The sequence below is a fragment of the Dermacentor silvarum genome, unplaced genomic scaffold, assembly GCF_013339745.2.
Source record: "Dermacentor silvarum isolate Dsil-2018 unplaced genomic scaffold, BIME_Dsil_1.4 Seq536, whole genome shotgun sequence".
NCBI classification, from domain to species: Eukaryota; Metazoa; Arthropoda; class Arachnida; order Ixodida; family Ixodidae; genus Dermacentor; species Dermacentor silvarum.
Genome location: NW_023606392.1, coordinates 80458 through 224636, shown reverse-complemented (window position 1 = coordinate 224636; position 144179 = coordinate 80458). Strand labels below are relative to the sequence as shown.

At 47.3% G+C, this 144179-nt stretch overlaps 1 protein-coding gene across 1 annotated transcript; it reads right to left on the bottom strand.

The window, feature by feature from the left end:
- Positions 1 to 41715: 41715 nt before the first annotated feature.
- On the bottom strand, positions 41716 to 103991 carry LOC119435216 (E3 ubiquitin-protein ligase DTX4-like). The gene is made up of 13 exons (XM_049659747.1): positions 103640 to 103991; positions 103406 to 103551; positions 87127 to 87314; positions 85344 to 85421; positions 84594 to 84671; positions 83832 to 83909; positions 83083 to 83160; positions 81490 to 81656; positions 80141 to 80205; positions 78496 to 78633; positions 70779 to 71030; positions 67907 to 68146; positions 41716 to 41978 (listed from the first exon to the last, which is right to left on the bottom strand). Exons 1-12 carry the CDS (start codon positions 103866 to 103868, stop codon positions 67937 to 67939), a joined length of 1707 nt encoding a protein of 568 aa, XP_049515704.1. The 5' UTR covers positions 103869 to 103991; the 3' UTR covers positions 41716 to 41978; positions 67907 to 67936.
- Positions 103992 to 144179: the final 40188 nt, after the last annotated feature.

Sequence of the window (144179 nt, the reverse complement as noted above, 5' to 3'; positions counted from 1 at the left end):
GCGGCGTCCGTAAAACGGGCCGTGGTATCGAACCTGAATGTTTTCTCTATGTATTGGGCCCTCGCTTTTCTCCTTCCGGAGTGTAGGTTAGGGTCCATGTTGCGTGGTATTGGGGCAATGTGATACCTGTCCTCGACGTGACGAGGTATCGTGCAGGCTTCTTGGGTTCGTATTGTTGTGGCTTTGAATCCCAAGGTTTGTAGGACCTGCCGGCCCGTGTAAGTCTGCGCAAGTCTCTGTTGTTGAGACGTGAAGGGCTTTTGTGAGCTCGCTGAGGGTGTTGTGTAACTCCAGCGCCAATAATTTAGTCGATGTACTCATCGGCAGGCGGAGAGTGGTCTTGAAAGCCATCCTCAAGAGCGTGTCGGCCTGTTTCGTCTCGGATTGTGTGAGATGGTAGTAGGGCAGGCTGTATGTGATTCTGCTCACCACCAGGCTTTTGACCAGTCGGAGTGTGTCCGCTTCCTTGATGCCTCTATTCTTCGATGTTACACAGGATATCATGCCTGATATCGCCTTGACACTGGTTTTGAGGAGCGTAAGGGTGTGTGTAGCACGCTGGTTAGACTGTAGCCACATGCCCAGCACCCTGAGCAATGACGTTTCTGGTATGAGGCTCCCGTTGAGGTGTACCTCGATTTTTGGTGTTGGGTCTGTGGGGACTGTGTGGTTACCCCGGCCTCGCCAGACTCGTATGAGTTCAGATTTCTCGGGCGAGCATTGTAATCCCCGTTGGCTGACGTATTCTTGGATGCGGTCAGCTGCAGTTTGCAGCCGTTCTTCTTTTTCAATAAGGGACCCTGTTGTGGTCCAGAGTGTTATGTCGTCTGCGTAGAAGGCGTGGCGGAGGCCTTCTACGTCCTGCAGTTTTCTTGCGAGGCCGATCATGGCGACATTGAAGAGCGTGGGTGAGATGACTGCTCCTTGTGGTGTGCCCTTGTTGGGAGGGTGGTATACTGCAGTCTGGATCTCCCCAATCTTCAGCTCTGCCGTGCGGTGGCTTAGGAAGCTCTGGACGTACTTGTACGTTCGCTCACCGCAGTTGGTGTTGGCGAGCCCTCCTAGGATTCCTTGGTGGCTGACGTTGTCGAAAGCTCCTTTGATGTCGATTGCTAGAAGGGCATGTTCGCCGCTGCGGGGAACGTTGCTGAGGACTTCTTCCTTGATTTGGAGTCAAACGTCTTGTGTGGACAAGCCTGCGCGGAAACCAAACATGGTGTCGGGCAGGTGCTTGTTGTCTTCTAAGTGTCTCTGTAGTCTCTTTTGTATGATTTTCTCGTACACCTTACCGAGGCAGGATGTGAGCGAGATTGGTCTCAGATTTTCAATTGCCAATTTCTTCCCCGGTTTGGGGATCATGATTATGCGTGCGTGTTTCTACATCGCCGGCACCGTACCTTGTTCCCAGTGTTGGTTGAGAAAGGTCGTGAGCGCGGAGATGGCCTTGTCGCTAAGGTTTCTGATCATGGCGTTCGTGATACGGTCCGTGCCCGCCGCTGTGTTACGGGCGGTGGCTGTGATGGCCGCTCTCACCTCGTTTTCTGTGATGGGTTCGTCCAAAAGTGGGTTAGGTTGTCTCATGTATGGTGTTGTGCATGGTTGCGTGGGAGCTGGATTTCCATAGCACTTGTTCTTGATGGCGTCGATGAGGTCTTGTTGGCTGCCTGGGTAGGTGGGTAGTAGCCGCTCCAGGGCCTTGTGCCCCTCTCCTTTGGTTTTGGTGGGTCCATGGCTTTGAGTATGTGCCACGTCTTGGTGGTACCCAGGGTGCCACCGAAGGAGTCGCAGAATCTATACCTGTTCGCCGAGGCGAGTTGCATGGCATATTCTTCTGCTTCTGCTGTTATTTGTGCTATGCGTGTCTTCACTTTCCTGTTGTACTTCTGTGTTTTCCAACGGCGGGTGAGGCCTCGTTTGGCGTCCCACAGGTGTAGTAGGTGGGGATCCACCTCTGGGGTCTCTTCCGTTCTGGCACTTTCCTTTGTATGGTGTTGTTTCTGTCGACGTAGGTTGTCGCACCAGTCTTCCAGGTTCGTGATTGTGTCCGTGTCCTGTTCTTGGGCTTCCCTGATTTTTCGCCAGTCAGTGATTTTGGCTGTGCCGATCTGCCTGCGTCGGCGTCCGGTTTGTAGCATTATGTTCAGTATGTAGTGATTGCTGCCTAAGTTTTCGAGTGTGTTGAGCCATTCGGCTCGCGTGGTTTGTGTGATGAAGGTGAGGTCGGGAGTGGTGTCGCGTGTTACGCTGTTCCCTTCCCTCGTCGGAGTGTTCGGGTCTGTGATCAGTGTGAGGTGACTCTGTTCCATTAGTGTTTCTAGCTGGAGACCCTTCCAGTCCTGCCTCTGATACCCCCATAGCGTGTTCTGAGCGTTGAAATTGCCCATGATTACCAGAGGGCGGTCTTTGGCAAGGCGGAGAGTGTCCCTGAAGAGTTTGCCAATGTTTGCCCGCCTTTGGCTGGGGGATCAGTAGACGTTTAGAACAAAGGCACTCTTTCTCTGATTGCCTTTGTAGACGAATTCTAGGAGTACATGTTGTACGTCTACGTCGTGTATAGATTTGTGTTGTATAGTTGTTATGTTTTTGTCTACGAGTGTGGCTACCTTCCATTTGTCGTCTTGACTTGCGTGGTATTCCTCGTAGCCATGTAGTGTTGGTCGGGTACCGGACGCTTCTAGGGTTATGACCCCTGGCGGCTTTGAGGATTGAGCGATCAATTGTGTCAGTAGCCCTTTTTTTCCTTCGGTACCCACGGCAGTCCCATTGCCAAATTTCTAAGTTTTCTTTGACTTGCTTGTGTGGTCTAGGCATTGTTGGGTGTTGTGGTCGGTGATGGGTTTTGTGGTCGGTTATGTCCTGCCGCACGTGTGACTTTGCAGAGGTTCTGTCGTAGTGTTTTTCGCAGTTTTATGGAGTGAAGCTGGCCCTTAAGCTTGCTGTCTACAGCGGCTTCCATGTGCTTGATTGCTGCCTCTGTGCGTTGTAGGGCAGTCTGTGTTATTTGTTCCAACTGGGCGCGTGTAGCATCCATGAAGGCTTGCATCTGGGTTTGGATGGCATCGACATTGGTTTGTAGGTCAATGATGGCCTGATGTGGTGCCATCCCTTGTGGTTTTTGTGTGAGCTGTATCACTTGTTGTTTGAGTTGTCTGTTTTCTTGTGTGAGTGTTTGCATCTGTGCGCGCATGCTCGCGAGTTCCTGTTCGAATTTCGTGGGCGGTGGTGTCTCTGGTTTTTTGTACGAGGGGGAGGCTACTGCTGCCCAGCTTACCTCTTGTTCTTTGGTGTTGGTCCTCTTGGGTGAGGATTCCTTGGTCTTCCGTTGGTTTTGCTGGGACCCCTTATCTTTAGGTGCCGCTATGATGGGTGCACCCTGCTGCTGTTGCTTGGGCGTCGACTGAGACCGCCGTCTGGGCGACCGGAGATGAGGCCGGGGCCGCAAACAGGAGCGGGACCTGGACCTCGGGCTGGAACCGGACTGGGATGTGTAGGTCATCGACGACTCCGAGTAGTCGGAGTCGAAGTCTTCCTGCTCGGGGCTGAACCACCGTGGGCGGGGATGTCGTTTGGTTTTGGGGGCGGTGGTGGAGGCTGGTTTCCCTCGGGGGGGAATGCGCTTTAGTTTATTGTTGCAGTCCTTTGCGGTCGTGAGATGGGCCCCTCCGCACAGGGCGCACTTCGGAACACAAGTGTGTCCGGCTTCTGGGTTAGGGTGGTTGCAGGTATTGCACGCGCGAACCGCTGGGTTGGGTTAGGCGTCTGGTCGATGTCCGGTGTTTCTGCAGATGGGGCAGAACTGCCTTGTCGGCTGGTAGTCTCGGCAAGGCATCTCCTCTCCGTAGAAGTACACAAATCTAGGCACCTGGGGTCCCTCAAAGTGGAGCAGGGCTGTCTGAGATTGACCAAGCATACGGGCCAGCACGATGCGGACTCCATGTGTGCGGACACGAAGATTCGCCATAAGCTCTTCTTCGCTGGTGCCTACGTCGATGCCGTGTACGACACCTTTAAGCAGGTCCTCGGGTGTTGATAGATACACCTTCACCGGGTGTGATCGTGCGTGGAACATGAGGCTCATAATTTTCCTGAGGGTGGCCGCCGTATATATCCTCGTGAGGGGTGCTCATGATGATGATATTCGAGCCTGGTCGTAGGCGGGTGATGAAATCGTCCCCCTTGCAGGTCGGCGCCCCTCCGGTGGCTTGGACGATCGCCCTGGCCACTTGATGGGTCTGTAGTTTTCGAAGTATGAGGCCCGGGGCCGGGCGGATGATGATTTTCATGTCGGTGCGCGGGAGCGGAGGCGCGCGTCGGCGAGGCCTGCTCCTTGCAGTTGCGTCTTCAGAAATGGGTGTTCGGGCTCCACGCTCCTTGCAGGTAGCTGGCGAACTGGCTTTCGCGTCGGTGGCTGACGCCTGGGTTTTCGATGCCGCGGTTGGCCCGACTGGGTCCTGCTCACCCGTGGTTTGTTCTTTTTGGAGGCGGCGTTTCCGATGAAGGGAAACGACCGTTTGCCACTGGAATTCTTGATGGTGGAGCTGCTCAGAGAGAACCGCAGACGGCCCGTGCAAGGCCTCGTCAGGCAGGGGTGTCGGGTGACTCTCCGATGCAATTTCCATATTTTCCTGGTGGTGGGCTGATGGGCCATGGTGCCTGGGTTTCGGGCGATTGTAGCGTTGCGGGTTGGGTCGCCTCCGCAGCTCACCGACGATGCGGCGGCTGCTTGTGGGTGCCCGGCCTCCCGCACGCCAGCGTTCGGCATTAGGGCTAACCCTCCTGTCGGCGTGGCCGAACGAATGGGGCGCTCGTTGGTCGTAAAAACTGCGGCTCACCGAAGGTGTGGTTCTGCTGAGTCGCCTTGATGTTTACGAAGATATTCCGCTGATCCCAGCGGGTCCAGAAAATTTTGGGCGCATGGAAAATTCCAAAAGTCACGGAGCCGATGCGAAGCACGTCTGCACGCCTCGGTCGTCTTCTTTGTTTTAGACAATGCCTCTTACCATAGCCGGCGAGAAGAGAAATTGCCGACGACGGCCTGGAAGAAGGAACAGATACAGGAGTGGCTCACAAGCAAGAACATCACCTACGGTGAAAGGATGATAAAGAAGCAGCTGCTTGAGCTGGTGGCATCTGTAAAGTCACGCTTTCTGAGCTACATCGTAGACAACACAGCTGTAAGGGCCGGTTGCATTGTACTCAGGCTCCCGCCGTACCACTGCAAATTTAATCCCATAGAGCTTGTGTGGGCCAAGGTCAAAAATGGCATTGCTGCGGACAACAGAGACTTCAAGCTGTCCACGGTCGACGTCATCTTCAGCGAGAAAATCAAGCAGGTAACGGCGGAAGACTGGAGGAAGAGCATTCAGCATGTGATGGACTTGGAGGCAAAGTTCAGACTTGACACGTCTGGGAGTGAGCACATTCAACCCATCATCATCCAGCTGGGTGAAGATGACACTGAAGAAAGCGACTCCGACTGCGAGCTGTCTGGCATTGAGCCACTCGACGAAGCATAAAGGCATAAAGGCATATTAACGAAAGAACAGCCCTTATTAGGACTACCAAAATTTTACTGGTGGGTTCGCAACAGCCAACCATCCATTCCGTGACCTCTCAAATAAATAAGCAGTTCCATTTATGGCATATTCCTTATAATAGAAGCTCAATTCTGATAAGCAACGTCCTGCACACATTGTGCTCGATTTAAGAAGTGGCATACAAACACATTTAAATGCAGGCATATCTGAATTGAAACACTATTGTTGACCCTGATTATCGTTGGCGGGCTCAAAATGCTCATTCGGGCAGCCACCATCGAGTTTGACGCGCCCCATAGTGAAATAGCAGTATTCAGAGCAGGCTTTATGGTTCTGTTGGCAGTCTGCACTGGAAATCACAGTCATGTCACAGCGAGTGGTGGTGAAAAAGCAGGAGACAACACGAAACTGACAGCCACTGTCAGCAGCTTGCATGCCAAAGCACATTCATGTGGTTGCATTGTTTATTTTGTTATCTGGCTCACACAAGTAATGCAATTAAGAGAACAAATATAAGACATCATTAGCTTAGTGAGGCCCAAAATGCTCATTCAGGCAGCCACCGTCGAGTTTGACGCGCCTCATAGTGAAATAGCAGTAGTCGGATCACGCTTTATGGCTCCGTTAGCAGTCTGCACTGAAAATTGAAGTGTTGTCATAGCCAATTTTCAATTCATTAATCTAACTCGAGCAAGTAATGCGAATACAAGCACAATTATTAACGTGATTAACTTTGCTACCATTTTTTGTCATATTTACGTACCGGAAAAATGCTCAGTAAAGTTGAACATGTTTTAGTGAGTCACTTTGTTCATTACAATCCGTAGGCAAAGTGACGGACAGATTCAGACAGTGATATTGGGGAAGTTATAAATGGTGAAAGTTGCAAAAGCTCTCACAGCACTGCTTTGCTGGACACCATTCACTAGAAAACTTCATTTGTAATGATGAAACCGTCAAGACAGAAAATGATACCCCACTGAACAATTTTATATATGTGTACCACCACATGTGACGGGCAGCAGAACCATCTGTTTATTAAGACTGAATGCAACAACATAGCAAGGTGCTGTTTCACAATATGGCACCTTTTCATGTGCACTTCTGGCAAGTTACCGTATGCACTGATGCATAAACACAAAAACAGGGGTAAGAGATGAAGTAACAGTGCAAGCCACGTGATGCTTTTAACATTTTGTATCTGTCAATGTTTCTGTTGTCACAGCTGATAGAACTTTCTTTGGTGCAAGTTGGTTGATCACGTTGCGGCAACAGCACAAGAAGCAAGGTCAGAATAGTAGGAGAAAACAAAGCAAGGTGACAGACTGAGGAGGGAAGGTAGACAAGAGAGGATGGCTTTAATGACATCGAAGAGGTCAGCCCTGCTTTCACAGGACTTGGTGCTTTGAATGAGACGAGTTAATGGAATTGTAAAGAAAGACGTGGCTGCAGCATGCTTACAAGATCAAATGCAAAAATGAAAGGATAGAAATAGGAATAAATACATTTACGCACGGAATAACTCACATATTCACACATATGATCACAAACGCGAGCGCGAAAACTAAGATATGAAATACAAAAAGGGCAAAATAACAAATATACACAAACACACAAGAAAACACGCAGACGCGAGTAGAATTATTAGGAGTCAGTTCACAAGCAGCTGTGCCTACTTTGTCGTACTTTTTTTTAATGTACATGTTGGCTCTGTTGCCTTCACAGTCATACGAATTTTTTAGTAGCGACATATCACGACAAAGCGCAAAGCTGTGTTGTGGGAAACCAAGTCGAGCGCTGACAGCACAGCTTATGCGCGATTGCGTCACAGCAGGCTTTCTACAGCTGGCGCGTGCAGTGAGCGAAGAGTTCTAAGCCACACAGCGACGCGAATTCATGCCAAGCTCCCTTGCAACGGCACCAGTGTATCAGTTCTAATTTTATATTAGCATTGAGGCTGACATTAAGGAAACAAACATGCTTCCAACGCCTGACCGTTAACAATCCAATGACATTCGCTCAAGCAGGCGTGTAGTCACTGATTGTTAGCATTGGTGGAAAGCAATCAATCGACGGTGCTACACCACTCGAACGACGCTGCTAAACGCTCGGCTATCTTATCACACTGCTGCCAACGATTGCTCGTTTGCACGCTGAGCTGGCAGCAACGAATCTTTGCGTTGGAGGTTGCTTTCACAAATCTTTTTTGTTAAGAAACTCGCCGGTTGGTTTCATCCGCTCACGCTTTTTTCATTTATCCTGATAATGGTTTTGCTCCATCACTTCACCACGTCCGACGAGAAACGCAGGGGCACAGTACACAAACACACCCGCCGCTCTCAGTAGGTACTAGACTTTGGCGAACTCTCCTCGTCGTAACTTCACTTAGGAGCAAAACAAAACACCACGGAACAAACACGTACGATGTTTGTTTGCAGCGGTATGTCGCCGCGGGATCCTGTTTCCACACGAAGCGCAGTGCAGCGTCACCGATGTTCGCTGCAATCTTTCTTCGCCGGCTCACGGCTCAGAACAAACGCACGCGGCACAAAGTGTGCATCGTAAGCTCACAATAATATTTCCGGCATGACAGACCACCACAAACAATTCGAATTCACTCTGACGAAGGGAGACGCACAGAGCTGACGCGACTCAGCCCAGTTCGAAGCGAGGGCGGCCATGTTAGGCATGTTCTCCGTCGGCGGGGACACCGGCCGTCCGGCTCATGACGTCCCCTGAAGTGCGCGCGTATTGGTGCCGGCTCGTGTGCATCCGCCTTTGAGGGGCAAATGCCGCTGCCTTCTAAAGTTGTATCCGACTATAGTACACCGTAATTGCGATGTCGGAGAGAGAATGACCCGCGCGCACCGTGGCGAGAGGAACGACGTCACCAACCGCGCTGCCAATTGCGCGCCAGACGTTCCTTCTCCCCTCGCTCCCTCATACTTGGCGCGTGCGCACTCCCCGCATGCTGCGCTACGTCACACCCATGCTGCGAAATAGAGTAGTAGTAGTGATTTTATTGAAGAAAAGTGACGCTTATTTCTGCTGCCCAGCACGGCGCAGCGTCCGGAGAATAGGAACAAGGAGATAAATATGTTGAAAGGAAGGGAACAGAAGGAGAAGCAGCAAGAGTCTCATCCCACCATGGAGGAGGCTGGTGATAGAGGCGTTGGCCTGCAGCGCTTAGCGATGGGCGGTGATCCCGTTCAATTCGACAAACTCCAAGAGGCTATCGAGAGCTCGGAGGTGGGGAGGCGACGGGAACAGGAGGTCGCTGGTTGTCGCAGCAGGTAGACCCTGTTTCCTGTAAGCAGTGATGAACCTTGAGCGGACCTGTGTCAGCGTTGGGCAAGCGCAGAGAAGGTGCTCGAGGGTCTCGGGCTCGCAGCAACGTTCGTAGGCCGGTGAGGTGGAGCATCCCTTGGCGTGCAGCCGCGCCGCCGTCCAGACGGTTTTTAATATTCAGTATGTACCAACTGACCCAGACTGCTACTCTAGTCCAGACACAGCCCGTGCGCAGTCGAAGCAACGTTGCGCGTTCCCTCCTGGTAAGGCCACACTCTAGAAGTGGCCTGGGACTCTTGCCGTTTGCCACTCTGACACCCGGGTGGACAGTTGTGAGCAGTTTTTTCAGGCGCTGCCTCGAAAAAAAGGAAGCGACTGCTCGTATGAGCGGCACTTCAGGATGGTGGGCGTTTTTGGCGAGGGTGTCCGCTGCTTCATTACTGGCTATTCTCACATGGGAAGGCAGCCAGTGAAACGACATGGCGACCCCCAAGGCAGCCAATGCTGAGAACTTCGAGCTGTGCAGGGCCCCCGTAAGCCCTTATCGGCGGTGGTTGATTATGCTCTGGCGCGCTGGCTTCGACTCGCAGAGCACTGCCACCGGTTGCCCAGGAGGGTCCTCAGCCAGGACATAGGCGGCTAGGTGGAGCCCCGCTAGTTCTGCCGCGGTGGAGCTCGTGGCGAAGGGGATCCGACATTGTCTGTTGACCGCCCTAGCCGGGATGGTGCAGGCTGCAGCGGCCGATCCGTTCGCTAGGACTGATCCATCTGTGCTAGAGCACTGCACGGGCCGATGTTTTCAGCCCGGGCCTGGCGCTGGCCCGTTTTTACGTTGGGCTGCCTGCCCGAGCCCGATCAAATGTTTTATGGCGAGACCCGGGCCCGGCCCGGGTCCGGAAATAATCTACGTTAAGGCCAGTACACGCACGAGCCGCCCACCGCCGCAAGCCGCACCGCCCTCGCGCGGTCCGCTTAAAATGGCTGCTCTGACGTCACGAGAGGCGGTCGTGAACTTTTGCCAGCATGCAGCATGTATGCGGCGACCGCACAAACATGGCGCTGGTTCGAAGCGAAGCTAAGCGTGAGGCCTAGCCTGCCTAGGCTGCTGTGGCAGTTTGTTTTTTGTGTTTTTTTTTATCATTCCAAGAGTTATCGAGCACTCGCAGAGATAGTCGTCGAACGCAGCAATCCGCTGTACCCTGCCTGACCTCTTCAGTTCGTGCGATCGCCAACGGCAACAGACGGAAATGTGTTGTGTTTACGCGAAGTTAGGAAGCAATGAAACCGGCGATTTCGTGTGTGTTGGGCCGTAATTCGCGTGTGCAGTACCCGCAGTACAAATGCGAAGGCCATCACATACACGCGCATTCTAAGCATGACACATGCATTCAGTACGCGCCAGGATGAAAACGAGTGCGATCGCCCACCTCAGAGTATGGTGTGCCTAGGTGCTGTGTGCGCGCGCTTCATCACTGCGAAGCGCGTACGTGTATGTGCAACGTGCAGTGCTGTGTTTTGTTTTTAAGAAGTGACGGTACGACCTGTAGCGATGAGCTTTATTGTCGCGTCATCGCAGCCATTCGTAATGTGCTGTTTGTGCCTTGCTTTATGTGAGCTGTTTTGGGGGCTGCGATGCGCCTTGGTGATCGTGAACACGTACAGAACGTTTGAGTGCTGGGGTTCTTACTTTTCGAAGTGAAGGGTACTGTTACGTATACGTGCAATGTGTCGCAGTGGTGCTAGGCGTATAAGTGTTCGTTTTGTGCGATGTGCATATGCTCTGAAGTGAACCGTGCATACAGAGCGGTTTGTACAGAACATTAGACCCGAAATTCAAGGATGCCAAAATTCAAGCAGGCGGGAACAAACCGTACTTGTACACATACATTGAAAAATAATGAGACCTCTTTCTCCTTAGCCGAACTTCCTTGTAGCTAAGCAGCTGCTGAGTTGGACACACGCTACAAGCTATTTAGGGGGCTTTTTATCCATGTGCTCTGAAGTAAACACTGCAGAAGCACTGCTGGTCGTTTATGCTCTTTGCATCTCAGTATAGGTATTGTAGAAAACCAGCTTTGCTTGCTTTTTACACGTGTTGTTTCCAGAGTTGTGTCTGCACATTTCACTCCTTACGAAGAGGGGAGGATAGGGAACAGCTTAAAAGTTATATCAAAGCTCCACGTATTGCAGTTGTTAATTTTGTGCTAGGTGTCATGTGCTGTAATGTAAACAATGCACATGTGCCACATGCTATATTTTGAGGATGTGACGACACAGCTACTCACCTTCTCTGCCACTGCCCAACCTTTCATGCTGAACAATGTGCTTTGCGAGTTATGCTGCATCTCAGTAGTTCCTTGCACCACTGGGGCAGCTACAGGGCTTCTTACCCAATAGGAAGGTTGAATGCCCCTCAAGGATGTGTTCATCCGCGCTGCGTCAGCTGCTCAGCGTCTGCTTGCCATCCTTTCGATACATCCACCACTGTCGGTGCAGTGATGCAACAAATGTTCCTATGTTGTAACTATATAAGCTGCGTTTCCATGAATGCTACTGTGGGGCTTCACTTCATCGACATGCTACCTGGGCAGTTCAATGCAGCCTCCTTAGCCAGTTTTAGTAAAAGCGAACCCCCCTGATGAATGTTCACATGCACTGCGCCATCTGCTCAGCGCACATTTGGCGTTTGCTCACCATTGTCATCATGTACTATACTAGAGCAGAGTAGGAAATTAATGATGCAGTGAACAATGAAACCTTCGTAGCGCTCTGCATCGTCAGTGCATCGCCATCGCTACTGCTGTGGTGCCATCTGCTAAATAGAAATCGAACCACTTTTACTGCCTGTGTAGTCCTAGCAGTGTCAAGGCAAACAGCTGATCTGAATAACAACAACAAAAAATACCTAATGCTTTGTCCTCAGTCTGAGATGAGACTAGGCAGTGATGGATTTTACCATTTATTCCTTGCTGTCAGGGAATACAGCTAGTAAAAGTGCAAATTGGGGTTGGATTGAAGTGGGTGGTCTGGGCTGCATGGGTGGTGCCATGTTGCTGCGTAATCACGGTTAGGGTGGCTACTAATGTTACCAGTGCTAACCGCCACAGTAATTCATAGTACAAGATGGGCATGCGAGAAGGGCCTAACATCTGTGAATCTTTTGTGAACGTCACCATATAGCCTCACCAAAGGACAACAGAAAGCTAGGCAACATGAGAGACGTAAGGCGTGGAGTTGACGAGGGAACAATATTTAGCTTCATGCACCTTCGCAACGATCCATCTCCTTACATTAATTATCTGCCATCATGTCAACAAATTCATTGCAGTTCGACTTGTCAATATAACATGCGTGTATTATGCCATTGTCATGATCTAAATAAAAAATTGAAGAAAGGTGCATCAGGCATTTTGCAAAAAAAAATTGAGTAGGAGGTTTACCCTCGTTTCTTATATGGGAGTAGGCAAGAGAGAAAGGTCCTTTGCGTTGCTGGTCGGGCAAAGAAAGAATGCCTCTGTACACGAAGAGCAAGTCACCTTCTTGTACTACAGATTCTTTGCTTCTATTTCGGCTCTTGCAGTGCCCGGTTGCAGTGACCTCGGGCTATCGTGTGTGCACGATGGTTTCCGCTGACGCCTTCATGTCCCGGTGTCCAAATTATCGTGGTGCCGGGTATTTCGTTGAGGCGATGTAGAATATCGCATACGATTTTGTGTAGATGGCCGTTCGCGTAGGCTCGACATGCTGACTGACAGTCTGTAAGAATATATAGTTCTTCGTTTTGTCTCGATGCCGAGATGGCGAGGGCAATAGCGGCCTCTTCGGCTGCGGCGACGTTCTGCGTACTAATGGAGGCGGATACCAGTTCTTGCTGTCTGTGTCCAGCCACGCTGATTACCATGCCCTCTCCATTCGGGTACATGGCCGCATCTGTCCAGCGAGCAGTGGAGAGAGTGCCGTATCTCCTTTCTATTGTTATGGCTCGTGCTTTTCTCCTGCCCAAGTGATATTCCGGGTGCATGTTACGCGGAACAGGCGCCACCATTATTTGCTCGTGTAGGGACTTGCGGAGTACTTCTTGATTGTTGGTTGTCGCCACGGGGTATTGCAACCTTCGAAGTGTTGCTCTGCCTGTTCTAGTGAGGTTGAGGCGCGTGATTTGCGCATGTCGGTGTGCTTCAATTAGTTCTTCTAAGGTGTGGTGGATGCCCAGGGATAGAAGTTTCGCTGTTCCGGTGCCTGGAGAAAGGCTGAGGGCTTGTTTGTACGCTTTCCGCAGTAACACATTTGTTTGGGCTTTTTCTGTTGATGTTAAGTTCAAATAAGGTGTCGCGTACGTGACTGTACTGACGATAAGGGCCTGAGTCAAGCGTAATAAGTCTTCTTCCTTCAAGCCATGTCTGCGATTGGCAACTCTATTAATCATGCGAGCTACGCTGTAGGCAGTTTGTTTTAGTGCGTTTACAGTGTGGTTATTGCGACCACTATTTTGCATGGAGACACCTAATATGCGGAGTGTTTGGACTCCGGGTATAGTTTTTCGGCTTAGGTGTATTTATATCGCCTCTCTCTCTGTGCTTTTTCTTCTTGATTTCTTTTTGAGAACGAGGAGCTCGGATGTTTCTGGGGAGCATTCCAGGTTGCACTCTTTGGCGTATTCGGTGGCAGCGTCTGCCACCGCTTGAAGGGCGTCCTGCTGTTCTCCATCCGAGCCTCGAGTTGTCCAAATGGTAATGTCATCCGCATATATTGCGTGACGAAGGTGCGGAATCTTCTCTAGATGCTCTGGGAGGTTTTTCATGGCGACGTTGAAGAGAAAAAGCGATAAGACTGATCCCTGAGGAGTGCCTCTATTTGGAACCTTTTTCTCTTTTGTTGTGAGGGTATCCACGCCTACCGTTACCGTGCGGTCCGTTAAGAATGCTCGAATGTAGTTGTAGATTCGTTCGCCGCAATTTAGTTGCGATAAGTTTTTTAGGATGGCCTCATGAGCTACGTTATCAAATGCGCCTTTAAGGTCCAGTGCGAGTATGCATTTTACATGTGTGGTGACATGGTCCAGTTCTTCTTCCTTCAATAGGAGTAGTATATCTTGAGTCGACAAATGCGGCCTGAAGCCGTACATCGTGTCAGGAAAGAAACCCGTGTCATCCACGTGAGGCTTCAGGCGATTGAGCACAGCGTTTTCGAAAAGCTTCCCCAGGCACTACGTCAGGGATATGGGTCGCATGTTGGTGAGACCGGGAGGCTTGCCCTGTTTCGGTATGAGTACTATGTGCGCGTGTTTCCATTCATTTGGTAGTGTTCCGGCTTCCCAATGGGTATTAAAGAAAGTCGTTAGGGCTTCTCTTGAGTTGTCGTCCAGGTTACTCAGCATTTTGTCCAGACCCAAGTTCAGACACACTACAAACTTACTACGACATGCTGCAGCACTACCGCCTTTCGAGAAGAACGATGCCGCCACCCCACCCATCCCTCACCAGAGCTGAAGCCACGACCTGGAGGCAACTCCAGACCAACACCTATCCTCACCTCACGCTCCTTCACGCGATGTGCCCCACCCTTTATCAGCCCCTTTGTCCTTTCTGTACAGAGCGAGCTACCCTCTACCACACCACATGGGCATGCCAAAATATCCCCAATAACTCCCCAAATCGGAACGCAACGCACGAGCAGTGGGAGATGGTGCTGACCAGCTCGGCACTGGAAGATCAGCGAAAGCTTATCGGCAGAGGCGAAAGTGCTGCCACCGCCGCTGGGGCCCTTGACTGAAGGCTCCACCCACCACGGAGATCGACGCTTCTCCGTGCCTCATCAAAATAAAGTTTTCTCTCTCTCTCTCTCTCTCTCTCTATTTCGGCTGCTACTACACCGTTTTAAAGAATTCTTGTGGTAGAATACTCCTTGGAAGACACTTTACAACTTTTATAGTATAACTAAAATTTTCCACAGGGCCCTGGCGAACGGTCCTTTTAAATTTCTAAGGGGCCCATCAAGGGTTTGTACAAATTAGATGAGTCGTTTCTACGTAAACCTCACATTGACAAGCTCTGCAGAAATCTCAGCAAGGCTTGTTATATTCTGCTCAAGTGCCGAAATTGTTTTGATACAGAAATCCTTCGAGAAATTTATTTCAGCTTGTTCCACAGCCATCTGTGGTACTGTGTTACATCTCGGGGCCATTCATACATTGAGTCATTTATAAAAATTCAAAAGAGGGCTGTCTGCTTTATGACTTCCTCACATTACAACACCACTCTTTAAACACGTACACATTTTACCGTTTACTTCATTACTAAATTTTTAAACTCTTGTAATGGTTAATAATAGCATGGTTACTGACTACCCACTCTCTGCTACCTACTTTACCGAATCAGGACGCTGTACACGCAGTGCACTAAAACAAAATTTTCTGGTTCCAAAGGCCTGTAATGTGTGTGGTAAACGGAGAACTTGAAGTGGTGGAGTAGTCGAGAGGAACGTTCAGCCCACAGAACTTAGAAATGCAGCTAATTTTCAGAGATAATTAAAAGTGCATTTTCGTGATCTTCTTTCGTATGTTTATTAATACATTCACCGCTTCCTTTTTATTTTTTCTGGTGCATTTTCCTTTACTTGTAGATGTTCAATGATACCACTTGCATTTTGAAGATTCTTTGTATTGTATTCTCTAATTCTTCGAATGTAAAGTACATATTATTGCTGAGTTTAAGTACATGTGTCTGTGCTAAATTAATTGCTTTGCTTCCTCTACATAGTTTTCTTACGGATCGCAACTAGCCTCGAGCTAGGTATGCCAATGTATTTGTTCACATTATATTTTACTCTGTACTGTACGCAAGAAATAAAGTTTAATTCAAGGAAACATTTTCTCACAGGGCCCCCTGGCCTGGAGCTGCAGCCCCCTTAGCCCATAGGTTAATCTGGCCCCAGTAACTAGTATCACAAATGCAAGTTATGGCTCGCCATCCCTTTTATCAGGTTAACATTGATTTGCACAGCAGAAATCCTAAAATTCATTGCATGCAGAAAACAGCCTTAGATCAAAGGACGCAAGTAACTTGTGCCCTCAAGAAGCTAAACCTTGGTTGGGGTTTTCTGGAATGAAAGCAGTTTAGGTACCTTAGTCTGAATCTCTATTTTGCTTGACTGCAGCATTTATCATGGACGCGAAGTGGGTCTTGTGACAGAAAGCCGGTGTGCACATACAAGAAAAAGTACTGCAATGCCGCTCAAAAGTTTTCTATGTGTATTGTGCAAAACCACAATTAATGTACAGGAATGACATGACAGTGGTCATAACTTAAAGCAACGGTTCATTACAGATGGGGTACACATGTATGGTCACATAAACATAATGGTGCAAGCTTGACATATAAATGATAGTCCTTTTTACGATAGAAGTGGCATGGTGACATACTGGGAATCAATGCTTGTTATTTCTTTATTCCCAAAATTATCAGTTGTACAATACGTGTGCCCCAATACAATGACGTATCTCTGAATCACAAATGTCACATCCTATCTGCCCTGTGAAATACTTTGCCACATGAAATGGAAATCTCATATACATAATCAATTATGGATTTTGCATTAGTTTTATGCTGCTTCTTGCAGTCTTGTCTTTCATGAGTACTTGCATAATGTGGGAAAGGGTACCTTGACATTCTAAATGTTATCTATATATGACCACACAACTCTTATTTTTTCCTGATCAGAGGAGGCTCTTGTGTCATTATATTAATTGAACTTCTTTAACAATGAATACGCGGCAGGTACTTGCATGTGAACAACTGTATGTAGCCTCCCAAAGGCAAGCACGTTGACGAAAGTATCTTTCAGTCATATTGGCAACAAAACTTTCCCATAAGCATTTTTTTTCACGAAAGGTGACCACACATCTCTTGATGTAGCTGACTGATCTTGTATGCTACAATTCTGTGCTGTTTTCCTTGAAACGAGTAGCTTTACATGTCTACGACACGTAGGTCCTTCATCAGCTTTTCTTTTTTTTCTACAACTTTGATGTTTTCTTGGGAACAATATATTGCACGTTTTTGAAAGCTAGCCATTCAGCAGCCATTCTTTCTTGGAAAGCTTCTTTACAGCCAGGCTCTAAAGTTGTTGATAGACTATTTATGTCGATTTTTTTGACGTAACAATCAATACTCCTGCATTTAAAACTTATCCTTTGTCCCCAATATTTAGCTCTCTTATTGCACGAGTTAAGGTGTGGTACCTAATTTAATTATATGGAAATAAATATTGCTACCACAGTTACATGTGTCGTCGTATGACTATTGAATATTTGATACATAATATTATATTCAATTCGTATTTGAAAACATTTACATTCGCCCACCTTTACTTATTGTACAATGCACAAAGAGGCACCCAAGCCATAGTGGTGCTTAATAAGGTCTCATTTTCGAGATACTATTTCCCAAATTGTGGGACGAAATACATTTGCGTTCCAGTTACTATCTTGCTTCAATGTAGAAAACTGCATTTTGGTAAAAAAATAAGTGGAACAACAATGCATTTTTACGCCGAGTTTGATGGCGCATAGATCCAACTGGCGTCATTCTGGAAACTCATCCTAAGTGGATACGCCTGACAAGCTCACCGGCTCCAATTCGTAAATTGCAATATGTGTCATAAAGTAATTAACTAAGAAGTTCATTAGTCAATTTTTGTTATTAGCTCAATCTGGGTTTCGGTTTCTCGCGTTACTAATGTCCGCCTCATGATGATGATGATGATGATGATATATAGATTTTATTGGCGCAAGGGACAGGGATGACCAAAGAGCGCCAAGAAAGGTAGTATGAAGCAGTCCATGAAGTGGTAAAGGGCAGATGGTGATTGCACATGGGCTGTATAGGGGCCTAAAACCTACGATGTAAATGGCGTAAAATATATAGACACTAAAATAATGAGAATGACAAGTGATATGGGCTATGATCATAAAACATACTCTATGTCTGAATAATACAATAAAATTTGACAATCCAATGGCACAGCTGCCTCACCAGTGCCCTTGAGCGCAAGGGCCCAGAGGCTTGTGCCTCACAGTACTGCTATCGCAGCTGCACCCTCTATAGTGAGGGCGTGCTACGAATGTCTTGGGCTAATAACGTGCAACACAACATCGTTTAAGAATTAAGCACCGCTTTAGACCCGAAGAGTGGTTCTGCGCCAAGAAATAGTGCGGGATGAAGGGGGATACACTGCTGGTAAGCTTGAGGAAAATGCTTTTTTCGTTCAGGTTCCGCTTCCCGACACTCCAAGACGTGGAGGACGGTCATCCTCTCGCCACATCTACCACAGCTAGGAGGTTCAGCACCAGTTAAAAGATAAGAATGGGTACCATAGGTGTGCCCTACTCTCAGTCGGCAAAAGAGCACATCACATCGTCGTGATTTTGATAGTGGCGACCAATTCCCTAACTGGGGTTTGATTGCATGCTGCTTATTCAAGGTTTCGGTATCCCACAAGTGTTGCCAATGGCTCCTGAGCTTTTTACGAAGGAATGGCTTTAGGTCTGTGGCTGGGACTGCTATGGAGAAACTGCTAGCTTTCGTTACCATGGCTATAGACATTTCATCTACTAGTACATTTCCTTCAATGCCTCTGTGCCCAGGCACCCAGCATAATACAACATGTTGGTTTGACATGTAGGTTCTGCATAGCAGTGCATAAAGGTCGTTGATCAAAGGATTTTTATGTTTGTGTATTGATTTTAAAGTTTTCACTACACTTAAGGAGTCTGTGAATATAATGGCTTTTGTGATATTTGTTTTTCTAATATGTTTCACAGCCGCCATCACTGCATAAGCTTCTGCAGTGAAGATGCTGGTTTCCGGGTGCAGGACGTCGGATTCTGAAAATGACAGACCAGCAGCTGCATATTATACGCCAGAGTGTGACTTCGATGCGTCTGTGTAGAATTGTGGACAAGAATACTTCCACTGGAGTTCAAGGAACTGCATACGAATGTGTACTTCTGAAGCGCGTTTCGTGATTTCCTCAAATGATAAGTCACACACTATCTCCTGCCACAACCATGGCGAAAGCGGCTTTGCTGGAGCCATTATTTCATGTGTAGGGAGCGGAATACCCATGTCCTCACTCAGTTACCTTACACGCAGTGAAAAGGGCTGTCTCACTGAAGGTCGCTTTTGAAAAAGTATACTAGACGTTGTATCGTTTATCGTTGAATAGCATGGATGTTCACAGTTGGAACTTACTTTCAGAAAGTATAAGAAACTAGAGTATGTCCTCTGCAGTTCAAGAGACCACACATCTGATTCTACATACAGGCTCTGTATGGGACTTGTTCTGAAGGCACCGGTCGCGAGGCGGATGCCTAGATGGTGCACAGGATCTAGCATCTTCAGAGCGCTGAGTGAAGCGGATTGGTAGACTATAGCACCGTAGTCTAACCGCGACCATATAAGGCTTTTGTGCAGAGTCATGAGGCTCTTGCTGTCATTACCCCACGTTGTGTGCGACAGGATTTTAAGGATATTTAGCGTTCTTATGCATTTACCTTTAATGTGCTTTATGTCAGAAATAAAGGTAAGCTTTGAATCTAGTATGACGCCTAAGAATTTGTGTTCTGCATTCACAGGAACGCGTTCTCCATGGAGTTCAATAATGGGCTCTGGGACCAAGCATCTTTTTCGTGTAAACAGGACACAGGAGCTCTTTTGGGGATTGAGCTTAAATCCATTCTCATTAGCCCACTTAGACAGTTTGTTCAGGCCTAGCTGAACTTGTCTCTCACAGATGGACAGGTTACATGACTTGAATCCTACATGCACGTCATCAACATATGCGCAATGAAATAAACTTCGCGGAATACAGGAGCGCAATGAATTCATTTTGACAATAAAAAGGGTGCAACTGAGGACGCCACCCTGAGGCACTCCAGTTTCCTGGACAAATTGCCTAGACAAAAAGTATCCAATTCTAACACGGAATGTCCGGTTAGAAAGGTAGCTTTCAATTAAGCTAAACATGTTTCCACGGATTCCCATTTCGGAAAGGTCTCCTAATATTCCGTAACGCCAGGTAGTATCGTATGCTTTTTCCATATCGAGGAATACCGATAGAAAGAATTGTTTTGAATGAAGGCATCACGAATAATGCCCTCAATGCGTACGAGATGGTCAGTCGTCGACCGGCCTTCCCTAAAGCCACACTGGCACGCATCAAGCAGTTTGTTCGATTCCAGAAAATGTAGAAGACGGCGATTAACCACCTTTTCGAAAAGCTTACAAAGTCAACTCGTAAGCGCTATTGGGCGGTAGCTTGTTACAGAGGAGGGATCTTTACCCTGCTTCCGAACTGGAATAACAGCTTCTTTCCATGCAGCTGGAAGGTAACCGGCAGTAAAAATTTTATTAAAAAGTACTAGGAGCGTACTTAATGTGTCTGTGTGGAGGTTTTTAATCATGTCATACATGATTCTGTCGGCCCCCGGGGCAGAGCTTTTACACATGTTCAAAGAAGCTTTTAAATCAGCGATACTAAAAGGAAGGTTATAAGCGTTGTTCTTTGTGCACTTGCGGTCGAGTGCCTTGCCTTCAGCTATCTGTTTGTGCTTAAGAAATGATTCGGAGTACTGGTCGAGCTCGACACACGCTCAAAGTGTTCACCGAGAGCATTCGCCTGGTCCTCCAAGCCGTTCCCTTGTTCATTGACAAGCGGTAATGGGTGGGTTTCCTGCCCTTTAGCCTTCTAAGGCCATTCCATACTTTAGACTCTTGTGTGTAAGGTGTTATGCCAGACAGAAACCTCTCCCAGCTAGCCCTCTTTGCTTGTCGCCGCGTCCGTCTTCCCTGTGATTTTGCCAGTTTAAATTCTATGAGATTTTCCGCAGTCGGGGAGCGACGGAGTACACGCCACGCTCTGTTCTGTTTCTTTCGTGTCAGTCTGCACTCCTCATTCCACCAGGGGACCTCTCTTTTACCTGAGAGACCTTTTGTTTGTGGAATGAATTTTTCCGCTGCGTCGATTATAAAACCAGTAAAATACGCTACTGCGTCTTCAATATTAAAATTGTTCATAAAATCTTCTGATAAGTATGTTGACTCTTTAAAACTTTTCCAATCAGCGGACGGTATTTTCCAACGGGGGGCGTGGGGGACTATCATGTTCCTGTATTAAGTTAAGCATAACAGGAAAGTGGTCGCTCCCAAATGGGTTCTTGACAACATTCCAGTCTATGTAAGGAAGGAGGCTCGCAGTGCCAATCGCTAAATCTATAGAAGAATATGAATTATTGTGGATATTATAATACGTGGGCTTTTTTATTAAAGAGGCACACACCAGATGTTACCAAAAAGTTTTCAATAAGTCGACCCCTGGCATCACACCGGGAGTCTCCCCACAAAGTACTGTGAGCGTTAAAATCACCGGTTATAATATAGGGCTCCGGGAGCTAGTCAGTCAGCTTGTAGAACTCTGTTTTGCTAAGTTGGTGATGAGGCGGTATGTAAATGCAACAGATGGTTACTAATTTTTTAAAGAGAATTGCTCGCACAGATACCGCCTCAAGGGACGTCTGAAGAGAAAGGTTATGACAAGCAACAGACTTATCTACTATTATTGCTACTCCACCGGACGGGGTGACAGCGTCGTAACGGTCCCTCCGGAAGATAGCACATTGTCTGAGGAAGTTTGTTTGTTGGGGTTTTAAATGCGTTTCCTGAACACACAGCACTGTTGGCTTATATTTATGGAGGAGTTCTGTAATATCGTCGAGGTTATGGAGAAGTCCTCTCACATTCCATTGTAGGATTTTGGTGTCCATTTGAATAGTGTTTTATGCTGTATGTTCAAGAATGCAATGTTGGCTCACGGGCCTTTTCCAGGCGCCGTGACACGAGATTTTTCTTTTTTGGAGCGGTCGATAGAATCGCGCCGCTCCTTAGGCGCTGGTGGCGCCGTCTGGCCGGTTGTTGTGTCCATTGCATCTTGCGACACGCTGGACACACGCTCTTGCGAGCGGTTAGTTTGACGTGAAGGCCTCGTCTCGAGGGACGGGACCTTGGAGGCCACCAGCCGGAGGTCGATGGCCCCTTGTTCTGAGATGGCGGAGCAGCGCTAGCTGCAGCCGCCGAGGGGGCGGATGGCGTCACCGCCGGCTCACTATGCGTGTGCCAGACAGCCGCCGGAAGCCGTTGTGGCGCTGCCCCCTGACGCACCACTTCGGCAAAGCTGGTTTTCGGCAGGTGCGATACCCGCCTGCGTGCCTCCTTGAAAGTTATGTTTTCCTTTACTTTAATGGTTACTGTTTCTTTTTCTTTTTTCCAGGATGGGCACGACCGCGAGTAGGCGGCGTGTTCTCCATCACAGTTAACACAATGTAGAGAGCTTGCACAAGACTCGGAGGAATGTTCAGGAGCGCTGCATTTTGCACAAGTTTGGCGGCCTCGGCAGTTCTGGGAACTATGGCCGAACCGCTGGCACTTAAAACATCTCAGAGGATTTGGCACGTATGGCCTTACACGAAGTTTGATGTACCCGGCCTCGATAGACTCGGGCAGAACACTTGAATTGAAAGTAAGTATTAAGTGCTTGGTCTGGAGTTCTTTGCCATCTCGCCTCATTTTAATCCGTTTAACATTGATGACATTTTGGTCACTGAAACCCTCAAGGAGTTCAGCCTCACTCAGCTTCAACAGATCATTATCTGAGATAACGCCACGGGTGGTATTCATAGTACGGTGTGGTGTTACTGTTTATTGGGCATCTCCAAATGACACTAGATTGGGCAATTTCTCGTATTGTTTGAGATCACGGAGTTCCAAGAGGAGATCCCCGCTTGCCATCCTGGATGCTTTATAGCCTGGTCCAAAAATATCAGTCAAAGTCTTTGACACAAGAAAAGGTGAAATTGTCCGCACTGGATGTCTGGTTTTCTGAGTGGATCACATGAAATCGGGGAAGTTCTGTGTTTGGCGTCCAAAAAACTGGAAAACATCTTCGGTGCGCCCTCTTTTCAGACGGCGATCAGGGAGTGGGGGGAAAGAACTTGCCATACGTATACGTGAATGTTCGGCAGCGGCGCAGCCACCCACCATGGAGCCAACGAGGGGACGCTGCAATACCGGAAAGATTGGTCCTGCAAACGCCAGCTGTACGCCACTACTATAACCAATATGGAAATCCAAGGTTGGCTACCCACACAAGGTTAACCTAGCTGCCTGGGAAAACAGAAGTAAAGGAAGTGAAAAGACAGGATAGATTGAAAGTGAGAGAGAAAGACGAAGATTAAAGAGGAGGACAGGAAAAGGCAACTGCCGATTTCCCCTGGGTGGGTCAGCCCAGGGGTGCCGTCTATGCGAAGCAGAGGCCGAAGAGGTGTGTTGCCTCTGCCGGGGGGGGCCTTAAAGGTGCGAACACCCGGCATCGGCTCAACCCCCAGGATCCCCCTTTCCCCAGACACGGCTCAGCCGCGCACGGCTACACGCGGGAGGGTCCGACCCTCATGTGCTCGGGTCCGTGGTGGCGCAAATCACCGAACGCCTGCTTGCGCAGACGCCCCTGCGGGGGGAAAGACGCAGATTGGAGAGGGGGGCAGGAAGAGGCAACTACCGATTTCCCCCGGGTGGGTCAGTCCGGGGGTGCCGTTTACGTGAAGCCGAGGCCAAAGGGGTGTGTTGCCTCCGCCGAGGGGCCATAAAGGTCCAAGCGCTCAGCATTGGCTCAACCCCCAGGATCCTCTTTTCCCCGGACACGGTTAAGCCGTGCACGGTTAGACGCGGGAGGGTCCGCCCCTCGTGTGCTCGGGTCCGTGGTGTCGCAACACACCAAACGCCTGCTGACGCAGACGCCCCTGCGGGGTCCGCCTCATCGAATAACCCAGCTCAATGATAACAATTATGCTACCTGCCACAGACGATTTCTAAAAATCTCTAAAACTTAAAAATGAACACCCTGTATAACGCTGCGGCGCTTCAGCGTACGTGCTACGCTGTTGCTGCGACAGATCCCTAGTTCATTGGCTACAGACGCGTGTGTTCACGTGCACGCGTGGTCTTGCAAGCTTACGCTAACAGATCTACAAAAAATGCGCCATCGCGCCGCACACAACAGAGTACATAGCGATGTATGTTGTTACAACATTATGCGGTAGCAATGAATTAAAAAAAAAGAAAACGAAAAAAAGGCGCAGGTAAGATCACTGCACAGTGTTCGAAAGGTGGGTCACCACGCCAACGCAACACATGCAGTCGCAGAACAGAATATGACAGTGCAAGAGTCGCGTTTTCGCCCTGACACGGAAGGTTGAACCCATGTCGACAAAAATATGCCAGTCTCGTCTGCTGTTGACGATAGTTGTCGACTTGGAACATCTATGCCCCGCCTCTCGGTTGCCAGCTCTCAAGAGACGTCGCGTCCCCAAATCGTCGCGTCCCCGAATCGAACCGCTCGAGCTAACTAATCAGAAAATTAACTAATAAGAAAACAAACGTAATAACAAAATCCTGGCTAGGGCCAAACTTGCTGGTCGCCAGCACACAAACGCTGCGACCGCGCTGTTGCATGTTGCCAGTCGCTGGTTATTTGTTTTGCCAGCCAGAGGGCGCATGCGAACGGCACCGCTCGAGCGGTCCCAGCGTGAATCGAATTTTGTGCCCGGTTGCTCCAACCGCCCGCCGCCACTGAACCGCCCGCGTGCGGTGCGGCTTGCGGCGATGGGCGGCTCGAGCGTGTACAGGCCATTACCCGCCCGGCCCGCCACCCCTTTACCTTAGGCCCGAGCCCGGCTCGAGCCCAGCTTGAAACCGGCCCGAACCCGGCCCGAGACCAAGAAATACATGTTTTTCAGAGTTGAGACGCCCGAGAATAATTCCCTGCACGTTACATGCACACCACCAGAAAGCCCGAGCCCGGCCGGGGCCCGGGTCAAAAAGCACACGCCGTGCCCGAGCCCGGCCTGAGCCCGTGAAAACATTGCTCTAACCGGCCCGGCCCGGGCTTTCGGGTAAGCCCAAGCCCGTGCAATGCTCTAATCTGTGTAGACCAGCAGACTTGCTTCCCGCTCCTCGTGGAGTTTGCAGGCTGCAGCCTGTTGCAGTGCTGCAGCTGGTGTCTGTCGTTTATTCCCTCCATTGAGCGAGAGATGGACGTCCGCGGGCCGATGGTGTGGTGGAAGAAGCGCGATTGTCACAGAGGAGTCCGTGATCACCTGCTCGTACAGCAGGCACAGACATCCCATCCGTGAGGACGGCTGGCTGCGGAGTCGAGCCAGCAGGACTCCGCCATCCGGAGCACGATGGAGGCGGTCAATGTGCTCCAGGGCGCGTTCGAGCATCATCAGCAAGAGTGGGCATTCACCAGCCTCGGCCAGTGTTGCAGCGACCGGTGAATACTTTGGGAGCCCCAGGATGCTCCTAATAGCACCTCTGTGCAGACCCTCCGGCTGCTCTCTCCTGGCTGGTGGGAGCTTGACCACTGAAAGGGCATACAAGAGCACGGACGTTGCTGCGGCCTGGTTCAGCCGCAGCGCCCACTTTGTGTTGCAGCCACGGCCTTGTTGCTTTTAGCTTGCTGACAGTTCCCTGCACCCGGCGCACCTTGGTAGTGGCGGCTTTGGCTGCAGGAATCCACATGAGGCGGTGGTCAATGGCGAGCCCAAGGTAAGTGACCATTTGCTTCCAAGGTAGGGCACGGCCAGCAATCTTCAGCTGCTTTGTGTAGCGTCGAGCTGAGGCCAGTCGATGAATCAGCATGGCGTCAGTCTTGGCTGTGGTGACGGTGAGGCCTATGCTACCAAGGTATGCGGTCACCCCATCTAGTGCCCGTTGTAGCGAGCACCGAATGGATGGCATGGACTTCCTCGGCACCCGGGTCCAGCATGCCACGTCATTGGCATAAAAGGAGCAGCTAACAGGGAAGCGTGAGTCCGCCGGGAGAGATGCGGGCAGGCCCGCGAGAGCTATGTTGAACAGGGAAGGGCTGAGCACCGATCCGTGTGGGAGGCCAGTCGTGATATTGCTGGGCTCACTAAGTTCCTTTCCAACGAGCACCCGGAAGGTTCTGGCGGTCAGGAAATCGGATTTGAAGCCCTGAGGCAGCCGCCCAGGCCGAGGTGGTCCAGGCAGGTGTGTGTGGAAGTCCGTCAAAGGCACTCTTGACTTCAAGAAGCACCAACATTGTCACGTCCCCCATGGCTTTGGCATCCTCCAGGGTGTACTAGACAATGGTCGAGTGGGCCGAACGGCGCTCTCCCGCTGAGGCACCGCGTGTGGAAAAATTGTGCGAGGGCGCTGCGAGCGAACTGGATTGGGGCGGAGACGCGCTCCGCTGCATATTCAACGTACTTTCGCTGCGGGCGCCGAGGCTGATTGCGCCTAGTACGCTCTTTAAATAGAGCTTCATTTCAACTGCAAAATTATGTTTACACCATTTTCAATCAATCAAGCAAAGGGTAATTTTATTACACAATAATATAAAAGATGCGTACAAGGATATTTGGTCCCATAGCCTAAAGCGGCTAGTGATGGGTCCAATACAAAAAAAATGTATTGCAATAATTAGCAGTCTTATACAAAGTAGCGAAAGTATCATACATAAGCGGTTAATACTATATCTATTCACAGAACTGCGCTGAAAACGAAAAAAAGAAAGAACAAAGAAAAAACAGCAAATTAACATACACATAGTTTTTTAATATAAAAATCTCAAGAACGTGCTTGGTAAGTTAAGTAGTGGCATTTGCATGTAAAGTCAAAATTTCTTGCGAGTTTTATTTCAAGAGGCAAATTGTTCCATAGCTTAACACCAGAGAATTGAATTAACCTTTCGCCGTACACATTCGAACATAAAGGAAGATTAAGATTACCATTGAGTGCATGCCGTGTGTTTAACGACGGAAACGTGAAAATGGTACACGGCAGAGGTGTGTTTCTGTTTAGTATTTTATTTACTAAGCAGGAAATCTTGTAGTTCCGTATGTCAGTAAGCGGCAGTATACGCAGCCTCTGAAATAGAGGATTAGAGGGATGACGCACCGAGGAGAAAGTAATCGCACGAACAGCCCGTTTTTGTAATCGAAATAACGGAGTAAGGTATGTTATGTACGTTTGGCCCCACGACTCGCAACAATAGCTAAGGTGGCAGTGAAATAGGCTAAAATATATTGTTCGCAGCAATGTCAAATCAAAGTATTGACGTGCTCGTATGAGAGTGTAACAGCTGAATGACAACTTTTTGCAAACGGTATACTGATTTGGTCTCTCCAGTTAACGTTACTATCAAATATAATGCCTAGATATTTAATAGTCGGAAGACATTCAATGGTCCGATTGTTTAATGATATGCTAATTGAAACGTTGTTCAGAGTTTTCATTCGTGAATAGAAAATAACGTATTTTGTTTTATCGGCATTTAGTAACAGTTGGTTTTCACGAAACCACATTGAAACAGCTTGTAGTTCATTAGATACCGTATATTGTAAGGTTTTAAAGTGAACTACCTGTGAATAAAATTACAGTATCGTCCGCATACATTAATGCTTTAGACGATTGTAGAATCCGCGCGAAATCATTAACGTATAGAGCGAATAAAATGGCACCCAATACGGATCCTTGCGGTACACCACATGTGACATTCCTAGATTCGGATAGAAAACCATCAATTAGTACTTTCTGCTTTCGTGATGTGAGATAACTGGATAAGAAGTCATGAGGGCCATCAGTAATACCATAGCACTTCAGTTTTTTCAGTAGTGTCGAGTGACAAATGGTATCAAATGCCTTTTTTATGTCGATGAAAATTCCAATAGCAATCTTTTGATGGTTGAGGGCAGAATTGAGTATTTGAGATAAGGTAAGGACAGCTGTTGATGTGGATTTCCCTGGGACGAAACCATGCTGTTCCGGGCAAACTATGTTATTCCTGCTAAGGAAGTCCTTAAGCTGTTGAGCGATTAATTTTTCAAAGACATTGTTTACTATACTCAATACGGATATCGGTCTGTAGCTGCCGGGAACATTATGGTTGCCCGTTTTGTATACTGGTACAACTTTGGCCATTTTTAATACATCTGGATAGTAATTCGCATTTAATGAATGGTTAAATAAATGACGAAGTGGAGCACTCAGAATATCTGGATTGTCTTTCAGTACCCTAGCTTGTATACCGTCAATCCCTGTGGCTTTGTTCAGCTTTACATTTTTTATAGCAGACGTCACCAGCTCTTCTGTTACGACCTGAAAGCTAAATTGTGTTTTCACATCTTCAACGTAAGTGATGGGCGTGACCTAAATGTGTTTCGTAATGTTTTCGCCAACCGTGCAAAATATCATTAAAATCATTTGTAAGGCTAGCGTGACGTTGTCAGGGAGAATCTTCTTTTGCTATCGAGCCCTGTCACTTCTGACCATTTGCCACGTTTGTTTTGTATCGCAGTGGCAACGATACGTGCATAATATGCCCTTTTAGATTTACGCATTAGCCCAACTGACTGATTTCTGAAGTACTTAAATTGAGCCTTGTAATATACATTTTTTGTTTAACTTTAGCTTATTGTGATAATAATCTTTTTCTCAGTAGTGCAAGAATAGGCTTGTATCCAAGGACATATGGCGTGATCATACCTACGTCGTGTGCACGTATACCATGACTGCTTTATTGCATTCGTGTACTGCAAATAATGTTATCACATTCTACGTATGTCGTCGTTATACAGCGTTTCGAACATAGTGGTTGCAAGAGGGTCCGTACTTGTGAATAATTAACGCGTGTGTGAAATCTCGGGAGCAACTTTTCTGTTCTACGAGTATGATGCAAGTATGATTGTGGTATGAAAAGAAAAGTCGGGTGGTGATCAGCAATTGCAAAATCATAGACACCAGCTTCTACGTTAGTATCAAGACTGCACAGCATGTGATCAATAAGTGTGGCAGAAGTTTCCGAAAAACGTGTTTGTTTGGTTATAACATTTCTAAGATTAAATGATTGTAGGAGGAACAAGTAGTCGGGGCACTGATTCTTTAGCAGATCTATATTGAAGTCACCAGAGATTATTATCTGAGAATGCGAAGTTACACATTGATGCAGCACACTTTCCATGACAGATATGAAGTCATCTACGCTTGAGCTTGGGGGGCGATATCTACACCGGCTATAACACCACATTCAATCGTCGCAAATAGAGTTTCCGCAGATTGCTGAGTGCTCGAGATATCAGTTAGACGCTGAAAACTGAGCACGTTCCTGATAAACATGGCTACTCCACCGCCACGTGTCGCATGCACTCTCGGCTGTGACAACATCACATATCCAGGTATATTTACGCACTCATCTTCCTTTAGCCATGTTTCTGTTATTGCGATTATATCGTATTGAAATGAATGTTGTGACAAATAGATTAGTAGCTGGTCGAGATTTTTCTTTATGCTGCGGATATTGCAATGGAACATTGATATGATTTTATGTTTGAGCCACGCCCTTTCAACTTCTGCGTTATTAATCATCTCGATCGGTTACTGTACTCTTTCGAGGTCCTCCGCGCATGTCACGTGCAGAACCTTCGAATTTTCTGTCTTGCGCATTAACACTTTGCCGTCTGACACCCAGGCGAACTTCCAATTTTTTTCGCGTTTTGCATTCAGTGATTTTGCTAAAAGTACCTTATTTGCTGGACAAAGGTGCTCATTTACGAACACTGGCGAACTATCCTTGAATCTCAAAGTGGACGTGTTCAACCTCTGCTTTTTTGCCGCTCTCAGAACCCGGTCCCTCACTTTGCGGGAGTGTAATTTTACTATGATGTTGGGTTTCTCTTTGTCCTTCGACGGGACTCGATGAATTACTTCGATGTCAGACTCAGCAATTTCAGAGCCAATGCAAGTTGAAATTGCTTTCATTGTCGAGGTTAGATCTTCGTCTCGGGCGAAAGGTATCCCTTTTATTTCCAGGTTGGTCTTACGACTGTATTGCTGCATGTCAGTTAGCTCTTTCCTAATGTCTCCGAGTATATATTTTGCCAAACATATATACTTAAGGCATGGGTTATACATCGCAATGTCTTCAAATTTGCTGTTGTTGTTCAGCGCGTCTTTTGCTGGCGAGCACGCGTTCGCTACGCGGGCGCTGGCGGACGCCCAGTTTTTCTCGCAGAACCTCTGTACAGTACATTTTTTAAAATGTTTTAGTTGCTTTGGTGCGCCCATGACTCTTTACGGCCGGTACCGAATGTAGTTTTAGCCAGGCGAATTAACTGCTGTTTTTACCACTGTCTTCTAAAAGTAACTGGTATATCTGCCCCTCGCGGGGCATCAAGGGTCTTTAGCACATCGCTGGCATGCCGCTGGCGCCTTACGACGGCTGCCCGGTGCCTATGTACAGAGCGGGCTACTGTTAAAGGGAACACCGGAGCGCGTGACTAAAACCCCTTGATGTTGGAAAGCAGCGGCGCTCTTTGATCTACGCCGCAACACCCTCACCGGAGCCGGCAACGTCCTCTTTATTCCCGCTCTTTGGCGGAGCCAGCGCATCCGCCACGCGGAATGCCTGCGGCGCGCAACTACCCCGTCAGGTGACTCTGACGTCACGAAAAACGCGCGAAACTTACTTTCGCGCGCTTTTAGTTCCTCGCGCCCGCCATGCGTGCGCCTTCCAAGCGCTGGTCGCCCTGCCGCTCTGAACGCGTGTTTCCTAGGGTTTTCCGTCTTTCCGTAGGAATCTGAGCTTCGTTCTCCGTGGAAATGCCTTGCTGCTGCGCGTTTCAATGCAGCAGGTCAGAGAAAGGGCTAGCATTATTTTCTTTCCCCCGCGGAGAACGGAATGTCGTGCGCCGGAACAGTGGCTCCATGACATGGGGAGTAAGGATTTCGCCTCTTCTAAGGACGCCGTTTCTTGCGAGGTGAATCTTATAGCTTTCTTTATATTTTGTGGGTGAAGTTGCATGGAGATTTTAATGCTCTTTCAATAGCCGGACTCTTCGTTCAGTTCAATACAGAGCACCTATAACTGTGCATATATGGAGTCGCTGAACTTTTTGGTGACTCTTCGTGCCGTGACAAAGCTTTTTTTCGTCCTTTCGCGTATGCTTTAGTTTTCAAATGTATGTAATTTAAAAAGTAATGCCTGTAACTCCTATTTTATAATTGTGTGTGCGCGCGCGTGTGTGTATGTGCTTGCGTATGCGTGCGTGCCTGTGTGTGCATGTGCGCACGCGCGCGCGTCTGTGTGTGTGTGTGTGATCCTTGCGCCTGATACTCGTGAAGCCAAGGAACTCTTCTGCTTTTATTGCGTGCTTTTTGTATCTTCACAAAGTTTCAATACGGCGAGCATTTTGTTTATTTTTGTACACTTGCGAAAGCATCCATGGACCCCAATATATAAACAGATAAGTGGCGTTTGCTTGTAGTTACATGTATAATAGAAATGTGCATGCTTGTGCCATCTTCCTTTCCAAGAGTGCAAACAAACTCAAATGGAAGAAATTTGCTTCTTATATGCGTATACTCCGACATCACTGTCATGTTTCAGCTCCATTTTACGAATGATTAGTTTTAGCCGAAAGTATTGCAAGCCTTTGGAAAGAAAAAAAGTAATCCCAACGCAGTTCCTTAGTTGTTCTCGCATCGGCCGGCGCCAAAGGAACGACCTCCCGGCAAAGAGGTGTGAAGTTCGCAAGAAATGCTAAAAAAAACGTAAGGCATTTTCTAATCATATTACACTTAATTATTACAGCATTCGTCCGCGTAGCGTCACTACATTATGAAACACAATGGACGGCGAAATACAGTTGTTAGAAATGAGACCTTAATGTGGAACAGGGATGAACCAAGAAATACATGCATACAGCGCTGAAATGCGGAGAATATTAGTTTATTTGCCATATATCCCGTAGTTAACGTGGCACTTTTTTTCGAATCTCCTACCAGTTCGGTCCGCAATCTTCGGTGCCGCCTAGATCATTCTGTAGTTCAATGCCATCAGTTATATAACACTGGTAGCGATTTTCATCATGGAAAAACTTGGAATAAGAATTGTGTTGTTAAATTAAACTAAACAATTAACCTCTTTCCTGCATATGGGCTTATGAATGTGAGTTGGTTAAGCGAAAGTAGCAAGTGAATTACCAACCGCTTAATGATATCTTGGCAGCAGCCGTGAAGTAAATAGCCATACGCACGGAAGCAAAGTTACGTATCCGGTGTGTATTATTCGCGGATGCTCATAAAGTACAAGCCACGCGCTTTTCATAGGCCAGTATTCAGAAACGGAACTTACCCTTAACTTAGGCGTTTTGCTCGCGTTCGCACCGAACGCGCGCGGCATTGGTGACTGTTGCCGGTGCCTCTGGGGAGCCTACCGTCGCGTCTCTAACCTAAGCTGCTTCGCATTTATAACTTAAGTAGCCGGCCTATGCTTAACGCGTTTCATAGACAAATCATGTACTTAAGGTAAACTTTAATCGACATTTGAGTGCCGGAAAGTAAAGTACCATTCGCAACCTTAAGTGCGACTTTCGCTACTCTCGCCTAGCAAGCAATTAAGACGGCCGACTGCTACGGCACTCTTAATTGCTCTTTAAGGCAACCTTCAGTGCTCCGGGACCTCGGCGCGTTCTTTTTCGGAAAAGTTTGTTGTCTTTTTTTCCATCGCCGGTGCGCGTTGAAAACACACACACACTACGCACAAGCACCGAACGTTTGCAGCAACAAAACAAAAGTCGGCACGGCGACACAAGCACCGCAGTGGCTGCGAGAACCACTGTGAACTTGTGGCCAGACGAGTTTGAGTAAAGCGCTAAAACCAAATAGTTCTTTGTATTTTACTCAGCAGTATGTGCGCACAAGCATTGCAACATTTATATTCTTATATTTTTTATATATTTTATAGTTTTTCTTACAATTGAACCGATCGTACATGTAATTTATTTACGTGTCCTCGACACCAGACGACATACTTGACCTGAAAAGTGTTACTTTCGAAAGTGATACTTAAGTGTCGTTTTTGAAATACTCCCCTAAAACTTTCCTAACACTTTGCTTTTCCCGCACTTACTGACGCCCTACTTAAGTTCCATTTGTGAATACGGGCCATAATCTCCCTGAATTCTGATAAACATTACATCTTGAATTCAGTCAGTTAATTATCAAGTGCCATAGTCTTAGACGTTTCTGTTGAGAAAACGTTTCTTTTTCTTTTTTTTTATTTCTCGTCGTTTCATCGTGACGGAATACAGGCGCGTGCGTTAAGTTCTGTATTGGCTCTTTCTGAAACACAGTGTATTTTGCACAGTGGCATTGGCACAGTCTTTAGGCCCACAGCTTTCGGCGAATTCACTTTAAATAAACTAACATTTCTTCTTGCTTACGTTCTTTCAGCTTTTTAAGAGCCACGATTATGAAACAAATTCTGGTGTATATTCTACACTGCTTACATTATATGCGCTCAATACACCTTCGCGTTAGGGACAGCCCAAGTGGCGACGGAGACAAACCGCTCAGCCAAAGCTTGGTACTCATTTTTTCGGAGCGCTTCCGCTTGTATTTATCGCAGCATCTCCAAAAAAAGCGTCAGCCCTTCCACTGGGGTGGAGATGGAAGACCAGCGAATGGTGGTAATTATGTATTTCCACTTACGACTATTAAGATGTGGTGTAATTGGTTATTGTAATTATTAAAGAATTAGAACTATATATGATCCGGTGGTTTTCATTTATTTAGTGATCACAGTGACTATGACCTTATGATCGCTACGGTACACTACCATAGGGTGTACGGCAAAGGTTGGCACGTTCTTCATAAACACGTCACCAACGCCGCGCTTGGTGCTAACGCGGGCAAAACGCCGCCACCGTCGAGAACAGTTCTTCATTCTTTGTGCGTTCTTTGTATGACCACACACAACCGCTGTCAAAACGCTGGCGTGAGCAAGCGCGCCCGCAGCAGCGAGCGAAGATTCATGTGGTCTATCGCTTCAACAGAAACTGAGCGGCGAAAGCACAGCACATACAAAGGTAGGAGCCGTGTTGCAGATCGCTTTCAATATACAGTGCGCGCGACTGCCCGGCGCCGCACAATGTAGAAGTTGCTCGCAGAGCAGAAGCCGCAACCCCTCCCTCCCGCGCTGCCTTCCCGCTGTCCTTTCGCGTGGGAGATTGAGTCGCCAGTTAACCTTGCGCCCGGTCGCAAGATACGCATTTGGTGCCGCAGCTAAACGTCGCCTCCCCTCCCTCTCTCCCGTCCACCCAAGGCTTTTCGCGCGATGGAAGAAGTCGTGTTTGCTCTCCACCGTGCCTTCGCTCCCCGTGAAAGCGCGCGTCCCTCGCGCGCTTTCACTCCCACATACAGCATACGGCCAATGAGAGGTTTTTTTTCTACACGCGGACAAGACCAACGAAGACTAAGCCCTTAACAGCTTCGCTGTAAGAAAATGTCACGACGTTCTATCGGAAGCGTACTTTCATCATGACAGTTTCACAAGGGTTAAATTCCCATACAACACTTCAAAAGGCCGAATAAACAAGCGCGTGCATACGCCTTTTGTATGTCCCGAGTGCGCATGCGCTGCACCCTAGCGGCGAGCGCCGAAAACGTTTTGTACGGCGTCGGTGGTTCGTGCAGCAGACGACGCGCGCGTAAGCAATAGCGCGTGCAGCTAGCAACGTAGTCGACGAGGACGCGAACTCGTATATTGTCGGCCAGTGCCGACGACGCGGTATTTGTGCTGTGTTTCAGTAGAAACTTCAGCTGTTAACAACGTTATTCGGTTAACGTCTGGTACATCACAATCAATGCCGACACGACACCGATGTCGATATGAAGTGGACCTCACGCCATTCGGCCGGCTGTAGTTGGCAGACTGTGTCAGTGGGGGACCTATATTGTCATACAAGTATGCCAAAGAAGCGACCGACGACGCGACCGAAGACAGCAAGTCATCGTAGTGTGATAGGCTTTTGTGCCGACGACGCCGACAAAACCAGTGTGCTGATCGCCGTGCGAGCGGCCGACGAGTGAGAACATCGCACCGACAACACGAATGTTGCAGCAACTGCGCTTCTCTATGCATTTACTAACGCTCAAAATGAGTCGAGGCGTGCTTCACAAGATAAAATGCACAATGTCCAGCCCTTTCCAGCCATCTACATTGAGTTTGAGGCGGTGTAGATCTCGTTCAGCGCAGCTTTATTAGGCCTAACACAGCCTACGAGTTCGTACGGTACCGGCGGATATGCAAGTATACGACGAAGAAAACTGCTTTTATAGTTCGGTCCTGTCACCATACCGACTTGAAGTGACCCACTCTTAGTATTGACCCTTTTCGCGGCGATCCCGTGGGCGCTGCCATGTTTGATCAGGTGGTGACGCGTTCATTGCTTGCCTCCGTTGCCTTTGTGTTTACAATGGAAGTGTATGACGCCGGTGCAGCTTAGCAAACCTCTGTTTCGGGAGATATCTTACACGGTGACTGGATGGACGACACGAAGCTTTGGTCACAGCTTCAGAGGACACGTAAAAGCGCTTTCGGAGCTGATTAAGCTACGTCTAAACGGCGCGAGCAGCGTATATGGTGCTTGCTCTAAAAGCGAGGTTACAAATGTATTCCAAGCTATCCAAACTTTCCGCTTATGTATTGAACCAGGATTATCCTGTTTTTCTCTTCGCTCTCTATTTGGGAAATATTTTGAACCAGCGGCTTATCACGTTTATGACTCAGTAACGTTCCTCGGTACGGTGACTATCTGATTATTGTCTACCTAATCGCTCACGGTGTGGTCAGTTCCGTTATATTTGTTCTTGCTGCTCACAAGGCTTGAAAACGTAGCTGTTCTGTACATTGTAATACCTTGTAGCAATGAGGTATTATCGCTAGTAACTCGCTTACTCTTGTGGCCCGTCACGAAATGTTCAGCTTCGACCATTCGTGCTCTATCGGTGTAGCACCGTCATTTATTGTGCGTATATAGTGCGCGTATGTTCAAGTGTGCGCCCATTCACTTTTTTTGACACGTTGCCGAAAGAGTGGGCGTAAGTTTCCGTGCCAATTGGGGTAGATGTGTGTAAACACTGTGCGCGAAACTTACTATATGACAGGAAGCGGCGCTACTCCCTTTGTCATATTTTAACGAGTGGCACTCACTCTTACCGACGTAAAGAGGCAGAAGCCCTTTCCTTGTAGTTTAGCGATACAACGCTGGTGGATAAGCAAATTTCTGTATCCTCGAAGAAAGCCGTACACCTCCAAGTGCTGGAAACACGTACGGACAGTTGCTGCAGCGGTCTGCGAACTTGGCAACACACATTCATTACATTCCTTAATATGCAAGTCACTATTTTTGCAACCAACTACGGCACACGTCTTCAATCGACGTGATTCAATCCAGCACGATTGGAGCACAGTGCGTTAGCGAAAACTCAGTTGCATTTCCGTCAGCTCATCGCTTAGAAGCAAGGTAGAAGCAGAAATGGTTGCGTATTGGTGCGCGGTCGCTGAAGAGACGTACGGTGCGCCGCCGGAAGCGCCATCTCGTTTCTCTAGAACAAAGTGCTTCGCGAAAAAGGTCATACGATGCACACACAAACAGTGGGAAGCGGCGACAGGGCGCAGTGCCAACACCACGGTACATCACCGTTCTTGATCGAACGGCTGTCGGTCACACTCGCCGGCGCTTCCATGAACGAGAGTTCCAATCAGCCGGCCGAAGTGAACGGACGTGCCATCGGCGTGCTCCGCAACCACCGAAATGCCGCGACCTTCTCCAGCCCCCCTTGCCCGCGCCTTTTTCGCCGGGAGTTGTATGGGAAGCGGCCTTCTCATCGTTTCCCAAGGTCCGTCGTCTTCTCGCTAACCAGAACGCCGACGAGGCGTTCCGGCAACGCCTGCGCCGGCGGCGCGGGCTCCGGCGCGGAGCTGACCTAACCATGGTTACGGAAGCAACTAGACATTTCACGAGCACCATAACGCTACACCGGCAAGCATCAAACGACGAAGACAGAAAGGACCTCACCGGCCCCAGCACGTCGACTGGGTACCCAACAAACCATACAGAGGTGAGCGGACCTATTCTACCTAGCACCAACCCCCCCCCCCCCCCCCCCCGATGACGATGCAGACTGGAAAATGGTGCTAACGCTACGCTAACGGAAGCAACAAGCGTTGGAACGTAAGCGCGGCAAAGCGCCGGCCAAAGACAAGCTCGAAGCGAACACGGACACCAAGAGACCGCCCATTCCGAAAGGAAGGAAACTACTCAAACTCCCACCTCTACCAGAGGATGATTTCAAAAACGTCATACGACCGCATCAAGGCTTACCCCAACGCAACATCCTCACAACAGCAATGGCGACAGCAATCATTGAAACCTGCAACCACGCATTTTCTGGGGAACAATTTCTCCTGCAAATCAAGCCGGGCTCTAATATAGCCATCCTCTCTACTCCGCTCGAAGAGGTGGCCATCAAAGCACGGGGACTTTGCCTCCTGACCATCTATGGCACAGCCCACGCCGTCAAAGCATACGCGGCCATCGGGGAAGACGCACTGAGAGGGGTGGTGTACGGTATACCGCGACACACTCCGTCAGAGACCCTGCTTGCCAACCTGCGGATTTGCAGGCAAGCAGTCGAGCTGATCCAGGCCTGCATGATCGGCAATACCCAAAGTGCCACGCTTACGTTCAGCGGGCCTATACTACCAAGAACCGTATCCTATTACGGAAGGGAGCTCTTGTGTCACCCCCACCGTGCTACCATCCAAGTGTGCAAGATCTGTGGTGGCAAAGGACACCGCACGGACCTTTGCCCAAATCCTACGCTACGAAGATACGTAGCAGCATGTGCGAAATGCCAGCGACGCAAGACACCATTGAAGCTCCCTGCCGGGTACCTTCAACCACTCGACATTCCCGCAGAGCCATTTCGCATAGCCATTTTTTCGGGTTGGTTTGGACATAGTTGGCCCTTTTCCTCTATCTACCTCTGGCAACAGATGGATCGTTGTGGCCACGGATTACGCCACGCCCTACGCCATTACCCGAGCGCTTCGTACAAGCTGCGCCACAGATGTCGCCGATTTTCTTTTACGCGATGCGATTTTAGTACATGGAGCTCCACGACAACTTCTCACAGGCCTTGGCCAGACATTCCTATCCAAATTATCGCAGACATCCTACAGTCCTTTGCAACCAGGCACAAGCTATCCATGCCATACCATCTGCAAACAAATGGCCTCACGGAGCGCCTGAATCACACTCTCGCAGACATGCTCGCGAACTATGTCTATTCAGACCACACTGACTGGGACCTCACTCTACCGTTCGTCACGTTTGCGTATAATTCCTCGCGCCACGACGCAGCCGATTATTCCCCTAGGTGGCTCACTGTTCAATATACTGGGCTTCACAGATTACGAAAGTCACAAGGGAAGAAATACAGGAACAGGACTAGCTAGTGCATTTCATTGATCAGAAAGAAGTGCATGGCTGGTGCATTACTGCTTCCAAAACCACATTGGACAGATCTTGAAGCGTACCAGCACATACAAAAGGTTACTGAGGACAGCACTTCACTCACAAGTGAACATTGTTATAGAGCATAAAGAGGTAGTTGCACGATTTCTAGTGTGCACGCAACAGAAAAGCATAAAAACAAGGCAAAAAAACACCAGATACAGAAATTGACTTAAAGATAAAACAAAAAAATTTCCTCTTAATTAAAAAGGTAGGTGGACTCCTTATCGCTCAAAATGATTATGACTTGACTGAGACATGCTTCCCTCCTTTTCTTCATATGGTATGATTCTACGAGCTCATAATTTAGCTGATCTTTACGTCTGAAAATAATCTGTTTCTTTGAAAACAGAATAGCAACCACAGTTTTTGCAATGGTCAGGAAGATATGAAGATCCTGATGTTTTTAACAATGCATGATGTTGCCTGACACGATCATCGAAGCATTTTTTGAACTGTCCCACATACACTTTTACCAAGAAGTGTAAGACCAGTATTGAACTTCAGGCCTGGTCATTTCTAAGTTGGTCAAGAGGGGAATAGTAAAAGCTAGCTTTGTGTCTACTTTGCAAAAGTCTTGCTTACACCTCTTGAATGAGGGCCGTAAGGGCTAGGTAGAAAAATTTCATGATGCAGGTTACCCTGGAGAAGTGCTCACTTCCGTATTTAAGAACTTAGCAAAGAAAATAAAAGGTAGAAAAAAGAGAATGATTTTGGAAAAAAGCAGCTCAAATGACAAAAAAGAGGCAGCACTCATTCTGTATGTGCACAACATGGCACATAACTTGAAACATGTTGGTGCTGGGTATAAGATTGATGTCTTGTTTACCACAAAAAATAACCTTTCACGTGTAAACACAGGCGTTATTACAACTAAAGCATTATCGTCTGCTCTGTGAAACGTTGCACAAAATTTGTCAAATGTATCGGTGCAGTATACTACATAGTTCACCTTTCTTATGGCAAAGTGCATGTGGGACAGTCCGGATGATGTGTCAACGATCGCCTCAGGGTATATCATGCATTGTTAAAACATCAGAATCATCACATCTTGCTAATCATTATTGGAGCTATGGTTGCTATTCTGTTTTCAAAGACACAGATTATTTTCAGACACCAAGATCAGCTAGCTCGCGAGCTCATAGAATCATACCATATGAAAAAAGGGGAGACGCATGTGTCAGTCAAGCCACAATCACATCGAACGACAAGGAGATCGCCTACCGTGTTATGAACGCGAGACCGTAATTTTTGTTTGTTTGTATTGCGAGTCACTCGTGGTTCTGTTCATTTAACCTGTTTCTATGATCTGCTGTACGTGCACTAGAAATTGTGTAACTACCTATACAGTCATTGTGTGCAATAAAAATTAATTTGCGAATGAAGTGTTGTCCTGTGCTTTTCTGTTACCTTTTGTGTGTGGGCTGCTGCGCTTCAAGATCCGTTTCATTCGAACTTTCACCAACCAGCCTGACTTGCCATCTTGTTGCTGCCAGTATACATTCACTGAGAAAGTTGGGAACACCTACTGTTCATGATTTGGGCAATGTTATTTGTTATTGTGCTTGTCAGTATAAATGACAAGTAAATAGCCTTGTGCAACACCCACTACCATGCAGAAGCACTAAATGTTTACTATTAGTACTCTTTGTTTTGCCTTTGCCCAAATGAAAACATTACAGTGGAATCTCGATGATACGATCACGGCTAATACGAATTTCCGAATACGTATTTTTTGTGGTCCCGGCCGAGCAGCATTACTATGCACCGTGCTAGAGAACGGTTGTTAGGAATCGATTTTCGACCCGCGTTGGTTGATACGAATAGACGCCGCCCCACCGACGGCCGCGAAGAACAGCGCGCAGTCACGCGCGTTCTCCCTTTCTCTTTTGGTGCGGAGGCGCGGACGCGGCGCCGGACAGAGCGGAGGCCGCTACTGGGCGCGAAGAGTTTGAAGCAAGAGTTTGAAGCGGTGGCACTTTTGTTGCTTTTGTGCTTTTCCCCACGCAGGCGTGGGGAAGCGCGGCCGCCGCAGCGAGCGAGGGTTCGTGCGGTATATCGCTTCAACGGAAACTGAGCGGCGTAAGCACAGCGCATACAAAGGTCAGAGCCGTGTGGAGATCGCTTTCAAGATACGGTGCGCGCGACAACACAGACGGCCGGCACAGGCGCAAAGTACATGAACGCATTTGTTGGCAGAGTAGAAGCCGCCCCCCCCTCCCTCCTTCTCTACCGCGCTGCCTTCCCGCTTTGCTCCTTTCGCATGGGAGATTGCGTCACCAGTTACCCTTGGGCCCGGTTGCAAGATACGCATTTGGTGCCGTAGCACAGCGTCGCTCCCCCCCTCCCATACCCCAACGGCCTTTCGCGCTCGCGTTTCCTCTCCGTTGTGCGTTCGCTCTCCGCGAAGGTGCGCGCGTGCCCCGCGCGCTTTCACTCGCACATACAGCGCGCGGCGACGATTTTATCGCCCTTGGACTCATGCTCCACGTCTCATGCTCCTCCTCTGCATCGCCCTCGTTGATCTCCTCTCCCATCGGTGGGCGCACCTCGTTGAGAAGCGTGGTCGCTACCGCCCTTGTCGGCGATATTTTCCCGCGGAAACCGCATTATGACCGATATTTCATCTCACGCGGCTGCACTGTAAGCGGTATGCGTAGACATGGAGTTCTATGGGAGGGTAAATGGGAGTCGGAAAAGGCCGCGTTGTAGCCAGTTCTGCACTATAAACGGTTACGTTATAAGTGGTCTATACTGTAAATGCTTCGTACGTACGTGTGCCTGAGTGAGTTGACCTCCGACTCTTTAATTTAGCTAGGTTTAATTGTTTCGATGATACCAATTTCGGCTAATACGAATATTTTTCGTGACCCCGTGAGATTCGTATCATCGAGATTCCACTAGTTACTGTTCGAAATGCCAAGTCCTAACTGCACATACCAGCACAGTACACTTTCATGCAAGGTCATCACTGAAAATAGATGGTCATTGTTGGCTTCATCAAACATAACAGTTGCAAGATTATGTTAGTGGACCACATTGAGGGGAAGGTGGCTTAACAGTTAGGAGAAATGCTCTTAGGCATCAGTTAGCATACAGCTCAGTGGCACATGTAATTTTAACAATGGCATGATCCTTACGGAATACTGTACTTAACTGTCTTCCAATATCACCCTTGCCCATCAAAAGTATTTTTACCAGTCAAGAAAAGTATATCAGCCTGCTGCTCAACTTTCAAAGGTGCTGATCTACTGGCAGAGGGTAAAGAAAGGCACAGCGTATGCCAACATTTCTAGAACAGCTGGAGCTTTAGCATTTCTGCATGGTACATCACTGTCAGTGTGAGAACAAATTGGCTGTTAGTAAGAGACGAGCAGATGCCTGTCAGTTGCAATTTCCACAACACCTCTTTATTGCAGATGAGAGGTAAGAATTCTGAACAAATTTGTACCTTCTGTCTCAATGATAACCATACAAGACAGCAGCAAAGACTCCAAACAGATCACTTCAGTTTTTGCATGTACATCTCGCATGTGCAACAGCCATTATAGTCAAAGCATTAAAAACCATCAACTAAAATAAAATTTATAACAGTATGATCCGTGATGTCCGTAGACGATGCAGCAGGACATTCGCAGACAAGCGCTGTATGCTGGCCTCTCCTGAAAAACACACAAAAGTAACAACAAAGATATTGGTAGGTTTCTTTGAAATGCATTCAGGGCAACTAGTGTGGTTATGCATTAACAAAGCACACCCAGGCGCTAAATTAACATGCATTACATAATGCAAACTCAGTGCTAAGTTTCTGTATCTACAGTTTTAAATGCTATAAGCGCTATTTTATAAGTCGTTAATTCTATATATCAAAAGGTAATTTGAGGGTAGCGACCTCAGTATTATATGATTCATTAGTTTTATATATCAAAACGTAATTTGAGGGTAGCGACCTTGTAACATGAGATGAAATTGCCACACTGGACTGATCCATCAGCACGTTTATACACAGACGAAGCTCCTTGGATGATTACGGCGGCTGCTCTAGCTTTCGCTTCAGGGTCTTGCTGCCATTGCCAGCGTGCTGCTGCTTCTCATGCTCGTAGCTCGGGGTTAGCTTTGCGGCATTGCCATTGGGCTGCCACGTCTCGTTCTTGAAGTATAGGATCAGAGTCACCGCGGCAGCGGCATTTGTGCTTATGCTCGCACTCCTCCATACTGCAGTGCTAAGTGTAGCAATAGCAGCGCGGCGCCGGCGCAACCCTTGCGCGCGGTTGATACGAGTGCTGCGTGCGCTCTGCGAATGGTTCTGCGCATGACGTTGTGCGCTTGCACGGAGAGGTGTTTCGGAGCGGCGCCGGCGCAACACCTGTGTGCAGTCGGTATGCACGCTGCGTGCGCGACGGCGAGCTACGGCGACGACGGCGACAATGGACATCGTGAGAGCCTAAGGAGCTTCGCTCCTAAAAACAAAGCTGACGCTGCTACTTTCTGCACTGTAATGAATTCCGGTCAAATCCGCTTCACTGTAATGAATTCTGGACAAATCAACCTCGAAAACCACAAGTGAACTGTGGAAGAGCGAAATTGTCATGCCTTAGCAGACAGCCATGAGTGACATGGAATTCATGCCTCACCATCATGCAAACATGATGCAAGCGTCTTTATCGAGCTGTGATCTCGCTGAAACGCTGTGGATTCTCATGCTGGCATCGTTTGGGTGCAGCGCATGGGCTGATCACACTAGCTCAACAATGCCGATCACCTTGCTCAAGGTCAATACGCTGTGAACACATTGATGTGTCACTGACAGTGTCCTAAATGAGAGGAAAAAAAGAGTGACTTTGGCTCCCACCTCACCGCTACTGCATGAGGCCACAACAGAATGGCAGCAAGCAACCAAGCAAATGCACAAAAGAGAAGGAAAAGTGGGATATGCGGCCGCGCATGGCTTCTGGGTCAGCTAGTAAGCTGCTGCAGGGTGCAAAGCGAGTGGAGGTGACGCTGCCCCATTGCCTTTTGCCTGGTATTTTCTATGTGAAAATTTCGAGATATTATCCAGAGAGCGGTGGAAGAACCTTTCGAGATAAGAGGTGAGAACAGATGGGTTGACACCAGAACCAGGAAAAAATTTTGAAATAGCCCATATTTCGAGATATCAGAGTTAAAGTTAACGAGGGTTTACTGTAGTTATCGCATTTTCTGCCACAGTTAACAGTGATGAGCTAGCTCAGTGGCAGGCCTCAATATACCGGGAAAGCGTGGCCCTGGTGTACCTTCCACTTAGTATGCACAAGAAGATCCTTTTTCTTTCATTCTTTTTCATTCTTCCTTGGTGATTGCCGTCAATAGGGCAGCACCAGCAAGGTGGAAGTGATGTGGGAAAGTGCACCTCAAAGTCTTCACGCAGACAGCGTGCCGTTATCGAGAAAGGAAAGAAAAGTGCACCAGGACGCTCCTTCGATTAAAGAACAAAAACAAAACGTGGGCATCTTGCACTAGTGGTACAAGGCTGGAGTAAACAGCTGGGCTGGTGATCGACCTAGCTTCTTCCAGGTTTAGCTAGGTTTGGCTAAGTTTTGCTGGCAAATGCTAAGTGCTGCTCGGCACGGTATTCCGAATCAGCTCGCTGCCCATACACAGATTCTCGCTTGGCTGCACGACGCGCTTCAAGATGAGCGGCTTCTTCTTCGGGTGTCCAGATCTTCTTTGGTCAGCCCATGTCAAGGCTACACGTACTCGCCAGAGTCAACGAGAGTTCTGCCGCCGTCACGGTGGCTCCGAGCTTTATGCCCCAGGTGACGTCACGGCCAAAGTGCACCTCCACACTTTTCGGGGCGTGGCTGGTCGAAACTTGCCGAGCTGACGCCAGAGGCACCGGCTGCAGTCAGGGACACAGCGCGTGTTCAGAGCGAACGTGTGGAAACAGCAAAATGCGGATGGCATCGGCGACAGCTCTGCGCCTTGCCTCGTTGGTGCTGATACAATCTTTCTCTCTCGCTCTCATTTTCTGTCTCTCTCCGGAGAATAGCGCACGCCATGCGCATGCTCTCCTTAATGTCCCATGTCAAGGCAACATGTGCACTGCACGGAGAGGAGGCGAAGCACACACCGCTCCGCAAGGTGGTTGCTAGGCAACGCTTTCGCTCGGCGAGGGTTTTTTTTTATTCAGCAAACACATTACACCCGGCTTAAACAGCTCAGCTGTTAAAGAAAGGGAGATTTCGACATGAGTGCACTAACAGTATTAACGGACACTTAACTGGAAACTTTGGTAAGGTAACACTCCAATATTTGGAGCATGTGTTTAAAGCTTGGCACATGCATGTGTACCAAGAATCACATCTCACTACTTAGACTAATGACAGCTGACGCTGCTGTTCAGTGCCACAGTGTGCACACAGCCTCCCGACTGGTCTTGTGCCCTTTCGAGCTGTAGGAGCTGCCACGTACTGCCACCAGTGGTGCAGCATCCTTAGTGGGCGCGTGGGTGGCCACATGTGTTCGTGTCAAAGATCCCAAGGTGGAAAGCAGTTCACTGCAACCAAATTCTAGGAGTTTGTTTGCTAACAGAACTTGACCAGACCAGTGGGAAATTTGTATCACTTCAAAATTCATTTGAGTCGTGACCATTTCACTGAGATTATAGTGTATTTCTTTTTATTTATGCTATTCCTTCACTTCTGAAAGTAAACACATGGTAGTCGCACTTCTTCTGTTCTGGTAAGTGTCTTTCACTGCGTTAGCTTGCAGCGCTGGTCTAAGATGCAGCTCACAAGGGTATGGAACGTCTTGCTCAAATCATAGGATGTCTTGATAGATGCAATTTCATATGAACGCATACGGTAAAACCTCGTTTTACCGCACCCGCTTAATGTGCAATTCCGGTTTAAATAGAGTCATAATGAGTCCCTCGTTCTGTTGTCATTGAACCCAATGTATTGGCTGACCACTGTAGGCGCTTAACACATGCCAAACAAACAGCGTGTAGTATTGTAGTGTAGATAGTATGTAGGAATGTCATGCACGCAAACTCAAGATGCTCACGGCCTTGTCAAGTTTGAGGACGCCGTCGTTGCTGCAAGACCGCAACGGCGGCAAGTGAAAATCACAGATTTCGTGCTGCCTGCTTGCAAATGAAACTTGTCTTCTCGCGTGTGTTTGAGTAAGAATTAAAGTTTTTTTTGTCCGGTAAGTCAATAGCCACTCATCTGCCTACTTGATCCATGTTCCCTGCCAACTACATATTAACGAGGTTTTACTGAAGTACTGTTTGCAGACATTTACATTAAACTTAAAAAGAAATATTACCAGTGCTTGATACATCTCCAAAATATCCAGACATTGCAGGCTGGTCAGAAAGAGAACTGGTCACAATTTTAAAAAGGCATAGCCCTTCATCATAATTTGTTAAAGGCCAACTGAAGTAAAATTGCAATCCATTCGTGGTTCAGTAAGGTGTGCTAACTTCATCTAGTTCATGGGTTCTCAAAGTGGGCTCTGCGAGCCATGGATAAATATTTCCTCGTTCTGCACTCGCCAAGTCCGCATCGCCATAGTCATCAGCGGCAATCGTACGTGATAGCAACGCTGGAATGCTTTGTGCCTAATTGTGCCTTTAAAGAGTTTATTCTTGTGCTTATCACTGCACATAACACCACACTGGCGACTGGCCACGTGCCTTCATAACTGCGCAGTCGCCATCCATGATTGCGTCAATACCCACCCCGGTTACATTTGCAGCGGTTGCGGCATACAGTAGTTTCATTTTGACTCAGTGCGCAGGTCGGCCACGTGCCTTCAAAAATGTGTAGTCGCCGTTTATGTACACGGCGATAGCAACCGCGGCTTCGTCCCCAGTTGTTGCAACAAACGGCAGTTTCATTTTGTCTTGGTGCGTGCGTCAGCCACCTGCTTTCAGAACTGCAAGGTCACCGTCGATAGTGGCCGTGGTTTCGTCTGCAGAGATTGCGGCAAACAGTAGTTTCGATTTGACTCAGAGCAAAGATGTAGAGGATGAAGTGCACCGTCTACATCGCAATGGACGGACAATTTGTTAGCGACCAGCTCACTGGCCAAAAATGTTCAAGCAGATACTCCTCTAGGAGTTGTCTAAGTATGCGTAAGCATTGTGCCACTTGCTCATTACCACGAAGCCGGGTGTCATTATCAGTGTTATGACACTTTATCCGGCCACTACAGACAGCGCTGCGGCGACAGACTGGTCAGGACGTAGGAGCAAGGTGCATTGATAACGCACGCAAAGAACTGCAGCTGGCAGCGCCATGTGCACTGATGACGTTCCGATCATCATAAGCAGTTATCGCTCTTTAGCTCCTTGTCCATCCATGCCGAACCATTATGAACCGTGATCAAATGACTCCGGCGGCAGCACGGTCCGATCAAATGTACTCTGGCATGGCAGCGCAACGTATCTTAAAATCGATCTGCGAAGCGGACAGACAGTGCCAACTGTTGAAACAGCCGCGCGCTGTTTTCGACGCTTCATTTGTGTTGAAGCGCCAGGTGGCACGAGGATAAAGTCGCTCGCTGCTGCAGGCTCCATCTTGAAAGCGATCGTCTTATGTGAGGGACGGACGGACTGACGCACGGACAGTTTTCTCGTTGGGAAAGCATTGAAATGCTTATGCATTTAAAGATAATGTGCGCACGGTAGTGAAAATCGTGCTTCAGCTGGAGAGGCGCGTCGTGGCCGCTCTGCGAAGGAAGTCACGAGGCCTTCGCCGCTGCGAGCACTAATCAGATACAAGATGACGAGAATTGCAGTTTCCGTACTGCTTTTGTGCAAAATAGAAACAGGATTTGCCGATTCATTCAGTGGGCAAGTGAGCGCTGCAGCTATGCGGATTCGTTAACCTCTTTTGTGCTTTCTGGTGCAGATCTTATCCGCCAGAACGACTGCATGTTCATATGAAGAGCCACAAGCCTCGACAAATCTACTGGACATGCACACGACTTCCCTGCAGCGTTGCCCTGCCTCTGACGCACTGATCTGAAGCTCGGATGCTTTTCTACCGAATCCCTTTCTGCCAGCGGCAGCCTCATCGACGCTATCATCAGGCTTTCATCCGCAGCTACTTAAGAGCGAGTCGACTGCGTGGTCCTTCGGTGGGCATGTGAGTGTGGCAGCTATGCAGATCCGTCAACCTTTATTGTGCTTTCTGGTGCAGGTTAGTCCCATTTCATCATTGTACTCTAAGGACACAAGCGATGTGAACCTGCTGCTGTTTCCATGCTCACGTGTACTTTTTGACATTCCGTGTGAATGCTATGATGTTACCAAGTTGCTGTGTTGGGGGGAGACATTGAGTTGAACTCCGGTCCTCTAAAGGAGGATCCAAGTAAAAACAGTAGCGACTCTGTGGCGCTATTAAAATCCCTTAATGCGAAAATCGACAGAAATCACGCCGAGGTTCTATCGCAACTTAAGGAAATGAGAGAAATTCAATTGAATTTACAAAAGCAAGTAACTGACATTAATAATATCGTCTCATCACCGTCGAAGAAAAAATGGCTGTTTCAGAAGGTTGTGCTGGAGTCATTAACTTCAATTTGGTATCAACTGCTGTACGCACTGGTACTGCCATTAATCAACGCTTAGACGAGTTTGAAGACTGATCCCGGTGCGAAAACCTATTCTTTTATGGGCTGGATGACAAACAGTCCGAGTCGTTGGCTGAGTAAGAGAGAATCTTGCACAATCTACTGACATCAACGCTTGAACTTTAGCTCACGGATGAAGCTATTTCTCGTGCTCACAGGTTAGGGAAATATCTGCCAAATAAACGCCACCACATTATCGCCCAGTTTTCGAGCTTTAAGGTGAAGGATTCAATTTTCATGGCTAGATTGAAACTAAAGGCAGCCGGCATCAGTGTTACAGAAGATTATTGCAGTTCCACTCGTACACCTCGTCGGAATTTGGGAAGGCTGACAGTAAATGCTACTTAGTTGTGCTGCAGTCATTAACTCCGATTTAGTACGAAAACAGAAAAATCCTGTTATAAATAACCTCTATTCATTACTCTGCAATATGTATGCTTCTAATCAACAGCTTGTAATATGTTGGGTGCCTGGGCACAGGTATATAGAGGGTAACGAGCTTGCCGACAAAATGGCAACTTCCATAGCAACAAAACCTAGCAATTTTTCCATACCCGTTCCTGCCACAGACTTAAAGCCATTCTACGCAAAAAACTCAGAAACTATTGGCAACACTTATGGGATGAACAAACACTGAACAAACTCCATGTAATTAAGCCCCTTTTGGGCAACTGGCCATCATTAACAAAGTCACGACACACTGAAGTTCTCTTTTGCCGCCTTAGAATAGGACATACATATGGTACACATTTATACATTTTAACTGGTGCTAAACCTCCCCTCTGTGGCAGATGTGGGGAAAGGCTGACCGTACTCCACGTCTTACTGGAGTGTCGGGAAGCCGAAACAGAGAAGGAAACATTTCCCTGTAGCATACCACTATCATATCCCTCTTCATCCTATGATGTTTGTTGGTGAAGAACCTCTTTTTAACGCCAAAGAAGCAGTTCTCCGTTTCTTGAACGATGTTGTACTACACGTTATTAGCCCAATAAGTTCGTAGCGCATCCTCTCTCCAGAGGATGCTGCTGTGATAGTTTATTTTTATAGCACGTGCCTCCAGGCCCTTGTGTTTCAAGGGCTTTGTTTAGGCACTTGTGCTTCTGGCCAATTCTTGCCTCTGTTATATTTTGTAAGTCGTATCATTCTCCCTCAATGCATTCTTCATTTTCATAGCACACCTCATTAGCCATTGCCATGATCTTAATACATGTATGTTTTACGCACTTTACAGCGACTATTTTAGGCCCCTTTACAGCCACGCCTCATTTATTTCTCAGAATTCATCGCTCCACTGCAAGCTCACAAACACTGGCATGGCGCTCTTTGGCCATACTTGGCCCTTGCGCCATTAAACACCATACATCATCATCAACTCTGATTTAGTATTAACTGCTGTACGCACCGGAACTATTGCCATTATTCAACGCTTAGATGAGTTTGAAGACCGATCCCGGTGCGAAAACCTATTCTGTTATGAGCTGGATTGGATGACAAACCATCCGAGTAGTGGGCTGAGTCAGAGGTAATCTTGCGCAATCTATTGACGTCAATTCTTGAACTTTAGCTCACGGATGAAGCTATTTCTCGTGCTCACAGGTTAGGGAAACATCTGCCAAATAAACGCTGCTACATTATTGCCCGGTTTTTTAGTTTTAAGGTGAAGGATTCAATTTTCACGGCTAGATCGAAACTTAAGGCAGCCGGCATCAGTGTTACGGAGGATTATTGCATTTCCACTCGTTTATCTCGGAATAATCTGTCGGGATTTGGGAAGGCTAAAAGTACGCACTACTCCATTATATACAATAAGCTTTATAAGAACAATAAATGTTATAGGTACATGTCGTCCACGGATAGTGTTTGCGAAGTTGATGTTTGTGTGGTTCCATCATTTCGCAACCGTGAAAGCACCTCCCATGGTCATAGTTCCTCTCCGTCATAGCAATCACGAAAACGCATTCCTTCTTGCAGAATTTCACTTCTTTTTTCGAACATACGTGGCGTTGTCAACAAGCGTGATGATATATCATCATTTACTGACACGTGTAAAGCTGATGTCATCATACTAACGGAAAACTCATTATCTTTAAAAATATGCAACGCTGAAATATTTGAATGTGAAAAGGATTTTAATTGTTACCAATGTGACCGCAGTGATAGAGCAGGAGGTGGCGTTTTAATCACTGTGTTTGATATTTTTCACTCCTTTCACATTCGTATCGCTAGCAGTTAAGAATTATTGTGCACATGTATTAGTATCAGTCACCGTGAAATGATCTTTTCTGCCTGTTACCGCTCACCAACCACACATTTATCTTTTTGTTCTCAGCTTTATGACGTATTGAATAGCATTTTACTCAGGTACCTCACTCACTGATATTTTTAATGGGTGACTTTAATTTACCTAAAATAATGTGGTATGGCATGTATCCAATACACTCTGTTACTTCTGGTTTAGGAGAGGATTTTGTGAATCTATATGACTTTAACTTTGCACAACTAATAAGTGAGCCAGCCCGAACGACATCTACAAGTGCCCACATACTTGACCTCGTCCTCACTAATTTCCCCGGTGTTGTTACCTCCCTCAACATGTTGCGTGGCCTAAGTGAACAGTGTTTCATAAACGTTATGCTAGAGGGCAACATCAAGCGAGTTCCAAAGAAACGAAAATATATACGGGATTGTTGTAAAGCTGATTTCATTTAGATTAACGAGGAATTATCACATTTCATTGATGACTATAGCTGCCTAATTTTTCTGAACGAACCATTGAGTATAATTGGTCTTGGTTTAAAAATAAAGTGAACTACCTGATTAATAAATTTGTGCCATTGAGTATTATTCCTTGCGAACATCATTCGGCATAGTTCAATACTTCCTCAAAACGCCTTCTTAATAAAAAAAGTGCATGTTTCGCAAAGCTAAGCGATCAACAACTCCGAGTTGTGGAATAAGTACCACCTCGCATTTTTGGCATTTAAGACATGTGAAGCGAAGGATTTTTTTTTCGATAAAACTCTCCCATCATTACTTATAGAAAATCCTAAAAAGTTTTGGAACATAAATGATGGTTCTAAGGACAGTACAATCTCGTTAAACAATGACGCTGTCTTTATTCCACTTTCTCAATACTGTTTCATGTTAAACGAAATGTTCGTCATATCTTTTTCGCAAGTGTCAGCTGTTTCCCAAGTGTCTTCTGCATATTGTAGAATGGATTACCCACCGATGGATCCTGTGCTTACAGATTATTTTCGTGTGTTGCACTTAATGAAAAACTTGAAATTGTCTTCGTCATGCGAAATGGACGGTATCAACTCAAAATGTTTGAAAAAAAATTGCCCGCCACTCCACCCTGTGAAGGTGGTTGGAAAGCGAAGCTTTTTACGCCACCCTCACGGTGACTGCGGCGCACTTGATATTTCACACACTACAACGTAACTTTACCCACGGCCTTTATTATTATTTACTTCACAACAACGTTCACTACTGCTTTATGATCGGTGTGATATACACTCAAATTTTCAGTTTTCATTGTAGTTACATTCTTTGCCAAGGTTAAATCAATGCACGTTCTGCGAATGCACGTTCTGCCGTCTTTACTTTCCGTGGGCTACCCATAGTGGGGTAGTCTAGAAAATCAACCGAAGCAGTTACTAGGCTGGAAGGGTTTCGAATGACGTCAACCCTCTTTCAAGCAGCTGCATAAGCTTTGCAACAGCTGCAATCTAATCTTACGGACCGCGCCGAGCCTGTTTCCGTTGTTTGCCCGCAGCCCTTATCATCCATCATGTTGGCTCACACTTTGAAGCTTGTTTTGTGTTTTTCTTGCGAAAACGAGTGCTTAGTTGTACGCTGAATGCCTGAATTCAAGTAAGCTATACTGCTATACCTGCAATCGTTAGCGGTTCATCGGGATCGTTTTTTTATTACAATGACGGACACGACAGAACCCTTGGCTGGTAGAGGTACAAAGCTTCGCTTTAAAACACTGCAATGTACTCCTCTATTATATTCACAGAACTTTTTTCCCAGTCTATCGCTTCTACCCAGTTACCTGGCGATTGGAAGGTGGGCAAGGTGGTACCGCTTTTCAAGTCTGGTGACATCAATTCACCATATAATTACAGACCTATATCATTAACTAGCATTCCTTGCAAACTATTAGAACATATTGACAGGTATACATGTTTATCTTTCCCCGGTGGCCTCTTTCCACGGGCTAACAAATGTTAAACGTTATCGCTCGGTGCAGGACGCGCCTGTATCAGAAGTTTCTAGAATGTTATCGATGCTTCTTTCTGTTGCCTGTTTTCACCGACGCTTATGTTATCTGTTTGTATCACCGACGCGAATTGTCTAGAACTTTCTGGAAGACACTGCGGGTACCAGGGATTAATATGGAACATTCGATGACTCATGTATAAAAGCCGGCGCGTTTCACCGCAGATGAGATTTTCGACGATCGCCGACTGTGTTCGCCGCTATCGTTGTGCTTTGAGTGTAGCTTGCTTTTGTGGGCACAGGTTCACCCAATAAAGAATCAGTTTCCTCATACACAGTTTTACGACTGTTTTCTTCAGCGTCACTATTACATGACATCTGGTGGAGGTGCTTTTGTGTCCATGCAGCGGACGCCCCCGAAAAGCCGTGATCCAAGCCCGAACCCCAAAGAGAGTACCAACGTTGTCGCGGAGCCATCGAGCTAGGCTCAGGCTACAAAACCAACCCCCGGAGTACGGACTTCTTCCCCGAGAAGACCAGGAAGTGCACGGCCACGACGACCGCACCAACCATGACAGCCTCAGTGCCGCCTACACTGATCGTGTTACAGCACCCCCGAGAGCCACCAACGTTCCGCGGATCAACATTTGAGGATCCGGAAAGCTGGCTGGAGACGTAAGAAAGGGTTGCTGTATTTAACAACTGGAACAGCGACGACAAGCTGCGCCATGTCTTCTTCTCTTTGGAAGATGCTGCCAGGACGTGGTTCGAGAATCGGGAGTCGACCTTGACAACATGGGACCTGTTCCGCCACGGCTTCCTGCAGACCTTTACAAGCGTTGTGCGCAAGGAAAGGGCCGTAGTTCTCCTAGAAGCCCGGTTACAGCTGCCCCAACGAGAACATCATGATTTTCACGGAGGAGAGGACTCGCCTGTTCAAGCATGCCGACCCCGACATGCCAGAAGAGAAAAAAGTCTTGTCGAGATGCGTGAAAGTGCATCAGCTGCCTCGTTGTCGGTGCCTTTGACGTGCCGGATATCCGTTGTGAACTCCGATATATAAGCCAGTTGACGAATTTCACGTGCGACGTACTTGGAAGAGTTTGTACGGAAGACATACACGAGAGGCTTATGATCCGTGAGAACATAAATGGCTGGCCCTCCAAGAAGTGTCGGAAGTGCTGGATGGTGGTGTAGATGGCGAGCAGCTCGCGGCCAAAAACGCTGTAGCGAGTCTCGGCAGATTGGAGCTTTCGAGAGAAAAAACCCAGTGGGCCCCACTCGGAGTTGATTTTCTGCTGGAGAACAGCGCCGATGGCCACACTGGAAGCATCCACCATGATGCGGGTTGGTACGTTAGTTCTCGGGTGGATGAGAATTACCGCATCGGCGACGGCTTGTTTAGCAGCCCTGAAAGCAGCTTCAGCTTCGGGAGACCAGGAAATTGCGGATGAGGAGCCCTTGGTCGTGCGAAGAAGGTCAGTCAGGGGCTGTAGAAGCTCAGCGCAGTGCGGAATAAAACGTCGCGAGAAATTCACTAGGCCGAGGAACTCACGCAGCTGGGTGTAGGTAGTGGGTGCTGGGAAGTCTTTCACGGCCTGGACGTGAGAGGGCAAAGGACGAATTCCCAGTGCCGAGATGTGGTGTCCCAGGAACTCGAGCTCGGAAGACCCAAATACGCATTTCTGGGGGTTTACAACCAGGCCAAATTGTTGAAGGCGTTGAAAGAGTTCCCGGAGGTGACGCTCGTGATCTAGTGGATTTCGATCGCGACGAGGATGTCGTCGATGTAGGCAAATACAGCCGGGAGGCCACGCGTTACCTCGGCGATGAATCGCTGGAACGTTTGAGCTGCGTTGCGTAACCCAAAGGGCATGCGCACATACTCAAACAGGCCGAAGGGTGTAGTAATGGCTGTCTTCGGGATATCGGCAGGCTCAACGGGGATTTGGTGATAGGCCTTGACAAGGTCCACTTTACTAAAGATATTGCATCCTTCCAAATGGCCTGTGAAATCTTGGATGTGTGGAAGGGGATAGCTATCGTGGACCGTGTGAGCGTTGAGCGCCCGGTAGTCACCGCACGGATGCCAGTCACCCGGTTCTTTCTTGGGCACCAGATGCAGTGGGGAGGCCCAACTGCTGGAGGAAGGGCGAATAATACCTAGCTGGAGCATGTGCTCGAATTCCCGTTTAGCAATGGCCAGACGCTCACCGAAGAGGCGGCGTGGACGAGCTGCGACGGGTGGACCACGCGTGACAATATGGTGGGTGACGCTGTGCTTGGGTGGCTGATTTAAATTGCAGGGCCTCGTCACTTCAGGGAAATCTTCGAGGATTCGAGCGTACGGGCATGAAGGGATCAGCATGCGGATGCCAGTGGGAGCGACAGCCGACAGAACGCCAGCGATGGAGAGGCGCGTCTTGCTGTCAATCAGGCGATGGCGGCGCATGCTGACGTCGAGGTCGAAATGGGTCAGGAAGTCGGAGCCGAGGATAGGCTGATGAACGTCGGCCACGATGAAGACCCACCGGAACGTGCGCCGCAGGCCAAGGTCGAGAGTGAGGGACCGCAGACCATACGTGGCGATGGAGGTAGAGTTTGCCGCGCGGAGCGTAGGTCCAGGTGACTTAGAAACGCGGTCACGCTTGGAGGACGGCAGTACACTGACCTCGGCACCCGTGTCTACAAGGAACCGCAGGCCGGAAATGCGATCCGTGACTATGAAAAGGCGGCCGGGTTGTAAGGCGAGGTCACATGCCGCCGTCAGTGATCTCGCGGTGTGTTTCCCGACCATTCACATGGGGTCTTGCACCGACGGGCGCGGTGCTGGAAAGTGCGATGGTACCAGCAGATAGGCGAGCGTCGAGGACTGCGCGAGCGGCGACTGGTCGGGGAAGAGGGACGGCGGCTGGGACATGAGGTAGAGCCGCGCTGGTCATGGGAGGACGTCCGAAGGGCGTCGATGGAAACGGCGAGCTGGTCGATCCGAGACTCTAAGCGGGCTATGATTGAGGACTGTGGCGTTGAAGAGAGGGCGGCGACTGAAGGAGAAGTCGCGTCGTGGACTCGATCAGCGAGCTGGGCGAGGCGGTCGAGGGTCAAGTCCTCTGTAGCAGCCAAGACAAGGCGGGTGGACTGTGGTAAGCGCTGCAAGAAGAGCTCCCTCAACAGCGCACCGTTCGGGTCGACCTTGCTTGTGCCCAGGAGCTGTCGCATGCTGTTGAGCAGCTGGGAAGGGCGGCGATCTCCAAGGTCGGATGTGAGCAGGTGCTGGAGGCGCGCGCTCTCGGACGCCGTGGTGCGTTCTAAAATACTCTGCTTCAGTTGCTGGTACGGGGCATCACTCAAAGGTGCAGCGATAACGTCTGCCACTTCTTGAGCTACCTCAGGAGACAGGTTGCAAAGTAAGTGGCGAAACCGCAAAATCTCCGAGGTGATGTGTTGCAGATCGAAGATGGCTTCGACCTGGGCGAACCAAACCTGCGGGTTATTGCGGCAGAACGTGGGCAGGTGGAGCTGTAGAGCTGCGACGTCCCGTGGGCGCGAGGTAGCGTCAGGCGAGGGGTTGCCTGAGGGCGGGAGGTTGCTGGGGACGGTCATCTCTTAGGCCGGAGTCACCACTGTCGAGAACCGAGGGGTCGCAGCGGAGCGCCAGAACAAGGAGACCAGCTCGGCAGGCGTTTAGAACCGACTGGCGCGTGCCATGCTTGCGCCGTTAGCACGCGCCACCCAACTTTATTGTCGTCGTCATTCGCAGCCTGCCCCAAAGCGCTGGCCAAGAGCGCCGACCTAAGCGTCCCCGCTTAGCAGCGTCGGTGGACGCTACAGTCTGTTTCTTGATGAGGGGTGTCAAGCAAGCGCTCTTCGCGGGATTGATACGCAACCCGCACAAGACTGTTGCTGAATTTATTTCTGAGGCCACAACCATTGAGAAGACGCTCGACATGCGGATAAGGCAATATAACCGCCCAACGCTGGCCGCCAACAACATCGGCGTTCAAGCACTTGGCAGCGACGACCTGCGCGAGACCATCAGAGCGGCCGTTCGCGAGGAACTGCAGAAGTTCTTCCCCAAGTCGCAGCCTCAAGTAGCATATATCACCCACATCGTCAAAGAAGAAGTTCAGCGCTCATTTGGAGTTCCCAATGTGCAGCCGCAATCGCCGCAACCCCAACCAGAAGCGCTGACCTACGCCGCCGTCGCCGGTCGTCAAGACCCCCCTCCGCGCTCGCGCCAGGGCCCCGTAATGCCTCGTTCCGACGTCCACCACCGCCGCCGCCAGCACGACCGTTCGTCGTCTAGCGCAGCTACCCGAGAAAGACAGACATTTGGCGTGCCCCCGACCACCGCCCGCTCTGCTATCACTGCGGGGAAGCTGGTCAAGTCTACCGCCGATGCCCATACCGCGAGATGGGCCTACGAGGGTTCGCCGTCAAAGCGCCACGTCCACAGCTTGGCGAGCGGCCACGTGACATCACCGACCACCTCGCCGGAGCCCAGTGGCAACCATGATGACCCTCACCCTCGCCGTCACCAGGACGCTACCTGTCACCACAGCGCCGACCATACACTTCCCAGCCAGGGGCGGGTGCGTGAGCCCCGATCCGGGAAATTAAAAGCAGCAACCAATGGAGGTGCGGTTGCTGTACGACGCAATGCCAAAGACCCTCCGCCGCCATCGAAGATTATTCGCGAATCATAACAACGAGATATCAGCACGCCGCCTGGAAAGAGCCTTCACAACACTTCACCGCCGAAAGAAGACCTGCCCACGCGACGTAGCAGCAGCGGAGCAAGCCGACGCAGCTGTGATCCGACGCCATGACTTAACCGCAACGCGAGACGACGGTCTACCGATCTAGACATGCTAATCGATGGTCACAATGTCACCGCTCTCGTCGACACTGGAGCCGCCTATTCCGTCTTCAGTGGCCCGTTCGCCGCCAAGAAGAAGAAGGTGAAAACAGCCTGGCAAGGACCCGATATCCGGACAGCGAAAGGCCACCTAACAACGCCGGCTGGAATCTGCACAGCACGAGTCACGGTTAACAACCGCACTTACCCAGCGAGCTTCATAATCCTGCCGCAATGCTCCAGGGATATCATCCTAGGCATGGACTTTCTAAACCAACACGCTGCAGTCATCGACTTAAGGTCCAAGTCGATACCACCGGATACAAACATCAGTTACCATGCCTTAAACGTGCTTGAAGAACAAGTCACTGTTCCGCCTCGCTCCAGCGTAATGATTTCCGTCGGTACCAAAGTGCCTGCAGACATGGAGGGCATCGTCGAGGGCGATCATCACTTACTGCTCAACTGTGAAATTTGCATCGCTAGAGGCACAGCTCAGCTACGTGAAGGGAAAGCAAGAGTGATGCTCACGAACTTCAGCCACGAATACAAGCACATCAACAAAGGCACCATGGTCGCCTACATCGACGAAATAGTACAAGCCAGCAGTGCTTTCACCTTCACGGATTCCAGCGCACCTGCAACGACAACTGTAGTACCTGAACCAGCTTTTGACGTCAATCAGAACTTTCCCATGCATAAGAAAGACAGCTAAATGCCCCGCTCCTGCGATACAAAGACTGTTTCTCGTCGTCATCAAAAATTGGACAAACCCCTGTCACCAAGCACTGCATCATAACCGACGAATATGCCCGCCCACTCCGTCAGAGCCCGTACTGAGTCTCAGCGCGTGAACGCGAGGCCACATGGCAACAAGTCGACGAAATGCTACACGACGACATAAGCCAGTCGTCCAAGAGTCTGTGGGTGTCCCCCGTGGTGTTAGTGAAGAAGGATGGTACCCTACGTTTCTGCGTTGATTACCGTCACCTCAACAAAATCACGAAGAAGGATGTATACCCATTCCCAAGGCTTGACGACGCCTTGGATCGACTGTACAACGCAAAGTATTTTTCGTCGATGGACCTCAAAACTGGCTACTGGCAAATTGAAGTTGACGAGAGGGACCGGGAGGAGTCTGCCTTTATAACACCAGACGGACTGTTCGAGTTCAAGGTCATGCCGTTTGGTCTTTGCTCGGCGCCTGCCACTTTCCAACGCGTCATCGATACAGCACTGGCAGGCTTGAAGTGGCAGACTTGCCTCGTCTATTTGGACGACGTCGTTGTGTTTGCCTCAAGCTTCGAGGAACACCTCCGGCGCCTTGAAACAGTTCTTCAAGCAATCAAGACCTCCGGACTCACGTTGAAGCCAGAAAAGTTCCGCTTCACATACGAGGAGCTCTTGTTCTTGGGCGACGTCATAAACAAGTCTGGAATGTGCCCTGACCCACAGAAAACGGCGGCCATCACTGACTTTCCTCTGCCCGCCGACAAGAAGGCAGTGCGTAGATTTCTTGGACTGTGTGCCTATTACAGGCGCTTCGTCAAAGACTTCTCACGGATCAACGAGCCGCTGACGTACCTCACGAAGGCTGACGTCGAGTTCAAGTGGGAAACACCGCAAGTCGAAGCATTTGAAGAACTGAAGTGATGCCTGCAATCACTGCCAATACTTGCGCATTTCGACGAAAACGCCGATACCGAAGTCCACACCGACGCAAGCAGCGTAGGACTCGGCGCCGTGCTTGTGCAGAGGACTGACGAACTAGAAAGGGTTGTAAGTTGCACTACCCGGTCGCTATCGAAGGCGGAAGCAAATTATTCTACAACAGAAAAAGAGTGCCTCGCCATCATCTGGGCTACATCAAAGTTTCGCCCCTACCTCTATGGCAGGCCCTTCAAAGTTGTGAGCGACCACGACACCTTGTGTTGGCTAGCTAACTTCAAGGATCCTTCAGGTCGTCTCGCACGATGGAGTCTGAGACTTCAAGCATTCGACATCACCGCCGTTTACAAGTCCGGGCGAAAGCACTCAGACGCCAACTGCTTGTCTCGCGCCCCCGTCGAACTGCCGCCACAGGATGACAATACTGTCTTGGGACCCATCAGTGCTGACGAATTCGCTGAAAAACAGCGAGCCGACCCGGAACTAAGAAGCCTTGTAGACTACCTGGAAGGCAAGACCGTCATTGTGCCCAAGGTGTTCAGGCGAGGATTGGCGTCGTTTTTCTTGCAAAACGACATTCTTTTAAAGACAAACTTCTCGCCTCTTCGAGCCAACTACCTCCTCGTGGTACCCTCAGCATTGCGTCCAGAAGTTCTGCAAGCTCTCCATGACGACCCAACGGCTGGACACCTCAGTTTTTCCCGCACGCTCGCAAGGATACAAGAAAAATACTACTGGCCTCGCCTCTCTGCCGACGTCGCCCATTACGTAAGGACATGCCAAGACTGTATGTGACGGAAAACACCGCCGACAAGGCCAGCCGGACTTCTACAGCCGATCGAACCACCTCGCCGACCGTTCCAGCAGATCGGGATGGACTTATTGGGGCCTTTTCCGACGTCGACGTCCGGGGATAAAAGAAGCGTTGTAGTTACGGACTACCTCACCCACTACGCCGAAACAAAAGCCTTGCCCAAAGGCAGTGCCGCAGAGGTAGCCTGATTCTTCGTTGAGAACATCCTTCTGCGTCACGGTGCCCCAGAAGTCCTCATCACCGACAGAGGTACAGCCTTTACGGCAGAACTCAAGCCATCCTGCGATACAGCCAGACAAGCCATCGCCGGACCACCGCCTACCACCCGCAGACGAATGGCCTCACCGAGCGCCTAAATAGGACCATCACTGACATGCTGCCAATGTACGTTGACATCGAACACAAGACGTGGGATGCCATCCTTCTGTACGTCACCTTCGCATAAACACGGCCGTGCAAGAAACAACGCACATGGCGCTGTTCCACCTGGTCTACGGTAGGAACCCGGCAACGACGCTTGACGCCATGCTACCGGACGTCACCGACGAAGAAAATCTCGACGTTGCCACCTATTTTCAGCGTGCCGAAGAAGGTTGACAGCTCGCCTTCCTGCGCATCAAGAACCAGCAGAGGACCCACAGCCGACACTACAATCTTCGACGCCACTACGTCGAGTACCAGCCCGGCGACTGTGTTTGGGTCTGGACTCCGATACGCCGACGAGGACTTGGCGAGAAACTGTTACGTCGCTAACTCGGACAATATAAGATCATCCGACGTATTGGCGCACTGGACTATAAGGTCGTGCCAGACGGCATTTCGCAATCACAGCGGCGCCGCGCACGACCTGAAGTCATCCACGTGGTGCGTCTTAAGCCTTTCTATGCCCGCTGACAAACTTAGGTACTTTGTTATTTTCTTTTCTTTATTAGGTGTGGTTTTGTTTTCTCTTTCACATTTGTTTATAGCATTGGGACGATGCTTTTTAAGGGGAGGATATTGACACGTATACATGTTTATGTTTCACTGGTGGCCGCTTTCCACCGGCTAACAAACGTTAAATGTTATCGCTCGGCGCAGGAAGCGCCTGTATCGGAAGTTTCTAGAACGTTATCGATGCTTCTTTCCGTTGCCTGTTTTCACCAACGCTTATGTTATCTGATTTTATGACCGACGCGATTTGTCTAGAACTTTCTGGAAGGCACTGCGGGTGCCAGGGATTAATCTGAAACATTCGATGACTCATGTATAAAAGCTGGCGCGTTTCACCGCCGATGAGATTTTCGACGATCGCCGACTGCGTTCGCCACTATCGTTGTGCTTTGAGTGTAGCTTGCTTTTGTGGGCACAGGTTCGCCCAATAAAGAACCAGTTTCGTCATACAATTGTACGACTGTTTTCTTTAGCGTCACTACTACGTGACAATATTATTTACTCATGTTTAGGTCATTTCCTCGAGTCCAATGTATTCTTTACGACAAAACAGCATGGGTTTCGTAATTAATTTTCGTGTGAGACACAACTAATTTGCTTGACCAATGAACTTTTCGCTGAACTTGACAATCGGTGTTTTGTCGACTGTATATTCTTGGATTGTCATAAAGCATTTGACCTTGTCTCTCACTCTGTGCTTCGTTTAAAGCTAAAAAAATCCGATCCTAACATTTTTGCATGGATTGACAATTTTCTTTCCAATAGAATGCAATTTGTTACAGCTAACAATTTTGATTGCTCTTACTGTCCACTTATCTCCTGTATGCCGCCGGGTTCGGCCCATGACCCACTTTTATTTTTAGTCTACATTAACGACCTGGCTGATGTAGTTGAATCATCCATCAGGCTATATGCTGACGACTGCGTAATTTATTGCATAATATCTTGCACTGATCTTGTAGCAGTTCAATCTGACCTCGACGCTATAACTGGTGTAACGCATGGCAAATATATTTCAACGTTAAAAAGTGCAAAGTAATGAGAATCTCCCGAAAAGCTTCTACTTGTAACCCTCCTCTTTACCACATTGATGGCTCTGTACTAGACGAGGTTACCACGTATAAATATTTGTTACGGGCCGCCTCCTTGCATAAGGAAGAAGACGACGATCGCTGAGGGATGCTGCGCGTGTTCAGCCATCTTGGCAATCTCTGCGAACAGTCCCCATTTATAAATCTTGTCCCGCTTCTATCTATTTGACACCCCGTCGTCACACATTGGTGGAGGTGCGGAGTATTCTCGGCAGACGACGGAGCTCCGAAGCGGTCGGCGCTGCGGTGCGACCACCATGGCACACCAACCAGAATCTCCTTCTGCGCCGCAGACACCGATTGTAGCAGTCCAACCCCGAGACCCTGGAACGTTCAACGGGACCAATGGTATCGATGTTGAGGAATGGCTTACGCTATACGAACGGGTGAGCGATTCCAGCCACTGGGACCTGACAGTCATGCTAGCCAATGTGGTGTTTTATCTTAGTGGAACGGCGAAGTTGTGGTATGACAATCACGAGGTCGACTTTGGGAGCTGGGATACGTTCAAACAAAAGCTCCGTGACCTGTTCGGTAGGGCCTCCAGTCGAAAAATCGCTGCGAAGCAACAGTTGTCGACCCGCGCCCAGACGTCCACGGAATCGTACTTGTCGTACGTACAAGATGTACTGGCGCTGTGCCGTAAAGCTGGCAGTAACATGCCAGAGTCTGACAAGGTTGGCCACGTACTGAAAGGGATAGCGGACGACGCATTCAATTTGCTGATGTGCAGAAATTGAGCTACCATCGATGCCATGATCGAGGAGTCTCAGCGCTTCGAGCAGGCTAAGAGCCGCCGTATTGAACGACCATTCGCCCGGCTTCCCAACACCGCTGCAACGTCTTCGTGTGAAGAGCGACCGCAATCAAACCTTTCGCCGCATTCGGCCGAATTGACGAGGATTGTCCGCCGCGAAATCGAGGCAATGGCTCCCGCTAGCCTCTTTACCAGCTCTAACGTCGGCGACTCAAACGCACCAGCAGTTTCACTCGTTCAAGCCATCGTGCGAAATGAACTCGCGAATCTCGGGGTTCACGCTGCTTGCGCCGTTGTCAGCGCACCTACTTCCGGGGCCCCAACATCGTTCCCTCGGTATCCACGGTTCGCTCCACGATCTCGGAACCCTGCTGATTGGCGAACTGCAGACGATCGGCCTATCAGCTTTATCTGCCACTGTGTCGGGCACGTTGCTCGCTACTGTAACAACCGCTGGTCGTTCCCGCAACGTACTCCATCCTTTGGCCATGCTCACTGCCTTGATCGCAGCCCTTTTGAGACAGTATCTGCGGCACACCCTTACAATCCTGACGCTGCCACGACATGGTCCAGCCGCTCACCGTCACCTAGAGGTCACCAGTCACGTTCGCAATCGTACCGCCGTCCGTCCTCCCGCTCCCCGCCCCCTCGCCGCGCCCCGTCGCCGAGCAACCGTGGCTCCTTCACTCCGGAAAACTAAACGATGCAGCGCCCGGAGGTAACGCTGCATTGACGACTCTGCCCCAAAACCCTCTAGTTACTCTGCCGACTCGACGCTGTGTGTTGGACGTTGACGTTGATGGCGTGACGATTTCTGCACTTGTCGACACCGGGGTTCTATTTCTGTCATGAGCTCTGGTCTTCGCCGTCGCCTAAAGAAGGTGGTCACACCTGCTGTTTCCCACGTTGTAAGCGTGGCCGATGGAGGAACTCCCACCATCCTTGGCATGTGCACCGCCCGCATCACCATTGCCAGTCACCCACCTTCTGTTTTATTTGCCGTTCTTGAGCAATGTCCGTACGACGTTATACTTGGTCTAGAATTTCTCGCAACTCATTCTGCCCTAATTGACTGTGCAACTGGCCTCCTGCAGCTTGAACTACCTCTCCTAGCCGATGGCCAAGCCACGCCTTCAGCCCGCCTCTGCTCTCTCGATTATGTGCGCATGCCCCCGCAAGCCGCCATGTATATCGCCATGGTCTCGAACCCTCCCGTCACTGATGGCAATTACGTGCTATCCCCGGTAACAGATGTTCTCGCCAAGAACGTCGCCGTGCCTAACACCCTCGTGACTGTCACTGGCAACCGCATCACCATTCCTATTTTAAATTTCAGCGCCTCTCCTCAACTGATTCCTGCAGGCATGTCACTCGCCGCCATCACTGCTGCCGACGACTGAAATTTGCGCATTGGATCCCACCAGTCCGCCCTTCATTTGCACCACAAGCAGCTTGCCGCATGGTGTCTTCGTCGGAATGATCCCTGCTGACCTTCCTTCTGATCAAGCTACTGACCTTCGCCACCTTCTCGAGACTTACCACGACATTTTCGACTTCGACGATCGTTCTCTGAGCCAAACGTCTGTTGTCCAACATCGCATCGACACGGGGAACGCGAGCCCTATCCGCCGCCATCCCTATCGTGTCTCCCTCAGCGAACGTTGCGTGATCCAAGGCGAAGTTGACAAAATGCTCGTAAAAGGCATTATCGAACCTTCTTCCAGTCCGAGGGCGTCCCCTGTGGTACTAGTAAAAATGAAAGATGGCAGCTGGTGCCTTTGTGTTGACTACCGACACTTGAACAACATCACATGCAAGGACGTATACCCCCTTCCCCGAATCAATGACGCCTTAAACTGCCTCCATGGCGCCACATACTTTTCCTCCATCGACCTACGCTCCGGATGCTGGCAGATTACCGTGGATGCCATGGACCGCAAAAAGACTGCGTTTGTCACACCAGATGGACTTTACTAATTCAAGGTTATGCCTTTTGGATTGTGTAATGCCCCCGCGACCTTCGAGCGAATGATGGATTCTCGCCTTCGGGGCTATAAGTGGTCTACGTGTTTATGATATCTAGATGACGTGATTGTCTTTTCACCTACTTTTGAGGACCACCTAGCCCACCTGTCGGCCATTCTTGATGTGTTTCGCCGCGCTGGCCTACAACCTAACTCCTCCAAGTGTCGTTTCGCTCGGCGTCACATGACCGTTCTCGGTCACCTTGTTAGTGCTAGCGGTGTCCAACCTGACCCCGACAAGGTGCGTGCCGTCAGAGACTTTCCTGTTCCTCACTCAGTTAGCGATGTACGGAGCTTTATCGGCTTGTGTTACTACTTCCGCCGCTTTGTCAGGAATTTCGCCGACAATGCCCGGCCGCTTACTGACCTACTTAAGAAGGACATCTCTGTTTCCTGGGATCGTGCACAAGCTGCCGCATTCACCACCCTGGTCAGTTTACTGACTTCACCGCCCATTTTGGCGCATTATGACTCGTCGGCCCCTACAGAAGTTCACACCGACGCCAGTGGCCACGGCATAGGTGCAGTACTCACCCAATGCCAGAATGACCAGGACCGTGTCATTGCCTACGGCAGCCGCCTTCTCTCGTCGTCGGAGCGGAATTATTCGATAACGGAGTGCGAATGCCTCGCTTTGATCTGGGATGTAGCAAAATTCCACCCTTATTTGTACGGCCGAATGTTTTCCGTCGTCACCGACCACCATGCCCTTTGCTGGCTCTCGTCGCTGAAGGATCCTACAGGAAGGCTTGGTCTCTGGGCGTTACGACTACAGGAGTACACCTTTGACGTGCTCTACAAATCTGGCCGGATGCACCAAGATACTGGCTGTTTATCACGCTACCCTGTCGACCCTCCCGACACCGCCGAATGTGATACCGGTAACTTCGTCATGGCTATTGCAGATCTGGCCAACATACGCGCTGAACAGCAAAGTGACAACACGTTACGATCTATAATTGGCCGTCTCCATTCTCGTAAGCCCGACCCATCGCTTCATCTGTTTGAGCTTCACGACAATATTCTTTACCGTCGTAGTACCACTCCCGATGGCCCAGAGCTTCTGCTTGTTCTCCCCAAGCACCTTCGTGCTACGGTTCTCAAAGAACTCCACATTGCTCCGACCGCTGGCCATCTTGGCGTATCCCGCACATACGATCGCGTGCGGTGCTGGTTTTTCTGGCCTGGTCTGCACCGATCTGTTCGACGCTACGTTGCTGCGCGTGACCTTTGTCAGCGACGTAAACGGCCCTCGGGGTTGCCTGCACGCCTTCTGCATTCTATTGACATACGCCAGGAGCCCTTCTACCACATCGGTCTTGACCTCCTCGGTCCATTTCCTACGTCTCGTTCAGGGAACAAGTGGATCGCAGTTGCGACCGACTACGCTACACGTTTTGCCATCACGCGAGCTCTGCCGACTGGTTGCGCCACTGACGTCGCCGATTTCCTCCTTCATGATGTCATCCTTCGTCATGTTGCCCCTCGGCAACTGCTCACAGACAGAGGCCACTACTTCTTGTCGAAAGTTGTCGATGACCTCCTTCGTTCCTGTTCTGTGGAGCACAAGCTCAGTACTGCGTACCACCCGCAGACCAACGGGCTCACCGAAAGGCTGAACCGCACCTTAACCGATATGCTGTCGATGTACGTGTCCGACGATCATCGGGACTGGGACAGCGCTTTGCCATACGTCACGTTCGCGTACAACTCCTCCCGTCATGACACGACTGGTTTTTCGACATTTTACCTGCTGTATGGACACCACCCTGCATTGCCTTTTGACACGCTACTACCTTCTGTTGTACAACATACGACAGAGTATGCCCGCGATGCTGCCGCGCGAGCCCATCTGGCACGTCAGATCGCTCATGACCGACTCTCCGACTCACAATTATGCCAAAAGGACCGTTATGACCGCAGCCACCGGCACCTCTGCTTTTCTCCAATATCTCTTGTGCTTCTCTGGACTCCTTCTCGTCGCGTCGGTCTCCCCAAAAAACTTTTTGTGCAATACACCGGATCTTACAAGGTTTTACGGCAACTTAGTGATGTGAACTATGAGATCACCCCACTGAACAGTTCTTCACCATCTACCCTGCGATCTCGTGACGTCGTGCACGCATCCCGACTGAAGCCGTACTTTTCCGTCGCTTCCTCATGTAATTAGTCTGCGTCGAGATGGCGCTCAGCCCGCCGGGGCGGTTAGATGTTACGGGCCGCTTCCTTGCATCAAGGAAGAAGACGACGATCGCTGGGGGATGCTGCGCATGTTCAGCCATCTTGGCAATCTCTGCCAACAGTCCGTTTATAAATCTTGTCCCACTTCTAGCTATTTGACACCCCGTCACAATATTTAAGTGTTCACCTGACTGCTAACCTTTCTTGGCAAACCCATGTTAACTACGTTGTTAACAATGCTAATCACACGTTAGGTTTCTTACACCACAACTTTTCAAGGGCATCATCTTCTCTTAAATTAACATTATAAAAAAAGCTTGTAAGGTCTAAGCTTGAATATGCATGTGCTTTGTGGGATCCCAGTAAACTATTTCTTAATATCCAATTAGAATCAGTACAAAGTCATAGTGCACATTGCATTCTGTCAAATTATTTCCACTTTTCAAGTGTATCATCGAAGAAACAAATTTTAAAGCGTCTTAGCCTTTCTCTGCCAAGAAAAGTGTTTCGTTTATCGTTATTTTATAAGATTTTTATAATCCACATCTGAAGAATTAACTTCTTAATGGGCCATCTTATTTGCCTTGTTGTACTAATCACCGTTATAAAGTAGAAATCCCTTTTTGCGATACTAACTTATTTTCTGATTTATTCTTGCCAAAGACATCGAAGGAATGGAACCACCTCCGTCATCACCATTCCAAGTGTTTCTACATTTAAATCCGCTGTCGACAATTCTTACTGTGCATACTAGCCGCCAACAATCACAACAATTACGTATTTTTTCCCACTCCCTTGTGTAACGCCTTCGGGCATTGAAGGTAACGAAATAAATAAATAAATAGAAGCGGGTTGACGTAGTAGGCATTTGTTTGTTATTTTTTTTACACCCACGATAATTCGACATTCGGTTAATACAAATTCGGGCATTCTTTTTCGGTCCCATGAAATCAGCATTAACGAGGTTTTGCAGTACACAAAGTAAAGTCGGCACTAATTCGAAAACCTCTTGTGATGAAAGGTATTAGTCTCCCCGGGCGATATGCTCTGAAAACTCATTGTTTCTCATCATATCTTGGTTGCAATGCTGTCTTGTCTCGGCTCATGACGATTGCACCCAGCTTTCACCACGTGCTTTCCACGTCGCCATCAAAATAGCCTGTCCATCACCACCATTGGCGGCAAACATGTTGCATGCTACGCAAGCATCTTTACTTGGGGGAAGGGGGGTTTCTTGGCACTTGAAGCTTAGCAGGGTTCCCTGGGACCAACATGCTTGAGAACCCCTGATCTAGTTGATTAGGTTACTTACTGAAAACAGCGTAAAATAGGCATACGAGCAAGAGAACGATATGAGTAACTTGTCTTTTGCACTGTTTTCAATAGAGAACAGGTAGGACGAGATGAACTTACATGATACGAATCTGTGCATTCAGATGCTTTCTAGCCAGTGACCCCGTGCGCTCGAAGCTCGGCAAGGAGGTTGTCCAGATAAGAAGGGTCTGGAAAACCATCCCCTGTGTCATTGGACCCACACTCAGTCTTAAGGTGAATCACATTCCATGTCACTGTGTCTTGTTCTCCAGTGGTGGTCGACTGGCCAATGGTGAATATGAGCCTCCGCTCCCAGGCTTCCACCAGAAGCTTCAGTGCCTGCCAAAAGCCCCACCATCATACGGTTTGAGACTCAGCTTGCTGATGCACAATGCTTCACATGGGCTGGCCTGATTAAGTGGTAGCAAGCAATAGGTGGGACACACTGTGATGCTTCTAAATTTAGCAAGTCATCTGTCAGTACTGAATTTATTGGCATATGTGAAATCTTCTTTACCTTCTTTATTCTACTATTCCTAGTATGCAAGATAAGCGTAACCCCTTCCGTCACCAATTCTGTCTGTTGAAATCTCAGTTTTAACAGTCCTAGCAACTTTAGCACCATCAAAGACATGTAGCAGCAGAACATATCTGGAAGCTAGAATTATTAAATAAGCTTTCTTTTGTGTCCACAAATATTAACAGCACAAGTGAGTTTTGAAAAAATACTTGAGGTGTGGAAACCATCTTGATTAGTAAATCATGTGATTTGTCCTTGATAAACAGCAAGCCGCTTCAGAAATTTGCCTTGTGCAAATCATCATTGTTAAAAGCAGCGTAAGTAGAGAACCCTTTACATGGTGACAAACTAGCTTTGAAGTAAACACACAGGCTAACTGTAACTGTAACACTTTTCACTAAACCGCTTGGAGCGTATTACTAAACTTTGCAGCACAAGTGCAACCAGAAGTGTCTTGAGATGTGTACTATTGTACACAAGATGCTGTAGATAAAGCAGGGGTACGATAAATTATTAACTACTGCCAGAGCACTCATACAGCACGCACAAAAAGCACCCAAAAAGATCACGAAGCTTTAACCCTCTTAAAGGAGTGTTGCATACAGGCAACACATCAGATTTTTTTTTTTGCAGAGCTTTGTTCGTGTACAGTTGCCTTCAGTTAATTTGACTCTGGCGGGACCAACGAAATTGACCAGAATATCCGGCAGGCTGAATTAAATAACATGCAGAAAAAAAAACGGCATAATACACCGCTGATTATTTTCCCATATTTGCCCTATTCTAATGTGCCCCCGAATAAAACGCATGCCCAGTTTCTACATGTTCAAAGCCGAAAACGAACTTAGAAATTCCGTTGAAGCTTCTAAACAATGTACAAATCTAAGGTGCATCCGTTTTTTTAGCAAGTAGAATGGCGAAGGGTCTATATGTGTTGAACAATGGTGGCTGGCTTCCTGAAGCCAGTGCCGCCATAATACATTCATGTTATGCGGTAAAGCATACAAATGTGGTGAAGGTGGTTTTGGTTTTGCATTTGATTGCAGCACACATGCAATTTTCCACCCCATCTTTCTGAAAATAAAAATTAAAATAAAAAGCAAAAGAGAGTCCACACATTAGAATCGGGTAAGTAGTGTAATCAGACACTGTGAGCTACGTTTATTGCCTGAAACTCCTACTAGGGCAGGCAGAAAATAGGTGTTTTCAACGGGACGTTGGCATATGTTCAACGCATTCACTGTCCCCTAGGGTTCGCCGAGGCAGACATTGTCACTAAAGGGGCAGCTATTGGGGTCACCATAGGGGTAAGGCACGTGCGTGCTGACTGATTAAGATCGACTTCTCCAGCAAAGGCCAATTTTAGAATCGAAATAACGAAACCTTGGGCCAATAGAAATGCATGGGCGCCGGCCAGGACCTTTGGTCAGGGTAAAGAAAAAACCCAACGATTGAATTAACCAGAGTAGAATTAATGGAAGTGTACAGTATAGAGTTTCCTACCAAATGTCCTCGGCCAACAGTGAATGACAGGCAGCAAGTGCTATTTGTTACGTTAGAGCAGAAACAAACGACTAGAAATAAGTTTGGCACATGACTTGCCTTTTCTGAAAGCACGGTCAGAGGAGAAAGACCTATGCAAGATTCCCGGCTGCAATGGTATCACACAGCCAATGCAGAGCACATGCAATGCAAACTTCTGTTTCACATCTGACAAGAACTGTCTGTACAAGCTTCACATGCAGCCATAGGTGGCTTGGGGTGAAGCTCCCTTCCAGTGTTCTACCTGGTTTTGCCCTCCTAATTTCTGAAAAAGCTTCTGCAAAATATTTTTTAATTACATTGAACATCCTTATTCATGTATTCTACACATTTTGAATAAAAATAAACATTTACTTTGGGTGTTTTTATGTCTCACACTTAAAGGGTAAAAGGAATAAACCTTTCTCTCCATATGTATTGTATAAGTGCCATGACTGACCAACTCGGTGAAGTTGGTTCACCAAGCTAAGCAGAGTTATCACTGCTCTGCCATGCTCAGCATTCCCACACTAAGTGCCAGTGCTTATCCACCAATGAGGAATAACACTGAATGCTATCATAATGACACGACTTGACAGCCCCTCATGCAACAAAGGACGCAAATAAAGGTACGCACACAAAGCTGCATGCATCCTTTCTCCTGTGCCCTTAATCTTTTTTTTTATTCAAGTCAACATGTTCAACCCAAAAGCCTAAGCTCTAAAGCTATCATAATGGCACACTACTGAATCTGACAAGGAGGGCTGTTGTGACCATTGTTATGTGTGTGGAGCTTCCTGCTTCGAGCATGGCTCGCTAGGCCGACAGTTTGGTCACACGAATCTCCAAGACAGCAGCATGTGTCGCATGCACAAGGCTGTGAAATTTGGCCCACACCGCCTGCTTTCCTGTGTACATGACACATCTCACCTGTCGGCCTTGATCATTGTTGGGCAGGTATCCATGCCTAGGGAATCCTCTCGCAGTGTACGGCGTGCCAGGCCGTGGGTGCTCAGGCCCTTGAACTCCAGAAGGGATGTGGTATGTGATCTGAATGGTGTCACAGCCCTCATAGCCAGGGAGTGTGAAAGGCAGCACTTGGAAGTTCATGATGCCTGATGGCTGGTTGCCCTGTTTCACTCCATATATGGCCTTGCACACAGGACACTGCAGGTAGCTTGCCTGCAATGCAAACACACAATGTGAATTGCGTGTTTCCTTGTGCAATGTGAATAGCACAGCGTTGTTCTATTGAATTAGCATGAAACAAAACAAGACAATTGAACAAAAAATAAACACTGAAGAGAGTAGATGACAAAGTACAAGTTATCCATAAATTGATTCCTAAAGAAATGCACTAAGTGAGAGCTAGTGACATGTACGAGGTCTGTTAGAAAAGTATCTGACTTTATTTTTTTTTGCGAACACCTGATGGATACGAAACAAGCGCACCTGCATCAGCCGACCTTGAACCTTTGTGCGCATGCTCGAATTTTTTCCCGCCTGCCGATAGCGTCAGTCGCAGGGACGCAGCGTTCAGTGAGGTAGTGCGCAGTGTTCTTGTCGGTTTTTTCATTGCAAGGAAAATGTCGGAGCGACTGAAGCAGCGCTACTGCATCAAATTTTGCCGCAGCCGTGGCCTAGTGGTAGAACGCCCGCCTCGGCTGCGGGAGGCTATGGGTTCGATTCCCACCGCCGCCGGGCACCCACTGGTTCAAATGGGCACAAGCATCCCCCGCTTGTGCCCATTTCCACTGGGCGACAGCCAAGTGGAAACCATTCAGAAAAGTCAGGCGGCTTTCGGTGACGATGCTATAAACAGCACACAGATTAAGGACTGCTAAAACCGGTTTAAAGACGGCCGCATATCAGTGGAAAGCAAGCCATGCTCCGGTGGGTCATCAACCTGCCGATATGACCAGGTCATTGCTGAAGTGAACGCTGTGGTGATGGGGGGACTGTCGTGTGACTATCCAAGAAATTGCGGAAGAGGTGGGCATCAGCACTTTTTCTGCCCATTCCATTATGGCCTTTTGGCCGTGAAGAGGTCAAAAGGAAATTGGTGCATCCATCACGACAATGCTGCTGCACATTCCTCGCACTTGATTCAGACTTTTTTGGCAGACAACCAGACTCCTGTAGTTCAACAGGCTCCTTACTCTCCTGATATGGCCCCCTGTGACTTTTGGCTGTTCCCAAAATCAAGAGGCCATTGAAAGGAGCGTGATTTCAGACAAGAGAGGACATTATGGCTGCAACGACAGCTGAGCTAAACTCCATTCCGAAAGAGGGCTTTCTCGGAGTGCTTCCAACAATGGCAGCACCTCTGGGAGAAGTGTGTGGAGTCCCAAGGAGACTACTTTGAGGGTGATTAGGTTTCCAACACTCCACTTATGCGAGTTTTTTTCTTCGACCAAAGGTCGGATACTTTTCTAAGAGACCTCGTATACAGCAAGTTGAGCCAGAAACATATGCTAGTTGAGCCATCAACCACCTTAATTTATGCCTACAGAATTCAAGTATGCATCAAGTAGTGTTCCAGTGGATACCAAAATGACTTCTTCAGAACACCTGAGTTCTGCAGGGCTCAGTTTGGCAGCTTCTCAGCTAGGACTTGCATAGCTGAGTAGTTGAAGTGGTACCCTGCAGGCCCAGTAACAGTCATTTTAGAGCATAACGCTGTGCTAAAACATTCTAAGGACACTAGATCAATGATCCCCACTATAAGGAAAAAATGGCACATTTGTCACTGCATCAGAGAGAGCAAGAATAACAATACAGGCGCGAGTGATTCCAACAATTTCCACTATGTGATGTAACTCTTGAGCACACATGCCATTTTCTTAAAGGCACAATAAATATGACAAACAAAGCAGCCAACGACTAAGGTATATGCGAAATGTGATGTTTTAGCAGGGATCAATTTTACTTATACAGCCAACTTTCGTTAACCCTTTTAGTGTCGAGTTTCTTTCGAAGCTGACAGATTCCCATATCGAGCTTTTTTTCTCAGATATGTATTATAAAATGAACACAAAGGTTTATTTACGGTTATGCAGAAATTTAAAAATGTCACGGATAATTGCAAATGCACTCTTTGTATGCTCCTCGCATTCTATTTGAATAAAGGAATAAAACGTGCAGCAGACTCAAAAACACCACTGTTCGCAGTACTTTTTCATGGCGTCAGGATCACAATCTGACACAGTTGAAGTTGCCTGTTCTTCAGATGACAAGCTGTCATCTTCTGAGTTAGAACTTGACTTGTATTCAGAGTCGGAAGAGCCAATGCTCCAGTCAACAGTTGAAGGTCTCGTGCCGAGCAGCCATCTCAAAGCAATCATGCGGCCATGCTCACGGAAGGAGTGCTTTTGTTTATTTGAACTTGACCAGATAAAGCAACGAGAGCAAGAGATGAAACAGAGCAACACATGAAAGAGATATGACATGGGGCAGACACATCGTGAAGAAAGCACACCGATGAAAGGAGCACCCTCAACGCTGGAAACAAGGCGTGCTGTAGAGAATACAATGGGAGAGAGAGACATACACACAAACACAAAATTCTATAAACATACCACAGATGGCAGAAATCTGCAAGACTGGTGGCCTTGTGCTACGGTGCAAATATTTGAATGAAGAATCACCACTTTAGTGGTGTACAAAGTCTGGGAGCTAGAGCTGCCCCTCAAATCTGAGGACGTGCCTGCTCCTTGTGATGCAACCACACTCAGGACGGGGCATGTTCCACGGCCAGTAACAAAAACCCAGACTGAGTTAACCGAGAGTGAGGAGAAAATATGCTTCTAGAAATATTAAAGAGATGGCAGAACACTTGGGGCTGGCGTAATTCATGTTGCTGCACACATCTGTGTAGGGAATGTAGGGGTACGTCAGTGACATGGAAGGGCAGAAATGTGGAAACACACCGGTATGCCAGTGACACCGAAAGTATATAATTCGACCCTGACGGGAGTGACAATATCAGTCGAATTAAACAAGAGGCAGAATGACACCAATACGCGCCGCTGATTTATTTGGTGGAATTCGCTCCCACTCAAGCACACCTCCAAATCAAATGCACACCCGCTATTTATGGGCTCAAAGTATAAAACTAACATGAAAATTCCATTAAAGCTCTTAAACAAATAAGGACTCGTATGTGCACCGCATCTTTTTGCTAGAAAAACGTAGCAAGCCTCTGACTCTGGCAATAAAAAGACAAAACGAGTGAGCTCTACCTTCACAGAATGTAAAGAAACCCAGGAAGTCAAAATTAATCTGGAGCCCTCCACTACGGCGTGCCTCATAATCAGAACAGGTTTTGGCACGTAAAACCCCAGAAAGAAAATTTATTTACTAAATGTCCATTGTCATCAGTCCCACGCAGCACTTTCTTGCTGACTATGAAGAACCGTAACATGGCCTTCGTACAGTTCATAGCAAGTTTGATATTCTGCATTTATTAAATGACTCCGCACCAACCACAACCGAGATGGTGCCCCTCACCAAAGCACTCCGCAGTTCTGCGACACTAAGCAATTCACTGGAATGCCAAGAACATGCGACGTGATTTATTGCCGCTACTTTAACATGTAAAATAACTTCTTTTTTGAATACGCTTTCGCAATCGAGCTGAAACCAGCCTGTTGTCATCGTCATGCTCTGGAAGACCTAGGAGCGTATTCTGTAACGCTTAGGTTTTTGAACAATTTGCTTTGTGAGCAGCGACTGGTCGTCGCCTGGGTGACGCTATCGCCTCAATGCGCGCACGCGTATTATGATGAGGTCACCTACATGTCAATCATGCGGAAACCGAATTCGCGTCTGCTATAAGGCGAAATGGCACGAAGTGCTTCAGTGACATTCAAAGGCGCCGTTTGCCATGTGCAGAGCCTGTGCGTGCTGTGTGCACAGGCGAGATTGGTGTTCCTAGTAAAATGACGGCGATGGTGATCCCTGTGGCGTCTGTGTTAGTGCTTTTAGCGAGCATCTGTGAGACGACGACCGTGACATCGAAAAGACACGTTTGAAATGGCAGACCAAGAATTCAGGAGGCAATTATTTATTTACCAAGAAGCATTCCTAATTTTCTATATTTTCCCTTGGTTTGTGACATTCACTTCCAGAAAAAGAAAGAAAAAAAAAAGCTGCACGCCGATTGGCCTCTGTCCTTTCTCACATTCTAATTATGTCAACGAACCGCTCAAACATGACGCCACAGCCAAATTGAATTCTTCGAAAACCGAAGTGTTACAGAATACAACCCTGAGCCGCTATTCTGGACATTCCGCCATTTTCTTCGAGGCGTGACATAGGCGTGACGCTTACAAAATGGGGCCGATGGCCCCGTTTTGCTTTCGTAACGTGACGTAAATTTGATGTTTCGCCTAAGAAACTGTAATGTAGGCATTGAACCTAGCGTGGTTGATAAATCAAAACAGTTTTCCTCCCCAGTAAAAATAAAGCAGCTAGCTCAAAGCGTATGATTATTCCATCAAAATCGCTTCTCGCTTCCGTCGTCTGCATGCGTGCAGGCTGTCGTCTGCTTCATTAGATAGGATGTGTGTCCTCGGGGAATGGAATGAGTCATCGTATATTGGCGCCCACGCGCTTGCTTCCTACCTTGACAATATACGCGACCTGCCAGTGATGATCAGCGCACGCTCTAGGCCGCGTTATCACTATCTCGTGAACCGCAAGTGACTAAGCCCGATTCGTCTGGCTGAGAAGCAGCCGAATATCATCGATAGCGTTGCGCGCACCACAGATATCTGCTTGAGCGGCACAAGCGCCGGCACTGCCATCTCTTGTGCACTTCGCTGCTTACTAGCACCGCGAGAGGAAACTGCAAGGCGCCGTCTTGCGTACATTTCTTTTTATAAATTAAAAAGTCACCATTGTCATAGCCTTTGATGACGCGAAAAGTCATTAATATTGCTTACAATACAAACGCAATAGTGAAAAGTGCAAAATGTCGCAGAAGGTTTGCTAGTTTCAACCAATATTATTTCAAATAAACGTGTTTTTATTAAAAATGATGGTGCAAAACACAAATGCCAACACCACCCGAGAGCGATGCAAATGCTATGAGCACGCGTTGTGAACAAAAGATTTTTATGGGCCGAAATGACAGGGAAAATGCGGCGATACGCATGCCTCTCCACTGCCATTGCATATGGCTGCTCATTACCATAATTCGCGCGGCTCGTCGCACCACAAATTATGGCATAAAATCTCTGCAATGGCGGCCTAGCGCAACGACAAATTGACGTTTACGAAACGGCCCTTCCTGTGACGCTCCTCACGGGATATTCCTTCAGTCAATGAACAAGCTGACATGCTGGCTATCTTGGAACGCCACCACATATTCGCGAAATTGCAGATGCATTGCACGAGCTTCTGCACGCTACAGTCCACTTTCTTTTTAAAGCGCTAAAGTCGCAATATGGGTGCCAAGGACCACAAAAAAGTATTAGTCGATAAAACTTGCAGCTCCATGTCACGCTTCGTCATTCTGACGAAAACGCAAAATTGCATTTTGCAAAACTTCCGTTTCCCGGCACAAATTTGGAAACACATGACCTCTGGACAGCCAATGAGAGAGCCTAGATGGCAGATAATGGCGGCTGTGCAGCTGCCATGCGTGTCCAAAATAGAGCCCCTGGTTCTATTGCCATCAATGGCGGCTATCTTTTAATGGCAATGACGATGAGACTGGCTAGGCTGACAGTAGTCTATGAACGGTTTAGGTTTCATATTGAACTTCACCGCTCTAGCAATTTTCGGGTAAATTTTATTGAAAAAAAGGAGGGTGAGGGGCACGATAGAATCGGGTGAACACTGCTATATTTAGTTGTAAGCCAGCATTTAAGCTTTAAACTCTTCCTGGGGGAGGTCGAAAACAGGTGTTTTTGACGAGAGATGATGTGTTTGACTCATTCACTATACCCAAGTGCTGCCAAAAAGGATGGTGTCGCTATTTAAGAGACCAATGCAGTCATCATTGGGGTTTGGCGTGTGCATGATGATCAGCCAAGCTCAAATTATCCAGCAGAGTAATTTCAGGATCTGATAATGAAAGTTTGGTCCAACAGAAGTATACAGGTGCCAGACAAGATCTTTGATCGGTATCAAATAACCAAAAAACTGAATTAACCACAGTTGAATTTTAACAAAAGTTTACTGTAGTGTGAACCGCATATAACGTAATTCGCCGGAGTAAGAATATCCGCACTATAAGCGGTACCGCACTATAACCAAAACAACTATTTTATTGCGATAATGGACACTCCAGGCGCAGTTCTGCCATCACTGTCACTGTGCTCAAGGTTCTGTATTTGCTTATTAAATAAATTAACAAGCACGGTGTCACGCGCACGCAAGCAAACATGAACACATCTCGCTCGTTGATCGCAGAAACGAACTGTCAAAACGCTCGAGTGACGAAGCATGGCGACCAAATTGACCTTTGTGCGATCATGCCTCTCACTTCAATGCAAACCTATAAGGGGCGAAAATAAGGCGCGCGGTGGACTTTCCCCGTCGCAGATTGCCTAAGCACATGTACTGCAGCACATGGAGGAAGCTACGGTAGCTAGGCTCGACGCGCGTGCGAGGCGGCCATTTTGAAATGCCGATGGCGATATGAAAACGCAGATTTAGGGTCGTACTCGATTCTAACGCGCACTGAATTTTTGGACCTGTTTTATCGGAAAAAAAGTGCGTGTTAGATTCAAGTATATATGGTATTTGTGGCTTGAGGGGAGCGTTTGCTGTCTAGGTTGACTGCCAAACTTCCAGGCAGCCGCACTCTAACCGGTATTTTGTCCCGCAACTGCACTATAAGCGATATGCGTATAGGTAGAGTGATATGGGAAAATTAATTGGAGTCTGAAAAGACCATATTATATCCAGTCCTGCACTATAAGCAGTTACATTATAAGTGGTCTATACTGTATTGCACTCGAGCACATTATGACTGAGACAAGGGTCGGTATTAAAATGTGCCATAAATTTTGTTCTGCTGTCATTAGACTAGAATGACTAAACTAAAAGGTTTTCCTTTTCTTTTACAGGCATTCTGGTGGAATAAAATGGTTTGCTCAGTAATGAGCACTAGCACAGCACAAGAAAAGCACAATATGCCATTCAGTTATAACATCATTTGACAGCCTGCAGATCCTTTGAGTTTTATTTCAAACACTGAGTGCACTGCAAGAGCGTCAAATAATTGAAAACACTGCTTGCTACTCGAACCATAAAGCGCTTAGGTTTCACTAACAGAGCTCACTCAAGTATTCACAGTCGGTTTCTCCTAAAAAGTAGCGTTCCCACACTGCCTTCGCTGTCACTTTCTGTTGAAGCATGATATGGCACCATGGCAATGTGCAGCACACGGCTGTCAAGCCCCACCAGAAGGCAAATGTTCATGCATAACCTGCATCTCTATTTTGTACTTCCAAGAATTATCAAATTTCTAGAGTGGTCTAAATGCAAAAAATTATATTCTGTCACAGTGACAAGTGTGACAACAATCAAGACAAATGCAGACTGGGCATCAAGCAGATCGAGGGAGCAAAACTATGTACGCGTGATAACAATGAGGATGAACTACTCCAGTGGTTGAACAATGTCAGTAACTCACCTTTCCATTGCTTTTATACATAGCTGCAAGGCAGGCATAATGGAAATGATGGCTACAGTGGAAAAGGCTCACCACCCGGCCACTGCTGTTGTAGGATGAGGAGGCGACCAGTGGTTCACAACAGATGCTGCAATCCTCCTAAAACAGACAACAAAATTTAGGTGCAGTATGTGTGACAAGAAGGGGTCAGAAAAAAGAAAGAAATGAGAGAGCTGATGGGGTGATGCCTGATGTCACTTCCACATGCAGTAGGTGCTTTTGCAAAAGCTTAGAAGTAAAAATAAGAAAGCGTAAGAAATAATAAGAAATACTAATGGCAAGATTTGATCAAAGCCAAATTAGTGACATTATAAATTTTAGGTTGCTGTATGTCCCAGAGCTATGAGAGGCACCATGGTGGGAAGGGTGCTCTGGATTTACTTTGACCACCAGGGGTTCTTACTGCGGACCCAAAGTGTGGTACACGAGACGAGTGTTTTTGCATTCTGCCCAGATCGAAACGAGGCTGCCATGGCTATATAATTGAACGCCCATACTCGTCGTCTGCAGCAGAGTGCTCTACAGGCCCATCAGTTTTATTCTGACAGGTTCAGTGCATCTTTCTACGCTATGACACAATGAATCCCTCAGTGCAGCAATAACATTGATCATCATTTCAATGTAGGCATAAACCAAATTTCAACTTTCTTTATTAATCACAGGCACTCAATCTCCCAAAGCTGCAATGTGGGCTTCGAGGGTCAGGCTCCAGATCAATTTTGAACACCTGGAGTTCCTACATCTAGGCACACGAGTGGTTTATGTTGGACTCCCCTACCTAATGCACCTGTGATAGCTAGGACCTTGTGCTCAGCCTCTTAATTTCTTATACACTGACTTGCATAGGCAGTTGCTGCATGCTATATTTATGTCTACTGTAGGATGAAGGCCTCTCCCGTCTTGCGCTAGCTGATTCCAACTTGCGACTACAAATTTCCTAACTTCATTACCTCACCTAGTTTTCTGCCCTCCTCGACGGCGCTTCCATTCTCTTGGTATCCATTCTGTAACTCTAACGGTCCACTGGTTATCCATCCTACGCATTACATGGCCTGCCTAGCTCCATTTTTTCCTCTTAATGGCAACTAGAATATTGGCTATCACCGTTTGCTCTCTGATCCACACAGCTCTCTTCCCATCACTCAACATTAGGCCTAACATTTTTCGTTCCATCGCTCTTCGTGTGATCCTTAACTTGTTCTCGAGCTTTTTTTGTTAGCCTCCAAGTTTCTGCCCCATATGTTAGCACCGGTAGAATGCAATGATTGTACACTTTTCGACAACAGTGGTAAGGTCCCAGTAAGGATTTCGTAATGCCTGCCGTATGCAATCCAGCACAGTTTTATTTTTCTGTAAATTTTTCTCATGATCAGGGTCCCCTGATGTTCATTATATCCCAGTTCAACTGTATCAAACACTGCTCAGGGCAATACTAATATGTGAACCACAAGCAATTTTAGGAGTCATATATATGTAGTCACTATGGTCTGAGTCAGCTATTCCCAAGTGCTAGACTTTTCCGAGATGCTTATCTTTGCTGAAGACACGTTAAACGAATGAGAACAAAAAGATTTTCATCTCAGGAGAAAGTGCTGCAATGATTTACAGCTGGAATTGTTCCTGTGACATCAACCATGTGCCTTGCCAGGAAATCCTCAGGTTCAGGAGGATCTGCATGAAAACATGGGAACTTACAGAGACCAAAAGAAACAGTTCTTTCACAACACAAGCAGCATATAAACAACCTGAAGAGGGTCTCATGAATGCTTATCAAGGTGTCACAATCTTTGTGGAAAGGTCTGCGATTCAAGAAACCACAGTTTACCTTCATTAAATAAAAGTGAAGCATAAAATGTATTCTCTGGAGTGGTCATTGATTTGTTGTTCAATTACCAGAGGCACAACAATGACAAAGGCACACATTCATGGGCTTAACAGCTCAAGTATCAAACCACACATAAACACTGGAATCATGCAGACCTCAAGCAGCCAATGCTAAACGCGAGCATATTCCCGGTTAGGGCGTAATCAGAGCAAGTGATATGAAACAGATATAATACGTCCAGTGGTAGCAAATGGTCAATGATTGGGTCCCACATTTGTGGTTTTTACCAGTGGTGCCACATATGGCTAGACTGAGGAGCCCATCGTTCCATTCTCACTTGAGAGTGCCCACATGCTCTAATTACCATTGATATGTGGATGTAGCAATAATTTTGGGGATTTACGTCTCATATTCTTGGTATAAGCACGAAGAAGACACGGACGGTGGCGGAAGAAGAAAGGACGAGCACTATGTCACAACTAAATCTTTATTGGAAATAACAAACATAAATAAGTGATCCAATAAAGTGATCCAATATAAGTGATCCAACTAAATGTTTATTTCCAATAAAGATTAAGTTGTGAGATAGCGCTCGTCCTGTCTTCCGCCACCGTCCGTGTCTTCTTCGCGCTTATACCAAGAATATGTTACCGTACCAACTCGCCCAACTATCCATCCTTTTGCAGTAGATTTACATCTCGAAAGTGCACCGTCAGAGGGCTATGATGGCTGCTTTAGTAGACGTTCAGATTAATTTTGACCTGCTGGCGTACAAAAGTATTTCTGCATTCATCAGCAGCCGTGACGCAATCTCATGAATTTGTGGTCAGCAGCAGAATGCCAGTCAATGAGCCACTATGGTTATATAGTGTACCCTCACATCCAAGTCAGGGAAGCAGTAGAAATGCCCTTGAAAATGTAGTTCAATGTAGGCACCGGAATGCTTGCATACTTTTTTCTTTTTTACACTGAATAACCTCATCAGGTAATTGAGGCAATAATATGAAGCACCTCAGTTTAGACACCTCAATGGCAGGCTCAGCTATGAAACATTTGTCCCTGGTATGCTAGAAATGCAGCTTTTTCAGGTATTGATGTCCACATCAAATGAGAATCCTAACATTGCGCACCTTGCACAGAATCGGGCCATGAATTGTTGGGTAGCTTTATGTCATGAAGAGAATTAGAGCCCTCCGTCTTCAGGCTCTTGGTGTCTGATGCACCTTCTATTGTAGATGGAATTCCAACAAAAGAAGCAGTGTGGATGCTTCTTCGTCCCTTGCGTCTTTTTGGAAAACTGAAATACAAAGGCGTAAATATGACCAGTGAGATACAGTCAAACCCTGCTACACTGAAGTCTTTTCTATCCCCATGAGAGGTCCATAAAAGGTACTGCATAAAAAATTCTCGCCGCAGCGAACTTTTGCATGTGCCGTGCCACTTCAACAAAATGTTTTTGAGGAATAGTGCCGAGTTTTAAAACTTATTTACTGTGCAGGAAACAGAAATCCGAAAACCTTGTACATATTGGCACAAAAAAAATGTCAACGAAGTTGAAATAATGGGTTGGCTCCACTATAAACTACCGCCAATTACTGCATCGGCTGCCCTGCCTGAGCCAGTACACTGTACAAGGGTGTAGTCAATTTACCAGCCAAACGTGGAGGCTGCCATTGTTTGATAGTGATGAAGCTGGCCCTCCTTTGCCGACGAGGAAAGGAGGACCAGTGATGTCAAATCTATTCTTGTTCTCTTGCATCTGGCCATAAAATTTTCGTAAGCAGCCCAACGACTCCATTGACAGCCACCCCCACTGGCGTTTCAGGAAGACACCAAGCCGAGCTTTCTGGTTGTCGGAGCAGCGTCTGACGGCGCTTGCGATGAAAACACCGCTAGCCATATTGCCCTTATTTTCGTCAGCACTTTGAAGTCCGGACAATTATCTCAAATTTAAATGAAAATATGGTTGCATTTATCGACACCGTCGGCAGCGAAGAGCAAAGCGGGCACAAATAGCCACTTATTTTTGTAGCGAAAATTTTTGTGTCCCGCCAATTTTGTTATAGTGGAATTTGACTGTATAGGTTCAAATTAATGCATTTTCCTAAAAGCGCTTTTGTTTCTATGGCCATGACAGTGGCGTCAAAAACAGAAGCAAGTTGGAGCTATTTTACAACTGTGATATCAGCATTCCGGTGTGTTGCATATTCGGATTAAACACGATAGAAAAACAATGCAGCCCAGTTTGGGCAATATTTAGTGTGCGCAAAGCACCGCATAACAGAACATGCATATTAACAAAAATGAAAAACTGCAAAAGTGTCATTTCTTGTTATTCCATTGCTTGAAAAGATGCATTAGTGCATTACACATTTATGTGCAAGAACGTCAGAATAAAGTTGCAGCTACAAGACAAATACGTATCTTAAATGCCCTGTAAAATACTCAAGGGTTAGTGACCAGGTCTCCTTTTAGGCAGATAATCATACTAACCACTGGTTGATCCAAAGCGGGGGCCCTGGGAGACATGCCAGCTGATAGTAGTGAGCGTTCAGCCCAAGAACCCCTCCCCCCCCATTTTCTGTACGCTTCGATAAGGACCTCCTTCTACAGGCTACCTTGGATCCTCCCCTGATACTAATGCTTTTCAATGAAATTTCACAGAGATAAATCATACTATGTGCTCTGCATAACACAAATCGGCAAATTAATTTTATACATACATTTGTGCAATCACTGTAACATCGGAAGAGTCACTATCGCTTACAGGAGACATCAGTTCCGTAGGGTTTGGTTTCCTGCTGTGTGACAAGGTGATAGCATTAATTTGTTGCTTTCTTACCACAAAATGTAATACAAGAAAATGTCAGAATGGCATACAACACTTTCCCCAAGTACTTAAAAACCAAACAAGTCACTCACTCCGCGGGGACCTCAACACTGCTGCGTTCCTGTGATGTGGCATATGATAAATCCCCTTAGATACACTGAGCACTGAAATTCTCAGGCAAGGATTTCTCAAAGTGGCAACTGTGAGATGCATGTTGAAAAAAAAAGAAAAACTGCAAAAGTGTAATTTCCGGTTATTTCATGGCTTGAAAAGACGCATTAGTGCATTACACATTTATGTGCAAGAACGTCAGAATAAAGTTGCAGCAACAAGACAAATGCACATCTTAAATGCCCTGCGAAATACTCAAGAGTTTGGGACCAGGGCTCCTTTTAGGCAGATAATCATACTAACCAATGCTGGTTCCAAAGTGGGGGGGCCCTGCGAGACATGCCAGCTAATAGTAATGAGCATTCAGCCCAAGAACATACCCCCCCCCCGTTTTCTGTACGCTTCGATAAGACCCTCCTCCTACAGGATACCCTGGATCCTCCCCTGACATTAATGTTTTTCAATGGAATTTCACAGAGCGAGCCTATGTTCTCTGCATAACACAAATAGGCAAATTAATTTGATACTTACATTTGTGCAATCACTGTAACATCGGAAGAGTCACTTTCGCTTGCAGGAGACATCAGTTCCGTAGGGTTTGGTTTCCTGCTGTGTGACAAGGCGATAGCATTCATTTGCTGCTTTCTTACCACAAAATGTAATACAAGAAAATGTCAGAATGGCATACAAGACTTTCCCCAAGTACTTAAAAACCAAACCAGTCACTCTCACTCCACGGGGACCTCAACACTGCTGCGTTCCTGTCATGTGACATACGATGGATCTCCTTAGATACACTGAGCACTGAAATTCTCACACAATGACTTCCCAAAGTGGCAACTGTGAGATGCACGTTGAAAAAAAAAGAAAAACTGCAAAAGTGTCATTTCTTGTTATTCCATTGCTTGAAAAGACGCATTAGAGCACTACACATTTATGTGCAAGAACGTCAGAATAAAGTTGCAGCCACACGACAAATGCGCAGCTTAAATGCCCTGCTAAATACTCAAGAGCTAGTGACCAGGTCTCCTTTTAGGCAGATAATCACACTAACCACTGGTGGATCCAAAGCGGGGGGGGGGGGGGGGGAGGGGCCTTCATGACATGCCACCCCTGATAGCGGTGAGTGTTCCGCCCATGAAACCCCCCCCATCTTCTGTACACGTTGATAAGGACCTCCTCCTACAGGCTACCTTGGATCCTCCCCTCATACAAATGCTTTTCAATGAAATTTCACAGAGCAAGCCTATGTCCTCTGCATAACACAAATCGGCAATTTACTGTGATACTTACATTTCTGCAATCACTGTAACATCAGAAGAGTCACTATCGCTTTCAGGAGACATCAGTTCCGTAGGGTTTGGTTTCCTGCTGTGTGACAAGGCGATAGCATTCATTTGTTGCTTTCTTAACACAAAATGTAATACAAGAAAATATCAGAATGGCATACAAGTCTTTCGCCAAGTACTTAAAAACCAAACAAGTCACTCTCACTCCGCGGGGACCTCAACACTGCTGCGTTCCTGTCATGTGACATACGATGGATCTCCTTAGATACACTGAGCACTGAAATTCTCACACAATGACTTCCCAAAGTGGCAACTGTGAGATGCACGTTGAAAAAAAAAAGAAAACTGCAAAAGTGTCATTTCTTGTTATTCCATTGCTTGAAAAGACGCATTAGTGCACTACACATTTATGTGCAAGAACGTCAGAATAAAGTTGCAGCCACACGACAAATGCGCAGCTTAAATGCCCTGCTAAATACTCAAGAGCTTGTGACCAGGTCTCCTTTTAGGCAGATAATCACACTAACCACTGGTGGATCCAAAGCGGGGGGGAGGGGCCTTCATGACATGCCACCCCTGATAGCGGTGAGTGTTCCGCCCATGAAACCCCCCCCCTTCTGTACACGTTGATAAGGACCTCCTCCTACAGGCTACCTTGGATCCTCCCCTCATACAAATGCTTTTCAATGAAATTTCACAGAGCAAGCCTACGTCCTCTGCATAACACAAATAGGCAATTTACTGTGATACTTACATTTCTGCAATCACTGTAACATCAGAAGAGTCACTATCGCTTTCAGGAAACATCAGTTCCATAGGGTTTGGTTTCCTGCTGTGTGACAAGGCGATAGCATTCATTTGTTGCTTTCTTAACACAAAATGTAATACAAGAAAATATCAGAATGGCATACAAGTCTTTCCCCAAGTACTTAAAAACCAAACAAGTCACTCTGACTCCGTGGGGACCTCAACAGTGCTGCGTTCCTGTCATGTGGCATACGATAAATCCCCTTAGATACACTGAGCACTGAAATTCTCACGCAAGGAGTTCTCAAAGTGGCAACTGTGAGATGCATGTTGAAAAAAAAAGAAAAACTGCAAAAGTGTAATTTCTGGTTATTTCATTGCTTGAAAAGATGCATTAGTGCTTTACACATTTATGTGCAAGAACGTCAGCATAAAGTTGCAGCCACAAGACAAATGCGCATCTTAAATGCCCTGCTAAATACTCAAGAGTTTGTGAACAGGTCTCCTTTTAGGCAGATAATCACACGAACCACTGGTGGATCCAAAGCGGCGGCCCTGCGAGACATGCCAGCTGATAGTAGTGAGCGTTCAGCCAAAGAACCCCCCCCCCCCCATTTTCTGCACGCTTTGATAAGGACCTCCTCCTACAGGCTAGCTTAGATCCTCCCCTCATACAAATGCTTTTCAATGAAATTTCACAGAGCAAGCCTATGTGCTCTGCATAACACGAATAGGCAAATTAATTTGATAATTACATTTGTGCAATCACTGTAGCAGCGGAAGAGTCACTATCGCTTACAGGAGACATCAGTTCCGTAGGGTTTGGTTTCCTGCTGTGTGACAAGGCGATAGCATTCATTTGTTGCTTTCTTAACACAAAATGTAATACAAGAAAATGTCAGAATGGCATACAAGATTTCCCGCAAGTACTTAAAAACCAGACAAGTCACTCTCACTCCTTGGGGACCTCAAAACTGCTGCGTTCCTGTCATGTGGCATACGATAAATCCCCTTAGATACATTGAGCACTGAAATTCTCACGCCTCAACAACATTGCCATGACAAAGTTCGTACTGAAGACAGAACAAACTGCACGCCCTTCGCAATTGAAGCTCTGCTGCACCTCGAGACAAACCACGCAAGTACTGCGTTCTTCACGGATGAGCCTGCTTGAACGGGTTGCACAGTGATCAACGGCTGTGCCAAGGCATCAAGAAGCTGGGCAGCTTGAGGGCCTGCAGGCATCTGGAAGACCTATGCCTGGCACAGGCGTTGCTCATTTCACCTTCTTGCATCTGGTCACATGTACGAGGAAGCAACCATCCCGCCATTAAGGTGTGTTATCACTTTTACTCTGCTATAATACCACACCTCACCAGCAATCTCATTAAACAGGGGGGAGCAGTGCGGGTGCTATCCAATTGAGAACTATCCATCCACGGGTGATCCCTTCTAGGAAACTGGGAGCGACATTACAAGGAAGAAGCAAGTTGCACAAGCAAGGTGTGGCTCGAAACGGGTAGCTGGGGCTGAGGCTCGTTATTTCTCCACACAGCATGTAACGAGCAGTCGATGCCCTGATTGATAAAAAAGGGTAAAATAACCCTTTTCATGGCACTCTATACACAAGCAGTTTATTTTTTTACTGTGAGAATCTGGATTTGAATGGCAGCTCTGAAGGTGAACCATTGATAAGGAGTGCAAAGAAAGGTAAGTAATGTAGCAACAGCATCTTATTGGTTACCTTGACAGTTGTTTACAAGCTCAAAAGAATGTATATTGTGCATAACCTTTCGGGGAGATTCAGGTTTATTCTTGGACAAGTGATGTAGTCAGGTGCCAGTGGGTAGTTTTCTCCTTCAACTCTTCGAATGACATGGCAGAGACTTGTCAAATTGTTCCTTTGATGCATGGTTGTGAATTCCACAATGTATATGCATTCAGGATAGTTGTCTTGCAAGTTAATCTTGGGCAGCCCCTAGACACAATAATGACAGCATGTATGTGAAACTCCATGGTTTAAATATAGGCACTAACAATTATAATAAATGCTCTCTATACATCAAAAAAACAAGGAAAAAATACTAATGAGCAATTGATAAGGAAGCAGCCTAAACAATTCATACAAAAATAAGTTATCACCACTTCATTATGCCATCTGAAACACGGAGGTTGCTATCTTTTTTCTCTACATTCACCAATTCTGAGAATGCTGATCTTTTACTGCACAGCTGTAACGGGACACCAATGTTAATACGCTGACGACATTTTGACCATCACAAACTGCTATCATTTCTGAACACAGGACATCATTAAATCGATCGGTTTTACACACTGCTGCATGCAGCAATTTTTTGTCGTTTTTCACTGGTCAATCTCGAGCACTCGGATTTCACAAATCCGAATCTGCCAGTTGAAAGCAAAAACGCTCCGCGGGAGATCATGCAGGAAGTCGCGTTCACATTGTACAAACTGGTTCCGGAAACTACGCAAGACTTCCGCCCTGTAGGTTTCCACGGCAAACAAAGTGGCCATCTGCCACGCGTGTTTTGACTATGGCAGTCGGGGAGCCCGTCATTTCGGTGTCGCACCCCAAAGAGCATGAACAATGTGGAAGTTATGCCTTCTGTGCGCCGGCTGTTGCTGGATCTCCTCAGGGAAGGTGGAAATGAGTCCAACGGTAAGTGGCACTTACTTGACATGGTTCATAACATCAAATTCTACGTGGCATTTTAGATAGTCAAGTCAGCCAAGGAAATATTTTGTCGCATAGTATACTTAAGCACGTGTTTAGATATAACAAACGTGCTTCAAGTGTCGAGCGCAAGTATGCAGTTTTCTTGTTGTACTTAACACAATTCAATTATCAAACATTTTAATTATGCAGAAAAACTCATGCTGGAGAGTTAAATACATTTATAAGCTATTTTAACTTGGGTCGCTTCGGGTGATTTAGAGGAAGCCTTTCGGAAAATCTGTCTGTAAACACAAAAAATAGGTTATAGGGGTCACGTTTAAGCCGACATAAAATCCCTAGTTATATATACCTACACACGCACACTGTCGTGTATTTCCCAATGCTCGGTGATTAGGTCGAGTTCACCCCCTCTGTAAAAAGCATTGCACGCTTTGTGCGATCGCAAGTGGCTTATGCTTACAAAACAGCCCTCTTTGTTTTTAATTCTGCCCGCAAGTTTTTATTCTTGTTTTCTGCATTCTGTATTTAAAGGTGCTGCAGATTGTGACATCGACTCTTCTACCAATAAAGACCAAAATGGGTATCAGTATATGGCAAGTTGCTCTGCGCTCAACAATATAGTCTGTATAGAATCGCTTTCTGCGGCGTATATGGTCTGTACCGGCACGCCGACTGCACATACCACAGCCACAGCCGTAAAAAACTCCACGAGCACCACTGACCAGGCACACGGACACATGATCCGACCCGCGATGCTGAAAGTCACTTATTAGTGGACGAGCTCCCTTATCTTTAGCTTTACTTTCATGGAAACTCCGCGCATCATACTGCTCTCCTTTCTCTATAAAACCCTCACCACAATCGGCGTGCCCGCGTGGTTCCCTTCTTGTTACAGACATAAGAGACAGAAAAGGCGCCTGCCCATCTTGTTCACTATAGCTCTACAAGCCTTGTTATTTTTCTATGGCTTTGAGGGAAAATACTAACCTTAGTTGTGTTTATTTCCCGTGGCTTTTCACAGGCTTAACTATGTTCACTAAACTAGAACATTACGATTTTAATGTTTGCCCCTTGACCTTCTCAAGTACTACTTGAAGCACAGGAAACAATGTATCAGAATTCCAGGACACACTCAAGAGTGAATTTAGGAGCAGGTATCTCCCAAAGAAGCACTTGGAGCCAATACTTTTTAACATTCATATAAAAGATATAAAAATCATCAGTAGCTTAGCATACTATATAATAGACTCGGATGACACCAGCCACTTCTCACACCATGCTGATAAATGTTTTAGTGACTGTCACATCCAGATAACATGGTGCTTGATAAGCAATCTTTGTCAAGCAACACAAACCTAAGCAAGCCTCGTCATGTTAACGATGACATATGGGAGCAACAAACTTTGGCCGTGCTTTTTGGTGGAATAATCACAGAAAAGGCTTCAGTGTTGACAATCCATGCTATTTAATGCCAAAATTTGAAGCACATTATTAACTGCGTGAATGTGAATGACAATAACCTATGCCATAGTTATGTTGGCTTTCTTTGTATACTTTGAAATTTGTAAGAAATGTTTAGTCTTTAGTGCAATATGTGCTTGTATTTTTTGTATTGGAAAGATGTGTCACTATGATGCATCAGTTTGTGACCATATTCGAAAGGAACTGTGTATTGTACAAATAATTTGTTTGGTCGAGATATCACTGTGTATACCGTAATAAGCATGTTTGTCAGTGCATTAACTCTTATATGAACAATGTATTCAAAATGTCTGTTGCCTAATACATTAGGGGCAGAGGCCTTTGTCAAGACACTAGAAAAGCTTGTGTTTTCCGTTGTCCTAGCACTTGCATTATTCGTTTTGTAAAGAACGAATGCTCAATTAAAAGAATGATGGACAAAATATAGGTGGCCATGTCTCAATAAGCAACATGTAAAGATAATGCCTGAAGAACTTCTGTGGACTGTCAAGCCTACCTTAATGGTTTATTTACATTAGTGCTTTTGAACTATCAAACACAGGTTCAGCTGCATCCATTGGGGCATCTGCAAGTGGGGCTGGCCAGATAAGGCTGCTGCGTGTGGCAACTATGCTTACAATACATTAACCATTGGTTCTAATGGAAGCGGAGAGGGGGGCAGAGGTTATGGTTGCCTCCCTGAAGAGAGCGCTTGTTTTTATGTGACATTTCCAAATTTACACTGAAACAAGCTCCTCAGCTTCTAAAAAACACTTTATAAAGTCGCAAAAATTGTGATGTAAACAATGTCTAAATGTTTGTTTCATCGCTGAAGTGCTGGAGGATACCCACCATCCTCATTCATTGTACACAGCTCTAAAGCCAGTGTGTATACAACAAAACTCGTTCCCTGCTCAGAATAAGCAGTCTGCTGCTCTGAATAGGCTGCCCTATTAACGAAAGGCTAACCTTTTGTTTCTCGAAAGCACAATTTTTCTCCCTAAAAAACCAGTCCGAGGTATCGCTACTCAACATTCTCTAAAAGTGAAATGCTTAGTGCAAATAAATGGCAGCAAAGAACGGTACCAAGCTGAACTGGTTTAAAACAAACATATAGAAAATTTCCTAATAAGCTGTGCAGTTGAAAGTGGAAATTGGTATTGAGTGATTCAGTTTGCTCCTTAGAATGACATTCTTTAAACTAGATCCCAAACTTTTTGCATGTTCATCTAATAGATTATTACTGCATTTATTTTGTGTTATAGTTACATGGATGCTTGTACATGCGTACAAGCATACACAAACTGCCTGTGCTGCTGTTTTCCTTAAGGGGGGACGTGTAAATTGCAGTGGTCAAAATTTTCAATTATCTGATTGATTTTTTTCCGGACCCTCAGAACTTTATTTACCTTGTGGTGAAATATTATAACAAAATACACGATAGCAATCAAGAATACAGCACTTTCCTAGAGTGCTGTCATCAAAAATTGCCAAAAAATCAGGCTTGGAGCTCAGTTTTCTCAGCTTTCATTTTTTGTGCAGTTGCTTTCAGTCATCCCAGTGCCATTTCTTAACAAATGAAGACAAAATTATTGTCTTTTGCCCTTTGATTTTGAAACATTATTGAGTGCAACAAAGTTGTTCATTTTATCTGCACCTTATCATTTTTTTGCAAAGGTCATTAGTTTGACAATATGCATCGGAAAGTTCAAAATACAATTTGGTGCTCATTTCGGCATTTGAAGAATAAACCAATAGCTTTATTGCACAGAATGAACCTTTGCGAACATGGTGATGTGAAAATCTTGAACTCATGTGTAATTAATGAATTTTGGGATGACCATTGGAGGCTGTCAAGTGTTGCAACTTGAAAACTATGATAGCACGAACCTGATTTCAGTTATATCAGCATAACAAATCACACCTGCCCCATGCCAAATTTCATCAATTTATTCCCATAAATAAAAAGTTTTTATTGCCACGTCCCCCCTTAAGTACAGCTTAAACTTCATTGCTGAAGCAATTATGCACTTTTCATATACAAGATTAGTGCTCGGTACAACAAGCGAAATGGTGATAAATGTCAAAAAATTTATTTTGCTGTTGAACATTCCAACTCCAGGGTGCGAATGGACAAGTGGGGAGACAAAGCTGCTGCTCGATTTGCATGGAACTTACTTCCCTCAAGTAGGCCCTCTAAAAATTCAAAAACAAAAAAGCAATGTTTGAAAAAATTGCAGCAGAGCTGAGACAAAGAATTGGTGCGACCAAGAGCAGAGAGCAGTGCTGCACGAGATATAAAACAGTGCTAAAGAGGAAAAAGGTAGCAGCCGTCGAAAATAATATATCGGGCAATTCGCCAACTGAGGTCCCCTATGAAGATGAGCTTGATAACATAATGTGGCTCGAGGACAGCCTGGAACCAGAAGTGGTGAGGGACGCGAGCCGCGTGGTGTCAAGAAAGACATACCAACAGTCACCAGCATCAGTCTTTCTGCCTTGGCACATCTAGAACTACAAGTTCGGCTAGTAGTGCCACAGAGACTGCTGCTGGTTCCCTTGAGCAGGAGCAGCAGCCCAGAGATGATGGCATAAAAAATCGGCGAAGTACAGCGCGGATCCTACAAATGACTGCATTATTGGAGAAGGTATAAGGGATTGAAGAACGCAGGGCAAAGCAGAAAGCAGCGAGAATGAAATTACACTGTTTAAGAAAAGTTTTCAACTTAACTCTACTAACAACGTTGTACACATTCCTTAAAAAAACAAAGCAATCACACTTTCAGTGATGGAAGCAACATTTTACTTTCCGGAGCAGAAAAAAATGCTCGTTACGAGCATCTATTGGTGTATTTGGAGCAGATGGCAAGATATACCATACGGCTCCTGGAGTAAAAAGCACCACTGAAGCGTCTTATACATATTAATATTTATTATGAAACATAATGCACATACAATAATCAATGCAAATTGCAAGAAACAAACAATCAAGAAGATGGATGGGTCTGAAACGCGCAGTAAAATGAGCTATATAATAAATATACCAGTACTTGTGGCACAAATGACATCAAACCGGTAAAGCTGAGCAACACATTATAAAGGTAACGACAATCACATATAACCATTGCCAAAGCAGCAGTTAATAATCGATATGACATCGAATTTATCTCAGTCACTTTTACATTTCACAAAAATACTGTGGCAGTCAAGTTCAAAAATACAGCTAAATGAGCTATATATTTAAAATGCCAATTCTTGTGGCAGAAACGAGATCAAAGCCAGTAAAGCTGAGCATCACAATCTAAAAGTAATCAGTCACATATCACAGTTGCCACAGTAGCAGTTCATAATCAGTATGAGATCGAATTTCCCAGCACCATTTCAGATAAGTTACCAACAATAATTAATTTGGAGCAGCATTTTTCTTTTGGAGCAACAGTTCCATCACTGCATTTTGAAAATGCATAACATTGCACATGCATGTACACCAACCCCACTTTTTTCTCTTCTGAGCATTGTACTGACAACGTAAAAGAAAATTGTTACACAATTATTATCTTGTGTGTAAAATATTTGTTAATGTAACTTTTTGTTTTACTTTTTTAGGTACTTTTGTTTTATGTAATTACGCTTCATAAATAGCAGCTGCCATTAATTCGTTTTTAATAACAATTGGTGGGGCCCCATTAGCAAGTTTGTTGGATCTCAAAATATTTACCTTGTAAATGTACAACTTATGGTAATTACCCTTTCAAAGGCTGATGCAAAGCATTTGTGGTGTGCCTTTCAACTTGTCTCATTGACCTGTCGATCATGCGACTGATCGGTTAAAAGAAGCTGTAGTCGCACCACTTGCTCGGCCATGGTTGGGTCTCTACAACTGCTACAATAAAGTTTTGCATTCTATAACTGTTCCTGGTAACTCAAACAGTCTTTGGCACATCTTGGGCACTTTTTTTAGGTAGGTAGGTTCCTCTCTAGCACTGTTTGGGGGCCTCCTCAAAAAAAGAAAAATTCAAGTCTCGTGGCATCAACCCAGCCCAACAGCCCCAAGCTCTAACCATTAGACCATGATCACGCAACTACTTTTCTCATGCCTATGGAAGCTAGCTCGTTCAGATGTCTGGCGCAAGCAGCATGTCACAGAGCACGAGCATGTGTACACACGCCAGTTTTCGTACTTATTTTCCATACATTACTTAATTAGTTACAATTTCATTGCATTAGAATATTTACATATATTTGCATTATCCCTAAAATCACACACAAGCTACCAGTTTGCATTTCCTGCTCAAATGTGCATTGCTTGAATCAAGCGATCCCGCTTTACCTCCCCTTGTCGACGGAGTGCGGCTTCACTCGATGTCAGGGGGCCGCAGTTCTGGGTGTCATCATCTGGTGGTGCTTGCCAGTTCCATGCTGAGCTTGCATCATCACTATATGGTGGCATATCTACATCCCCAGAACTAATGCACAGGTTGTGCAAAACACAACAAGCAATGATAAACTTATTCATTTCTTCTACACAAAAGAAGTCTAGGTGCAGCAGCTGGCAGAACCTACCCTTGAGGTCACCAAAGGCATTCTCAATTTCCACTCTTGCTGCCAAAAATGTTTAAAGGCATGTTGTCTTGAATGCAGATGGCCATAGTCCCAAAATGGTGTGATGATGTAATCCCAAAGTGGATAAGCAGCATCTCCAAGAACATGAAACTTCCCAAAGCAACAAATGCCAGGCAACCGCTCTGCCAGCCCAGACTTCCTGAAAATCCTGGAGTCATGGATTTTGCTAGGACTGCCAACATGTGACGTCCAGAAACTTGTAGTCGCACACAGCTTGAAAAGTCAAAGATGGGTAGCTGTGCCTGTTGATATATGTAGAGCGCACCTTTTTAGCAGAGCACCGGACACTTATGTATGAGCCATCAATACATCCAATGGTATTGCAATACACCTGCAATATTAAGAGAAATTAAGCAACACCTCTGACAGAAATTTAAAATTTACACAGCTTAACTGAACTGAATGAGTAGCTTTTTGGCCAAAATGGGGATCGAGTTTAATCGGGCTGGGTTCACATGTGACGATATAAGTCCAAATCATGCCAAAATTCCTAAACAGAAAGCATCATGTCGCACAATATTGTTGCTAAATAGAGTGCATGGCATCAATAACAGTAAAACATCAATAAAATTCTTACCTGCTCAAAGTCTTCTGACAGCTGACCGAGGTCTCCTGGAAACGTGCGATGTTCACCAAATACTCAAGCATGCACTCAACAATCCTAAATGCTGTTGTATCCCCAATGCCGAATCGACTGGCTACATCCCTCAAGCACGCCTCATTTGCTGCGAATCTGAAAAAGTATACATATTTTATGAACAATCAGTATAAGCAGCAAGTTAGAAGGAATACAAGGAATACCTGCAATAAAATGCTAACCGTTCAAATAATGGTATGCCCTTTAATCTGTTCAGGCGCTATATACAATAATGGAGCTTCCAAGCTTTGTGCCAAAAAAGTAGAAATAGTAGGAATATTAGCCAGGTATGCAATGTAATGCTCACTCCTTACAGCTTTTCAGACGGAAATAAGGGTGGAAGCCTGTCTATTACATGCTGCTTTTATCCCTATGCCTATGATGCTATCCCTATGATACAGGTGTGTGCACAAATGTTAAAATTTTATCCTTCAACATCTACAACCGAAATGCGCAAGATAGACTGGTGCCTGTCTTGTCATTCAAAGCTACAGTGTGTATAAAAGTGGCCCTTGCGTCAATCATTTTCTTCGGCATTTACGAATGCGGTTCAGGTGTGTTGCATGTGAACCAGGGGATCTCATGCTGGACATTTATGCAGTGTCGGCAATCTTCAAATGCAATAAAAAGAGACAGAAACAATTTCTGCGTAAAGGAGTCAATTGATGTTTTATGGAAATAAACATTTAAGGCTTTGAATGACTTTGGAATGCAAAAACACAAGCGCTCGATCTAATCGCACACCTTGTGCATTTTGATCAAGCGGCCGTGACGGAACGAACACCACAAAATTGCACTAAATTTCACTACTTGAAAGCTGGACGTAAGGTTAAGTAAACAGGCACACAAGACTTTAAACAACTCAATGACTCACCAAAGGAAGACCAGAACGTGCTCTTCAGCGGTTTTAGAAGGGTACCTGCCATGATCACTGCAAGGACAGAAATCAGAGTTCTCGAACCTCCTGATCAGGTTGTCCGCTACAGCTCTCGAAACTCTCAAGTTCATGCGGAACTGCAAACAAGTAAATATTTACCAGACGGAATAACGAGATATCTCCAGTATTAAAGTTGGGCAATGCTTACCTCTTCATCTCAGTATAGCCGCACAACGTAACGAATCCGACAATCCTTGGACATTTGCGTGGCTGTTCAGAGAAGACTTCGTACAGCGCCTGCGTAACCTCATAATCGCTGCCGTCCGAGCTGGAAGAGCTACTGTTCGAACTGCTCTCATCGCTAAACCTGAGCTCTACAGCAGCAGCGAACGCAGCTTTTTGCGTAGCAGCACAATACACAATGGCTGTGTTCTAATACTCGCCCAAGACGGCAAAGTAGACAGCGGCCATCTTAAGTCATATTCCAATTCTCACGAAGGCGTCAAAGTAGACAGCTTCGCGAAGACAGCATCGAAGTCAGAAATGATGCAGGCTACTTTCCTGTCCAAACAAGATGGCGGCTGAGCACGATGCTTGGAAAGCCGACAGGAAGGTCATCAGCGCACAAGAAAAGGTGGACACGCTTTCCTAGCCCTTAATGTAAGTCACATCGTGTTTTTCATAGGTTTGCAGGTGCAAGGACTTAAAATACAGAACTAATTTGTGTTTTTCTCAATGTTTTTTTCTCGTTGTGTCTTCTTGTCTTCCATACGTTGAGTTTCTTGTCTTCCATAAGTCATCCAGACGGTTAAAACGAGTTCCATTATGTGGCCTCGAAGCTGTCTCGGCTGTCTCCTTAGATGTCTACATAGACAGTCTCTGATGCTGGCCAGAATTGGAACACACCGGATGTTGTGCGCACGACCTACTGAACTCCAGACCTGCACAGATCTCCCTGCCTCCAGCACCCCTGGTCTAGTTCACCCATTTTGCCGCTAGGGATGGAACGTACGAGCAGAGTGGCGCTAGCTATAACCTGTTCGCTGTCGTCTGCTTCTGCAATCTGTTCCAGCGCTCGTGCCGCTATTTCGGCAGCCACAAAGTGTTTACATTGTTTGTAAATGCATAAATTCACAAAAATAAAAAAGAAAACAAAATTTGCGAATGATTGCTTCTCATTTCGATCCCGAAATAGAGTAGGAAGAGCGGTGCAAGAAAGGAAACGAGTACAGCCGGCAGACGATAACATTTCTTCCCGTTGCCTTTGCAGTAGGGGAAAAACAAATCTGATTACCAGAAGATTCATAGAATAAAATATAGTGCAATAGAGTAATAATGAAACACAATAATAAAGAACTTGATATATTGATATGAACGAGGAAATTTAAAAGAATCACGCAGACGATATTGTTACAACGCTGGGAACAAGGTGGAAGAAGAAGGGCACGAGCTGGTGTCGGAAGACAACAACGTTAAGGACTTGCCTGCGCTGCCTGTCTCGGAATATCAGCTGTAAATAGATTTCACTGTTACTTCCATCCTTGTGTCACATTTTGGTGGAGCTGCGGGGTACATCTCATGCGAGACGGAGCTCCGAAGCAGACGTAGCCTGGCCGTTACCACCATGCCGACTGATGAAGCGGCTACAACGGCGACCACAACGGTGCCCACCATGCCAACCGTCACCTTGGCTCAGCCCCGCGACCCTGGCACGTTTACGGAGACCGACAACCTGGACGTCTAAGATTGGCTCTGGCTATACGAGCATGTCAGTGAAAGTAACAGGTGGGACCAGACCGTTATGTTAGCCAATCTGATCTACTACTTGAACGGCACGGCAAGGGTCTGGTTTCAGACACACAAAGAGGAGCTAACGAGTTGGGAGCAATGTAAGAAACAGCTCGGCAACCTTTTTGGGAGGACAGTTGGGCGACAACGAGCCGCGAAGAGGGAACTCGGAACTCGCGCCCAGACGTCAACCGAGTCATACATGACATATATTCAGGACGTTCTTGCCCTTTGCCGCAAGGTGGACGAGCGAATGCCGGAAGATGAAAAGGTGAACCATGTGCTGAAGGGCATAGCTGACGATGCCTTTAACCTGCTCGTGTACAAGAACTGCACCAGCATCGACGACATCATAAGTGAATGCAGACATTTCGAAGAAGCTAAAGGCCATCGAATTGTCCATCACTATACCCGTCTTCCGAATACAGCCGCTACATCATCGTGCGAAGACCATTCCTCGCCCCAGCCAACCACGTCCGAAAGCATTGTGCGCATCGTTCATCGAGAGATAGAGGCCGCATCGCCGGTGAACTCCCAGACGTATGCCCCGAACGATTTTTGACCGACGGTTTCCCTAATCCAGTCTGTCGTTCCCGAAGAACTGGCGAACCTTGGTGTTCCCTCCGTTTGCCCCATCAACCTATCCGATGCCTTTACTACTACTGTCCCGGCTCCGCGGAACCAGTACCTCTCACGGCCCTATCGTAACCCAATGGAATGGCGAACACCAGATGACGGGCCTATTTGCTTTAACTGCCGACATGTTGGACATATTTCTCGTCACTGAACCTCACTGTTGCAGTACTGTAGCAACACCTGGACACGCTACTGATGCAGTCACTGAACATCACTGTTGCAGTACTGCCGCAACACCTGGACATGCTCATTTCGATCTCCATTCCAACCAGACCATCGCTCACCAGGTAGTCGCCCGCCGCCGCAAGAACCCACAGAGCCTTACCACCGTGCTGAGACCTCGCCACCTACACGGCCGAGTCGTTTGGCTTATCCTCGATGGCCCCTGCCTCACCCAGCTACTGTTCGCCGTTCTCCGTCGCCCGTGTACCGGCGCTCGTCGGAAAACTGACGGGTGCAGCTCCGAGGGGTGACGCTGCTACATCGACCCGGACTGAAATTCCTCTGCTGACCCTGCCGATGGATATAAATTTACTTCAGGTGTATGTGGATGGTGTCCTTGTGACGGCTTTGTTGCCGGCGCGCACATCTCTGTTATGAGTGACCATCTTCGACGCCTGACTAAAGTCATCACACCTGCTGCGTCCTGTGTTGTGCGGGTCGCTGATGGCAGAACACCGGCCGTCATAGGAATGTGCGCTGCTCGTGTCATTGTCGCCGGCCGTCAGACCTCTGTTCTTTTCACTATTCTGGAAGAATGTCCCCACGACGTTATTTTGGGTCTCGATTTTCTATCAGCGCATTCGGCGTTGATTGATTGCTCCACGGGACTTGTTCAGTTTGATTTGCCCTGCTCTTCTGACCCTCCTCAGGAAGTTTCCAGCAGATTGTGTTCAACCGAGCAAATTCGTCTTGCCCCCCAAGCTATGACGTGCGTCGTTCTTTCGCCCTCGCCACATGTGCCTGACGGCGATTACATCGTCTCTCCTATTTCGGACGTCCCCCTGACCCATAACATTGCACTTCCTCACACTGTCGTCATTGTTACGAACAATTCCACGTGCCTGCCTATTCTAAACTTCGGACCATACAGCCACGTTCTACCGCAAGACATAGGTTTAGGCGCGCTGTCATCTTGCGAAGACTACCAACTCGGCCTTGACGACTGAAACGTCGTCTCAAGGTGCTTCATCGCCCTTCTTCACGAACTACCTTACCCGACGTCTCTAACATGATTTCTCCTGATCTCGCGCCTCAGCACGCCGACCAGTTACGTCGTTTTCTCGCCTCATTCAGCGACATTTTTTACTTCGATGGTCGCCCTTTAGGGCAGACTTCCATTGCGAAACACGTCATTGACACTGGCGACGCCCATCCGATTCGCCGGAGACCATATCGGGTGTCCTTGCATGAGCGACAAGTTATTCAAACGGAAGTCGAAAAGATGCTTTCTCTGGGCATTGAGCCGTCTTCAAGCTTGTGGGCGTCCCCTGTAGTCCTAGTTAAAAAAGGACAACACCTGGCACTTCTGCGTGGACTACCGGCACTTGAACAATATAACAAAAAAAGATGTTTATCCTCTCCCCCGCATCGATGACGCGCTGGACTGCCTTCACGGTGCGAAATATTTTTCTTCCATCGACCTTCGGTCCGGCTACTGGCAGATTGCTGTAGACGACATGGACTGCGAGAAGACAGCGTTTGTAACACCAGATGGCCTATACCAGTTCAAAGTCATGCCTTTCGGCTTGTGTAATGCCCCAGCCACGTTCGAACGTATGATGGACGCACTTCTGCATGGACTCAAGTGGTCCATCTGTCTTTGTTACCTAGATGACGTCATCGTTTTCGCTCCTACGTTTGCCACACACCTCGAGCGCCTTTCATTAGTTCTTTCTGTATTTCGAAATGCTGGCCTCCAGCTTAATTCGTCTAAGTGTCACTTCGGTCACTGCCAAATCACTATCCTTGGCCATCTTGTTGACTCATCTGGTGTGCGCCCAGACCCAGATAAAGTGCGGGCTGTGCAGAATTTTCCCGTACCGACCAGCGCCAAGGATGTACGGAGCTTTGTGGGCCTGTGTTCTTACTTCCGCCGCTTTGTTCACAACTTTGCGGAAGTCGCCCGACCTCTTACTGCACTTCTGAAAGCTGATGCTTCATTTACCTGGGGCCCTGAGCAAGCGACCGCCTTCTCGAAACTCATCTCCCTGTTGACATCTCCACCTATTTTGACGCACTTCGACCCGGTCTGTGCCTACGGAAGTCCGCACTGACGCCAGTGGTCATGGAATCGGCGCAATTTTGTCTCAGCGTCAGCGAGGGAATGACCGTGTGATTGCATACGCAAGTCGTTTGCTTTCGGCTGCTGAACGCAACAATTCTATCACCGAGCGAGAGTGCCTTGCACTTGTCTGGGCCGTCGCGAAATTTCGTCCATACTTATACGGTTGGCCATTTACAGTCACTACAGACCGCCACGTGCTGTGCTGGCTCTCTTCCCTGAAGGACCCTACCAGGCCGCCTCGGTCACTTCAGGAGTACCCGTACACCGTGGCCTACAAGTCGGGTCGTTTACACCAACATGTTGACTGTCTGTCACGTCATCCTGTGGACCATCCGGATATTTGTGCGACCGACACTCCTGCTCCCTCGCTCTCTGCATTCGCTGACCTCGCCACCGAGCAGCGCCGTGACCCCTATATACGTGACGTCATGGACAAGCTCGCGTCTGCGCCGTCTGACCCCTCCCTTCGACTGTTTCTCATCCAGGACGGCACGTTGTATCGGCGCAGCATGCACCCTAGTGGTCCCGAGCTGCTGTTTGTCATTCCCCGCCATCTGCGTGCCACCATTCTCTCTCAGTTACACGATGTACCCACGGCTGGTCACCTTGGCGTCTCTCGCAAGTACAATCGTGCACGACGCCGATTCTTTTGGCCCGGTCTATACCGATCTGTCAACCGCTACGTCGCTTCTTGCGAGTTATGTCAGCGCCGGAAAAAGCCACCTCTACTCTCAGCTGGTCGCCTTCAACCTATCGACGTGCCATCCAAACCGTTCTTTCGCATTGGGTTAGACCTGCTTGGACCTTTCCCTATATCCGCTTCTGGCAACAAGTGGATTGCTGTCGCTACCGACTATGCAACTCGGTACACGATCACCAAAGCTCTTCCGACATCCTGCACGACCAACGTCGCTGAATTTCTTTTGCACAACATCATCCTTCATCACGGCGCTTCTCATCAACTTCTTACAGACCGCGGCCGGTATTTCCTCTCCCGAGTTGTGGACGACCTACTCCGTTCTTCCGCCACCAAGCACAAGCTCACTACTGCCTACCATCCGCAGACGAACGGCTTGACTGAGCGCCTTAATCGCACCATCACCGACATGCTATCAATGTATGTTTCCGATGCCCACCGTGACTGGGACAATGCTCTCCCCTTCGTCACATTCGCGTACAATTCGTCGTGTCACGACACAGCCGGTTACCTCACCTTTATCTATTGTACGGCCGCGACCCCGTATGCCTTTTCGACAACCGTCCTGCCCCGCTCGATTCTACTTCGGAATACGCCCGAGACGTCATTGCCACAGCCGACAGCACGTCAAATTGCTCGTCGCCTTTCTAATTCCCAGAACAAGCAGAAGAACACATATGATGGTCGCCAACGTGACGCTAATTTCCTTCCCGGGGACCTTGTCCTTCTATGGTCTCCTAGCCGCCACGTGGGCCTATCAAAAGCTAGTCGCGCTACGCTGGTCCTTACTGGGTCCTCCGCCAGGTGACAGCTGTAACATACGACAGCTGTCACCTGGCGGAGGACCCAGTAAGGACCAGCGGGAGTCGGTCACGACTCCCGCTTGCTCTGCCCAGCCTCCCCGTGACGTCGTGCATGTTGGCCGCCTCAAACGCTACCAGTCTTCATCTACATAAGACGCACCGGGACGGTGCTTCCACGCCGGAGGGCCATATGTTACAACGCTGCGAACAAGGTGGAAGAAGAAGGGCACGAGCTGGTGTCGGAAGACAACAACGTTAGGGACTTGCCTGCGCTGCCTGTCTCTTGTATTATCAGCTGTAAATAGATTTCACTGTTACTTTCATCTTTGTGTCACAAATATGTATACGCAGACCACACACAGACTGCGTGAATCTGCAGACGCTGCAGAAGGCATGTAACTTCAGCCTTGGACGCATGAAGCTTGCTTGAGTTAATTATACAGATGGGATAACGTAAACGATCACATTATGTTATACTGCTGTGGGCCATCATGTAAGTCAGAACAAAGCAAGGAATCTAGCATCAGTTTTCACAGTTACATAAAAGCTTTGCGATGCGTATTCGACGGACCAAACAAACACGTAAACAATCACTCGATCAGTTGTTTTTTTTCCTTGTGTGGAGCGGCACAATATTTTCACATAATGGCAAACCTAGAAAGAATTCGTCTACTATTTTACACGTTATTACATAGCGCTACAATGAGTACACTTAAACAATTTTGGCATACTAGCTGTTGTCTTCGCAAGAAATTGTCACATATGCTAGCAGTCCGCCACAGATGAGCAGGTGCCCACATTCGAACGCCGCCCAGCCGCCGCCGAGTAGCAGACGGATGGATGAGGCTGAACCCTTTAAACCGGGCAGTGGCATACGCCACCTGGCCATGACTATTAACATATTTTGTACTTTGTGGCGGGTGAAATTTCACCCCTGCCTTGATTTTATCCACCAATCAGATAACCTCTGTTTGGTTATTTCTACCCGCTATTTGGTTAGTCTATTTTGCCTTCACTGTCCCTAAACCCCAATGCTTTGAAAAAATCAGCCCCGTTGCCTTGCACTGTAGGGTTAAGCCCTTTACAGACAAGTATGAGGTGTTCAGCCGTTTCCTCTTCTTCTCCACACGCACAGCACAACGTGTCTATACCTTGGTACTTGACTCGGTACATCTTAGTCCGCAATACAGACGAACAGGTTATAAAAGCGCCACCTATGGCCACCAGTTGAACGAGAGTGGGCGCACGCGGCTCCCATAGAAGCCGGGTATCTGTGCAGGTCTGGAGTTCCAGTAGGTCGTGGTTGTGCGCACCGATTTCACTTTTAAAGACTGAAGTGACGCGGGCTATTTCCGCCCGAATCCGCGCCTCGTTGGCGGAGCAAGTGAGAGCGATCTGGCGCGGAGCGAGTTGATCCGAAACGACCAGTGGAAAGCACCAAAGAGGAAAGCGCGAACCCGCTCCTGATCGACCAGTTAAATTGGAATTCGTTGCCGCGGAGCAAGAAATCCTGCTCCGAATCGACCAGTGAAAAACGCCATTAGAAACGAAATTTCACATACCTGTTCCTTGGCTTTTTCAATGAGGCAAGAGAGATGAACGCTGTAAGGATACCACTCTCCGCTGTTCGTTCGCCATTCCCAGTTGACTCCTTTCGCCGGAGCGCTGTCAAGAGGATACAGATTCCTTCGTACCGGGGAAGCAGCACCTGTAATTTTGTCATGCACCATCACGCTTACGACAGGCATCAGACTACAGCACGTGCAGCGAGGGCCACGGAGAGTATGTGCGCTTACAGTGATCCGGTTCGTCGCCAAAGACTTGCTGCATTTTCACAACATCAACAAAGTGAGCTTTGACACCGCTGCACGAGATGTCAATCGGTACTTTCGTTTCATCCTTGCTTTCCGACTTGATCCTCGCCCGTTCAAGCTTTTCGCAGACGTCCGGCGGGTACGCCGTCCATGTTCCCGAGAAATGGACATATTCCCACACCGCTACAGATAGCGTTACAGCATTAGCCATTATCTAATGTTCTTTGTGGCCTATTAAAACTCCACTAATGTTTAAAATCTCAGACTCCGCACACACGGCACAGCCTGATTTCAATGGATTTCACGACCAGCTTACCGCGCGGCTACCCTTGTGTTTGCTTGTTTTCCAACACATGCTGATATCGATACTAGCGAGGCTATCCTAATAAAAAAAGACGACATAAAATATTTTCCTAACGCAGAAAAAAATGAACAATAAATAAACTTGTCATTTTATGTTGAAAATGTCTTGCGTAGCATTTTTGGCTGTTCTTGCGGTAATTTAGCGCTCGTTTTTGCGATACTTAGCTTCTGTTTTCGTTGCGAGGCGGAAGCCGCAGAACCATGCGAATCGCGGCAATTTCAAATTACACACTCTATTTCAAGTTCTCGTATTATGGCTATAGGTGCTCTGTGTTATGGCCACCATACGCGTACGATAGATTCTTCGGTTTTGTTAGATATTTTCGTGCTAAATATGCTCATATTAGCACGAAAATATAGGCTCATATTGGCTCGAGTTTTGCTTCTGCCTGGTTATGCACTTTCATAAGCGGCGTTTAGGGCATGTGGGTGCTTTTTGGAACGACAGCCAAATATGCTGCGGCTTTGTGCACCTTTCAGCTTAATTCAACTTCACCAGTTGTTGTGCTAACATTTATGTTTCCTAAGAATTAGATGGCATAATCAGAGTCGTGTACCAAATAAAGCGTAGAGAAATGTAATAATGAAGACGGGAAAACCAGAAAACAGTTACATTGCTCGCTCAGCTATTATAATTTATAATGATTCCTTAAGTGCCAGAATTCGTCGTAAAAGAATATAATGCTAGGAAACGCGAGATTCACATGCTCTCGAATTCAATACTACATACGGTAGGTTGTATCGGTATATCGGTAAAATATTAAAATTCTTGCTTTTCAACCAAGGTTCCAGCAGAACATGGTCAGCAGAACTCGCTGTTTCGAAACGTGACGAAATAAGTAAAAAATAAATGAAACACGAACCATACTGTGCGTGTGGGCCGTTATGTCCCGTTTCGAAGTCCGTTCTTGTGCAAAAACATACAGCCACGTTGCCTACGCGTCGTTGCGAATATGTTAAGACTGCCGGCGCGCCGGTGGTGACGGAAGCTGAATTCTGAATTGGTAAACTCGTTTTCACTGCGTCAATTGATTGAAAGTCATTTAGGCGCAGGTCCTATGTGGGGATGAACGGGGCGTTGCCAGACTACAAAGTCGTTCACATGGTTATGGTTTCCAGTCGTTTGAGTGACGGTCACTTGTGCTGATGCTGTGTGCGATCAGGAGCCTGGTTTATCAGTCCCCCTAAACCACCCTTATCAGGCCCCTCTGACTACCATATGTGGCAGATAATAGCTGCGTGTTAGGATCAGCGAGCAACGCTTCACGGTAATTCGTGCAATGTAAAGCTTGTATGGTCATTCTTCCTGTATCGAACGCAGAACATTGCCATAATAAATGATGAAGGTCTGCGCGGTAGCGCAGCCCGCAGATCTTGCACGTCACTGTAGTAATGTCGGGTTGTTGCCTTGTTGCTATAGAGTGTGGTGTGTAGGCTGAATTTGCGAAAAACCTTGTTGTCGAAGACCTCTTGAGAGCGTGAAAGGGGGGACTTGCTCGAAAAGGGGACAGGTGGGGTGACCTGCTGAAAACGCCGTCTACTTCAAGTGCGCAGGGACGTGCGCACATATAGTATAGTTCATGGTGGTTACCGAGGGAGCCATATGGAGCTCATACGTGTTCACCCTGAGGGGTGGGGGCAGAGAAAGATTGGTCGACCCACCTGCGGAAGCAGCAGCGGCGTGTGCCGCCGTATTGCCCCCGGGTACACCAGTATGTCCCGGCGTCCAGATGATTTCTCTCGGAATGTTTCATTTTTCGTGCCTACGAACGATGCGTTGAATAGCAGAAGCTGTAGCATCCTCCGAGGCTGGGCGAAATATTTCAGAGTAGGCTGTGTGTGAATCAGTGAACTTTAAAAACACGGACCGGTTTCTGTATGGTGTATGGGAGGCTTGCAGTCGCTCCCCAGATAGCAGGGAGTTCAGCATGCACTGGGGAACCGCATGGAAGGTCGCAGCTGTAGGCCCCTTATAGGCCTGTTCACCAGAGAGCCATGTCAGCGTAGATATCAATTGTATCTAAGCTCGCTGACTTGAGTTGTCGCGTGGCAAGTAGTTGGCGGGCAGCAGCGTTATTGCGAGGTATGGGACGACGGAACCGTCGAGAAGCAATCGGGGTTTCCCATGAGGGTAAGGACAGGTTGAGAGGGAGCGCATCGTCATGTTGTTGATAATCCCAAGCCACAAGGCGGCGGCCTTGTGGCGTGTTTTCCATGCGGACATGATGTCGAGTGTGGGCTTCGCGGATGACGTCTTGCAGTGAAGGCAAGCGCACAGCGCGTTCAAATTTAGGTATCTTAGTGTGTTTAGGGAGTCCTGTGATAGTGCGGAGGGTGGCCCTATGAAGGCGTTCCAAATTTCGGATGTCTGTTGGGGAGTTGTATATGGGAGCGCCGTACAAAATCTTTCCAGCGGCGAGAGTCGCTGGAAAGATTTTGTCGGACTCTCGCGACATGCCTGTCGCGAGAGTTCGACAGGCGTGTTGTCGAGCTCCCCCGTATTTGTTTGAAAATCGACGTATCATATGTAACATGGATGGCCATGCCTGTCGCAGTACGCGTACCCACTTTTGTGGGCTGTTGCAGCTGGCAATAGGTAGATCTGGGACTTTGATCTGTCCATTGATCTGTCCGTTTTTTGATTGCATGGTGTGCGCTCTAATGTGGAGCGAGATGTACATGTTGGGGTTGGTGCGATGCTTGCCGTCTGTGCTGATAAGTTCTATTTTATGCGGAGCGAGCTGCAGACCTATTTCCTTAAAAATTGCCTCTAAACTGAGTAGGGCTGCCTGCAGCTCGGTCTGCATCATTTCTTTGCCAACATATAGTCTGCTGCTTCTACCAATATAATATAGTCATCGGCGCAGATGGCAAATCTAGCCGTTATGTCCTGCTCAAGGTTTTCCGCTACCTCGGGGCGCTATAACGTAAAATGATTCCAAACTGTTTTGATTCCGATTTCTGCAATCAGCCTCCACGATTGGTCAAAAATTTTTGGGCCACTCCCAACTTCGCCTGTCTGTCACGCGACGTCCCGAAAACCGCCATACCTCCCCATCTGATATAACGTGTACACACTGATTATGCATGATTAAACCACGCAAAAGAAAAATAATCATTCCTGATTCGATGCCTTTTCACCATTAGCCATCTGCTATTGGTACAATGTTTTCTGGCTACGCCCACTTCGCCTGTCTGTCACGCAACCTCACAAAACCGCGAAAACTCACCACATAAATATGACATGTACGCGAAAAAATGCATTAATATGCCAAAAAAAAACTGAAAATATTTCTGAATAGCCACAGACTGCCCCGTTCCGAAAGGAATAGAAGATGGCTGCCGGCCGATCGCTCAGGCCCTCGCTACTCGCACCTGCCGGTGAGCATGTTTATTTGCACATGATAAACCTTTTTGCGTGGAAGTAAAACGTTATCGAGCCCCTTTCGGTACGTATACGACATCGCTCTGCCAACTCTTCCTTGCTGAAAATCCGTTTTAGCGGCATTCTTATCCTTCCGTTGCACGCCGCCGGGATTTTCGACCAGCCACCGCAAGCTAAGTAAGGCGAAGCGGACCAATCGAAGAAGCCGGCACCGCCCTCTTCATGCGGTTACCTATTTTCACTGTGCTGGCTCGGCCCCATCGAAACCCTCTCCACTAGAGCGTGCTCCTCGCCTCTTGTCAGCCAATTAGATACGAAAAACCGTTTAGTGTAGACAATGTTATAGGTTTTGAAAGCGAACAAAGGTGACCTTCTATAAACGAGGAGAATGTTTGATTGGGTTGTTCAGACAACGCTGCGGGTGACCGCTCGATGCTTGCGTCGGTGGTTACGTAAATTTGACGTCAGGAGTTTGGAATTAAAACAGTTTGGAATCATTTTACGTTACAGCGCCCCTGCTCATGACCAGATTAAAAAGCGTAGATCCTAAGATGGATACCTGTGGAACACCTCTATCCGGGTAATAAGTCCTTGGGCTTCATCCAGCTAACGTGTCACTTAAGCGAATTGGTCGGGCAGCAACAAAATTTGTGATCCATTGCTGCGGACGCTGGCTGGGGTAGCGGTTAGCTAGCTCTTTAAGAATGACGTCATGGCGAACATTATCAAACGCTTTTTGCATTTCAACGGCCAGCAAGTAGTCAGGCAGCGTCTTCCGTGATGTGCGATTAACAACGCACCGTAGCAGCCAAAGGCAATCATGGGTGCATAGGTTAGGCCGAAAACCCACCTGGGCTGGGTAGTAGCCTGGCCCTATTATCTCGAGGTAATAGGACATACAGGTGTTAATCATTCATTCGATGAGTTTACAGAGAGTCGAAGTCAATGTGATTGTCGGAGGTTTTTGTAGTTTTGTCTCCTTTCCGTGTTTTGGTATGGGATAAATGAAAGAGAGCTTAAGTTAGTCTGGTACGCTGCCTGAAGCCCAGAGGTCAATCCAGCACCAGGAGGGCATCCTGAGCTTCTTCGCCAAGGTTGCGCAGTTCTTTGCCACGTTATTTGGTCGTGGCCTGGCACCGATCGAGGGCGGCCTTGCTTGATTGTTGCTAGCATTTCTCTCTTGCTAAATGGGCGATCAAGATCTGGATCAGGTTCCGTTATGGCGCAGGTGTTCGGAGGTTTGGGCGGAGTGAGCGAAGCGTTAGGAAAGAAACTCGTGATAATTTCCTCTTCTACCTTTGCGGGAAATGTTTTCATGAAGAGCTCGGTCAGAGGAGAGTGACCTTTTCCTTTCCCTCTGAGGCTGCGAAAAATGCCCCAAGACTCTGGAGTCCCGTGACGCGCCCAATGTACTCGCAGGTGAATGGCCAGGCTTCGCTTTGAAGACGGCGCTGATATTCGCCTATGAGCTTAAACTGGCGCTTTACCTTCATAAGGTCAGCATGTCGTCTGCCGCGCGAGTGGTATCTCTGTATACTAAATAGTCTGCTCTTCTCCAGAGGTTGGCTAAATGATTGTCCATTGGTTGAGTAAGGTCATCGCATGGGACTGTTTCTCGTGCCACTGAACGGTTCTGCTGAAAAATGTCCAGGAGACTCTCAACCGTCGTGAAGGATACACAACACGAGTCCGAAAGGTGCCCCACTTAGTTATTGCTGTCGTCGTTTTAACGCGGAGGCATTTGCGATTAACTGTAAAAAAATATCGGGAGATGATCGCTCCCCCATGACTGGCTAGAGGCGGTTCAGTGCCGTACGAATCTGGAGCTGGCGAGGGTACAAGATCTGGGGTCGTGTCTTTCTGCGCTTTATGTAGTCCGATTCTGGTAGGGGTGTTGGGGCTGTTACGAATTTCTACGGAACAAGGTTCAATAGCTTCATAGATATATTTGCCGCGTTGGTTAGGCTTCGAGACACACAAGGCAGGGTGGTGTGTGTTAAAGTCAGCTCCAGTAAGCAGATTACGGTTTTGAGCTTCCTGCTTAATGGTTTCCAGCCACTTGTAGGACACGGCTACAAAAGGTTTTTGCCCTGGTGGACAAATTTTAACAGAAACTATTTCGCGATGTTTAGCAATAAGGCCAGGAAGGTCCAGCTAGGTGGCTGGGCAGTCATTGCGGACAATACGCGCTGCCTGGCCTTTGGGGATCTTCCGTTTGGGTTTGATGGTAGGAGTTTGGAAAGCGCGCTAACCAGGAAGAGTGAAGGTGCCGCGCGTCTCCTGGAGAAGAAGGAATAATGGGCGATGTCTTTGAACATATTTGCGGATTGTGGAGCACGTTTGATTAAAACTACGACAGTTCCACTGCACCCCCTGAGCTGACGAGCTCATGAAGGTGGCAATAGTTTACGGCGCTTATTGTCATCTTTGAGGACATTGCGCTGCAGTTCGTCGAACATGTTTTGAAACCGAGTCTGTATGCCTTTTAGCGCTTGTGTCAGAGTGTTGACCATATCTGATCGAATCGTTTGCTCCAGTTTACTGTGTTCTTGAGACCGTTCTTCTCTGAGGAGCCCAATAATTTGAGAGTAAGCGGAATCCCTGTCCGTGATCGGTTTAACACGATGTGTCGGACAGTGACTCTGTCGGTTATTTCGGGAACGACTGCGTTTAGAAGTAGGGGACCGATTTCCTTTCTTCGGGCTCAGCACGAGCTCGCGGAGTCTCTGATTGTCCTTCCGTAATTCTTGAATTTCCTGGCGAAGGCTGGCGACAAGCTGAGTCAGATCGGGAGGAGCAGCCTATTGCGCCCAGGTGACTTGTTTGGTCGTCGATGATGTAGACTCTGTGGACAATGTCATATGTGTTGAATTATTAGTGCTGCGAGTGGAGGCGGATTTAGAAAGATTGTCACTTTTAATAAACAGGCGACTTCTAAAAGAGGCCGTTAAGGTAAGTCCGAGTCGCCAAAGGGGCAGCGCAGCACCGACAAAAGACCAAGGTGCTAGCTCGTGAACAAGACTGTCCTCGTCTTCTTCTGGAAGCAAGGGGCACAAGCGCGTGGCATTACCCCTCCTCCCAGACGAGCATCGACTCGATGCTAAACATGGACGGGCAGAAAGACTTGTCCCAGGAGAAACGTAATGGTACGGAAACCACGACTATTGTGGTGTGCGATATAGTTTTAACGGCACTACGTGCACAATCTCGAGCCGCGGTTGTCGGCGTCGTGCTGGCTGGGTGCCGTCAGGAAGAACTTCATAAGTGAGGTCACTCACTCGCCGAAGCACTTTGTAAGGGCCGAAGTACCGACTGAGAAGTTTTTCTGAAAGGCCTTTAAGGCGGACGGGGGTCCAAACTAGCACTTGGTCACCCGGTTGGTACCCAACTTGTCGGTGGCGAAGGTTGTAGTGTCGCGCGTCAATACACTGTTGTTTCCTGATGTTCACGCGAGCCAGTTAGCGTGCTTCCTCGGCACGTTGCACGAAACGTTCAGTGTCTTCATAAAGATTGTCAGAATTGTCACATGGTAACATGGCTTCTAACATTGTCTGCACTTCGCGGCCGTAAACAAGAGCAAACGGCGTGAATCGTGTGGTCTCTTGCGTAGCGGTGTTGTACACAAACGTGACGTACGGTAGTACCTCGTCCCACGTTTTATGCTGCACGTCTATGTACATCGACAGCATGTCGGTCATTGTTTTGTTAAGCCTTTCGGTTAAGCCAGTTGCTTGAGGGTGATAGGCAGTCGTCATTCGGTGCGTGGTGTAACTCAGCTGAAAAACTTCTTCAAGCAGCCTTGCCGTAAACGCCGCTCCTCGATCTGTGATGACACAGGATGGGGCTCCATGACGTAGTACGATGTTCTGTACGAAAAACTGTGCAACCTCAGAAGCTGTGCCTTTAGGAAGAGCCTTTGTTTCAGCATAGCGGGTTAAATAGTCCGTGGCGATGATTATCCACTTGTTTCCGGAAGTAGACAACGGAAACGGGCCTAGGAGGTCCATGCCGACTTGATCGAAGGGCCCTCGAGGCAGCTCGATAGGATTCAGCAATCCCGCAGGCTTCACATTCGGCGACTTTCGGCGTTAGCATTCACGGCAGACTTGGACGTATCGTTTAACACAAGTGGCGAGTTTCGGCCAGTAGTACGATTTTCGTACCCTGGCAAGGGTTCGTGTGAAACCCAAGTGGCCAGAGGCAGGCTCGTCGTGGCATGCGAACAGGATTTCGTCACGAAGCTCTGCGGGTACGACCAAAAGATAAGTATTGTTGCTGGAAGCAGAATTCTTCTTGTATATATGACGCCCTGTCGTAAACAAAACGACGACAAACCGCGAGCAATTTGCGGGGGCAGAGTGACGTTGCGGCCTTCTAGATGTTCAATTATGGGGAACAATTCACAGTCTGCTCGCTGCCGTGTCGATACGTCTGTCCCGCTTATGGCGCCGAGAAAAACGCTGTCGTCTTCGATGTGCTGATCGGCAGATTCAACAGGTGCGTGCGAAAATGTGCCGGCATCATCGTGTGTGCGGCCTGACTTGTGCACGATGGTCACGTCGTATTCCTGCAGGCGCAGGCTCCACCGTGCCAGTCGTCCAGAAGGGTCTCTTAGGTTTGCCAGCAAGCATAAGGAGTGATGATCCGTCACGACCTTGAATGGGCGGCCATAGAGGTAAGGTAGAAACTTGGCAAGTGCCCATATGACGGCAAGACACTCTTTCTCCGTGGTACTGTAATTGGACTCGGGTCGTGATAGGGTGCGACTGGCGTAAGCTATGACCCTTTCGTCGTTCTCCTGCCGCTGTACGAGCACCGCACCCAGACCGACGTTACTGGCGTCGGTATGAATTTCTGTTTCGGCGTCCTCGTCGAAATGTCCAAGAACCGGGGGCGATGCCAGGCGATGTCGAAGCTCGGCGAAAGCTGCTTCTTGTTCAGAGCTCCAGATGAACAGCGTGTCGTCTCTAGTGAAACGAGTAAGTGGTGCAGCAATTTTAGAGAAATTGCGTATAAAGCGCCGGTAATATGCTCACAATCCCAGGAAGCGTCGAACGCTTTTCCTTGTCTGTAGGAGTCGGAAAAGCAGCTACAGCGGCAGTTTTCTCGGGATCGGGACGGACGCCTTCCGCGCTCACGACATGCCCAAGAAACTTCAATTCTTCATAACCGAAGTGACATTTCTGAGGATTTAACGTGAGGTTAGCCGATCGGATTGCCTCGAGCACTTGCCGCAGTCGCTTAAGATGTCCGGAGAAGCTGCCTGAAAATAGGAACACATCATCCAGGTAGACGAGACAGGTTTGCCATTTTAGGTCAGCGAGCACCGTGTCCATCATCCGTTGGAAGGTTGCCGGAGCAGAGCACAACCCGAACGGAAGTACTCGGAACTCGTAAAGTCCATCCGGAGTGACAAAGGCTGTTTTCTCCCGGTCACGCTCGTCTACCTCAATTTGCCAGTACCCACTTTTCAAGTCAAGGGAGGAAAAATACTTGGCTCGCCGTAGCCGGTCAAGAGACTCATCTATGCGCGGCAACGGATAAACGTCCTTCTTTGTGACGTTGATGAGTTTACTGTAATCAAACACAGAAGCGAGCGTGCCCGTCCTCTTCTTTAACAGGACAACCGGTGACGACCACGGACTTTGAAGCTGGATGACGCCATCGTCATCATTCCTTGACTTGTCGTTGAATTGCTTCTCGTTCTTTCGCGAAACACGATATGCTGCTGGTGAAGGACGTGCTCTCGTAAGTCATTCTCCTATGCGTGATTGGTCTGACTGACTTTTGACGATCGAGCAAAGCAGTCCTTGAATTCACGCAACAGTCCCCGCAGTGCCGCCTTATTGTCCTCACAGCTCGTTATGATGTCGATATCTGGGACGCATTCTTCATCGCTGTCGCTTTCTCCACAGCGAAACACTCAATGACGTCCTCCCAGGCTTCAGCGTAAGCGACGGCAGTGCCCCGGAAGTGGTGTCGGTGCTCATTTGTGAAATTGGTGATCAAGACGTCAGCTTGGCCATCCCTAACGTCAATGATTCCTCGAGCCACGCTAATTCCGAGGGTAAGTAGAAAGGAGACGTTACACTCTGCGAGGACTTCGCCTTCATGTATGCCCTCGGACGTTACCGGAATCATGACACTAGCACGAGGTGGTATCTTGACGCTGTCGTCGGAAATTCGAAGAGCGGCTGTGCAGCGGCTGGCGTCTCGTGTCGTCGCTTTCTTTGTAGAGAAAGAGATGCAGCGTCGGCGGAGGTCGATGATGGCGCCATACTCTCGAAGAAAGTCTATGCCGAGTATTAATTCACGGGCTCATTCTCGGAGAACAAGGGAGCTGATCGGAAACGTAGAATTTTGAATTTCTACCCGAGAAGTGCACACACCAAGCGGTTTGACGACATGTCCGCCAGCTGTCCGTACGTGCGTGCCTGTTCATGGCGTAACGACTTTCTTTAAACGGCTTGACAGTTTTCCGCTGATAATCGAATAGTCAGCGCCTGTATCGATTAATGCAGTAACATTTCGACCGTCGATCAGCACAGGTATATTCATGGAAAAGTCTCCAGCCTGAGATACTGGCATCGTCAAGTCTCCGTCGGTCTGAGGTCGCTTCGATTGGAGGTCTTCGGCACGTCCAGTATCAGCGGCCTCGCCTCGAAAGGTCGCTGACGTCAGTTTTCCAGGCGAGGGCTCGGAGATCGTCCTTGCGACATCTGCCTTGCACCTCCCGAATAGGATGGTCGTGGTGACGGCGATCGCGACTGGCGCCTTGATGATGGCGCGCGCTGTCGGGGGAGAAAATCTTCAATCTCGGGTGGCCACTGTCCGAAACGGGGTCGGGGTGAATTGACAGGAAACCCCTGGAGTCCAACTTAAGTATCGTAACAGCGCAAACAATACAGGGACAAAAGGAAGGAAAAACAACAACACGGCGCTGACTCTCAACTGATATTTTATTGAAGGATCGTCTAATATATATACAAAAAATTTCAAAAGAACCATGACTTGCGCAATACACAGTGATACATCAAGGCCATGGCGACAAACTAGGCATAATCAAAGTTGCAGAAGGAATGAAATTCCTTGTCATGAAGAGCGATCGATGGTTCACTGATGCATCCCGTGCCCCTAATCGTTATATTGTATGCCTCAGCGATTTCTCTTGTCAACTGGTTAGTGTGTTTAACGATGATAGAAGTCTTGTCAAAAAGGGGGCGACACCCGCATGAGTTACAATGTACCGGAAGATGACGTGGTTCAACCCCTAGAAGAGAGAGCTCATGCTCCCTAAGTCGTACGTTTACAAAGCGTTTTGTTTGGCCCACATACTCATTACCACAAGATAACGGTATTGCATACACAACGTGTTTAACCACATTTGATGTAGCTGTTCACATGTTTAACAGTGCATTTTCCTTTTGCCTGCTTATCTTTGAGCATATTGTCAATAATCGGACATATGCGCCCTATCTTATGTTTCGCGGAAAACCAAACATCAATACCGTACCTAGAACCTACGTTATTCAGCCCATGCGCCATTTTGTGCACATAAGGAACTACCGCGTTTTTTTCTTTTTTCATCTGACTTAGTTTTTCTGCTTTTGTTACTTATGTTTTTGACGCCAAGAAGCATACTTTCACACACAGAAGAAATGAGCACATTTGGGTAACCAGAGTCTTTTAAACGAGTAACTTGATCATAAAAGGCAATCTTGGTCATATGTATACACGACTTCTTCAGTGCAGCAAGAATATCAGTTGAGAGTCAGCGCCGTGTTGTCGTTTTTCCTTCCTTTTGTCCCTGTATTGTTTTGCGCTGTTACGATACTTAAGATGAATCCCAACCAACTGGCCCAACTTGTCGTCTTGTTGCCCAAGGCGGCGGTACTGGCACTCTCGGTATAAATGTCCCACCTCACCACAGTGGTAACAGAGCGGTTGACGGTCGGGCATGCGCCAAATGTCCGATTTACGCGCGGATGGCCGAGCCTCTCCAAAATAAGGAACCGCCTGCGCTGACTGAAGCGTCGCATACGGGGTGACGGCAGGTAGGGGCGCTGGTACAGCGATAGGGGGCACGAATGCATCGGCATAAGTTGCCCGCTGGTAGTAACTCATGGGTAGGAGGTGTCACCAGCGACGGGGCGGTGCATCTTAAAACGTCAGCGTAGGTAGCGCGTCGAGGTTCACTTGATGTTGTGAAGGCCTCAACTGGTGGAGCGGCCTGAAGTGCTGCTTCGTAACGTGGTGCGCCGAGCGCATGCTGCACTTCGTCACGCACGACGCTAGCGATGAAGTTGGCTGAACGCTGCTGCGTCTGATGCAGCTGTCGCAGCTCGTCGCAGAGTACCGCTTGGATAATCTCGCGAAGCGACTCGACGTCGGTCGTGAGAGCTCCCTAGGCCACTGGTAGCAGAGGAGAGATTCACTTGCCGATCGTATTGGTGCGAGTGCTGGTGCAGGGCCTTCTCCATGGCGACGGCGTCAGTTAGAAACTCCGCAACCGTTTTGGGGGACTACGAACGAGTCCACCAAAAAGCTGCTCTTTCACTCCGCGCATCAAGTGACGCAGCTTTTTGTCTTCCGACATGGTAGGGTCAGCTCGCCTGAAGAGACGCACCATGTCTTCCACGTACATAGCCACACTCTCGTTGGGTTTCTGAATGCGAGACTGGAGGGCCCATTCTGCTCGTTCTCGGCGATCGGAGCTGGCGTAGGTATCCAAGAGCCTGCGGCAGAACTCACGCCATGTTGTCAGGACGCCTTCGCGGTTCTGCAACCACGTGCGAGCGCCATCCAAAAGACAGAAATAAACGTTTTTGAGCTTCGCCTCATCGGCACATCCGTTGAACTCTGCTACGCGCTCGAAGTCCGCCAGCCAGTCTTCCACGTCTTCTAGAAGGTCGCCATGGAAGGGACTTGGCACACGCGGTTTTTGAAGCGTGTAATAAGGAGGTACCGGAGCTACCGGAGTAGCCGTCGCAGGGTTAGTCGAAGTCGAAGTTGTCATTGTCCTCTCAGGTAGAGGCCCAAACTCAGGGGCCAATCCCTGGATTCTCCGTCTGGCGCGATGTACAGGCGTGAGCTCCGGTAGCGATCTAGCGTTCCTGCTGCGAGGAGGCTGTTGCATGGGTCGAAAATACCCAGCACCTCCACCAGAAAAATGTCTCGTTCAATGAACAGACGACTTCTAAAAGAGGCCGTTAAGGTAAGTCCGAGTCGCCAAAGGGGCAGCGCCACACCGACAAAAGACCAAGGCGCTAGCTCGTGAACAAGACTGTCCTCGTCTTCTTCTGGAAGCAAAGGGCACAAGCGCGTGGCAATATTGCATTGGGGACATTAAGGACTGAGTGCAATGTGTGTGAACTCACCACAGGCCACGTAATGGGGAAACTGCTTACAGTTCGGGTCGATGTCACGCGGAGCTTTGCCGCAGTACCGGTAGACCGGCGGAAAAGAACAGTATTTGGCAACATGGCCCAAACGGTGACAATTGTAGCACGCCACCGGGTGAGGTCGATATTCATGGACAGGGATGACTTCATATTCAAAAACCATGCGTTGTCGTGTGCGCTCCGTATCAAATGTCAAGAGCAGCAGCTGTGTTTTACGGAGCATGGGCGCATCTGCAATCGTAGCCTGTTCACAGCACAGATGCGCTTTGATGTAGTCAATCGTTAGGCCGTGTCACTATAGAGCGCATAATCTAACGCGCGCCGCGCGTCACTCAAGCCAGCAAGGAGCAAGCCGGACCCACAGCAGCTTCGACAGAGGGAGAGAAAGCATACGCCACAGACAGCCGACGCGATCAACGGAGTCTAGAAGTTACAATATACGTGAAGGCGACGGTAACGAGAGAGAGAGAGAAATTTTCCTCTCACCTGGAGAGTCGAGAGAGAGAGGGAGTACAACAGCGTGAGCGTGCGCCGACGGATGAGTCACCACCCTCCTCGACGACGCTCCGACGGCCGCGGTCGAAGACGCGAGAAATTAGTAGGAGATTCCCAGGATTTGTTCATGCTACGGGATCACAATTCCGACCGAAGGTTCCAGAACCACCGGCGAAGGTAATAAAAAGTGCGGTGCGGTAATCGGAAGGGGATCAGACCCTGCCGGTGCATGAAGAGATGTGACGTGAAGACCGACCATCTGCGGACGAAGGGGATTCCCCGGCAAGCTAACCGACCGACGAGTTCCTCGAGCGTCTGCATTTACAGAAGTTCCTTCTTCGAGATTTGCCGCGAGCTATGCCGAGATTGTCTGGCTCAAGGCCAGCACGGGTGAATACGATTGGACACTTTGTGTTCGTATTCATTCTGTACTTTACGTGTTGGACTTTTAGTGCTTGTCGTTCATTATTTTCCAGTGTTTTGGTAATACCCATCTCAGTTATATTGCGATGTGCCTAGCCGAAGTGTGCACGCGTATGTGTAACTGCCTTGCTTGAAGAATATATTTTGTTGTGTTTTGACAACTCTAGACTCTGACTCGGTCTTTGGACCACAACCGGCGTTTGCTGGTGCACCAGAGGGCCCCTTAATAGTTGTCCTTGCTTTCGTGCAGTTTTTTTAGGAAGCCGATGAGTTGGCTTTGAAATTTTCTCCGGCGTTGGCGCCTCACGAGGTGTGCGACAGGCCGGGTCTTATCTTTATCACGCCACGAGAGCTGCCTACGGCATGTGCCTGAAGAGGCGATGTGTCTACGTCAAGAACGCGCATGTTGCCGTTAATTGTTGCGACTAAGCGCGATAGTATGCAAAGTTTGTGAAAATGGCCCTCGTCGCGAAGAGTGATCTGTATGCAGTTACTGGCTGTGTCAAATCGGAGAATGGCCATTTCAGCAATGAATATTGATGGACCACTTTGTTCTATGGCGTCCGTGAGCGCCTGCTTCGGAATATGTCTTGTGTGCACTTTGTTGAGCGGCCTGATCAAAACGGTGTAGCGGGGCCGACTCACCCGTTCGGCGTGGAGTCTTGTTGGTGACACTTGGCGTCGATAATAGGTGACGCTTCTCTGTCTCCCGTCGTCACTAGGTTCGGTGGTCCTGATGGAAGGACCCGCTTACATATCGGCATCAGCTGGCCCCTTAGACAGTTTCGATGACGGTGTAGACTGGGTCGCATCCATGCATCTCGTTTCCGTCATATAAAATTGATAAATCACTGCATTTCGATGGAAGGCTCGTGCGTTCCGCATAGTAAACGTCCTGATGAGAGACGGAGTGAAACGCGCCGCGCGTAGCCGGTTCACCAGGCACCGTGCGGCGGCGGCCGCAGGTAGCGTGAGAAGCGTCCGGCAGCGTCTGAAGCGTCACACTAAGTTGAGGGCATTCAGTTCAAAAAACGGAAAGAAAAAACTTGCCCCAAGAAAGTCTGGCTTTTCGGCGTAGGCTCACCGCGTAATTGAGATTCACTTCCTCAAAAAAAAAAAAACCTTCTAAAACCGAGCAGAAAGACCGGAGCCGAGGTGAGGCACGTCTGCCACCGCCAGCGGCGCCATCGAGCCCCCACTACGTCAATAATGCTGCTGTTTTGTGGCTCTTCATTCGTACCTGTTGATTAAACTTTTCAGTCGCATCAATTGAACAAATCTTTTTCTTTTTACTTGCACGAAGCTATTTAAAGGGGCCCTAAAACACTATTTATCGAGGTCGCGAAATGCATTTGAAGTTAGACTATTTCAGAAATATCTAGCAGCAAAAAGCAATTCAGTGCATTCAACAAAAGCGGATTTATTGGCAATCAAGTATCACCTTTAAACCCCTTCGCGGTGCTCCCCCTCCTTGTTGAATGCCTTGCGCTATACCAAACTACAGTGTCCTAGAATATTCTAGTATACTGTAAGCATACTTGCACTGCGAAGGCTATGTCAGAGTAGGGCGCGCCTACAACGCTCCGCCTACTGAACGTGACCATGGCGGGCAGTTCAAATTTGATTTTAGATGTTCACATAGACACCACAATTTGCGATTTGTGCGCCTACGACGCGCCAAACGCGGTTGTCCTCAGCGAGCCGCCGCATTTGGGTGTGCTGTGCGGCAGTGCGACCTGCTCAAAACCCTTTGATAATTTGAAAGTAGCGCACTCTCCTCCCAGCGGCGCTTTCTTCCTCGATTCTCGATAATGCCATAAAGGAAGTAATTAGAACAAAGACAATTCCCGTTGGATGTCGCGAAAGCGAGATGAACCTCATCTACAAACGCAAAGGAGATAAGGATAAGACGACCTCGTACAGGCCAGTTACAGTAACGTCGGTGATATATAGAATGGCAATGCAAGCCATAAAATTAGAACTGTTGAAGTGGGTGGAGAAAAACGATGTATTGGGGGAACTACAGAGTGGGTTCAGGCCAAGCAGACGCTTAGAAGATAATAACTTTGTGCTAACTCAGTGCATAAAGATTTCCGTAGCTCAGAAAAGACCTTTATCGGTAGCACTTGTAGATATTAAAGGAGTTTATGACAATGTAGAAGGGAATTGTTATGGGTATTCTTAAGCACGAAGGCATAGATGACGATTTCGTGGAGCTGCTGAGGGGGATATATAGAGACAACCAAGTACAAGTTGTATGGAAAGGTTGAAAAGGTAATGGAATGGTGGGAATTCACCAAGGATTAAAGCAAGGATGCCCTCTGTCACCATTGTTGTTCACGCTTTATGTTGTGGGTATAGAAAGATGACCGGAAAACAGCGAATTAGGGTTTGATTTATCCTACATGCGTAATGGACAAATGGTGCAACAGAAGGTACCTGAACTGGTGTATGCAGACGAGATTGTGCTACTAGCGGACAATAAAAAAAATTACAGATACTGGCGCATATCTGTGGCAACGCAGCGACAAATGTGTGCCTTAAGTTTACACAGAGGAATCGGGAATTGTGATCTTTAATGAAGAGACGAGTAATTAGGTGGTGGCAATTCAACAGCAAGTCATATCCATAGTCAAGCAATATAAGTACCTCGGGGTACACATAAACGAAGGAAAGAATTACTCAACCAATCACCAAGATAACCTGAAAAGATAGGGGAAGTGGAACGTAGCAATAATGAAACACAGAGCACTGTGGGGCCACAATAACTATGAGGTGGTGCGTGGAATCTGGAAAGGAGTAATGGCGCCAGCGCTAACGTTCGCAAATGTCATTCTATGCTTAAAATCCGATATCTTGTCGGGTTTGGAAGTTAACCAAAGATCAGTACCCGGTTGGAGCCCACGGTGAAACCACGGTGAAACCACAAATGAGGCAGTGCAGGGTGACATGAGTTGGGCCTCTTTTGAAGTCAGAGTAGCACATAGCAAAATTAGTTTTGAAGAAAGATTCAGGAACATGGATGAAAAATGGGCGGCTAAAGTGCACAACTATCTGTACGTGACAAGAGTGGACACAGAATGGAGGAAGAGGTCAAGGAATTTGGCAACCAAGTACATGATAATCAAAACTGTAAATAAACAACCAGGAGTCATCAGAAAAAGAGAGAAATAGAGACAGTTAATTGGATGCAAAGAATGGAAAATGGAATGGAGTGGAGATTTAAAAGAAAGAGAAGATAGAAATTAGAAGGGAAAATCTGTACGATAACGCAAAGGGCAGTGCCTCGCTATTTGAGGCTCGAGCCGCTTGCCTAAGCGGCCAAAACATGCCGGAGCAAATATTCGAAACTAGATAAGGCATGTGTATGCTGCATTAATAAATTATGGGGTTTTACGTGTCAAAACCACGATCTGATTATGGACCACCTGGGGTTCTTTTACGTACACCTAAATAACGTGCACCTAAAGTACACGGGTGTTTTCGCATTTCGCCCCCATCCAAATACGGCCGCCGTGGCCGGGATTCCATCCCGCACCTCGTGCTCAGCAGCCCAACACCATAGCCACTGAGCAACCACGGCTGTTTGTGTATGCTGTAGTAAAGATCCGGAGACCACTCAACACATTTAAATTGAATGCGAAGGGTTTCACCCAGCGAGAACCGTAGGTAACGTACAACTTCCAGAAGCGCTTGGGTTTTAAGTGGAAGAAAACATAAACCGATCAACCGTAGAGATAACCAAGCGACGATTAGAGTAATGGTGGAAAAAAAGCAGGAAAGAGATTGATACGACCGGATCTCTTAAAATCATAGGTAGCGGTACAAGGTAGATTTGGGGGGGGGGGGGGAGAAAAAGATTAATGAGAGGTATACAAAAATGCTAGATAAAGAACTTGTATAATATACGTGGTTAAATCAAGCAGGCTAGGTAACTATTTGTTACCGCCCCGTTTCAAGGGGATGTCATTAAATCATCATCATCACCATCATCATCATCATCTCCTTGCGCACTGGCGGCGCGCTCTGCGCACGGCACGCTTTTGTGCCATGGCTCCTGCGGACGGGCCGCAGCATTCAATGGAGACGCATGATTTTGGGCCAGTTGCGCGCTCCAGTGGCATAGAAAAATTTGAAAAATGGTGATAACAGCATCGACAATACTTAAGGTAACGTTTATGAGAAGGTTGGTTTCTTCTTAAAGCCGTATGAATGGGGCATGCTGATCTAAAAGGAGCTTTTAGGCGAGTTCTAAACTCAATACATTTTTTTCTGCCACACGATAAACTTCTTTACTTTGTGCATCTGATCTAGTATTACTTGTGTAATATCGTTTGGCTGTTTAATGCGAAACCATTATATGCCTCATGAGGCGGAAAAACCGGTGTTGTGGGCGTTATGGACCACGATGGCCCATAAAGTCAAGTGAGCCAAACGAGGCAGTTGATGACGTCAGTTAAGGCAAAGTTAATCAAGAGAGAGTGAGTTAAGGCAGAGGTAATAAAGCTGATGGTAATTAAGGCAGGTTTATTATGATAGAGTTTATTATGGCACTCGAACCCATGACTATTGGTGTAAGTCGAACCCACATTAATTGATGTTAATTAGGGTGAAGCTAATTGAGCGCCAGTTAATTAGGATGTAGTTCATTAAGGAACTCGAACCGACAACCTTTGGTGGGCCAGACCTACGACCTTTGTTGTTAATTAAGACGAAGTACATAAGCTACCGTTAATTAAGGCACTCGTACCCATGACCTTTGTTGTGAGTCGAACCCTCGACCTTTCGTGGTAGTGGAACCCACGACCCTTGGTGTTATTTAAAGCGAATTCAAATTAAGACAACTAAAAGAGCATAGACATTGCGCGGTGATTGCAATGCTTTCGCATTCACCCACGTAGGGATAACCATAGGTGTCCCTTGAATTTTTTTTCCTTGCCTGTGCGCGCATGTGTATCGCAGGTATTATATTCAGCGTGCCTTCTTATAATGAAAGCATCTCTCTTCTCAATGTTAAAGAACCTGTTTGAGTTGTGCTCTCTAAACTTAATACGACGGTTACGCAATTCAGTGCGAGCAAGCGCGCGCGATCACGTGAATACCCCCTGCACATTGACTGTATCCGTGAGAAAAGCAAATAATAATCGACACCACCCATGCTTGCCTGGCAGCCCAATTCATGACGATGCGGTGACGTCAATGGGAAGACGAAGTTTGAGTGACGGCGGCAGTACTTGTCTGCACTAACGGCATCTGGAGAGGGCATACGTGCAAGACACTAGCCATGCAAGACGCTGCAGGCATGCATCTAACAAATTCAAGAACAGAAAAAACGCAATGGGGACTAGCCAGCGCACGTCACCCACAATACCATAGGTACATTTGCCATTAATTTTTTCAGGGCCTGCATTCATTGCATCTTATAGGGACCGAAGTTAGGTCCACTATAACAATGCGCGAGTCGGCGAGCGAAAGAAAAAGGAACCTTTCAGGCCCATCGCAGGAGCAGAAGAAGTTTGCTTGCTTGCCTTCGAGAGTGGCTGACACCCACTTTGGGGGATTGGCCAAGAATCGGGTGATCGAAGAAAAAATTATCAGAGACTACGAAGGATCACTTTTGAGAAATTTTGAATGGCTAAAGAAATGAAGTCATCTAAAATTTAAGAATTTAGCAAGTAAATCGTCCTGATTCAACTATGATGATGTGTTGTGTGTAGTGGCGCCAGGGCCAGATATGGCCAAAGAGCACCATGCAAGTGGTGATGTGACAATGATGTCAATGCATGGGCAGATGGGTCGCAATAGAGGGAGGTTACATGGCTGTAAAATGGCCTAAAAATCAGTCGCTGTAAAAGTGCGTAAAATAGGCATTAAAATAATGAACATGAGAGTGAGGTGTGCTGTGACTGATTAGAATGATTATAGAATAACATTTATCAATACGGAACTAGCACTATGGTTATAAAAGTACTTTATGAAGACTTATATACTAAAACTTGTTAATTAATTATAGCAGCACTAGTGCCTCTGCAGAGCTCTTCAGCGCAAGGGCTGCGATGCATGTGCTCTGTAAGTGACTGCATTGCAGCTACAGCCTCCAAGGAGAGGCTGTGCTACAATAGCCTGGCCAAATGATTTCTATGGTATTCGGTTCTGCTAAAACTTGAGTACTGATTTAAAATTAAATAGAGGGTCATTGCTTAAAAAGAACACTGGGTTCAAACGTATATGATGACGGTATAAAGAAGGAAATAACTTTTTTCTCTCCTCTTGTAATAATGGCCACTGAACGAGAACATGAAGGACTGTAAGTCTACTACCACGTCTATTGCATTTCGGAGGGTTAGCTCCAATTAAAAAATATGAATGAGTGCTGTAGGTGTGCCCAATTCCTAATCTACAGAGCAGTACTTCCTGGTGTCTTGTTTTTTCAGAGATCCAGTTCCCTATTTTTGGTTTTATTAGGTGCAATTTATTGGTTTCCTGAGTGTCCCACTGCCTCTGCCAATATTTCCGTAGTTTTTATCGTAAAAATGGCTTAAGGTCTGCGTACGGTATGGGTATATTAATATCTGTATCACAAAAAGTTACAGATGTAGCCCTTTCGTCAGCAGCTACGTTGCCCTCTAGGCCTCTGTGGCCAGGCACCCAACAAAGAACAATTATTGGTTCGGCATGTATGCTGAGCATAGAAGGTTGTAGACTTCATTAAGAATAGAGTTTTTGTGTTTTCGTAGACTTAATGAATCTGTGTATATGACAGCCTTTATTATACCAGTTTCTTTTATATGTTTCACAGCAGAGAGGATCGCGTATGCCTCCGCTGTGATAATGCTGGTGTTTGGATTTAATGCAGCGGACGTTGAAAATGACGGTCCGAGAGCTGCATAAGCTACACCATAATAGACTTTAAAGCGTCTGTGTAAAACTCCGGGCAGGAGTACTTCGCCTGGAGTTCGAGAAGGTGTGAATGTATATGCACCTCAGGCGCATGGTTTGTTATTGTGACAAAATACATATCACACTGGATAGTCTGCCATTCCAAGGTGGTGCAAGAGAAGTGGGAGTCATTAGGACTGTTTCTCGATGTATAACACCGGTTTCATTAGCCAGTTGTTCTAAGCACACAGACAGAGGAGTTCGAACAGATGGACGGTTACGCTAAAGTATTACAGAAGACAAGTCAAGAACAGTTGAGTAACACGGATGTTCGTTATTCGATTTACATTCCAAGAAGTAGGAGAAGCTTAGATATGTTCTGCGTAGGTGTAAGGACCATGAATTCGTTTGCCTCGACATAAAGACTTTCCACAGGGCTTGTCCTAAATGCGCCAGTTGCCAGCCGTATACCTAGATTGTGGACTGGGTTGAGAATTTTGAGAGCACTATCCGATGCGGATTGGTACACCACGGCTCCGTAGTCGAGGCGTGATCGTACAAGACTCTTGTACAGGCTAAGCAGACACCTCCTGTCGCTGCTCCAGTTTGTTCGAGAAAGTAGCATAAGCAGGTTCATAGTCTTCAGGCACTTCGCTTTAAGACATTTCAAGTGGGGATTAAAATTAAGTTTTGTGCCAAGAATACCTAAAAATTTGTGTTCGCAGCTGACCGATAGTCGTTCTCCATTAAGGTCAATAGAGGGTTCTGGTGATTGCCTCTCTTGTTCGAAAAGAGAACACATGTGCTTTTGTGAGGGTTAAATTTAAAACCATCTTCTTGTGACCAATTATAAAGTTTATTTAGGCCAAGCTGTAGCTGTCTCTCGCAGATGCTAAGATTGCACGACCTAAAAGCTATCTGTTCGTCGTTTGCCTCGACATACAGACTTTCCACAGGGCTTGTCCTAAATGCGCCTGTTGCCAGCCGTATACCTAGATTGTGGACTGGGTCGAGAACTTTGAGAGCACTATCCGATGCGGATTGGTACACCACGGCTCCGTAGTCGAGGCGTGATCGTACAAGACTCTTGTACAGGCTAAGCAGACACCTCCTGTCGCTGCTCCAGTTTGTTCGAGAAAGTAGCTTAAGCAGGTTCATAGTCTTCAGGCACTTCGCTTTAAGACGTTTCAAGTGGGGATTAAAATTAAGTTTTGTGTCCAAGATAATACCTAAAAATTTGTGTTCGCAGCTGACCGATAGTCGTTCTCCATTAAGGTCAATAGAGGGTTCTGGTGATTGCCTCTCTTGTTCGAAAAGAAACACATGTGCTTTTTTGAGGGTTAAATTTAAAACATTTCTTGTGACCAATTATAAAGTTTATTTAGGCCAAGCTGTAGCTGTCTCTCGCAGATGCTAAGATTGCACGACCTAAAAGCTATCTGTTCGTCATCCACATAGACCGAGTAAGAGAGTGTGCGAGGTATGATGGTATGTAAGGAGTTCATTTTTGCAATAAAGAGCGTACAGCTCAGCACTCCACCCTGCGGTACACCTTTCTCCTGTGTGAATGATCGAGACTGCACATTGCCAACTCTAACACGAAACGTTCTGTCAGACAGGTAGCTCTCAATAATGTCAGCAAGTTGCCGCGTAAACCCATTCGAGAAAGATTCCAAAGGATCCCAAAGTGCCACGTAGTGTCATACGCCTTTTCCATATCAAGGAATACATACTACAAGCTGTTTGTGGATAAAGGCTTCCCAGGTGTACATTTCTATGAGAACAAGCTGGTCTGTCGTCGATCTACCTTCCCTGAAACCGCTTTGGCATGGGTCTAATATTTTGTTTGTTTCAAGATACTAGAGCAAGCGTTTGTTCACCATCTTTTCAAATAGTTTGCATAGGCAACTCGTCAACGCTATAGGCCTATAACTGTTTGCCAAGGAAGGGTCCTTACCTTGTTTCAAAATGGGAATTATAATGGCCTCTTTCCAGACAGAGGGAATCAGACCGGAAGACCATAGCATTGTAAAGAGAAATACGTTTTTTTTGTGTTTCAGATGGCAAGTGTTTTATAAACATTTCATATAATGCGGTCAGAGCCTGGGGCAGATTTATTGCAGCCGTTTAGTGCTGCTTGAAGCTCTGCTGTGCAAATGTCCATTGTATAGCTCGCCTTTTGCGCTTTTTCGTTCTAATGGCTGCCGTTCTATTCGTGTTTTGTGTCTTTGAAATGTGTCAGAGTAGTGCGACGAACTGGATACATGTTCAAAATGTGCGCCTAGAAAGTTCGCCTGGTCTTCCCTACTGCCACCCTGAGTTATTACTAAGGGCAGGGAGTAAGGTTGTTGACCTTTTATTCTTTTCACTCTGTTCGAGACCTTTGTCTCATCTGTGTAAGAGTTAATTCCTGATATATTTTTGCCAACTCTCTCTCTTGTAGCTTCGGTGCGTTCTCCTTCCCTGAGATTTGACATGCTTGAAATTAACCAGGTTTTCTGCTGTCGGAGAATCGCGGAGCAACCCCCATGCTTTGTTCTGCTTCTTACGCGTGTTACGACACTCCTCGTTCCACGATGGAACACGGCGTTCGTTAGATGATCCGTTTGTTTATGGGATGCATTTGGTTGCGGTATCAATCCGAAAAAAAGGTGAAGTATTCAACCGCAGCGTCCAGGTTTAGAGCAGAAATGTCAGCCCACGATATGAGACTAGTTTTTCAGAACTGTTTCCAGGGGTGATATGCAGGATGCACCGAGTTTGGCGAAAACTCGGGATCTTCACGAGCTCTGGCGACGCCCCAAGATGAAAGAACTAATGGTCACAAGACAAAGTTTGTCCGTCGGCACGCCTCCAGTTTCATTGGTTTATCTAGATTCCCTCTGGGTGGCTATCATCCCTTCGACGTTGCCATATGGGCGGTCGACAAACTGGAGCTCACGTGATGATACGGTCTGTGCATGGTCGTGCCTTCTTTCACTTGTCGTTCCACCGAGTGCATTACAGGCACAAGCAAGTTATGAAATAAATGCATTCAGTACAATATTATTAGTCACGTTAACGTGGTTATAAGCATTTTAAAGATTAGAAGGTGTACACTCAATGTGTATTAGACTAATTCATAGTTTAATACGTTTCGTGTTACACCACGAGGGGACGCTCACCCTCTTTTTTTCCCCTTTGGATTGGATTGGCGCGGCTCGCTACGTGCTTGCGCTAGCATTTCGGAGCACAGACTGATGTGCGCCTGGTTTTCACACTAGACTTTAAACAGATCACTCGTTGCTCGCCCCAAAGTAAGGCTGCGAGACGAAGTGAGCGTCGGCTAGCGCAGAAGTGGTTTGCCGCGCGCTTACCGTGTAAGCACTCAGGAATGCCGAAAGCACTCATACAAGGGTCAGCAGAAAAGTACGCTTTATTTTCTTTTACTTTATGATGCACCTTCATACTGGATAGCACGGAGCAATGGCTTTTAACAACCGCAAGGAAGAAAGAATTTTTGTACTGGGTAGCCCGAACGATCCCTGGCTTCTAACAAACGCAAGAAAGGGTCTTTGCAGCGCGCGTGACCGTTGAGACTGCCACCACATCCGTCTCAGGTGGGAATCCAGCATCGGTGCAGGTTGCCCTAACCCCGCTAACGAGGTGGTGCATTCATTTTTTTTACAATAACTTTCTATTCTTTACGTGTGAACGCCCGTGATGGGGTCCACAATGTTCACGCTGTGGTTGACTGTCTCCTAATACAGGTTGATGCATAGCCCCATTAGCATCCACTAAATTTTGATACAGTTGTATGCGGCCAATTCGTAAATATTAATGATCCCCGGTTCAACATTGGCTGCAATAATGGCGCCTAGTTTCGCCGTCCTTCGACGGTCGACCTTGAAAAGTCGCAGCACCCCTTTGGTCCCGCAGAACAAGCCGAAGACCCATGGGCCACCATCTTTAACACCGCCGTAATTTTGGCGGCTTGGCGGAACGTTGTCGCCCGTCATTAGGCGGCCTCCATTGTAGTTTTGCTCGCCGCGAAGAAGGCACTCGTCAATTTGCGCTATCTTCCCGGGGCCACTGAGTGGAGGTGGCGCCAGCAGCTCGTCTCTCGCGACCTCACGGGTGTAGTTCCTACAGTCGGCGATGGCGTGTTCCGATAGAGGAAACACGTCGCCGGTCATCTCCTTCAACAGCCATATGTCTATGCTTTTGCTCACGTAGTACGTGAGCCAAATAATTTGGCGCCTGGAGAGAAGGTCGTTCGGATGGCCGAGGCGGTCCGTGTTGGCGAAGTAACTTCCTTCACCTCTCTGCCCGTGCAGTGCAGCGGTACCGTGTAACTGCGAAAACTGCTTACGGCCCCTGTTTCACCGGAAGGCAGCCCGGCATCCATTCAGAGTCTTCCTATATATTGTCTTAGAAGCGTGAATTGATGGGCTAGTTGGTTCATGCTCTAAGCGAAAAAAAAACTGCGAAAAACCAAGACGCAGGACCAGTAGGAGGCAAGCACACACCGGCGACTGTGTGTGTGTTTGCCTCCTACTGGTCCTGCGTCTTGGGTTTTCGCAGGTTTTTTTTTTCGCCCTATTTAATGCGACCGCTTTGCCTTCGCAGGTTGGTTGGTCCGGGTTGAACCCCAGGTGCTCGCAGGTGCCCCAGTACTCCGATGACGCCGCCGGACCTGGCCTGGGGCTGAGGCGCGGTGGACGAACAGCGCTTGAAGCCGGAGAGAGCCGAAGCGATCGCACGTTCTCCGCAGCCTTGTCACACCAGTCTGTGCTCGGAAAGCATAGGCGAAGACGAGGGCCTTCGCCTAACTCGTCACACAGCCAGAGCACTGACGTTTTGGAAAGGCAAAAATGACGCTGAAACTCTACGTCGGTCATGTAGGTGAACGGGTCCAGACGGTCATATTGGCGCTTGCTGCCGCTGGATGCGATGACACAGGCTTCTGCGGCCGCCGCCATGTTCCCGAGTTCAACTCGAGGGGCCTTTCGCGATGTACGAGTTTCGCAGGAGTTCGCCTGTCAATCAAAACCATAGGTCACGCCCCACGCGAGGCATGTAACGTGCGCGCGCCCACCACGTTTGGGCCACGCCCAACTTATTTTTCGGCAACTGCGACGTGGTGCGGAACGGAGAGGCATCAACAACCTTGACCGTCGAAATAACACATGCAAAACGCACTGTTATCGGTGATGTACTGAGCTCGACTATCAAAAACAAAGCGTCGACTCTCCCTGGCTTATGCATATATCTTCTTGCGCTGTCATGGCCCCACAACACTGTTTCATTGCTTGCATTGTGGCGATATAGCGCATGGGAAATAATTATCGGCACGCCACTGTAACTGCTTGCAAGGCGTCTATGCGCCATGGTGGACGACGATGCTGAGCAGTACGTAGTGTTTTCCAACGACAACGTATCGCAGCTGTCGTTTGAGATGGCTGCTCTATCATTGGTGATGTATCAGAGCCGCAGTGTCGCAAACACGGTCAGCGTTGAGAAACGCTCGCTTTTCTAGACCCAGTGCGATGGCATTTCTTCATCACAAGCACGGCGCACTAAACAGTTGCAACACCTTCCTGCGTTCGAAGTTTAATTTCCTAACTCCACACAAGAGCCCTCACCCGCCAAAATGCGACTGCTGCGCTGTCGTTGCGATATCCATCTGCCATCGCTGTTAGCTCAGCAGCAGAGGCAATCGGCAAGCACATTGGTGTGAACAAACACTCTAATTATGCGTACATGCGCACGGAGGCACCTTCTCTGGGCAAGCGATAACAAGCAATATATTGTGTCGCTGGGCAGAACTTTCTTCATCGCAACGCATCGCGGAGGCTTCGCGCACGCAGATAAACTGGCGCATTTTCACTGTGCTGCGTCACTACGGACCCTAGAATACCGCACAGCCATTTTGAAGCGACAGGCTACAGCCGTTGCTCCCGTCTCTATTGCTAGAGTGTCGTTTCAGTTGGTAAAGCGGCGGCCTTAATAGCCGCCTCAGTGAAGCACTTGCGGTGAACAATCATGCCGCAGCGCTGCGTTGCCATTCCCCTAATAGACAGGGAATGGACAGATCATTGTCATGACTGACTTAATCGAACATTAGGGTGCCTGGATGCCAGCGTCGCCGTTCAGGGTGGTGCCATCCTTTGACCGCACCCGCGCCTCCGCTTTCTCGCTGCGACGCCATCTTGAGTCACAGCGAGCGGTTGCGAGTGCTTGGTGCCGGTGCTTAGTTCGAGACACAGTGCGCGCGGATGCTTCGCTGACGCTTTTACTTGCTGGACAGTGTTCAGCCGCATGAATGACAAGCTTGTCAAGTGCATCGAGTCGACATGACGGGCTGTTGTGTTCCCAAGTGCACCGGATCGACGCGTAAAGGGCTTCGTTGTTTACGCTTCGCCCGGGACCCAGAGCGAAGGAAGAGATGGGAAGCCCAAGTAAAGCGGTATCACTGGAAGGCAACGGATAGCTCCTACATTTGCGAGGTAAGTGTCAAGAAAGTTTAGATATCGCGTCGTGTTTTTCATTTAAATAAGAAAATATTCTCTGATCCTCGCTCACGTACCTACGTTCGCTCACGAACTAAGCACTGCACCGATGCTGAGTAGCCTATTGTTTGCGAGCGCGCGTCGCATAGGCTTTTGCCGTTTTGATCGGCGCAGTCTATGCGAGTAGTACCCTTATTTTAAGAACTGACGAAAATGCTTCGCCGCGAAATAGCCTTACATTAGCTACAAATCGTCATGTAAACCACCTATTTTACTTTTTCACGGGAAGCACACATCGTGTGTCTCTTGTTTCTTTTTTTCCCCCCTCAGTTTCTTTTTTCGCTACTGGTTATTTGGGACTAAAGAATGCAGTGCTTCTTCTGGGGAGAGCGGCTGTTGTGTACGTGTCAAGCGAAGCATTGTGATTTTCTCTATTCTCAGCAGATATCTTGCGGATCTCAGGTTGTTAAGTTATATAGCTGATTTTTTAGACGAATATATTTGTAGCCTGGTGCTCGTAAGCCAATGGTCATTCGTGCTCATTCCCGATCGTAGTGGGTACGGTGACGGTCTTTAAATGCCTGTGCACGGTATGCCCAGGTGTAGTAGAGTTAAGGGGCATCATGGGACAAAAATGTTTCGTCGCTTTCTGGCATGGTGTCTGTTGTAGCCTGTGCATTTCTTCGAAACGTGTGAAGCGAGGTAATACAGCATTACTTCTGCGAAAATTTATTTTTAAGCACTGTAATGGGTTCTCTGTATTTACAAGGCAACTTTTTATATCAATAATCACTTTTTTGTTTTACTTGTACTTAGAAACACTTTGAAGAGGACCAGTACGAGGGAAATCGACAGGATGGGCGCTGTATGTTAAAGTCAACAGCCCTACATCATCATGGACTATATTTTCGAAGTGAAAAACATTGCTAATCTGTATTTGACTGTCTTAGTTTCATTTACGGTTTTTGACCGCGATATGTATGCAGTGTTGTTTATTTTTTCAATGTAGTTATGAGTGTTCTAATGGTTATCTATAAAATGTTCTGTACTCGCCATCGATGTGTTTCGCTGATGCGACGTATTCGATGGTAGCTGATGTATTCTGGCTGGATATCTTGATTAATATTACCCGCGGTTGCGTTTTCGTGTTTGCATTCTTGTTTTCGATTTATATTGTGTGTAATAAGGTTGACGTACTCACTTGAACCCCCCCCCCATGTAATGAATAAATTAAAAAAAAAAAACTCTCACTATCCGGAATTGTGTGTCGAGCCTACCTTGCGAATTGTTTTTTATCTCGTCTATCAACATAACCTTCAGGCGCCACACAGTACATATAATTTTTCATGTACATATCTCTTTCAAGATTTATTGTGCTAGACATTATCAGTAAATGTATTTTGTGCATCGTTTGGTTTCTTGTGTGTACTACGCAAGATTGACACAGACAAGTTACGTTACATGTTTCTCTACAGCACTAACTAAACCTTATTTTCACATCACAGTTATTTTTACACCAGCTTAATCCTGTCAGCACACAGTTTTGTGGGAAAAAAAAAGCAAAATTGCGCGTTGATATTGTCCAATAATTGCAACGAACGTGAAGAGCACGCGCAACGCAAGGGAAACTAACCGCCGTGCGCGAGTGGCTGGCTACGGTAAAGGAGGCGTGACGTGTAAACCAAAATACAACAGCGAAAAAGAAAAACTTCCACACACAGGGGGTCGCAAACCTTATATAGCAAACATCGAAGCGAAAAAAAAAGTAGTGCGTATTTGAAACATACAGACGGCATATTAAATGTAAATTGAATTAGGCAACTTGGGGCATGTTCCCGGCGCCATACATTTACGTCTTGGACCTTCGACGAGTTCACGGCTATTGGTTATAAACACGTGCAGATGCGATACCGATAAAAAAAAATCCTCATCAAGGCAAAGCACTTGGAAGTGCGCCGCGAGTAACACTATTTATCAACGCAAGCGTAGCTGAGTCTCAGCTCGTGTAACTCAATATGGCGGCGCCAGCGGGGTTGTCTCCACCCTGGACCTTGGCGCTGGGCATCGAGGCACCCTAATCGATGATGATGATGATTTATTGGCATCCCCTATGAAACGGGGCGGCGACAAATAGTCACCTCTCATTATTTTTCTTTTTCAAACATTTACCTTGTACCGCTGCCTATGATTTTAAGAGATCAGGTCGTATCCATCTTTTCCCTGCTTTTTTTCCACCAGTACTCTAATCGTCTCTTGCTGATCTCTACGGCTGATCTGTTTATGTTTCCTTCCACTTTAAACCCAAGCGCTTCTGTGAATCGAACATAGCGCTGCAGCGCCCCTGGCGACTGCTCACCGTATGAACTCCCTCGTGCGTGCGACCCTCTAGAATGTATCCGCTTGTAAGCTTTCACCTCACTGTCGCCACTCGCGGCAAAAAAGTGCAAAATTGAATAATTCGCTCGATCTCCGTTTGTCATCACATATTTATAGCATTCAAAACGAAAAACTGATACTTTAAGAAATAAAATGTTCGTTGTTTTATTTGTCGTATTTTAAAGTATTCGATTAAGGTAAAGTGTAGGTGCAAGAATGCACCGCATGTGCCCCTTTCGCATTCGAAGGAGGATAGACAGATAATGCCCGCAAGAGGAGGCACGCCCTTGACGCGCCCGAGAAAGGCGTGGCGAACGGCTCACGGCAAGTTTGCAGATAGACAGCGGGCCAGTGACGGTATTGCTGAATGGCGATAATACGTTGATAACAATACGCGGCGCTGGCGCATTTTATTGCGCAGTCCTCTGTGCTTGAAGCGCGGAAGCACTGTGCCGCGCAGGGTGCTCTCATGTTGTCATACGTGGCTTTATCTCGACATTTCTTTTTGCCTGCTGTTTTTGCACGTTCCTTGCTATCTCCGTTCACTGACTGCCATCGAGCAAACTCGGGTAGAACTCGTGCGAATGAGAAACTCGGCGCATCCTGCACAGCACCCCAGCTCGATGTTTTTCGTAAAGTGATCTTCTGAGAAAGGGTTTGTTCCGGGGAGGGGCCACAAATTTTTAAATTTTTTAGTAATGCTCCAAAAATCGCAATGCCTGTGGTTACTTACTAATGCCGACAAAGAAGATCATATTCGCCGGTACGGACTACTTGCATACGGTTTTCATCTTAGTTACACGATCAGTTCCCTATGAATATTTTTACGAGGGAACAATTCGATGCTACCCGTTGGGATTTTTTGTTGTGATAAGCATCTGATTGTCGAAGCAAAATGATAATTTCATTAAAAAACTTCAGAAGTGTGTCGGAAACACGACACATTGTACTATTGTTTTCGGATTTCACCTCAGGGCGATATTAAAGTTTCGACATGCCGGTTAAGCGAATTCGTGACATGCCACACTTGAATAACGCCATGCCAAGCGTTGTTCTCGCCTTCACAAATTCCTCAACCTTAGTCGCAATGAGTTTCTGATGTAACAGAGCACAATCACCGTACCCGGTACCACATGTCCATTGCCTACTCGTCTGCTACGTAGATGTGTCAATGCTTTACCGCTGCGTAAGGCTTGACCGCGTCATTGTCTTAGGGTCAATGTGCAGCCGCTTCAATTTACTGTCTACTAACACTCCTATTGCGCCTCGTTCTCCCGTTTTGTTTGTTTGTCGGTTAGTTTGTATTCTTTGTTTGCGTCGGCTGTTCATAACTTTAGCTTTTGTTACACTATGGAACCTTCCAGTGCGCATAGGTATGTGCACCGGGTGGTTCAGCTAACTGATGCCAAGCATTTAAAGTAATCACGTGTGCGTAACGAAAATGCAAGTAACTTGAATGCAAGCAATGTCCTTGATACATTCGAGGAAATCAGAGTGTTTTTTACTAGGAGCTTATGTAATTATTTAGCCGTTATGAATTGACGGACCTTTAAAATATTTGTTTATTCACAAAATTTTCAAAGGGAAGAAACCTACACAGAAACATCAGATAACATATTTCAGTGATAATACCTGCTGTGGTTTTAAGTTTTCCCGGCTGCAAGGATACCGCGCAAGATTTGAAAAAGTACCACGTGTCTAAGCGCTTGCGCGTACGGACAATAATGCCCTCAAACACGCCACCAACGAATGAGCGATGCTGCACGCAGAAGGCACGAACAAACACAGGCAGCAACGGACACGGATCAACTACAATGGCTTCCACATTTTCCTATATATCTTGCCTGTAGAAGCAAGAAACAAACTCAGCCATGGAACCACCGCTTTAGCCCAGTGGCTAGGACGTTGCGCTGCTGAGCTCTAGGTCGCGGGTTTGATCATGGCCGCGCATTTCGATTGGGGCAAAGAACGCTCGCGCAGGTAGTTCCCCTTGAAGATCCTCAGATGGTGAAAATAATCTCGCTCCCCCATAATAACATCGTGGTTTTGACACATAAAACCCAAGAATCTAATACGGAGCCTTCAAATAAACGGTAGATACCGCATGGAAATTCTATGAGCACTGTCGGAGTTCTTGCAGTCGACAGACTGCGTAAAGTTTCAGTAGCTTTATGCAGTTGATTACGACATATCGGAGACGGCGGGTGTGGCCATCGCCTATGATTTTTGGTCGGTCGGTGGGTCTGTCGGTCGGTGTGCATGCAGCATCATCATTCGTTGGTAGCCTGTCTGAGGGCAATAATGTCAGAGTCCGCAGATGTCTGATGTACTTTTATTGCGATAAAAATTATATGGACACTCCCGGCGCATTTCCGCCATCGGCGTCAGCGCCTAATTTGGTTAGTAAGCGAAAGTTCACAAGCTTATACTGTCGATAAACTACTATCCTTACTTTGTATAGCTGTCTACTAATTTGCTATCGCAATCGATGCTTCGCATTTCGGGCGTAACTGCGACTTTTTTTTAACCTCGCGTGCTTTCTTTACCGCTAAAAAATAGAACACCGCAGCTATCAATTCGAGAAAAAAACTGTGAGCCCTTCCACAGGGGTGGACATGGAAGACCAGCGAAGCGGTACTATGGTGGGAATTACGTATTTTCAATTATGACTATTAAGATGTGATGGTGTAATTGGTTATTTGAAGTATTAAAGAGTGAGGAATATATATGATCCGGTGGTTTTCATTTATTGCGCGACCACAGGGACCATGGCCTTATGGTAGCTGCGGTACACCGCCTTAGGGTGTACGGCAAAGGTTGGCACGTTCTTAATAAACACGTCACCAACGCCACGCACGTCTGGTGCGAACTGCCGCCGTCGACAATTCTGCGCGTTGTTTGTGTGACCACACACAGACGCTGTCAAAACGCTGGCGTGAACAAGCGCGCCAGCAGCAGCGGGCAAAGGTTCATGCGGTCTATCACTTCAACGGAAATTGAGCGGCGAAAGCACAGCGCATACAAAGGTAGGAGCCGTGTTGCAGATCGCTTTCAAGATACAGTGCGCGCGACCGCCTGGCGCCCACAAAGTACAAGTTCCTCGCAGAGCAGAAGCCGCAGCCCAACCCTCCCAGGCGACCTTCCCGCTGTCCTCCTTTCGCGTGGGAGATTGAGTCGCCTGTTCCCGTCGCTCGTTGCGTTGTTCCTCCGAACGAACGGCACGCGGCCGGGCCATGGCGAGTCGTAAGGGCAACTGATAAGAGCGTTATCGCAATGTCTACATGACGGAACGGCTAAACACTGTTGTCGACCCTATTAGGGGAGAGGCGGGCGAGAGCCCAGGGCGGCACAGGTGGCAGAGGTAGGCAGGGCTGCGCGCATGCGCCGCAGTGGGAGAGCGGGCACCCACACGCACAGTCTAGGGTGCCTCGATGCCCTCCTCACCCTACGCTCCCCTTCCACTTAGAAGTCGCGTTTGATCTCCGCCCTGCGTTCGCTCCCCGTGAAAGCGCGCGTCCCTCACTCTCGCGAGCTTTGAGTTGCACATACAGCATACGGCCAATGAGAGTTTTTTTCTACATCCGGACGCAATCATCGAAGAGTGAGCCCTTAACAGCTTCGCTGTAAAATTTGTTATTTCTCTATAAGCTTTACTACTCTCGATTGAACATTTTGCACCCAAAGCAATACATTAAAGATTGGTTAGTTATTCGTTGTTAATTAATCAGCTAAGTTCGTATAAAACTACTTTGGCTAGCTCAATAGGAAAATTAAGAATACTAAATTGGTAGCCTTCTCGTAACGTACGCTTTGATGATTATGGCTTGGGACGAGTTCGCTCAAACATCCTGCACAAGGTCGTCTCTTCTGCTCATGCAAATGCACGTTGCTGGAGTTATTCCCACTACGCCTATTCTGGAGAGCCACTGCTCTGTGTAATTTTTGGTAAATGTTTCATACATTTGCCTTTGAAGCCTATCTGTGCGCCTTTGTCGTGCAGTGAAAGCGCGCTAAGAGTGGCTACGTTACGTCCCGTTTGATCTAGGAGAATTTCAGTATATGTCAATTGAATAAATTATGTGAATTATGGAACTTGAGAACGGGGACTCCTTGTGATATTTTACCCAGTTTCTGTATCCTTGGTGCTTGAGTTCACCTAGTTTACATTGCATGGAGCATACACCGCCAATCCGCGTATTGAGACGGTTTCTATGAAAAGCTGCACATTACTTGCTCGAATATTCTCAAAGACCAGGTAGCTAAATATTCACTAATGACACTTTAAATATTCATTCAAGTGCGAATATGCAATGTTCATACTGAAGTCAAACAATAGCAAAATCATGTCGGCTTACGAAATATCCTAAGAATAGAGCTACATTGGAAATTTTCTTGTCTGACAACGCTAGTTATTAAACCCTAGTTATATAAACGCAATAAATTAATATCTCCATATATCAAAAACTACATTGTTCCCATCCTGACGGTTTTTTTAACAAAGTTTCGCGCCCCTTCAGACAACGAGAAACTATAAACCAGCTAGGCAAGCAACAAATGGTATTTACTTATCCAGATATGCGGTATTAAAATCCGTTACGAGATACCTCGCAATTTCATCTGTTTGTCACCCAAAATCCTCGCTGTAGCAGCTCCTAACAATCTCGACTGAAACGCCAGTGTGCGCTTTAGCACATGTATAGGAACACATACATCAAAAGTGATGCTAGTTACCAGTGTTTCTGCTTAGGATACGATGAAAATACCTCTGCTCGACTTGATTTTCATAACTTTATTATGTTTGCTAAGTGAATGGTTGAACTTAGGGTTGAAATGGCAAATATTGAATCTGTGTAATTAGGCGGCAGGCTAATGCACTTTTACGTCCAAGTAATTTGCCCCAACTCCAAAAATCTACCCACCATATATCAGAAAAGCGCTGAATGCTACACGCGATCTCTTTATAAATCTGTTAAAAAATAATTGTATTTAGCTGTGGCTCTTGGCATGGCTTGATTCCTAACATAACCGTTAAGGCCATTGATATTGTCATATGTATTTTCAACTTTTCGTGAAATAGAAAAGTGATTTTGCAGTACAAGGCAGAATTTTGCAGCAGGAAAGCTGCCCGGCCAAGATCATTTTTGCGCATTGTGTTACACAAACGCTGTTGAACCCTCATATGGGGTTGCCTTACGTTTTTTCGTTCTTCCTTCCGCACTGCAATTTTGAGCTGGCTGCCTTGCTAAGAGAGATTGTGGTGCAGCAGTACTCTGCTCAGGAGACCTTGACTACACTGGGCGTACAAGTATTCGACAGTTCGTCGGATGCGACTCGAGGGTGAGTGGTCGCTTCTGGCTACATGTGACTACGCTGTACCTGCACCTGATAAACGGCCATGGCTCACCATTTAGTCTCTCCTTGGAATCACAGAGCTCCCAAACTTTAATCATGAAGGTACCGAGACACTATCCCAACCGTAGCACCTTGCTCACATTTGGCTTGAAAGCCCGACCCTTGGCTTATACTAGCAGTGAAGTACCCTTGGCAGGGAAATGTTGCGTGGTAGACTCGTCTGTGGCCGAGTGTGATGCATCCACCAGCACTCTCGGTAATTGGAATGACGGTATCGATCGCTTCAAGTGAACACGCACGACAAGTAATCTACAAATCCTATATTCATTCCTTACTAAATAGAATGATGCATGCGCGCCCACATGTGTGAGTAGAATGTTGCGTAAAGTGTCTTCGAACTCGGGAAAAGAGGCTACACAGAAATATGAAAGGCTTAGTGTATATTTCAGACGCACGGTATTACTCTATTGCTTGATCTATAATCAACGCCTGCGTATGTTGTTTAAAAAAAAAAGACAGAAGCAGCCAGAATTATGTGTGCCCTCAATTGCACACAATCTTTGGCGACGCCTCTCACTGAACGGGTAACAAAGGCTGTCTTTCGTGCCGTTACCTAAAGTCATCATCATCATCATCAGCCTATATTTTATGTCCACTGCAGGACGAATGCCTCTCCCTGCGATCTCCAATTAAACCTAAAGTAAGTCAATGCAAAAAGCGGCAGACAATCAACACACACACACACACACACACACACACATATATATATATATATATATATATATATATTATATACAGAGACACTAGTCTAACGGTAGCACATTGCTCACATTTGGTTTAAAGCCCGACGCGCTGGCTTACATTAGCAGTGAAGTACCCTGGGCAGGGAAATGTTGCGTGGTAGAGTCGCCTGTGATGGAGTGTGATGCATCCGCCAGAAATCTCGGCATTAGGAATGACGGTATCGATTGCTTCAAGCAGAGAACCGCAGTAATCTATATATATAATATATACACTGTAAACACAAATAAGCCTGAATTGGGGTTTTTATGGTTTAATACCTTTTAAAACTCCATCGTCCAATATATTTACTCCATCACCGTAGAGTAAAAAAAACATAAAACCATGATTTTACCTCCTTTCTGAAATGATGGAGTAAAGAAATGGAATGACCTGATATCACTCCATTTACAAAATGGAGTTTATCAGTGCGAAAACCTCGTGCTGTGAAATGGAGTGAAAATGTATTTCCTCCGTGCACTGTAAGCACAACTTACAGCCGACATAGGTAAGAGATACGACGCGCAACCTTTTTGAACTCCTCGGCGCCAAATCTTCTTTCCTCAGAGGGAACGTATTCGATATAAAAACGTGAATTCATTCCCAACATTCACAGATGTAGTAAAATCGGTCTTAAAATGGAGTTTTCTCCCTCACAAGAAATCTCATATGTAATGGTGTGAAATTGAGGCTAATGGCGGCAGTCGCATACTAGGCACAGTCGGTCCTTTACGGCTCTGCAATATTTTCTTCTTTCGTGCACTTCAACTCATGGATACTACTTTGGATAATCAGCGGCCGTTTCTACGAGCATTTGGTGTCACCATGGCAGCAACGACATCTCGATGTCTTCCTCAGCACGCCGCACACGACGGAGATTCCGACCGCCTCGTGGACGACGGCATGAAGACGCGATTTTAGGCCTAACATCCATCGACACATGCTCTAGGCCGGGCAGCCGCAATGTCATTCATGCACGCCCGACGAGCCTCGTCCAGCGGAGCCCACCTCGCATCAGTCACCTGAGGTGAAACGTGGTGAAACGATTTTTCGTGCGCGATGTACATAGCTAGTGGTACTTGCATTCGGAGTTGTGGCGTTTACTTGTGCTCTAATGGACGCCTTGGTCCCAGCGCGCAATAATAATATTGTTCCAGAATGGCGGGCGATGCTGCATGAACCAGGTGAGCGTGAACGTTTCGGCTGTCCCGTTACATGTTACACGTAGCGAAGGAGGTGCCTTTAATGTGGCGCTATTGCTTTCTTTAGCAACTCGCTTCAAGCTGAGAATGCCATTAGAATACTAAAAAGTGCGCCAATATTATGGCGAAAAAATAGCGTGTCTGTGCTTGGGTGTGTGTGCAGGAGGAAAAGGCGCGTGCGCTCTTTGCTTGAGTGCATGTGCGCGTGTGTGAGCGCGTGCGTTTTTACTGTTTCTGTACGTCGCTACTTTTTCGTGAAATCTTACGGATGAAAGCTTTCATGTGTGTCCCTGTGATAGTTTTGTTGCAGCAGCGCTTGCATACACTTGCTTGTGAGGTTTTGACATCGGTCAGCGCGCAGGCAGGCACCGACGCGTCACTAATTCCAAGGCGAAGCGAAGCATGGGGATGGCAAGTAAGTCGTCGCCTCTCGTCAATCGGACACGCGTTTGGCAGGTTTTGTGGACACGGACCAACCGGAATGCGGCGTGTCCATTGTCGCTAGCTGCCTGAGTGTTCTCCCTCTCCCGGCGAGGAGGATACCATTCAGGCCCCCTAAACGTGGTATGGTGAATGGGCGCGACTGTTAACTTGCACGTTGGTTAGGCAGTCAAATTTTCTGTACGTGTCGTTTGGGCGTGTTGACTTGGTGACTTCTGTCGTCAATGATTTAGGAAGACTCCAGCTCCATCCAATTTTGAAATACGGGATTATCTACGGACTTCTCACAATGCCGCATATTGAGTAAAAATTAATTGCAAAAGTGTGTAGGTCGGCTGCCATGTTAAGCTGTTTTTTTTTTTGTAAGTGGATTACATTTTTTTGTTTATATGTGGTTCCCCCCAAGTTAAGGAGGCGATAGTTTATATGGTTCACTCAAGCAATTAAATTGTTACTGTTGTCTACGCATCGTTCTGTCATTGAATGTTGTCTGCGCTTTCTTTCATCAGTACATCTGCATTGGTTGTGGTGGGCGTTTGTTTATTGAATGTGCGTTATGTTGGACTCTTGGCCTTGCTGATGTATGGTATATACTTTATATTATTGTTCATTGATATGTATTATTTCAAGCAACATGCTCTTATTACGCGTAGTTTTCCTCAAATGCTGTGTTTACCTCTATGTTTTGTCTCCCGTGGGATGTTAATGCCTACAGATAATAAAATATACTTTATACCGCTATCCGGAAAATCACAATTTATTTTCTTTATTAAATCATAATGTGCGTTGAAATGCTAACAAGAAATACATAGGCGAGAATGTACTCCTGTCAAGTATTCCATTCGTTAATGGTCTAATGTTATCAATAAATATCATCGTGCATACTTGAATCTTGTCAATGTCACATACTCTCGCGTAGGTGAAAGCGCAAATGCAGTCGTTTAATTTGTGCTGAATTCGCGTTTTGATTTACGCTATTGAACAGAGTTGACTAGCTGAGAAAGGGCAGTTTACTAGATGGGTAGATAAATGCTCTTACTATAATTCAATTCTATATTAGTCTCCAGTGAAATTTTATAAATACTTTCAAATCTAACTAGGAAGGTGGAACACAAAATAAGCTACGGTAGAGGTTGTCACCGGCACAAAACATAGCACCTGCACTACTTCACCAGTCATTAATAAGTGTCCTAAAGCCACGGCACGAAAGCTGCTGCTTCAATTCATTGCAGGAAAAAAAAGTATAAATAATGTAGCAGGATCTCAAGCAACTCTTCACAAATGGATTAGTAATTACTCCATTTGCAACACCTCAAGAACACTTTCTAGACATGAAGTATATTCACTCCAATTTTAACACTTAAAGACTCCCTCAAGAAATGAAGTAATATTCACTCCAATTGGAACACCGTAAAAACTCTTGTGAGAGATGGAGTTAACTAAAACTCCATATGAATGGAGGATATTAAACTCTCATTCGGGAATGCGCTAGGCGACGAGCCATTTACTCACACTTGAGAATACTTGTGTTTAGTATATATATATATATATATGCCATAATAGAGAAAGAGAGAGGGGGAAAGTAAACATTAAATTGCATACTGAAGCAGTGGGACGGGCCGCGTTTTAGGGACCATCCAGCATTAGCAGGATCCGCATCAGCGCTACCAAATGCTAGCCAAGTGTGCTAACTCGCAGCTCGGAACCTTTACTAGCCATGCACTATTTGTCATCATGGCCACACTGGGTTGACGAAGGCTGCAATTTGTAACGCAAACAAAAAGGTTTAGTCAAACCCACCTAACGTACCTCTCGAAAGAGCACGAACATTGAAAGAGCAGGAAATGCATGTTCACGTCAGTAGGGTAGTACTCCCTGATTTAAAATCACTCTAATGTGTTTTTAGTAGATTTGGTGGTCAATTTCAGATATATGCTTCGTCGGTTTTGGGTGCATCGATGCTCGCACATACTATAAACGTGCGCGAAACTAGGCTGTACTACAAATTCTAGCAACAGACGGTGTAGCAATGCAAGTGTGCATCCCAATTCTTATGGGGCGCACAATGCACCTCGTCGTTGTTAACACGACCATAAATACTAAAGAAGCTTAGGTTAACGTGTCTTGACGCAGCCGGTGCAATTCTGCGCGTCAGCTACTGCCTGCAGGCATAGTATCATATACTCCTCAAACGAATGAGTACGCCTTTAATGAGCAGAGCTTCGTGGCCGCATAATTTCAGAGATTCAAGGCTCTGTATGCTTCTTTAAATTCGTATCACCACTGTATCAATATGCTAATGTACACCTATGACGACACACGCGATGCCGGAACTTATCGCCGCGCGCACTCTGTGAACATCACTCTTCTCTTTTGCTCTCTTTCCCTTAACACTGCTAAATGCGAGCGCCCAATAAGCCAAAAGATCCTCTTCCTGCTCGGAACAGAACTGTTAGTATCTTAATCAGATGTTCAAAGAAATGACCACTATATTCTGTCCCCATGCATATCAAGTCTACCGGTATATCATTGTCAAATCAATAGTTATATGATAATATCATATATGTGCTATAGTTGTATGAGATTATGACAAACGATTGTGTAACAACCCCGCACTATGAGATACCTTATATTAGAAGAGTTTTGCTGAGAATATGCTCTGATGTAAAATAGGACACTGCGACATTCTCTAGTCTAGCCACCCTCTGTGACAAATGCTGCTGGTCATACAGTTTCTCACTAAACACCTGTCCACGGACTTCTCACAATGGACTTCTACGGACTTGTAATCAGGCGGCACCGTCTATGCGAGTTTCTTAAAGGGCCATGTGCCGTCATGGGAATGATGGGATATGTGTCTGCGAGGCTTGTGTTGGCTGGTGTTGTACGAGGCTTCATCTAAAACGTGTATATGGCTACAAAAATAACGCGTTC

What these genes read in the sequence shown, in the direction of transcription:
- LOC119435216 (XM_049659747.1), bottom strand. Translation starts at nt 103,868, where the DNA reads ATGGCTAATGCTGTAACGCTATCTGTAGCGGTGTGGGAATATGTCCAT. An exon ending in GTTACAGTGATTGCACAAAT is followed by an intron (nt 83,161 to 83,831) that starts GTAAGTATCAAA and finishes CTTGTCACACAG; the next exon opens with CAGGAAACCAAACCCTACGG. An exon ending in TCACAGGAACAATTCCAGCT is followed by an intron (nt 78,634 to 80,140) that starts GTAAATCATTGC and finishes TGTCTGTTTTAG; the next exon opens with GAGGATTGCAGCATCTGTTG.